Source organism: Mustela nivalis, assembly GCF_964662115.1.
Source record: "Mustela nivalis genome assembly, chromosome: 13".
NCBI classification, from domain to species: Eukaryota; Metazoa; Chordata; class Mammalia; order Carnivora; family Mustelidae; genus Mustela; species Mustela nivalis.
This window is the reverse complement of record NC_139032.1, coordinates 5,804,357-5,932,191: the sequence shown is the minus strand read 5'-3', so window position 1 is coordinate 5,932,191 and position 127,835 is coordinate 5,804,357. Positions and strand designations below refer to the sequence as shown.

Sequence of the window (127,835 nt, the reverse complement as noted above, 5' to 3'; positions counted from 1 at the left end):
GCGATCAAGACACTGAGCTCATAGTGGTACATGAGAAGCTGTAAGTCAAGAAGAGATTTAAGACGGGCTTGTATGCCGGGGCTTGCCCTCTGGGAGTCCTGTCGAAGTCAGGGTCTGAAGAAGTCCGAGGTAGCCCCGCATGGAAAGAGACCGGCTGTCCCAGTCATCCCAGCAGTCCAGCCGAGCTGTGGTCACAGGAGTGAACCCAGGAGTAGGTGGCTTCAAAAGAGTGGGCCAAAAGGTTTTCCCTCAGCGTCGAGAACAGAATTGTCACTAACTTGGGAAGACTATAAGGGAAACAGGTCTGGGGGGTGGAGGGGAATATCAGAGTTGTTTTGGGAAAAGTTAAATTGAAGACACATTGGAGACATCCAGTGGGGGTTGATAAGGAAGCGTTAGAGATGTGAATTTTGAGTACGTGGTGCAGGTCCAGGCTGGAGATGTAGAATTTGGGAGTCCTCATTTAAATTCTCAAGAGCATAAACTCACTCAGGGAGGGAGTTCAGATGAGAGGAGAGGCGGTCTGAAATCTGAGTTCTGGGGCGCTCCACCATCTGGAGGCCAAGGAGGAAATACTGAAGGAGTGTGAGGAGGGGAGGTGTCCGCCAAACGTGTTTCGTGGACGGGGTGCTTGCAGGAACCAGCTCTCTGGATACGTACAACTGGGAACGGACTGAAAATGATTTCTAATTGTGCAAAACAAAACCCCAATGAAATGGAACTTTTTTTTTTTACTTACAGTGTATAGCTGAAAAAAATCTGGAAATGGTTTTGTTCCAAATCCCATAGCTATTCAACATCAATTTTCGTAATTTCCAAAAGTGGTAGATGAAGTTTACAAAATGCTTTCTCTGTGAGGAAACGTCTGGGTGTAGAATTCGAATTATTCAGAGTAAGGATATCAGGGGGAAAAGAAAGAGAAGGTGTCCACCTAAGTGGGAGTACAGACCAGAGGAGCTCAAGTCAGAAGGCTGTATTTTTTATTTTTTAAAGATTTTATCTATTTATTTCACAGAGAGAGATTACAAGTAGGCAGAGAGGCAGGCAGAGAGAGAGGAGGAAGCAGGCTCCCTGCAGAGCAGACAGCCCGATGTGGGACTCGATCCCAGGACCCTGAGATCATGACCTGAGCCGAAGGCAGAGGCTTTAACCCACTGAGCCACCCAGGTGCCCAAGCCTGTATTTTTTTTAATACTTGGTAAAGCAACAGAAGAAGGAGTCTTGGAGTTAAGACAGTTTTATTTAGGAAGATTAAATAAACAAGACTATTTGGGAAAGCCCTGAGAGAAAAGGAAATGAAGAAAGCCTAGCCTTACCAGTTATTAAAACATCTTAAGGCTTGGATAGTAATATTAAGGTGTTGGCACATGAATACATAGATCAATAAAGTAGAAAAATCCAAAAATAATTGCATCAGGAAATTTAATATGTGATAAAGGTAGCATCTCAAATCACTGGTGGAAAAAGGTATATGGAGGTAAGTGGATAGTCAGACAATTGTATCTGTTTCTTAGACCAGGTGAATTCCAGATGGGCCAAAGATTTTTAAAAATTATTTTTATTAAATAAAGCTATGTAAGTACTAGAAGAAATAAGGGTGGATTCCTCTGTAATGGAGGAATTGGAGAAACTTTCTGAACTCAAAAGTTCAAAGTTCTGAACTCAAAACTCAAAAGGCAATTAAGGAAAAGGCTGAAATGTGCATTATCCAAATAACAGCAATAGTAATTTTTTTTTTCACAGCAAAACACATCAATCAGCCAAACAAAAAGACAAGTTAAAAACTGGGAAAACAAATTTCCAACTTTCAGAAGATTCCTGTCCTGTGGTTGTGTCCTGCAGAGCAAGGAGGGCTTCCTGTTTCATGGGATTTGCCGATCACCAGTACATATTCCCACCATGACAGATTTTAAATTCGCAAGATGCACTCAGCCGTACCAATGTGGCATCAGTTGGGTCACAGAATTCCTGACGATTTAACAATCAGCTACTAGCCACCTCTAGCCTCTCACTGTAAATATCCGTAATATATAAAGGGCTTAAAAAGATGGAGAGAAAAAGGAAAAACATCCCCTTGTGGGAAATAAGCAAGATATACAAACACACATTTACAACAAAAAAAGAAAGAAAGAAAATATAGGACCTTTAAATATATGAAAAGAAGTGTAATCATACTTGTAACCAAAGAAATGCAAATTAAAAGTACAGTGAGATACTACTTTTCAACAAGTTTGGCAACAAAATGTGTTGATAAAGTAGTCAGGAAACAAGCACTTTTATTTTTTGCTGGTGGAAATATAAGAAGAAATATCTAAATACTAAGACATGATCTCCAGTGAAAAGAAGGGAGGTGGTAAAACTAAAGGTTTTTTTTTTTTTTTTTTTTAACTAGAGGGGGAAGAGAGATGAATATACATTGTATTTTTTAAAAAAATAGTTAAGGGGTTCCTGGCTGGCTCAGTCAGTACAGAATGTGACTCTTGGTCTCAGGGTCATGAGTTCAAGTTCCACCTTGGTCACTGAGATTACTTTTTAAAAAAGGAAATAAAAAGACAAAAAGAAAGTTACAAGGACAAATGAAGGGACAACTAGGGGGCTCAGTCATTTAAGCATCTGCCTTCAGTTCAGGACATGATCCCAGGGTCCCAGGTTCAAATCCTGCATTGGGCTCCTTGCTCAGCTTCTAAGCCTGTCCTCCCTCTGCCTGTCACTCCCCCTGCTTCTGCTCACTCTTGCTCGTGCTCTCTCTCTCTCTCTCTCTGACAAATAAGTTAAAAAACAAAAACCATGACCCTCAGATCACCACCTGTCAGCTCAAGGTCCTGATTTCAGGGTTGTGAGTTCAAGTCCATACCTAGCATGGAGATTACTTAAAACAAAACAAAACAAAAACCCATTACCTCTAGGGGGAGGTGGGAATGTGACAGAGAGACAGAGAAAGAGATAAGACTTCTCTTTCTCTTTCTCTCTCTCTCTCTTTTTTTTAAGATTTTATTTATCTGTGAGAAAGAGAGAACATGAGCGGGGGAGGGGTAGCAGGAGAAGCAGACTCCCAGCCGAGTCCCTCCCCGATGCAGGGCTCCATCCTGGGACTCTGGGATCATGACGTGATGGACGGCGGAGGCTTCACCGACTGAGCCACCCAGGTGCTTGAGATCAGACTTCTCTGATTATGGTTTATAGAGTTCACTTTGTTAATTATGCAACAAGACAAAATTTTTTTTTTTTAAGATTTATTTATTTGAAACAGAGAGAGCTAGAGAGAGCAGGGGGGCGGATCAAGAGAGAAGCAGACTCTGTGCTGAGCTGGCAACCCATCATAGGGCTCCATCTTACAACCCCAAGATCACCCCCTTGAGCCAAAACAAACAGATGCGTAACCGACTGAGCCACCAGGCGCCCCCAGACATAATTTTTAAAAATGTTTCAGAAGCCAGCCCTAGAAGTCAAAGGCAAAAGGAAACAAATGAACTTGGCTGTGTAATGACCTTGTTCTGTCTATTTTTATAAATTGCTACTGCTCTTTGAATAGCTTGCAGAAACATGAGTGGCCTCCTTCGGTACTGAGATAACCCACGTTCTGAAGATTTCTCTCAGAATTTTCCATACTATCTCCTATATCTAACTCTGGCATTCCTTCCAGATGACAGATACCAAAACCTTGGCCACTTTCCTAGCCTGTGTTCTCCTCACCTGAGGCATCACCTGTCTTTTGAGATAAAACTTCTCCCATCATACCCTGACTCCTTTCAGAAATGTTATTCTCCTAATAATATTCCTTCATTTCCAAAACTGTGGTCCATCCAGGGCATGTGTGTCCCAGGACCAAGGGAGAAGGTCATCATATACCCTGGAGGGCAATCCTCTTCCTCGAAATTCAGGAGTTTCTTGGTAGAAACTTTAATTAGCAAATTTAGCAGGTAGCTAAATGTGACTCTCACAAGCTGAGGGACCTTGAACAAAATAATTAACTTTTTTTAACTTCGGGAGCCTCATTTATGAAATGGGGGGGAAGATAACACCCGTCTTACGGGGTCATTGTGAGATTTAAGTAAGATGTTGTATGTGAAATGTCAGGCAGGTACTTGGTGGTCCTTCTCTTCCCCTCTCTCTGCTTCCCGCCTCTTTATTTTTTTTTAAAGATTTTATTTATTTATTTGACAGACAGAGATCACAAGTAGGCAGAGAGAGAGGAAGGGAAGCAGGCTCCCGGGGGGCTCCATCCCAGGACCCTGAGACCATGACCTGAGCCGAAGGCAGAGGCTTAACCCACTGAGCCCCCCAGGCGCCCCCCTCCTGTTTTCTTATTTCCCACTCTTTCCATCCAATCTTCTTCCCACCTCCGTCCTTCATTAAACGAAATGAATTAGGTTAGGAAAATTTTAAGGTTCTTTACAAACCCCAGGACCCTTAGAAACCTTGATGGAGCACAACACATTTAGATGGGGCCTTGGCTGACAAGGATTAGAAATTCAAAGATGATAGAAATGTGGGTTTAGAGACCAATAGCAATTTCAATGGAAGAGGAGTTTAGGATCAAAGAAAACACAGGGGAAAGGGCTCCTTGGTGGAGCTATTTTAGGTTCTCAATAATATTAGAAATTCTGATGATTTATGTAAGGGAGGGGGAAATAGGGAGTGAGTGAAGGAGGTGGGAAAACCTAGAAAAGTAAGGAGAAGGTTGAAATAAAGTCAGATTACAACAGGTGTTGGTGAAGATGTAGAGAAATCGGAATTCTCATGTACTGCTGGTGGGAGTATAAAATGGTGCAGTCATTTCAGAAAGTAATATGGCAATTTCTCAATTAGACATCGAGGTGTACCATATAACCCAATTCCACTCCTGGGTATATACCAAGAACCGGAAGCTTATGTCTATATAAAAACGTGTGCAGGAGTGTGTATAGCAGCATTGTTCGTAATAGCCAGAAGGTGGAAACAATCAGACTCCTTCAACAGATGAACGGGTAAATAAAATGCCCTATATTCATACAACAGAATTTCACCTTCCAAAGACCTGCAGATGGCCAACAGGTTAAGTACACGAAAAGAGGCTCAGCAGCATTAATCATTGGGGGAATGCACATCCAAACCACAACGAGATATCATCTCACACCTGTCAGATGGCTCTAAGAGGATGGCCAAAGACCAGAAATAACAAACATTGGCGAGGAGGTGAAGCGAGAACCCTTGTGCCCCATCGGTGGGAATGTCATTGTAGCCACTATGAACAACGCTACGCCCTACGGAGGTTTCTCAAAATATTGGACCTAGAACTGCCATATGATCTATCAACTCTACATTTGGGGTTTTGTCAGAAGAAAACAAAAACACTTATTTGAAAAGTTATACACACCCTCATAGTCCTTGCAGTATTAGTTATGTAGCCAAAATGTGGAAACAACCTAAGCGTCCCCTGGTGGAAGAATGGATAAAGAAATTGTGGTATATGCAGTGGAATGTTATTCAGCCCTAAAACAAGAATGAATTCTTGCCATTTGCTACAGCACGGATGGACCTTGAGGGCATTGTGCTAAGTGAAACCAAATACCAGATGCTCTCTCTCCTATGGGAATCTCAAAACAACAAGAGCAGCGGCACAAAGTCAGGCTCATAGATACAGAAACCGGGTGGTGGTTGGCTGAGGTGGGGATGGAGAGTGAGAGAAGAGAGAAAGGCGGTCTCAAGATTAAAAGAAGAAGAAGAGGAAGGAAAAGAGAAGAGAAGGGAGAGAAAGTTGCCTTCCTGGTTCAAAAACACCCTCCCCAAAACTAACATAGAAACCTTTGAAGTGGGACGCACTGGTCAGCTCCGGTGTGGTCCAGCCATGTCATGAAATGCTATGTAATGGCATTCAGGAGGGAGGCCGAACACAGAAAGAGGAAGGCTTTCTCTTTTTTTAGATTTTATTTATTTGTTGGAGAGAGAGAGCGAGCTTGGGGGTGGGTAGGGCAGAGGGAAAGGGAGACGTGGACTCCCTGCCCAGTGGATGGCAGGGACCCTGACATCATGACCTGAGCCGCCCAGGTGCTCACGTGGCCGCTTCCTTACTCTGTCCTCACTTGGTCCCTTTTCTTTGTGTGTGTGCTGTCCTAATGGGTGTCATGTGTTAATTTTTTTTTCACTTTTCTGTTTCATTTGAAAAAAAAAAGTAATGAACCTATATAATTTTTATCCCCCCCCCCAATCTCATATTAAAAATAAAACAAATCCAGGGGTGCCTGGGTGGCTCAGTGGGTGAAGGATCTGCCATCGGCTCAGGTCATGGTCTCAGGGTCCTGGGATCAAGCCCGGCATTGGGCTCTCTGCTCAGCAGGGAGCCTGCTTCTCCCTCTGCCACGCCCTCTGCTTGTGCTCGCTCTCTGACAAAAAAGAGGGGCGCCTGAGTGGCTCAGTTGGTTAAGCAGCTGCCTTCAGCTCAGGTCATGATCCCAGTGTCCTGGGATCCCAGAGTCCCAGAGTCCCACATCAGGATCCTTGCTTGGCAGGGAGCCTGCTTCTCCCTCTGCCTCTGCCTGCCTCTCTGTCTGCCTGAGCTCACTCTCGCTCCTCTCTCTATGACAAATAAATAAAATCTTAAAAAAAAAAAACTTAAAAAAAAAAAGAATGAAACAAATCCAATTTTTTTTTTAAAGATTTTATTTATTTATCAGAGAGAGAGGGGGGCAGAGAGAGCGAGCCCAGGCAGAGGCAGAGGGAGAAGCAGGCTCCCCGCTGAGCAAGGAGCCCGATGCGGGACTCGATCCCAGGACGCTGGGATCATGACCTGAGCCGAAGGCAGCTGCTTGACCAACTGAGCCACCCAGGCATCCCGAAACAAATCCAATTTAACATAATATCACTTTAAAAAATGACAATGGTTTTTTCTCAGCTTTTTTCCGATTTATTGAGGTATAATTGATAGCATCACCTTTTTACTCTTCATATTAATAGATTCTTTTGTTTGTTTGTTTGTTTCCATCAGTGTTTACAGAAGGCAAGGCCTGGTTTTAGCAGTATAGCAGTAAACACATCAAAGCTCTTCCGCTCAGGGAGTCTTCCTTCTAGTGGGCGGGAGATAGGGATCTTAAAGATTGCTACAAAGCAAAGCAAGAAAATAATATTAATCTAATCATAAAGCAAAGGAAAATTAAAATCTGTGAACAATTCTTTCAAATATCAACCTCTCTTTTCAGTCAGTATTTGCAGCCTCTGCCTCGTGGGATATTCCCTGCCGCAAAACGAGGTGCAAAGGCCAAGGGCTGAGTCCTAGGCCTGGTTCTGCAGACCTGGTGGAACCTTCCTGGCCTCCGCAGTAAACCGGGATGGATGGCAAGTCTCAGAGTGGCCGGTGCGGCTCTTGCCCATTGGGCGCCTCCGTCGTGTTGTAAATGTACATCCACCAACAACGTCTCTGGGCAACTCTTCTTCTTCTTCTTTTTTTTTTTTTAAGATTATTTATTTATTTTTAACACAGAGAAAGAGACAGTGATAGAGGGAACCGAAGCAGGGGGAGCAGGAGAGGGAGAAGCAGGCTTCTGGCCAAGCAGGGAGCCCTACATGGGGGCTCCATCCCAGGGCCCTGGGATCATGACCTGAGCCGAACTAAAGCAGATGCTCAAGGCCTGAGCCGCCCAGGCACCCCGGGGCAAATTCTCTTTTTTGATCGCCCCCCCACCTTTGCCTTGAGATTCCACAGACTGCCTTGAAAAGACGAACATGTTAACACGTTCAGATACTATCATGTAGCAAATAACTTTTTAGAAAGTTTATTACTCAAATTAGTCCTAGTAGATAAAACTGGGATGCATTGCTGATATTTTAGCAATGATAATATATCATTTATATATTATATATTATATATAATACATATAGTATAAATATATGTATCTATACATATATGTAAATATATGCAAATACATGTATATATTTATAAATATATTATATAATATATGTATTTTATATATTATGTAATATATTGATTTTATATAATACATTGAACATTTAAATATATTATATATAAGTACGTTTGTATATAATATATAAGATATAAAAATAATATATATTTATATATATATTTATGTAAATAATAGAAAACGGAAAAAGATGAACTCTGCTGAAATAGCCTGTGTCCTACAGCTCTCACGAGTTCCCTCCGGGAAAGGCGCCCCGTGCGGAATGGAGCCCTGCAGCAGGAGAAGTCACCGCTGCTCAGGGGGGAGGTTTGGCTGTGCGGGTTCCGAGCCCAGACTGAGCGAAGGGACAGGGAGCGGTGCAAGTTGCACCGGGAGGAAAGTCATGCAACCAGGGACAGAGGGAACGTCAAGTAGGAGGAAAACCAGGCCGGGGGCTCAGACTCTGGGTCTGAGGCTGCTCCTCGGGGCGCTGCAGTTCCGGAGACGCCCAGAAGGAGGTGCTGTTCCTGCATTCTTCCTGCTCCTGCCCAGCTCTCCAGGAAGCTACAGGTGATAGGATTTATCATTTAGATTTCAGTGTACAGATTTTTTTAAATGTACATTTTACTTTACTTTTTAAAATATTTTTAAAATTTATTTGAGACAGATCGAGTGAGCACGAGCAGGGGGAGGGGCAGAGGGAGAGAGAGAAGCAGACTCCCCGGTGAGTGGGGAGCCCAATCTGGGGCTCCATCCCAGGACCCGGAGATCATGACCTGAGCTGAAAGCAGCTGCTCAACAGAATGAGCCACCCAGACACGCCTGTTTTATTTGATTTTTAAAGTAATCTGCGCCCTCTGCATGGGGCTGGAATTCCCAACCGCCAGCCCAAGAGTCTCACACTCTGCCTCCTGAACCAGCCAGGCACCCCTCTTGTGACAGTTTTGTGATCGCTTCCCCATTTTATCCTTACAGCAACCAGGGAATGTTGGGGGGCAAGTCTTATCATCCCCGTTTTACAGAAAGAAAATTGAGAGGCAGCCAGTTTAAGTGACTTACTCCACATCTGCAGTTTTTTTTTGACTGCCTATCCAGTGCTCTCTGCGCTCTGCTGCCTAGAGTAAAGCAGGCTTATCAGGTACAACTGAGGAATGGACAAAGACCCAAGAACTCCCTGATCATTCCTGTGGGTCCCTTCCATATAGCAAATGGCCTTGGGAATGCTGCTGTTCTTAGGATGTTTGGAGGTCAAGTTGGGTCCACTTGTGCTTCAAACATATAATTAAATTTAGCTTTGTTGGGTCACTCTGTGGTCAGGCCATGAGTTGAGCTTGGCCAAGGGGAAGGAAGGGTATAAGCAGAAGTGGGTTGGGCACCTGCCACTTGGCCAGCTCAGTACCTCCCTTCTCACGGACATGAAGACACCAAAGTCGCCCCTCAGTGGCTGTAGGTTGTGAAACCTCTCTAATGATTGCTCTTAACAAAGGCTAAGGAGTGCCTGAGTGGCTCAGTCAGTTAAGCAGAGGACTTTGGCTCGGGTCATGATCTCAGGGTCCTGGGATCGAGTCCCACATCAGGGTCACTGCTCAGCACACACTGCTTGTCCTTCTCCCTCTGCCTCTCTCCCCGACTCATGCACTCTCTCTCAAGTAAATAAATAAAATCTTAAACAAAACAAAAACAAAAAGGCTGAGAAGGCCTGGTATACTGTTAGAGATCTAGGGCCCTCGGGCAGCTGATGCTGCCTAGTTCAAGGACCTTAGTGGAGAGACATCAGAGTCTTTGAATAAATGTAAAAAAAAAAAAATGGCCAGAAAATGTTTTCCTCTATCAGTGTATTTGCAGTTGTTGCAATAATGCTCTATAACGACAGCACTCTATAAATTCGCATCTCAGTGCCGCAGAGCAAACATTGATTTTCTTGCTCAGAAGCCTCTGAATGGACCACTCCTCCCACCCCAACTGAGCTTGCAGGGCTAGCCCAGGTCTGTTCTGTGGTCTTCATCATTCCAGGCCCAGTGGCCCACGAGGTCATGCCTGGTGAATTGCATAAGCACAAAACAGCAAGCTAGATCTCAGGAGCACATTTAAAGCCTCTGCTTGGACCCCAGTGTCACTCCTACGGCATCGACCAGAGCAAGGCGTGGACGCCGAACAGGGGAACGCATTTTGGGCTAGAAGGAAGTTGGGCTGCGAAGCATTTTGGGCTGCGAAGTTACTTAGCAAAGGACATGGGTGTACAATTCTAAACTTTTGTTATTATTATTTTGGGGGGGGGGTTCTGGGGATGAGGGGCAGAGGAAGAGGGAGAGAACCTTAACCAGGCTCCACACTCAAAGAGGAGCCCTCCGCGGGACTCAGTCTCACGACTCCAAGATCATGACCTGAGCCAAGATCAAGAGTCAGAGGTTTTTGTTTTTTTTTTTTTTTTTAAAGATTTTATTTATTTATTTGACAGACAGAGATCACAAGTAGGCAGAGAGGCAGGCAGAGAGAGGAGGAAGCAGGCTCCCTGCAGAGCAGAAAGCCCGATGCGGGGCTCGATCCCAGGACCCTGGGATCATGACCTGAGCTGAAGGCAGAGGCTTAACCCACTGAGCCACCCAGGCGCCCCAAGAGTCAGAGGTTTAATCAACTGAGCCACCCAGGCGCCCCGGATGTACAATCCTAAAACAGAAAGCATAGCATTGGGAGCAATGGGAAGCACTGGAACCCCAGTCAGTAATCTGGTAATAGATCACTAACATCGGTTGAGTCTTACTATGTGCTAGGCACATCACAACAACTCTATGAGGTAGATACTAATGGTCCTTATCTTACAGGTGAAACACAGCCGAGGCACAGTGGGATTAGGGAAGAATGAAGATCACAGTAAGTGGCAGGGGAGGGCAAGGATAATCGCACTAGTAAGGAGCACTGCTTGTGTGCTCTCTCCCTTTTTTGTCCCTCCTATTCTTCCCTGACCCTCCCCAACACTGTCCCTCGCTCTGTGTGCTTTGTATTTGGAAATGATGCCGTCTGGTCTTCCAGTCCAAACCCTTAGCATCACCTTTAGGTCCTCTCACTTGCCCTCCCGCCCCCGCCCAGGGTTTGGGTCCTTAGGTTCTACTGTTTGGACACCCTTACCTCTTCCTGTGTCTGCCCCCTCCTCTTCGCCCAGTGCCAGTCCCTCCACACAGAGACCCCAGTGTGTCCCCTCCTTTCGTCCTGCACCCATTGGCATTGCTGCTAGAAGGGTTTTCCTATAATGCACTTCTGGCCTCGTCCTTCTCCTGCTTACACAGTTTCCGCATTCCCCAGAGCTTTCAGGATAAAGTTAGATTTCAGTACTGCAGGTCTTTCCTTTCTCTTAACCACATTTGGCTCCAGCTTCCCGCACAACCTGCGGGTGATCTCATGCCCTCTTGCCTCTGGGGGTGCCACACCCTCCGTCTAGATCCTCTGCTCCCCTCTTCAGCTTGTCAACTTCTGTTTGTCTAGAGTCTTACCTTCTGGGAAGCTTTTCCCAGTCTCTGCCCGAGTCTGATTAGTGTCCCTTCTCTGAGTCCCCAGCAGACTTGGTCTGTGCTTTGTGGCATTTACGGATTACAGATTACATTGTAAGAGTGGATTGCGCTATCACTTCTCTATCATTAGTTTTTCTCAAAACACCATTCATGGAATCCCTGCTTCAGAATCACCTGGGAGCCTAAAATCTAGGCTCCTGGGACCTTAGACCCACAAACTCAGAATTGTTGCAAGCCAAAGGCTAGGAGTCTCCATTTGAAAAATCCCCTAAGGAGGGGCACCTGAGTGGCTCAGTGGGTTAAGCCTCTGCCTTTGGCTCAGGTCATGATCTCAGGGTCCTGGGATTGAGCCCCACGTTGGGCTCTCTGCTCCTCAAGGATCCTGCTTCCTCCTCTCTCTCTCTGCCTACTTGTGATCTCTGTCAAGTAAATAAATAAAATCTTAAAAAAAAGAAAAGAAAAGAAAAGAAAAATCCCCCAAGGAGTGACTGGGTGGCTCCGTTGGTTACGTGTCTGACTTTGGCTCAGGATCATGTTCTCGGGGTCCTGGAATTGAGCCCCAAGTAGGGCTCTTGGCTCCGTGGGGAGTCTGTTTGTCCCTCTTCCTCTCCCTGTGCCCCAGCCCCCCGCTTGTTCTCTCTCTCTCTGTCTCTCAAATAAAGAAACAATAAACAAACAAACCAAGATGATTCTGACTTGTACCAAGTTTAACCACCACCCTGGGCAGGAGGGTGGCTGTGCTTGCGTGGACATCCACCAGGGTTCTGGAGTGAAATGAGCTGCGCCGGTCCTGGATGCCAGCAGATGGCGCTGTGTCAACGCAAATGCTTTCGCGTGAGCGGGGTGGGGGGAGGAGGAAGACGGGAAGTTCTGTTTTGCTGGAATTCAAGCCTCAAAGGCTGCGTAATTGAATTTATCATTATTACTTTCCTGTTCAACTTGCCTAGCACTGTCCCACTTGCACGAATAAGTTGATTTCCGATGGGATGAGAAGTTGGACAAGCAAAGCTGAGAGAGCCTGGTCACGGAGATCTGAGCTGGCAGGGTAGACGGGAGGGATATTCCTTAATCCCCTTATTTCCATCCTCAGCGATGGAAAGCGGCTCCGAGTGAGCTCTGCAGGTTGTGAGATCACCCAAAGCAATCAAAAGAATATACCATTTCAGCAAGAGGGTGGAGCCATCCTGTAAATTCTGGTAGTCCTCCCTGTTTCATTATGGACTGTCGCAGACCTGTGTGGTTAACCTTTTATCCCAAGTAGGTTCCACACCCAGCACAGAGCCCGATGGGGCCTTGAACTCAGACCCTGATATCAAGATCTGAGCCGAGATCAAAAGTCAGATGCTTAACCAGCTAAGCCACGCAGACGCCCCCATGGTTAACCTTTTTAAAAATTGCTTCCTCCCTATCAAAAGTCTGAAAGCCTGAGTCTTCCTCCTGGGCTGAGTACTTGATTCTCCAAAGGGACGGGGGCCCCACAGACAGCCCTTCCCCCCTCCTCCAGCCTCCGTCTTGCCCCCCAGTAGCATCCATGTGCAAAGAACTGATAGGGCTGGCTTGGGGCCAGGGAAGACTATCAGGCAAGACCAGAGCTAGGGGCTGAGCTGTTTTCTTTGCAGGGAACCAGGGGTGGGGTTTGCTACATTTTCAGCTCCAGGCACAAGGGAGGAGAGAGTGGTGAATGCAAAGGAACATAGTCTTAATCTTATTGGGGAGGCACAATTAATTTATTTTTAATATGAATTTTATTTTAAGTAGTCTCCACACCCAATGTGGGGCTTGAACTCATGATCCCAAGATGAAGAGTCGCATGCTATACCAGTCAGGCGCCCAGGGAAGGCATAATTTAAAGGTATCACACCAATTAAGGACAATAGCTACCAAGTAGGAATAACTACTGAATTACAAGCTCTGAATGACCCAATATAAACTAGACAGCAGTGCTTCAAAAGAATGTGGGGAAATACAACTCTCCTTTTCCTTTCTTTTCATTCTTTGAACCTCAAGTTCAAAAGTCATTAAGAGGGAGGCCAAGCAAGGCTAGGACTTCATGGCCTGCTCCTGGTCATAGCTGCAGACAAGGGCATTCCTCCCAGGCCCCCAGCATGGGTTTGATGGCCCTCATGATGAGAGGTTGGCCCACAGCTACCTCTAGATGGAGTCAGACGCCTGGAGCCTGGGGATCCCCAAGCAGGCGTGTGTCAGGTGACCCGTGTGAACGTTCCTGTCTTTGTCTGATGTCTCCTCCTCCAGCCTGGGGAGAAGGGCTGTTCTGGGCATGAAGGAGCTGTCCTCTGGACAGGGAACCGAGCCTGCCCCACCTATAGGCAGCACCCATGATCTCTGAACAGACTGAACACTGGGCAGAGAACAGTCTGTACATTCTGAGCAGCCTAAATGCTAAGGCCAGCAGCCCTAGCAGGAACGTCACCCTCCAGGAAGTTAAGGGAGAGAGCAGCCAGCCAGGAGCAGGTTCTACAGGCCATACCACACGTGTTCCTGCTAGGGAGGCCAGTCTGGTTCAGCCTGTCCAAGGAGGACTGCCCGGCCTGGAAGCTCTGCACCCTGGGGACAGGCTCTGGCCCCCAAGGCTGGGCTGGACAGGATGCCAGGCTCAGGCCCAGGATGGCAGTGACCAGCCTTCTTTGCCTCTGTCTGCTGGTGGCAGGTACAGCACCCCCTACAGATCAGAGAGAGGCAGATCTATGTTCTCCTGAATGACAGGATATGGTGAGGGGCAATGCTTCCTCTCGGAAGGGGTCTCAGCCTTGGAAAGATGGGAGGGAGGAGTTCCCCTTCTTTCTATTCCACAGACAGTCTAAGGAAGGTGCCACTGCTGGCTGGGGGAGTCTTCAGACAAAATCCTCTTCTCTCTGTGTGTGGTGGGGGGGTTGGTTAGGAGCAGGTGCTGCTGGGGAAGAATTGTGGCTAGACTCTTCCTCCCCTAGAGGCTATAGAACTTGACTCAACAGACCAAGGTCAAAGCTATTCTGGGCTGGCTCCCCAGCTGGGATGACGGTTGTTTGACCACTGGCTGCCCAAACCGTGGTGTATCCCAGAGAGATCTAGGACAGCTGGGTTTAAGAGGAGGATCAGGCGAGCCTGTTCCCCGGTGGCTGTTACTATTGGTGATTCCAGGGCTGGTTCCTCTTCCTTCTTAGATGGTCAGTTAGGCCCACCATGGGACTCTAGCTTTCAAGTCCCAGATCTACTTCTGTGTCATATTCCTCATCCCAGGACTGACGCTTACTATCTACCCAATTGTTTGAACCAGAAAGCTGGACGTGATCTTTGCTTCAGCCCTTCCTCTTCCCCTTTGTGTCCCCGCTCTTCACTGCCACCACGATAATCCAAACCATCATCATTGGCTACCCAACAGCAGGAGACTCTTTACTGAGCTCTCCACTTCCTCTTTCACTGCCCCCAACCCCACCCATCTGCATATCTCCCAGCAGCCAGCACCCAACATCTTGGGCACGGCACCATGGTTATTTCCTTTAGCCATTTGGCACAAGTCATACCTTTATTTTGTTGTTCACGTTGTCCTGTGTCTCCCCCACTAGATTGTGCACCATGGGACGGGGGAGCTGGTCTGCTCAGTGTGTCATTGTATCCTTCCGGCCAGCACGGGGCCTGGCACAGAGTAGATAATAGTTTTTAGATGAATGGCATTAGGCCAGGGAGTTTAGATTTGCAAGGAGGAGTTTCACGCATTTTGGAAAAAGGACTGATAAAAAGCACAAAGGCGGCCGCCTGGGTGGCTCAGTGGATTAAGCCTCTGCCTTGGGCTCAGGTCATGACCTCAGGGTCCTGGGATCAAGTCCCACATCGGGCTCTCTGCTCGGCAGGGAGCCTGCTGCCTCCTCTCTCTCTCTGCCTGCGTCTGACTACTTGTGATCTCTCTGTCAAATAAATAAATAAAAATCTTTAAAAAAAAAAAAGCATAAAGGCATGTTGGAGCATTAGAGGGAATGATGGAGGGATGTTAGTGGCTCGTCCTTACTCCCAGGCGATGGGGCCTAAGATAATGGTATAAAATGCAAAAGGAAAGGATGGAATCCTAAAGAAAGTTTAAAGGGGGAATTCCTCTCTTCCCAAATATCTTGGGAAGGAGAGAGTCACTGACATTGTAAGCCTGGTGAGCCAGAAAAGTACTGTTACGTCATCTCTTTGGAAAAGCAATAGCCTGGCTAGGGAAAAACCTCAGTTTTTAGACACTTTGAGTTTGAAATGACTCTAAATATTTCCGGCGGGCCACGGAGAAGAGCCAAACTCCTTCGGCTTCTTTGGGAAACCTGTTTGACAATGTGGTCAGCCGTGAAACGGTCATCAGGTTTATGATTCTTGATTTCCTTACATGGGAAGTCAAGGAATTGAAACAAATTCTATAATTCTAGCAGAAAGGAGAGAGTTAAATCAAAATTCTCAACGCTCTTGCATTTTAAGACACAGCCAAATAATTTTGAGCCATAATTTTGTTATATCAGACAGGAGTACTAATGGCTTTGCCATTATCTATTGAATATGCAATGATTTTATTTATGCATATTTTCCATTACTAGCTAACTCCCACTTAGGTGTATTTTTCCGTGTTTTCCAAATATTCTATGACAAAATTTGTTACTTTTATAAATCAGGAGAAATAAGGGTACTTTTTTCAAACAAAAATATAAAGACTCACTGTGTCAACTTCTGAATGAATAGCTTTGGGGTAAGCACTTGCCTTTACACACCAAACATATGTAAGCACAGAAGTTACTAAATGTTCCCAGAAATCACTGGAAACTTCCCTCCAAGAAGTATCACACATGTTGATATTTCTTGGAATTCTCTGCAGCTGGTTTCTCTTCCCTAGTTTCGGACTGCTTGGTCCCAAAAATCATTGGGCTGGGAATTATACAGTAAGCCCATTGTTTCTCCCTGAAGGGATTTGTCCTTGTTTTGTTATTATAGTCCCAGACCTAACTATTAGCTATTCTTCGTGATGTGGTTTTGATCTCTTGGAGGATTTTCACATCAGAAGTGTCTTTTAGGGGTTTGTTTTACTGTGGTAGGACTTCCATTAGGGGAACAAATCAGCATGGGGTAGTAGCAGGGGTGGGTGGGAAGGGGAGTACAGAATATTATGTACAAAATCCATAGTCATCTTGGTTATTAGACTGAAGAATGGCCCAGAGGTAAGTGACTGGCAAAGAATCATCTGGAAATAATGACATTGAAGACTACTGCAAAGAAATGGTCATATTTCACCATGAGAAGAAGGTAGAACTTTGTAGCAAGAAGGATTAAGCTCTACTCACAGAAGCAGTAGATCACAATAATAAGAGGAAGAATGAAATCAATCTCATCTATGAGGAACAATGAAAGTTGTCAGGAAATGGAGCACACTGCTTCATGGGACCTAAGCTGTCTACCTATGGAAGTTTTCAAGAAGGTTCTAGAAGACTGTTCTTTAGGAATGGTCCCAGGAAGGCTGTGTGTTGACCAGAGCCCTGGACTTCATGTCTCACTTAGGCATCATGTCCATGGTGGACTGACTCCTGCATCCTGTTTGTCCTCACTCCAGGACCCAGGCTAATGGAGCATCTAGTAACTGGAAAAATGCCAGTCGCCATGGAAAAGGGGAAGAGGAGCTTTGGTGTGAAAGCAACACGGGTCATTCCTGCTCCCATTTCAGGGGCCAAAGAAAAATGCATGGTCACTCCTAAAATCAGGTGGGCAACTCAAGATGCATATGCCTTATTTTGGTGGGCAAGTAGAAATGGTTTATAATTTGAGTGGCATAGAGCTTATAATTTTTTGTTGTTGTTGCTTTAAAATATTTTATTTCTTTATTTGACAGAGATCACAGTAGGCAGAGAGGCAGGCAGAGAGAGAGGAGGGGAAGCAGGCTCCCTGCTGATGGGGGGCTCGATCCCAGAACGCTGGGATCGAGACCAGAGCCCAAGGCAGAGGCTTTAACCCACTGAGCCACCCAAGTGCCCCGAGCTTATAATTTTTTGAAACTCATATGTGAATAGAACTTTTGAAATGCTTCATGGGGCTTGGGAACAGTTTGTTCTTTGTGCTCTTAAGTAGTTCCAGCATTACTCCAGCCAGGGGACAAGTTCCAGGGCCCAGAGGATGGTGTGGTCCTGGTGGGGTTTTGGAATATAGGTGAGGTTTGGTGGGGTGAGGCCCAGAGCTGATGACCAAGAAAGATTTCTTTTTTTTTTTTTTAAAGATTTTATTTATTTATTTGTCAGAGAGAGAGAGAGAGCAGACTCCCTGCTGAGCAAGGAGCCCGATGTGGGACTCAATCCCAGGATGCTGGGATCATGACCCAAGCCGAAGGCAGCAGCTTAAACCACTGAGCCACCACGGCGTCCCCCAAGAAAGAATTCTTGAGCTGTCTTTGGTGCAAAATGGTGGTTTCGTCAAAGCTCAGGGACGGGGACAGGACCTGTAAGAGCTGCTGCTCCTGGGTTGTGAGGGGTGGCTGATCCCATACTGGGGAGGTGGGGGAGGTGAGGGAAAGGGAGGTTTCAAAAAGGATTTTCATGTTAAAGAAGACCCACAGGATCCCGGAGGCCTGGCCGTTGCCAAGGTCAGGTTGTTTTCCCTCTAGGAAGGCATTAATGTTAAGACTGTTGGGGACTTCCTGGAGGAATATTCCATCCAGGAGTGTAGAGGATGGGGGAGGTTGCAGGGTATCAGCTCATGCTCTGTGCTTAGATAAACCCTCCGCTCCCTCATCGGGCCTAACTCCGTGGTTATGTCTAGAAGAGGCAGACTTCTGCAGAGGAAACTAACAGGAATCCATGAGTCAGGGATGGGTAAGTGTTCTGACGCAGAGCTTTGCAATGGTAGTGTCAGCATTGTTCTGAGATGATTTTTTTATGTCTTGTGGGAGAAAACAATGGAGTAATTATGTTGGAGGTGCTATGGAATCAAAGAGGTCTAGATGTAGGAACAACAAGGTGAATTTCATTTCGCTCAAATCCTGATTTTGAATTGCAGGTACTGCTATGAACTCAGTATATTTTCTCTCAAAAAGGAAAAGAAGTATTTTCCAGCTCTGTCTCCTTAGAAAGCCTAGAAATAAAAACAAAGTTGCTAAGGAGTGCCCAGGTTATAGCCTCTAATTACCACTACCACTTCCCACTAAAAGAAATCAAGCTTCTTAGAAAAATGGCTGATTCCAGATTAGGCACAGGAAACGTACAGGTTGAGCCTGGAACATCATGTGACCCAAGACCGCAAGAGCTTTATCAGGGAATCCTTGAGTCATGCAAAAAGACTCAGCAGCCAGGCTGAACGGTCTCTTCCTGGACAGAGGGAATGCACTGAACATTTTTAAGACTACAAACGGCCATGGATTGAAACACATCAAATGTGCTTGAATTCACCTGCTCATATACCTGCAAATCCCCAACGGAGACGGTTACAGAACTTGTTATTTTGGAAAACTGGGAGATAAAAGAAGAGATCTTACCTTTCCTCTATAAACTGCACCTTGTAGTTGATGAGAGGGAGTTTCTCTTTTTGGAAGTATTCCAGTTAAGAAATAAGAAATCTTCGGATTAGAATATGACTGTTTTGCATCCCCTAATGAATTAGCGGAGGTAGGCAATAATCGTCAGCAGCAGTCAGCACACAAAAAGAACAGACCTCTAGACATGTATGCCTAGTGACAGAAGTGCATAGCCTACCATAAAATAGACTTCTGGGGGCTCCTGGGTGGCTCAGTGGGTTAAAGCCTCTGCCTTTGGCTCAGGTCGTCATCCCAGGGTCCTGGGATCGAGCCCTGCATTGGGCTCTCTGCTCAGAACGGAGCCTGCTTCCCCTTCTCTCTCTCTCTGCCTACTTGTGATCTCTGTCTATCAAATAAATAAATAAAATCTTTTAAAAAAATACAATTAAAAAAATAAATAAATAAAATAGACCTTCTGCAAAGCCAGCGCGTGACTTTCGGCACTTCTGCCTCGCAAGCAGTATTTGGCATTGTCTGGAGATATTTTTGATTGTCCCAAGGGGGAGAGAGAATGCTACTAGCATCTAATGGTTAGAGGCTAGGGTCACTGCTCAACTTCCAACACGGCATAGGACAGTTCCCCACCATGAAGATTTGCCCCCAAATGTCAATAGTGCTGGACTTGAGAAATATCACTTTAGATCAAATAATCAAATCACATATAGTTATGTATATAGTGACAGGGGAACAGATCAAGTGACATTGCAGGGATGCAGTTAACAAAATCAGATCGTGGGAACCTCTGTAAGATGATTGAAGTCATTTCTTTAGCAAATAAAAGGGTACTTATCTTTTACGGATAGATACCGAAATATTTACAGATGAAATGTTTTTAATGTCTGGGTTTCCTTCAAAATAATTTACAATGAATATAGGTCGATGGATGGGGGTCTGCATAAAATAAGATTGGGGGCGCCTGGGTGGCTCAGTGGGTTAAGCCTCTGCCTTCAGCTTGGGTCGTGATCTCAGGGTCCTGGGATCGAGCCCCACATTGGGCTCTCCACTCAGCAGAAAGTCTGCTTCTCCCCCTCTCTCTGCCTGCCTCTCTGCCTGCTTGTGATCTCTTTCTCTGTCAAATAAATAAAATAAAATAAAACCTTAAAAAATAAAATAAAATAAGATTGGCCATGAGTTAATAGTTGTTGAACTGGGTAGATAAGTACATGAAGTTTTACTCTCTGATATGTTAAAGTTGTGTGTGATAACAAGTTAAAGGATTTTAATCGTTTATTATATAAAATGATGGGGAAGGGTGCCTGGGTAGCTCAGCTGGTTAAGCATCTGCCTTCAGCTCAGGTCATGATCCCAGGGTCCTGGGATCGAGCCCCCAGTCACCTCCCTACTCAGTGGGGAGTCTGCTTCTCTCTCTCCCTCTAATCTCTCTCTCTTCCCCCTGCTCATGCCCTCCCTCTTTCTCCCTCAAATGAATACATAAAATCTTTTTAAAGAAGATTTTATGTATTTATTTCACACAGAGAGAGATCACAAGCAGGCAGAGAGGTAGGTGGGGGGGGGCAGGGAAGCAGGCTCCCCACTGAGCAGAGAGCCTGATGCAGGGCTCGATCCCAGGACCCTGAGATCATAACCTGAGCCAAAGGCAGAGGCTTTAACCCACTGAGCCACCCAGGTGCCCTGAACAAATAAAATCTTAAAAGTAAAACGATGATAACAAATGATAGTTTAGAGAAGTGTCCTTTACTTTAAAATAAAAGGGTATCGGTGTATTAGTCATCAACTGCCGAATAACAAATTGTTCCCAAACTGTGCAGGTTCAGCTGGTATTCTCTCATACAGTTTCTGAGTATCAGGAATCCGAGGGTTCCGGCTCAGCCTCGTCCACAAGATTGCCGCGAAGATAGTGGCTGGAGCGGCGGTCACCTGGGGGCTTGACTAAGCCTGGACGCTCCTCTTGTGAGATGGCCTGCTCACGCGGCTGTTCCCCGGGCCCTCCACCCCTTGTTACGTGGCCTCTCTGTAATGCTGCTGAGTGTCTTCACGGCGTGGCAGCCAGTGCCTCTCACAGCAGGCGATCCGAGAGGAAGACCAGGCTGGGGCCTGCAGTGCCTCTTGTGACCAAGTCTTAGAAGTCTTACTGTCACTTCTGCCATATTTTATTCATTAGAGGTGAGTCACTAAGCCCAGCCCACACTCAACGGAAGGAAAATTAGGATGCACCCATTGAAGGGAGTTACGAAGAACGGGTGGACACATTCTAAACCATCACAACTGGCCGCTTTAAATTTTTTTTTTTTAATTTTATTGGCCTGTGACATCCTAAAGTGATAGAAACTCTAGTCTCAGTAAACCTATGCTGGTATAAAGAAGACTACAGGTACACTGAGAGATTGTACCCACACCTAACCGGGCTAAGGTATCTCCTTACTTACTACTAAAAGAGTGAATCTAAATGGAACCCTGATAGTATTTAACAGTAAATTGTTTTTAAAGGTGAAGGGATACATTGAAACAATTTGAAAGAAACAAAGATGAAGATTTTCGGTTAAGGAAGTACTAAAAGGTAAGGTGAGCTTTTTTTTTTTTTTTTAAGGTTTATTTATTTATTTATTTGAGATCAAGAAGGGGAGGCTGCGTGTGCATGTGTGCGCACGCCGACAGGGGGGAGGGCAGAGAGAGTCCCAAGCACAGGGCCCACCACGGGGCTCGATCTCACAACCCTGAGATACTGACCTGAGCCAAAACCAAGAACCAGTCTCTCAACTGAGTGAGCCGTCCAGATGCCTGGGGTAGGGTAGATTCTGAAGGGGAAATTCGTTTGCACTAGCCCTGAGAATTCTCACTGGAATTGAAAGAGAGCAAAGATACAGGGTTGTTACAAGCCAGTGAACAAAAGCCAACTCTTAGCTTCTCATCTTCCAAATATCCACAGGCTCATCATAATCAGAAACATTCACAGTAGGCTGGATGCAATCCCGTAGTTTCCTTTATAGGAAACCCTACCTTGTGCAAAATGCATGGTATGAGCTAAACAAGGACACTGCTTCCTCCATCTTTCAGGCACTCACCCTAGTCCTGAGGCAACTCTCGGATGTGCTGTCCCTTCCTTTTTGCATGTCTTTCTTCTCCCTCGTATCAGAGAATCTCATGAAGAGTAGCTCCTAGACCCCGTGCAGCATAATCACCTGAGGCGTGTATTTAAAGACATTTCCAGAGCCAACCCCACTCTTACTAAACCAGAAAATCTCAGACTGTGGCCCAGAAATATGCATCTTTAATAAGATCCCCAAGGTGAAATTGTTTTGTACAATAAAGCTGAAGGACCCCTGTATCAGGCTGTGAGCGTGAGAAGAGGGTCTGTGTCTCACCCGTCTCCGCATGCTTAGTCTCTCGCCTGTATCTCGTACCTTTCCCGGCATAGGCACCCCAGCATGCTGGTTGGTGTTAGGAAAGTGGTCAGGGACTCCTGGGTGGCTCAGTCAGTTGGGCATTCGCCTTCATCTCGGGTCATGATCCCAAGGTCCTCAGATGGAGTCCCACGTCGGGCTCCTTGCTCAGTGATGTCCCTGCTTCTCGCTCTGCCTGTGGCTACCCCTGCTAGTACACACTCTCTCTCTAATAAATAAATAAAACTCTTAAAAAATACTTAAAAAAAAAGAAAAATGTTCATGGAATTGAACTGACTTGGAAAGATTTCCACATCTTAACGAAGTTTTAACTCCACTAATTCATGAAGAGATTTCAGGTTGAGACTCTGGTAGGTGCGGTGAGGTGATCGCACACAGTTTTTGCCCGTGTAGCATCTGTTATCTCCTGGGGTCACCGTGCCACTCCTCTCTTGAGCTCCGTTCCTGTAGTCTGAGAGGCACTGGCAAGACGTTCGCTACAAAGGGAGTGAGCCTGTGTTCTGGGTTTGGCCAATCAGAGCGTATATTCCCCCAGACTCCTGTGACTAGTTCAGAGACGGGTTCATGATGTAGCGAGAGCCCCACTCCAGATCTGCTGGTGTGGAAAGAGGTGGCTTCTTTGCGCCCGGTTCGCTAAGCTGGTGGAACGTGAGTCTGGACTTTCCAGTGACTATCTTTTTTTTCTTTTTTTATTCAATGAATTAACATAGAGTGTATTATTGGTGTCAGAGGTAGAGTTCAGGGATTCATCAGCTGCAGGTAACACCCAGTGTTCATTACGTCAAGTGACCTTGGTAGTGCGCATCGTCCTGTTATCCCCTTCCTCCACGCACCTGCAGTGACCATCCTTGTCTCTACCCAATCTACGTGGTCTCTACAGATGTGCCTGTTTGAGACGCTCCATATGTATGGAACCATATAATAGGTAGGTTTTTTTTTCTTGTTTTTTGTTTTGTTTTGTTTTGTTTTTGGCTAGATGGCTTCCTCCACGTAGCATAATGTTTTCAAGCCTCATCCATGTTATACCATGTAAAGAGCGTCATTCCTTTTTGTTGCCAACGAATACTCCACTGTACGGATATAGTCTATTTTGTAGATTATCCATTCAGCCATCATCAGTGGACACTTGGGTACCCTTTGACTTCTCATGGATCAAATAAATTCCTTTTTGTGGTTAAGTATTCTTCTAACAGTGAAAAAGTTGTAGTGCTGGTGGTTCTGAATCAAATATTGGGACATGTGATTTGATGATGAGTGATGAGTGTGATTTGCAGAGAGGGTGAATAAAATATGATAGTGAATGAAATATGAGAACTTTCAACAATCCTAGAAAATCAGGGCTGTATTGTTTATGCAACAGTGTTACTTTATGTATTGGGCTTCAATTCTCATCTGAAGCTTCATAATTATAAATCATAACGTTTCATAATTATGATATGGCTTCAAGATTGGCAACTGGTGCCTTGAAAGTTCTGCTCCAAGCGTTTATCACCTGCCGATCACCCGCTTCTCTGTCACTTTCACACTCAGTGAACATGGTTTCAGGTTGTCTGGAAGCCAAAACTCAAGTTCCTCACCCCGCCCCCTCCCAGAGCCTCTGAAACAAGCACACAGATGTTTTCAAATTTTATCAGTGTTTTTCCTGCTAACAATTATAGGAAAACAGAGATTAAATATCACAGTGAATGGGTCTCCAAGAATGATAAAAAATCTTTAAAAGTACTACTTGGCAGTTATCCCTGGTCATCATCTCAGTGTTAGTGGGACTTAGGCCATTGTCCTCTAGCTCAGTATCCCAACCTTCTTAGATGTTCCCTCGACAGAGCAGGGATCTGCTTGTCGTAGGGGGGCTAGACTAATGACCTGTGAGCTTCCTGGAGCTCCGTTAGTCTGTAATCTCTCCCGACTCCCCAGTTAGCATCTTTCACAGTATGTTTAATCAAGAAAGGGATAAGAAGCACAGACTGCGGGAGCCAGACTGACTTGGGTTTGAAACCCAGAGTATTAATTTTCTGTAGCTGGGTAACAAGTAACCACACACACAGTGCCTTGAACACATAGCTATTATCTCACTGTTTCTGTGGGGCGGGAGTCCAGGCACGGCTTAGCTGGGTTCTATGTTTCAGGGTCACACCAGCTTGTCATCAAGGTATCAGCCAGGATGGGTTCTTATCCATAGACTCAACTTCTGTGTACTGACTTTAACAACTTGGAAATTTATGTATTTTATTAAATTTGGAAAGATTTGGGGCACCTGGGTGGCTCAGTGGGTTAAAGCCTCTGCCTTCGGCTCAGATTCATGATCCCAGGATTCTGGGATCGAGCCCCGCATCGGGCTCTCTGCTCAGCAGGGAACCTGCTTCTCCATCTCTCTCTGCCTGCCTCTCTGCCTGCTTATATCTCTGCCAGGTAGATAAGTGAAATCTTTAAAAAAAAATTTGAGGGGGAAAGATTTGCTCACTCTTTTTTTCAAATATTCTTTCTGCCCCTTTCCATTTCTTCTCTTCTTTTGCAGCTCCCATTATGTGTATGTTGGTACACTGGAAGACATCCCAAAAATCTTCTGTTTGTTTTTCAAGCTTCTCAAAGTGTGAGTCTTAAGGCAGAAGCATAAACACGACCTCAGGAGTTGGCAGAAATGTCGATTCTTAGGTCTTACTCCAAACGTATTGAAGAAACTCTAGGGTGAGACCCAACAATGTGTGTGTGTGTGTGTGTATGTGTGTGTGTGTGTGTTTTAATTGAAGTTGACACACAATATTACAGTAGTTTAGGTGTGCCACAGTGATTTGACAAGTCTACACATTAAGCTATACTTACTAGACGTGGAGTTGCTGTCTGTCACTAGACAACCCGATTATAATATCATTGATTATATTCCCTACATTGTACCTTCCATACCTGTGACTTATTCATTCTGTACCTCTTACTCTCTTTCATCCATTTCCCCCACCCCCTCCAAACTCCCTCCCCTCTGGCAACCACCAATTTGTTTTCTGTATCCGTGAGTCTATTTCTGTTTTTCCTTTGTTTTGCTTTTTAGATTCCCCATGTAAGTGAAATCATGCAGCATTTGTCTTTCTCTGTCTGACTTGTTTCATTCAGCATAATATCCTCTAGGTCCATCCACGGTATTGTTAAATGGCAAGATCTCATTCTCTTTTATGGGTAAGAGTCCATTGTGTGTATATACCATATCTTCTTTATCTGTTCATCTACCCCAATGGACGTTTATGTTGCTTCCATATCTTGGCTATTATATAGCTGCAACAATAATAAATAATGCTGCAATAAACATAGGGGTGCATGTATCTTTTTGAATTAGTGCTTTTTGGGGGGAGGTTGACTATCTAGCAGTGGCATTACTGGATCATATGGCATTTCTGTTTTACGGTTTTTGAGGAACTTCCGTACTATTTTCCGAAGTGTTTACACCCATTTACATTCCCACCACCAGTGTTCGAGGATTCCTTTTTCTCCACATCCTCACCCACACTTCTTATTTCTCGTCTTTGTGAGTTTAGCTATTCCGACAGGTGTAAGGTGGTATTTCTTTGTGGTTTTGATTTGCATTTCCTTGGTGATTAGTAATTTTGAGCATCTTTTCTTGTATCTGTTGGCCATCTGTATGTCTTCTTTGGAAAATGTCTATTTAGATCTCTTGGCCATTTTTTAATTGGATTGTTTGCTTTTTTTGGTATTGAGTTGTGTACATTCTCTCTATATTTTAAATATTAACCCCTTATTGGATTTTTTTTTGCAAATTTTTTTTATTTGCAAATATCTTCTCCCATTCAATAGACTTTTTGTTTTATTGATAGTTTCCTTTGCTGTGCAAAATCCTTTTATTTTGTCATACTCCTAATAGTTTATTTTTGCTTTTGTTTCCCTTGCTTAAGGAGACATAACAAAAAAAAAATGTTGTAAGGCCAAATGTCTGAGAAGTTACAACCTATGTTTTTCTCTAGGAGTTTTATGGTTTCAGGTTTCACATTTAGGTCTTGAATTTTTTTTTCCAGTTTATTTTTGTATTGTAAGAAAGTGGTCCAGTTTCATTCTTTTTCATGTAGCTGTCCAGTTTTCCTAACACCATTTGTTGAAGGGACTGTCTTGTCTTTTGTGTATTTTTGTATTTCTGCTTCCTTTGTTGTAGATTAATTGACAACGTAAGAATAAGTTTACTTTGGAGCTCTCTCTTCTGTTCCATTGATCTATATGTCTCTTTTTGTGTCAGTACCATGCTATTTTGATTATTTTAGCTTTGTAGTGTATCTTGAAATCTGGGATTGTGATTCCTCCATCTTTGTTCTTTCTCAAGGTTGTTGACTGTGAGGTCTTTTGTGGTTCCATATAAATTTTAGGATTCTTTGTTCTAGTGCTGTGAAAAATGCTGTTGGTATTTTGATAGAGATTGCATTGAATCTGTAGATTGCTTTGGGTATATGGACATTTAACAACATTAATTCTTCTAAACCACAAGCAGGGTATATCTTTCCATTGCTTATGCTGTCTTTAATTTCTTTTATCAATGTCTTATAGTTTTCAGAGTACAGGTCTTTCACTTCCTCGGTAAATTTTATTCCTAGGTTTTTTGGGGGGAGGGTGTAATTGTACATGGGACTATTTTAAGATTTCTTTTTCTACAGCTTTGTTATTAGTGTACTTAGAGAGAGACCCTTGAGAATTAATTTAATATTTCTAAGAGTTTTTTGGTGGAGTCTTTAGGATTTTCTATATATAGTGTCATGTCATCCATAAATAGTAACAGTTTCATTTCTTCCTTACCAATTCAATTGCCTTTTATTTCTCTTTCTTGTCTGATTGTTGTGGCTAGCAGTTCTAGTACACTGTCTTGAATAAAAGTTTTGAGAGTGACATCCTTGTTTTGTTCTTAAGCCTAGAGAAAAAGCTCTCCATTTTTCACCTTAGCAATCTATGTTTTAACAAGCCCTCCAGGGAGTTCTGCTGCATGCTAAGGTTTGAGAACCACTGGTTTAGACAGTTTTGAATTTATTGATTTAGGCTATCCATGTATCTTTCAATTAATTAAGTAATTTATTCTAGTCACATTATTGCACTCCTGAGTGGAGGGAGAGGGAGAGATTCTCTAACAGACTCCCCGCTCAGTGTGGAGCTGGATGTAGGACCTGATCTCACTACCCTGACGTCATCACTGGAGCCAAAATCAAGAGTTGGACTCCCAAGTGACTGAGCCATCCAGATGCTGCATTTATAGCTCTATCATTTATAGCTCTAAATGATAGAATGTGGTTTCTGCACTCTCTGGGCCACTAAGTGCTTTTAGAGAGATTACACATAAACAGGTTATGAAAGGATATATATGCAAAAATGTAGTTGTGAATGGTTATTGTGGGGGCCCAGAGGCAGGGCACTGAACACAGAAATTAATCCTAAAACTGAAGTAGTGTAAACATTCGTTCCAGGCTGAGGTGAGAAAAAGCCTGTAGGTCTATTATGGTTTGAATAAAGAAGATGATGAGATAGCAGAGTGGGTGAAATGTGGTGTTGAGCAACTTTATGGATTGGGAAGAATCCATTTCGATTCCAGTTTCTAAATCCAATGTCCCATTGCTGAGCCAAGCACACTTTTATCTTTATGTTATTTTATTCTTATCTTTATTTGCGGAAGCAGTTACAAGGCAAGATATATGTCATTTACAGTTTAGTGTGAGAGAAAAATCTATGAACAAATTAAAACATTTGTAATGGACAATTTCAAATATAAATGTAGGTAGAGAGAATTGTATCATAAACTCCTATATACGTATAATCCAACTTTCGAGTGAGTTAGTGTGAGGCTCAAATAAGGTTATGTATGTAAAGCCTTTAGCAGAGAACCTTCCTCTCAGTAGGCTTTCAATAATGGCTTGTTGTACTAGTCAGGGTTCAACCAGAAAAGCAGAACCACTCACCAGAGATTTACTATAGAGATTTGATCTTCTACAGTTGTGGGGGCTGGTTTCACAGTCTGTGAGGCTGTTGTCTTTGTGTCTGTTGATAAAACCCAAAGTCAGTAAGATGTGCTGGAACTCGCCTCAGCTCTCACTGCTTGCGAGTCTCCAACCTCAAAGATGTGAGCGACCAGCAGAAGATGGTGTCCTTCATCATGGAGGTAAATGTACTTTGGCTCAGTGGTTGGGAGTTGCTAAAGCAGGATCAGGTGAGAGCTGGAAGAGCTATGGGCCCAGCTGTTGCTCCCACCCACTAGGCAAGATCAGCATCAAATAAGTATTCCCACTGCAAGAAAACCTGGAACCTTTCAAACACAAACAATGTGGCTTTGACTTTACATCTTTCAAATCTCATGTAAGATGTTTCTTCTCCTGGTTTGCTAACCTAGAGTTATGCAAGGAAGGGAATTCAGGGATACGTAGTTTCAGTTATTTGTTAGTGTGTAACAAACTACCCCCAAACCCATAGCTTAAAACAGTAACAAACATTTATTTAGCTCAGGAACATGCAGTCTGGGGGGCTCTGAGGACCATTTATCTGTGCTCTAAATGGTGTTAACCAGAGTGGCTTCAGAGGCTGGCTGGGGACTGCAATCACCTGAAGGCTCCATCACCCCCATGTCTATGATTGATGCTAGCTGTCAGCTAGAATAATCCACTCTCTCTGTGGGTCTCTCTGGCCTGGCAGCTTCAAAACAGCCAGGCTTTTAATTGGAGATTCAGGGTTCCAAAGATATAGGACTTAAGAGAGAGGGAGAGGGAGACAAGTGGGAGAGTGAGAGAGACAGACAGGCAGATGGAATTTCTATTTTGGTTGTCATTTATTAGCTATGCCACTTTAAGTGGGTCATTTATTTTCTCTGAACCTCAGTTCTCAATTTTTTTAAAAAGGATTTTATTTATTTATTTGATAGAGATCACAAGTAGGCACAAAGGCAGGCGGTGGGGGGAGAAGCAGACTCTCTGCCAAGCAGAGAGCCCATGTGGGGCTTGATCCCAGGACCCCAAGATCATGACCTGAGCTGAAGGCAGAGGCGTAACCCGCTGAGCCACCCAGGCACCCCTCAAATTTTTAAAATCAGGACTTATTTGGGGGTTTCCCAGAAAAAGACTCTGAGGCAATAATTTGAGTGAAAGTAGTTAATTTGGGAGTTAATCGGAGGAAATATCAGAAGGGAGCTGAGATGTGTACAGGGAAGGAAGGAAGCTGGTAAAAGTTAATCAAGCATGTTACCACTGTGGGCAGCTGGAGCTAAAAACCTCTAGGGAAACCTGGGGAAGTACTGTGGATTCCATGTCCCAGAGCTGTCTCATCCAAGGGTTGAGTCAGTGTTTCCCTATAACTGAGTCATCAGTCATTGGCTGAAGACTCTGGGGAACATTAATTCCTCAGCACCTCTAATCTGCTGAGATCTCTGCAAGAGGGAAAAACCCTCAGACAAAGAGATACAGGTGCTACTGGAGGAAAATCAACAGGTTTGCATTGAAAATGATAAGAGCTTAAGGGATATGAACAGGGCACCCACGAGGTTTGCTACAGAGTATAGGTTGCTGAGTAATTAAAATGAGATGATACACAAAGAAGTCCACTCCTGGCATGATGGTTCCCATTTTTTTTTTAAAGATTTTATTTATTTGCCAGAGAGAAAGAGTACACACAAGCAGGCAGAGAGGCAGGCAGAGGCTTTGAGAGAAGCAGGCTCCCCGCCGAGCAAGGAGCCAGATTGGACACTCTATCCTAGGACCCTGGGATCATGACCTGAGCCAAAGGCTTAACCAACTGAGTCACCCAGGCGTCCCGATGGTTCCCATTCTTGCTTTGGAACATGCTACTGCAGGATTGCATGGAGGCACCGAGGTCCAGGAGCTTTCAATACTCACATCAGGAGACACTGCCAATTTCCTGAAAGGCAGCCTTAAGAAATGGAAAAGGCAATAATATCAGTGGATTACCCACCACTCTCAATAGACTTCAGGGCTGGGGCGCCTGGGTGGCTCAGTGGGTTAAGCCGCTGCCTTCGGCTCAGGTCATGATCTCAGGATCCTGGGATCGAGTCCCACATCGGGCTCTCTGCTCCGCGGGGAGCCTGTTTCCTCCTCTCTCTCTCTGCCAGCCTCTCTACCTACCTGTGATCTCTCTCTGTCAAATAAATAAATAAAATCTTTAAAAAAAAAAAAAAAAAGACTTCAGGGCTAATAACATGTCACTCTATGGGAATGCAGACCTCCCCAGTGTTTCCCTATAACTGAGTCATCTACACAAGGCTTGCTACCTTGGCTAGTCTTTTTTTTTTTTTAAAGATTTTTATTTGCTTATTTGTCAGGGAGAAAGAGAGCGAGAGAGCACAAGCAGCGGGAGCTGCAGGTAGAGGGAGAAGCAGGCTCCCTGCACAGCAAGGAGCACCATGTGGGACTGGATCCCCGTTCCCTGGGATCATGACCTGAGCTGAAGGCAGACACTCAACCAGTTGAGCCACCCAGGTGCCCCACACACCTTGGCTTATCTTACTCAATCTCCAACCCTTGCAGATCACCACTGCCCCTTACCCTGCAAATGTTCTGGAACTCACGATCTGGTGACATTATCCAAGAACCGTTGCAAACCCAGGTTGTAACGGTATTGAATTCATAAGTTTGCAGTCATTTGATACATGTCAGTGCATCTCTGAAGCTTTTTTTTTTTTTTAAAGATTTTATTATTTATTTGACACACAGGGAAAGACAGGGAGAAGGAACACAAGCAGGGGAAGTGGGAGAGGGAGAAGCAGGCTTCCCGCTGAGCAGGAAGCCTGATGTGGGTCTCGATCCCAGGACTCTGGGATCATGACCTGAGAAGAAGGCAGATGCTTATGGCTTGAGCCACCCAGATGCCCCTCTCTGAAGGTTTTGAGCAGAGGAGTGATATAATCCAATCTTTGGTAAGATTCTGCTATGCAGGATTAAAAGACAGCAAAGAGGCAAATGCAGAATCTGTGTGTGTGTGTGTGTGTGTTGTTATTACAACCATCCGTTTTGAGGCCTGCGGGATGGGAGAAACCGATTTGGCGGAAAAGCTGTGCACGTAAAGGGACGGCTGTGAAAGGGGCACATCTTGGTATCTCCTAATAAAGTAAGCAATGGCCTGGTATCGCAAGACTCCGGTCCCCATGCATAGGGCCACGCCACCTGTGCAATATTCCTCCCGTCTTTCCTCCCGTGTAAGGCGGGAATGGGTGCACCTCGCGGGTTGCAGCTGGGAGCGAGGGGACCGCGCCGGCTGCGCGCTCCGCACAGAGACCGCAGCAGGGTAACGCGCTAATCCCAGCTCCTCCAGCAGGAAAAAGGCGGGGAGATAATACTAGGTACATCCAGGGTTTGCCGTAAGTACTGAGGCTAAGTACCGCGCCTGTAGTGAGCACCAACCCCAGCCCGTCGCCCCCCCGGACCCCACGCGTGGAGAGAACGCACCCAGACTACCCGGGAAGCGGAGCTCCCGCGCTGGGCTAACGAGCGGCCCCCCGCACGCGCTCCCTCCCGCCGCGCGCTGTTGCCGGGGCCCAAGCACCGCCCCACTCCAGCGCGGGCCAATGGTAGCGCGGCCCGGGCACCGCCCAGCTCCAGCGCGAGCCAATGACGACGTCTCACGGGCACCGCCCTGATCCTGCGCGGACCAATAGCGGCGAGACCCGGCGCGGGAGCCGTCCCCGGTCGGGTGGGGAGGCGGGGAGACGGCTACCGACTCCGCCCCTCTCCCCTCTGACCCGGTGTCTCGTCTCTCCGTCTTCCTGTTCCAAACCACGTGGACGCGCCGGGGGCTGCTGGCTACGGTGAGGAGCCCGGGTCACCCCCGCCGCTGTCGCCGCCGCCGCCGCCGCCGGGGTCGCGACCCCCGCGCCCGTCCGAAGTCGCCACGCCCCGGCCGCCCGCGCTTTTGCGGAGGGCGCGCACATGGCGACTCCGGCGCACTGCCTCAGCTACGCGGGCTGCAACTTCTTGCGCCAGCGCCTGGTCCTGTCCACCCTGAGCGGGCGCCCCGTCAAAATCCGGAAGATTCGGGCCAGAGACGACAACCCAGGCCTCCGAGGTAACGCGGGGCGGGCGGTGCGCGGGGCGGGCGCGGGGGCCGCGGGAGCGCGGCGCCGAAGCCCTGGGGGCGGTGCGCGGGGAGCCTGCGCGTCCCGCGGGCGCGTCCCGGAGGCCGAGCGCCGCGCCGCCCCCACGCCCGAGCGCGCCCGGGACGGAGGGGGGAGGCGGGGTCGGCCCGAGGGGCGTGCGGCTCGGCCGCGTCGCGGGGGCCCCGCTAGTAAACAGCTGCACGCTTTCCGGCGCTACGGGTCGCGGCACACCCGGGGCATCGCCCCCTCGCCTGCCCGCAGCGCCCCTCGCTCGCGCCGCGAGCCTCGCAGAGGGTCAAGGCACTTGGCTGGCCCCGAATGTGGCGATTGGGCAGATAGAAGATGGAGAGAGAATTGGAGAGAAAAGTGCCGCCGGGTGGTTCCGTGCCCTGCCCCGAAACACGTCTCGGAAGCCGTTGCCCCCTCGGACGTCGGCGGTCTCTGTCGCCGTGATTTCTCAGCCGCCTGCACACCTCTGCTTGGGTGTGGAGTAAAGAAGAAGAAGAAAAAAAAAGAATCAAAATTCTGTGTTTTTAGCCGTAATTGGGATGTGCTCAGGACAGAAGCTTCGTGATGATTTTTTTTTTTTTTTCTTTAAATCATAGGTCTGATTGCCTTGACGTTAGTCACCTTTGGGGACAAGCGTTAAACCACAGCTGTCCAAGCTTTGCCCGGCAAAGGCGGATCGATGGAAAAACCGGCCCTGTTTAAACTCACATGGAGTTCAGTGGTGCGGGTTTAAACTGGCCCCTGAAATAAGACGCACGCATTCGAAAGCTTCTGTCTGGTTATCCCAGATTGGGAGATTTCACTCGAAGCAAATAAGGAAAGACCTGCCTGCAAATGGAAGGAGAGGGTCTGTGCTTGGTCTTGGAAGCTTTGTCGGTCCTGTTGAAGTGTTTACTTTGGCCCCGAGTTCTGTGCCCGGTGGCCGGCCCATTTCGTCCTCGGTCTGAATGCGTGTTCCGGAGGGTCGCAGCTCAGCCTCCCTGGAATGGTGATTGCTGGCCCACGAAGGGAAAGTGCTATGTCATTGATGGAGATAGCCCGTTAGGAAAGAAAGACCCTCCATACCGGGTGACCGTGGGGAGGGCTTGTGCAGGTGCACGGTTCTTCTCCCCACCTCTCAGAAGCACCGAGGAAGGGAAGCAGGGACGCCTAGCACGGCCTGCCGGGTGCTCTCCACATTGTCCTTATTCCGAACTGGCCCGGGCAAAGCAGTTGCTTGGTCGCTCTGCTCTGTGGCATTCTCCTCCAGCTCTCCCCTTCACCTCCAGTTTACTGTAGAGAATTTGCCATTCGCCAGATACGGTTAAGACAGGCTTCTGCCTCTGCGAACGGTGGGCATAGGTTTTTGGTTTTTGGTTTTGTTTTTTTTTAAAGATTGACTGATTGATTGATTGATTGATGTGACAGAACGAGATCACAAGCAGGCAGAGAGGCAGAGAGAGAGGTGGGGGTGGGAAGCAGGCTCCCAGGGCTCGATCCCAGGATCCTGGGATCATGACCTGAGCAGAAGGTGGAGGCTTTAACCCACTGAGCCACCCAGGTGCCCCTGGGCATAGGTTTTTTTGGTTGTTTGTTTGTTTTTTTAAAGCAATATAAGTACATTGGCCTGGAAACCTGGGATTTCTGTGGGAAATCTAGTGCTTGTAAGATACAATTTAGTGGTTGTCTTTTGAAGGTGGTCTCCAGACTAATATTTAGTGTTCTGAAGGATGCTTCACCACCACCCCTCCCCCGCCCCCACCATCCACTGTGTGTGGACATCTCTTCACTGCCACACACGCAAACTCTCATTTCTTCCAAGAGGGCTTGGCCGCTTGGAACTTCCCTGAAAGGATGCCAGGCTCCACTGCTTGGGGGAAGTTGTGCTCGTTGGCAGATTGTGTTGGTATGTTATGGGGAACACTACATGAAGCATTACATCAAGGGGAAAAAAATTAATACTTCAAGGGGAAAAAAAAGAGGTTCCTGATTTAGATCTTCTTGTGCTGGTTTTAAGTCCTTAGAAATCTTGTAGGTGTTCACTTAATTTCTTCAAGAGGGCTAGCCTGGATGGCTCAGATGGTTAAGTGTCTCCGTTTGGCTTGGGTCATCATCCCAGGGTCCTGGGATCGAGTCCTGCAGTAGGCTCCCTGCTCAGCAGGGAACCTGCTTCTCCCTCTGCCTGCCACTCCTAACCCCTGCTTGTGTGCTCTCTCCCTCTCTGACAAATAAAATCTTAAAAAAAAATTTCTTCAAGAGCAAACAGATATTTGTATGCATATATATGCATTCATAGTTATACATACATGTATGTATGTGTATGTACACATATACATAAACACACATACATGTTTATGTGTATAAATCCATGTGGCCCCTGCTACATGGTATGTGGTCATAGTCAAGTGAGTCCTCGGTAGTTTGTTTGAAGATGTAGCCAGGGCGGTGTGCTGCCAGGCATCTCTCCCTTTCTGACTCAGATTCTGAGAATTGGAAAAAACTTGGAGCATATCCAATAAAATCTTCAGTTTGAGTATAAAAATTGCATCTCTCCAAGGTGCTTGCTTAATCATTCCTCCTGGTGTGGGATCTGGAGAGTGGGGGATGTGGAGGCCTTTTGGCTCAGGGGCAGTTGTTCAGAAAAGGTTACTGAGCCCCAGTTTGTGCAAGCCTTTGTGGGACTGTAAACATGAGAAGCGGGTTGCCCCACTTCTGGAGGAGCTTTCTGAGTAGGAAGTGCTTGAGAGAGTAGCTTGAGTAACGTCAGGTAGGAAGAGCTGAATGTTGCAGAGGGACTCCAGGGACTTGGGGCAGAGGCTTCCCCGGAGGTTAGGAAGGAAGACTTTCTGGGTCTGCTTGTGGTCTGGACAGATATCATGGTGGACTGTTGCTGAAAGGAACAGCTTGTGAGTCAAAGAGTTCTTTATTTATTATGTTGAGGTAAAATCCTTAATTTGTTGTGGTTGTAGTAGCTTGGTGGTTCCAAGCTTCGTCTCAGAGTTAGACCTCGGTTTGAGTCTTGATTCTGCTTTTGCTATTAGCTCTTGGACCTTGGGCAAATTCTTTAACATTTCTGAGCTTCAGTTTTTTGTGTTTTGGGTTTTTTTTTTTTTTTGGTCTATAAAGTGAGGACAACATTACCAACTTCACTAGGTTATTGTAAAGATTAAATGAAGTAGTACTTAAAGCACGCAGAACAGTGGCGGGCTTGCGGGAAATACAAATGTTAGCTGATTTTGGAGTGCCTGGGTGAACTATTTGGTTAACTGTTTCGCTCTTGCTTTCGGCTCAGGTCATGATCTCAGGGTTCTGAGATTGAGTCCTCGGCAGGCTCTGCGCTCAGCAGGGGTTTTCTTCCTCCCCTCCCCTCCTTGTGCACTGTCTCTCTCATATAAAAAACAAATAAATCTTTTAAAAATAATGTTATTAACTGGTTTTATTATTATTTTAACTTTTTTTTTAAGGTTTTATTTATTTCTCAGAGAGAGCGAGCACAAGCAGGGGAAGCAGCAGGCAGAGCAGGCAGAGGGAGAAGCAGGCTCCCCGCTGAACGAGGAGCCTGATGCAGGACTCAATCCCAGGACTCTGGGATCATGACCTGAGCTGAAAGCAGATGCTTAACTGACTGAGCCACACAGGCACCCAAGTTCCTGCTTTTATATGGAAACCTCACATATTTAAAGAAAATTATGCCTTCTTTCTGTCCTCTCTTTTCAGTCTAAAGTTTTCCTTTTGAGTGATGTCTTCCAAATATTTGTGTGTATTATGTATAATGTAGTGGTTTTCAAACGGGGCAGTTCTGCTCCCCACAGGGACATTTGGCAGTTGTGGGAGATATTTTTGGTTGTTACAACTGGAAGGCTGCTCCTGGCATCTTGTGGGTAGAGCCCAGGGTTACCATTAAACATCCTGTAGTGCACCAGACCACTCCCTCGCACAGACACTACTGCCCGGAACGTCAACAGCATGGATGTTGAAACCCCCGGCGTATGAGACTTAATTATTATGCGTTTTCTTTTCTTTCCCCATATCTCTAGTGATTGGGAATAGTGTGTGGACCAAGAAAGTTGCACAGTGTTTCAGAAGGGGATGAGACACAAGGCACACTCTGTGACTTCAGGCAGACACGCTGGTCTCTTAAGTAAAACTGCTTCCTTCCAGTGCAGAGCAATTGTATGCAATGAGAAGATTTTGAACCTGTAAGAAAGATGATCCTAGAATGGTTTTTACTAATTACACAACTACATGTGTAGTTTCTGCTCCATTCTGAGAAACACAAACAATTATGTTTCATTCTACTCTTGCTGTTCGTGAGGAGGAAGTAAATATTTTGTTTTGCTTCTGTGTTCCTGCAGGTAGAAAGCCAAGGCATAGTTGAGGTAGCTGGGGGAGTTGAAGTCCGTGGAGTGGCGGAGCTGGGAGGAGGCTGCAGCCCGCTCCCGCCCGGAGGGCTGCTTCTCCCATTTAACTGAGCAATGGACTTGGCTGTTCCTCGTCATACGGGAAAGCAGCTGTCTGCAGAGCCCCGTCTCTGGATTTCCTGCGGACTGTGTATTGCAGGGTTAGTTTGAGTTCACAGTTTATGGGTAAGGTGAGGTCCACATGGGAAGAATTCCATGAGGGTAATTGTTTAAAGTGGGACTAGGGAAAGATGGACTTGGGCAGGAGCATTGGTTCAGTGGTTGGAACGCTCTTGCCCGTCCCTGAGCCAGTCTGGTGACCAAGCCTCACTGTCTTCCCCTGTGAAATTGGAGAGAGGGGTTATGTGGGCCCACGGGAGTGCCGCACGTGGCTTCAGCAGATGAGATTCTGAAAAGGGTGGGGTAAGTGGAGTTTTAATCGAAAGAATTCCTTAAAATGTGTGGTGGAAATGCTAGGTAGAGGTCCTTTGAAAGGAAAACATCTTTTGGTGAACTGATGTGCTGTTTTGGGGCTAAATCTAGCTGTTCATAAATTGCATCTTCTAGAGCGAGAATTGTAAGGGAAAACTTTCTCCTCTACTCTCAATACCTCTGACCCCAGATGTGTGGGATTTTTCCCCCTACAGAGCAGTTCTTCATTTCTCAGCGAGATCCGGCTGGGTGTACTACAGACTGAACTCCATTCTGACGCTGTCTACATGGAGAGGCTGCAGATCCCACTGGGTAAGGGCTCAGTCCCACAAGACTGCTGCCCGCTTCGGACAAGTCCCAGTTGCAAGTTCAGGCCTCTTGTACTTCTGACCTGCTGGTTATATAAATCGGGGGTTCCCACCATCTCCTCCTCGAGTCTGATAATTTGCTAGAATGATTCACGAAGCTCAGGGAAACACCTGTATCTCCCAGTTTATTGTAAAGGATATTACAGAGGGTACAGTTGAACATACTCAGAGGTATATAGAGCCAGGTCCTGCAGGGTCCTGAAGCAGAAGCTTCTGTCCTCTGGAACCAGGGTGGGCACCACCCTTCCCGCACATGTGTTCATTCACCGGCCTGGAAGTTCTCTCCTTGTGCGAGAGTTTTAATAGGGTTTAATCTCCAGGCAGCCTCCTTCCCTTAAGGTCAGCAGGTAGGGCTTCAAGTTCCAGCCCGCTAATGACTCGGTGTTTCTTGTGACCAGCCCCATCCTGACGTTGTGAAGGGACCCCATCCGACGTCACCTCATCAGCATAAATTCCAGTGTAATTGAAAGGGGCTTCTTAGGAATAAATTTTAGGAGACCCTCCTATTATTTTAGAACTTCCAAGGATTTTAGGAGCTCTGTGCCAGAAGTCGGGGACAAGGGCCAAATACATTTCTTACTATGCTGCATGGATGCGCCTGTAATCTGGCCTGAGACTCAGACTTACTGATCAGTACTAGAGTTGGGGAAGCCTGATGACTCTATCAAGGATAGTTGATTGAATATTGTCTCGTGGATTGGGAACCTGCCCTCTTGTGCCTCTGTTGACTGTTAGTTTGCTATCATATGTTGATTATTGGGTACCCAAAATGAGATACTCCTCTAAAAGACAGTTGCCAGGAATCCTAATTGTCTGCTTTCAGATCTGCTGTTGCTTGGAAGCTATAAAATACTATCCCAGATGGAACCGTGCACCGTCCTTTTTTTTTTTTTTTTAAAGTAAGCTTTTAAGCTTTTTTTTTTTTTTTTTGAGATAGTTGTGGATTCACATGAAGTTGTAATAAATAATACTGAGAAAGCCTATCTACACACTTCACACGATCCCCTTCTCCCCATGGAACATCTGGAAAAACTGTAGTAGAATGTCACAGCCAGGAAATGGACAGGGATGAGAGTGAAGGTATGAGCCTCCGTTACCACGAGTCTTCCTCAGTTTGCCTTCTCAGCCACACCATCGTCTTCCTCACACCACCAGCTCCTTAACCCTTGGCAGTCACTAATCTGTCTTCCATTCCTTTAATATTGTCACTCGAAGAATGTAAATGGAATCATATAATAAGTAATTTTTTGCAGTGGACGTTTTTCATTCAGCACGATCTTCTGAAGATCTCAGTTTTTCTCAGGTTTTTCCTTTTTATTGCTGAACAGTATCCTATGGTATGAAAGTATTACAGTTTTTTTTTTAAACCATTCACCTGTTGAAAGACATCTGGATTGTTTCTTTTTTTATCTTTTTTTGCCATTATGAATAAAGCTGCTGTAAACATCTGTGTACAGGTTTTTATGTGAACATAAGTCTTTCCTTGGGATAAATGCCCAGGAGTATAGGCGCTGGACTGTATGGAGTTCGAATACTTAGGAAACTGCCAAAGCGTTCTCCAGTGTGGCCTTACCATTTTATATTCCCACCAGCAATGTGTAAGTGATTAAGGTTCTCTACACCCTTGCCAACATTTGGTGGTGTCACTTCTTTTTCCCTACGGGCTTAAATGTGTTACTTTTTCTAAAATCAACATTTTAATAACTTGGCTAAGTCTGTGCAGCTGGTGGCACTGAGGCACCCTCCTGGCCTCTGGCCCTGCGGACCAGCTACAGCGTCTGCTGGGCTGTTTCTGGATGAGTCCCAAGGTTATTGGCTAACAGGCAGCAGCTCAAGGTTACTGTCCCATCCCTGTCCCCCCCAGATGTCACATTTTGGAAAAGCCCCATCTTGATAACACTTTCTTGTAGAACGTGATGTTCTCTGATTTGGGGGGACGGGCTAAAATCTCCTTGGTTGTTGCCAGGGGTGAGTGATGCTAACAACGTGAAGGAACAGGAAACTCAGGAGTGCCCTCCTGTCCCCCCAGGAGAGGACGGAGCCCACGGCCCACTGTGCTCTGAGTGCCATTTCTCACACACCTGACATGACGCAAGGAGCTGCAGGCCAGACAAGGCAGCTGCCGCATGGCACCGGCACTGCTGGGGGCGGGGACCATGCCGGGACGGTGCCCACGGCAGCCTGGGCCTGACCCAGGCCTCCCTGCAGGGTGGCGGGGGGCGCAGGAAGCATAGACAAGCCACAGGTGGGGGATGCAGGCCTCAGGCTGCAGCAGGTGGCTGTCACCGGAGGAGTCACTGCAGGAGCCTGAGGAGTTTGAGTAGGATGTTCACGTTGAGAGGCAGGAGGAAGAACTCCATGGAGGACCGGTCCCAGGCTGGGGGGGTGCTTCCTCGCGGCTTGCAGTCTCTGTGCTTTGTGCTATGCCCGGGCTGTTCCTCGTGCCCTCCGACCGCCGTGTTCAGGGTTTCTAGTTTTAGCTGTCCTGATTGTACTGTCTTGTTTAATTTGCATATTCCTAATGGTTGATGAAGGCCAACATCCTTCCCTCTCCGTTTGCCATCAGCACCACCTCCTCTGACATCTTTTGATCATTGCCTACTAGCATTGTTTTTAAGCTTAAGTTTTGAGAGTTCTTTATGTGTTCCGGTCCTTACGTGTCAGATGTGTGGGTGGCTGATACTGTATTCCACACTAAAGCTTGTCCTTTCGTGTTCTCTCTCTCTTTTTTAAGTAAGCTCCATGCCCAATGGGGCTTGAACTAATGACTCTGAAATCAAGAGTCACCTGCTCTACCAGCTGAGCCAGCCAGGCGCAGTCTTGTCGTTCCCTTAACATGGTCTTTTGCAGAGTAAAAGATTGTACTTTTAATGAAATATAATTTATCAAATTTGTCTTTTATGGCTTGTGCTTTTGGTGTTGAGTCTAAGATCTCTTTGCCTAGTTTTCGATTTTGAAGATTTTCGGTGTTGTTTCCTGAAGGTGTTAGAGTTTCACATTTGACTTCGTATGACTGCTCCAGCATCATTTCTTGAAAGGCCTTTTCTTCCATCAAATTGCTTTTGTACCTTTGTAAAAAGTCAGCTGGACACATTTGTGTGTGGGTCTTTTTCTGGGACCTTTCTTTGTTTCCCCTGATCCATATGTTTGTCCCCTTGCCGGTACCACAGACTTGATTATTGTACCTATAATTGTGCAGACTGATACCTTCAGCTTTATTCTTACTTTTCGTGATTGTTTTAGCTGTCCTGATTACTTTGCCTTCCTGTATAAATTTTAGAATATCTTGTCTTTATTGACACAAAAATTCCCAAGATTTTGACAGGAACTGTGTTAAACCTATATGTCAATTTGGGGAGAATTGTCATCTGTACTGAGCCCTCTAAGCCATAAAGATAGTACGTAACTCCATTTATTTGGATCGTCTTTACTTTCTTTCACCAGCTTTGTGTAGTTTCCAGCACACAAGTCCTGTAAACACTGTTAGATTTACACGCAAATATTTTACTTTTTCTAGCAATTGTCAGTGGTATAGTATTTTTAATGTCAGTCTCCAATGCTAGTATATAGAAGTACGGTTCATTTTTGGGAACATGTTTATCCTCTACCTATGCTGAATATACTCTACCTATGCTGAATCCTTTATAGCTCTAGGTGTCTTTTTGTACATTCTTTGGGATTCTCTATGTAGATAATAACATCATCTGTAAAAAGGAATAGTATTATTTAGTATTATTATTATCCAAACTTTATATCTTGTATTCCCTTCTCCTTGACACATTGGCTAGAACTTCTAGTACCATGCTAAGTATGAGACGAAAGCAAACTGCCTTGCCTTGTTCCTTCTTTTAGGGAGAAGGTGTCCAGTGTTTTGGTGCTAAGTGTAATGTTAGCTGTATGTTGTTTTTGTTTTTGTTTTTTTCCAGATGCTTTCATCAATGAGAAAATTTCCTTCTATTCCTCTTTGTCCTATTTCTTAGGTACTTCTCTAAAGAAATTAAAATCACATTGTGTATATTTTAAATTTTTTCCTTAATATGAGCATTTCCTTATTAAATTAAATAATTATTTAAATTTTTTTAAAAAAGTTTTTTTTATTTGACAGAGACACAGCGAGAGAGGGAACACAAGCAGTGGGAGAGGGAGAGGGATGAGCAGGGAGCCCGATGCAGGGCTCCATCCCAGGACCTTGGGATCATGACCTGAGCGGAAGGCAGACACTTAACACCCAGGTGCCCCTATTTTAAAATATTTTTAATATCTTTATAGTATCATAAGGATCTTTCACAGGCTCTTTAATGAGAGCAATTTTCTTTGCTGTTTAAATTTGTTACAGTGCCTTTATTTGTATTTTTTCTAATATAAATTTCGTGTATTTTAAAAAAACACCCATGGTGTGCAAATCAGAGGGAACAAAAAGGGTTTACGAATTGCATCTCTTTCTCTTTCCCATCCTCCCTTTCCCATGAAGCAGTCAGTGTTACTAGTTGGTTGAGTTTCTTCTCAGGACTCTTTTTTCCACAAACAAGCAAATACAGGGCGCCTGGGCGGCTAAGTTGGTTAGCTGGTTAAGCGTCTGCCTTTGGCTCAGGTCATGATCCCGGAGTTCCGGGATCAAGCCCCACATCGTGCACCCCACTCAGCAGGGTATCTGCTTCTCCCTCTGCCCCTCCTGCTGCTTTTGCTTGCTCTCTTACTCTCAAATAAATAAAATCCTTTAAAAAAAATACATGTGCATTTTTCTTTTTAATTTCACTCAACATATCATGGAGGTGACTTATGTCAGTACATAAGAATTCTCCTCATTAATTTTAAGGCTGTATGTATGTTGTTATATGTATGTATGTTCTGATGTATATCCAATATCTGTACATCTAACCTTTATATGTGACATGTTTGTAATATTAGAAATTTATTTGAGCACACTTATTGTTTCTAGATACGGAAATTGTTATGATACTTTGAAGCTAAAAATGTATTGATTGAGATTTGCTCCTTGATTAAAAGTGTAGCTCTTGGGGCACCTGGGTGGCTAATTCATTAAGTGTCTGCCTTCTGCTCAGGTCATGATCCCAGGGTCCTGAGATGGAGCCCCACATCAGGCTCCCTGCCCAGTGGGAAGTCTGCTTCTCCCTCTCCCACTCCCCCTCCTCCCACTCCTTCTCCTGCTGTGTCTCTGTCAAATAAATAAATAAATAAAATCTTTAAAAAAAAAGTGTAGGTCTTTAGCTTGTATTCTTTCCTTCACTGCCCTTGTGTGAGACATAGTTTGCCTTTCTTAGTGAGGAGTGGGTCAGGTGTTGTGTTACAGAGTTACAGAAGGGATGAGCTCACTTCTTGGGGGGCTGTGGAGGAAAGTGCATTAGACATTTAAGGAGGCAGTCTTTAAGGAATTCTCAGATTGAAGGGGCTAATAGTATAAACTGCTAAAACATGATAAATACAGTGACATAAAAAATGCATGAAACATAAAAGTAGTGCTTAAAAGATTATAAAATGAACACCTGTGTGACCCCATCCGAGTTGGGAAGTAGAATACTCTTGTACCTACGAGGCCTCCTCTGGCTCTGACTCCCTCCTCTGCCCCTGCTGGTAGCCACTTTCCTGACCGGTACAGTATTTGTGTTGATTGTATTAATAGCTTTATGACCCAATTATGTGTTCCTCAGCAGTGCAGTAAAATTGTGCCTGGTTTTGGGTGTTTTCCCCTGGTGGTTTTAGATAATCTGACCTTCTGTATCCCCAAGAGTGGTCTTGAGGAGGAAGAGTCCAAGAGGATGTGTAGGAAGTGAAGGGGCAAGGAATCCACACCTCTTGTCTTAATGAACTTTGGGGACATCAGTCTTACTATTGTATTAGGTGAATTTGAAATCTTTTTCATACCACGTGATGGAGCTGTGTCTTCACTGTTGCCAGGATTCTGGAACTAGCTCCGGTTGGTTCTTTGAAGTACTGCTTCTGAATCAGCATTTGCTGTGACCAGGAGATGGTCCAGCCTGGAGTTCTCTTTATGTGTCCGTTCCGTTCCTGCCGTGTTCCTCTGCTAGGCATTTTTAACTAACTGTGTTCATGCTGCAGTGCCCCTGTGGATTGCAGAAGAAAAAAAATTCCAAGATTCTTTCTTTTTGTTTTGTTTCGTTTCTTTCCTAAAATGTAAAAGTTATGGAGTTTAATCATGGACTTTAGTCATAAATGTCTGTTCCTCTCTCCCTTTAGCCACTTCAAAAGCTTGAGCAAATCGAGAGTTTTCCTTTTTTTGTGCAGAGCCCATTACATTTGCTAGAAAGATAGGTGGAGAGTGGCACTGTGGTCTGGATCATGCCTGATTTTTAAAAAAATTTTTATTTTTTAATTAACATATAATGTATTATAAGCCCCAGGGATACAGGTCTGTGAATCGCCAGGTTTACACACTTCACAGCACTCACCATAGCACATACCCTCCCCAGTGTCTGTAACCCCACCACCCTTTCCTTAGCCCCCTTCCCCCAGCAACCTTCAGTTTGTATCCTGAGATTAAGAGTCTCTTATAGTTTGACTCCCTCCGGATCGCATCTTGTTTCATTTCTTCCTTCCCTACCACCCAAACCCCCCATGTTGCCTCTCAAATTCCTCATATCAGGAAGATAATATGATAATTATCTCTCTGATGGACTTATTTTGCTCAGCATAGTACCTTCTAGTTCTATCCATGTCACTGCAAATGGCAAAATTTCATTTCTTTTGATGGCTGCATAGTATTCCACTGTATATACACACAACACGTATTCTTTATCCATTCATCTGTTGATGGACATCTAGGTTCTTTCCATAGTTTGGCTATTGTGGACATTGCTGCTATAAACATTCGGGTGCATGTGCCCCTTCGGATCACTCACTACATTTATATCTTTAGGGTAAATAACCCAGTGGTGTGATTGCTGGGTTGTCCATAGGGTAGCTCTATTTTCAACTTTTTGAGGAACCTCCCTACTGTTTTCCAGAGTGGCTGCACCAGCTTGCATTCCCACCAACAGTGTAGGGGGATTCCCCTTTCTCCACATCCTCGCCAGCATCTGTCGTTTCCTGACTTGTTAATTTTAGCCATTCTGACTGGTGTGAGGTGGTATCTCACTGTGGTTTTGATTTGTTATTTCCCTGATGCTGAGTGATGTGGAGCATTTTTTCATTTGTCCGTAGCCATCTGGATGTCTTCTTTGCAGAAATGTCTGTTCATGTCTTCTGCCCATTTCTTGATTGTATTGTTTGTTCTTTGGTTGTTGAGTATGATAAGTTTGTTATAGATTTTGGACACTAGCCCTTTATCTGATACCTCATTTGCCTTTATCTGTTATCTCGTTTGCAAATATCTTCTCCCATTCTGTCAGTTGTCTTTTGGTTTTGTTGACTGTTTCCTTTGCTGTGCAAAAGCTTTTGATTTTGATGAATCCCAGTAGTTCATTTTTGCCCTTGCTTCCCTTGCCTTTGGCGATGTTTCTAGGAAGAAGTTGCTGTGGCTGAAATTGAAGAGATTGCTGCCTGTGTTTTTCTCAAGGATTTTGATGGATTCCTTTCTCACGTTGAGGTCTTTCATCCATTTTGAGTCCATTTTTGTGTGTGGTGTAGGGAAATGGTCCAGTTTCATTTTTCTGCATGTGGTTGTCCAATTTTCCCAACACCATTTGTTGAAGAGACTTTTTTTCCATTGGACATTCTTTCCTGCTTTGTGAAAGATTAGTTGACCATAGTGTTGAGGGTCCATTTCTGGGCTCTGATCTATGTGTTCCATTGATCTATACGTCTGTTTTTGTGCCAGTACCATACTGTCTTAATGATGACACAGCTTTGAAATAGAGCTTGAAGTCTGGAATTGTGATGCCACCAACTTTGGCTTTCTTTTTCAACATTCCTTTGGCTATTCGAGGTCTTTTCTGGTTCCATATAAATTTTAGGATTATTTGTTCCATTTCTTTGAAAAAAAAATGATGGTATTTTGGTAGGGATTGCATTACATGTGTAGATTGCTTTAGGTAGTGTAAACATTTTCACAATATTTGTTCCTCCAATCCATGAGCACAGAACATTTTTCCATTTCTTTGTGTCTTCCTCAATTTCTTTCACGAGTACTTTATAGTTTCCTGAGTACAGATTCTTTCCCTCTTTGGCTAGGTTTATTTCTAGGTATCTTATGATTTTGAGTGCAATTGTAAATGGGATCGACTCCTTAATTTCTCTTTCTTCTGTCTTGTTGTTGGTGTATAGAAATGCAACTGATTTCTGTGCATCGATTTTATATCCTGACACTTTATTGAATTCCTGCATGAGTTCTAGCAGATTTGGAGTGGAGTCTTTGGGGTCTTCCACATAAGGTATCATATCATCTGCAAAGAGTGAGAGTTTGACTTCTTCTCTACTGATTCGGATGCCTTTTATTTCGTTTTGTTATCCTGATTGCTGAGGTTAGGACTTTTAGTACTGTGTTGAATAGCAGTGATGATAGTGGACATCCATTCTGTATTCCTGACCTTGGGGGAAAAGCTCTCAGTTTTTCCCTGTTGAGATTGATATTCGCTGTGGGTTTTTCATAGATGGCTTTGATGATACTGAGGTAGGTGCCCTCTATCCCTACACTTTCAAGAGTTTTGATCAGGAAAGGATGGGGTACTTTGTCAAATGCTTTCTCAGCATCTGTTGACAGTATCATATGGTTCTTGTTCTTTCTTTTTATTAATGTATTGTATCACATTGATTTTTTTTTTTTTTTTTTGCAGATGTTGAACTAGCCTTGCAGCTCTGGAATAAATCCCACTTGGTTGTGGTGAATAATCCTTTTAATGTACTGTTGGATCCTGTTGGCTAGTATTTTGGTGACAATTTTTGTATCTGTGTTCATCAAGGATATTGATCTGTAATTCTCGCTTTTGATGGGGTCGTTGTCTGGTTTTGGGATCAAGTAATACTGGCCTCATAAAATGAATTTGGAAGTTTTCCTTCCATTTCTTTTTTTTGGGGGGTGGGGCTGTTTCAGGAGAATAGGAATTAATTCTTCTTTAAATGCTTGGTAGAGGGCGCCTGGGTGGCTAAGTTGGTTAAGCCTCTGCTTTCGGCTCAGGTCATGATCTCAAGAGTCCTGGGATGGAGGCCTACATCAGGCTCTCTGCTCGGCAGGGAGCTGCTTCCCCCCCTTCTCTCTCTGCCTGCCTCTCTGCTACTTGTGACCTCTCTCTCTCTCTCTCTCTGTCAAATACATAAATAAATATAAATTTTAAAAATCTTAAAAAAAAAAAAAAAGTAAATGCTTACTAGAATTCCCCTGGGAAGCCATCTTGCCCTGGGCTCTTGTTTGTTGGGAGGTTTTTGATGACTGCTTTAATCTCCTTACTGGTTATTGGTCTGTTTAGGTTTTCTGTTTCTTCCTGGTTCAGTTTTGGTAGTTTATATGTCTCTAGGAATGCATCCATTTCTTCCAAATTGTCAAATTTGCTGGCATATAGTTGCTCATAATATATTCTTATAATTGTATTTCTTTGGTGTTGGTTGTGATCTCTCCTCTTTCATTCATGATTTTATTTATTGGGGTCCTTTCTTTTTTCTTTTTGATAAGTCTGGCCAGGGGTTTATCAATCTTATTAATTCTTCCAAAGAACCAGCTCCTAGTTTTGTTGATTTGTTCTGTTGCTTTTTTGTTTTGTTTTGTTTTTTGTTTCTATTTCATTGAGTTCTGCTCTGATCTTTATTATAATTTCTCTTCTCCTGCTGGGTTTAGGCTTTCTTTGTTCTTTCTCCAGCTCCTTTAGATATAAGGTTAGACTGTATACTTGAGACCTTTCTTGTTTCTTGAGAGAGGCTTGTATTACTATATACTTTCCTCTCAGGACCGCCTTTGCGGTGTCCCATAGATTTTGAACAGTTTGTGTTTTCATTATCATTTGTTTCCATGAATTTTTTCAATTCTTCTTTAATTTCCTGGTTGACCCATTCATTTTTTAGAAACATGCTGTTTAGTCTCCATGTATTTGGGTTCTTTCCAAATTTCCTCCTGTGATTGAGTTCTAGCTTCAGAGCATTGTGGTCTGAAAATATGCAGGGAATGATCCCAATCTTTTGATACCGGTTGAGACCTGATTTGTGACCCAGGATATGATCTATTCTGGAGAATGTTCCATGTTCACTAGAGAAGAATGTGTATTCTGTTGCTTTGGGATGGAATGTTCTGAATATATCTATGATGTTTATCTGGTCCAGTGTGTCATTTAAAGCCTTTATTTCCTTGTTGATCTTTTGCTTGGATGATCTGTCATTTCAGTGAGGTGGGTGTTAAATTATTATTACACAATATAATATATAATAAAAATTATTGTATTATTGTCTATGTGTTTCTTTGATTTTGTTATTAATTGGTTTATATAGTTGGCTGTGCCCATGTTAGGGGCATAGATATTTAAAAGTGTTAGATCTTCTTGTTGGACAGACCCTCTGAGTGGGATATAGTGTCCTTCCTCATCTCTTATTATAGTCTTTGGCTTAAAGTCTAATTGATCCGATATAAGGATTGCCACCCCAGCTTTCTTCTGATGTCCATTAGTATGGTACATTGTTTTCCACCCCCTCACTTTAAATCTTGAGGGGTCTTTGGGTCTGAAATAAGTTTCTTGTAGATAGCATATTGATGGGTTTTGTTTTTTTTATCCATTCTGATACCCCACGTCTTTTGATTGGGGCATTTAGCCTATTTACATTCAATTTACATACTATTGAGAGATATGAATTTAGTGCCATTGTATTGCCTCTAAGGTGGCTGTTACTGTATATTGTCTCTGTTCCTTTCTGGTGTACTACTTTTAGGCTCTCTCTTTGCCTAGAGGACCCCTTTCAATATTTTTTGTAGAGCTGGTTTGTCCTGGAAGCTTTTTATCTCTCCTTCTATTTTCAATGATAGCCTAGCTGGATATAGTATTCTTGGCTGCATGTTTTTTCATTTAGTGCTCTGAATATATCATGCAAGTTCTTTCTGGCCTGCCAGGTCTCTGTGGATGTCTGCTGCCAATTTAATATTTTTACCATTGTGTGTTACAGACTTCTTGTCCTAGGCTGCTTGCAGGATTTTCTCTTTGTCATGAACACTTGTAAGTTTTACTATTAGATGACAGGATGCGGACCTATTTTTATTGATTTTGAGGGGGATTCTCTGTGCCTCCTGGATTTTGATGCTCATTCCCTTTACCATATTGGGATAATTCTCTACAATAATTCACTCCAATATACCTTCTTCCTCCTCCTCTTCTAATTCTAATATTGTTTCATTTTATGGTATCACTTATCTCTCGAGTTCTCCCCTTGTGGTCCAGTAGTTGTTTGTCTCTCTTTTGCTCAGCTTCTTTATTCTCTGTCATTTGGTCTTCTATATCACTAATTCTCTCTTCTGCCTTATTTATCCTAGCAGTAAGAGCCTCCATTTTTTATTATACCTCATTAATAATTTTGATTTCAGCTTTGTTAGATTTTAGTTCTTTTATTCTCCAGAAAGGGCTTTTATTTCTCCAGACAGAGTTTCTCTAATATCTTCCATGCCTTTTTTGAGCCCAGCTAGCACCTTGAGAATCGTCATTCTGAACTCTAGATCTGACATATTACCAATGTCTGTATTGATTAGGTCCCTAGCCTTTGGTACTGCCTCTTGTTCTTTCTTTTGTGTTGAGTTTTTCTGCCTTGTCATTTTATCCAGGTAAGAATATATGAACAAGAGAATAAAATACTAAAAGGATGTCAAGGACCCCAGAAAAATTTGTGTTAACCAAATCAGAAGAAACCCCAGATTGTTGGGAGAAAATAGGGGTAAAAAGAAGTTCCAAAAAAAAAAAAAATTTAAAACAAAACTATATTTAAATTTATATTTTAAGAAAAATATAAATTAGACTGGTGAATAGAACAGAACCACCCCCTTGATTTTGGGTGTATTTTGGTCTCTTAGAAGAAACTACCTCCCAAAATTTTAAGGAAAGAAAAAGTTACATATATATATACAAAAATAAGGGTAAACACAATGAAGGGATGGAATAGGACTATAAAGATGAAAATTTTAAAAAATTCTAAAAAAGGAGTTAATAAGTTGGTTGGGAAAAGAATTAAAAAGATAGTGGAGAGAATTTGCTCAGGCTGGAGACTAGAACAAAGCTCTGTGCTAGATTTAGGGTATATTTTGATCTATTAGAGGAAGTTGTATCCCAAAAGTTTAAAAAAAAATTTTTTTCCTAGATTTTATTTATTTATTTGAGAGAGAGAAAGAGCATGAGAGCGTAGAAGGTCAGAGGGAGAAGCAGACTCCCGTTGGACCTGGGAGCCTGGACTTGATCCTGGGACTCACGGATCATGACCTGAGCTGAAGGCAGTTGCTCAACCAGCTGAGCCACCCAGGTGCCCTCCCAAAAGTTTTTAGAAGAAAAAACCTTATATGTATATAAAAAATTAAGTTAGATACAATGAAGGATAAAATATGACTATAATAATAAAGTTTCAAAAAAATTTTTTAAGAAAGGTATTGTTAAGAGAAACTAGTTAAAAATCGTTAAAAGAGGAAAGAGTAAAAGTTAAAAAAAATTAGTATAAGAGAAAAATAAAATTAAAAAGATTTACTTAACTTTGCAAGACTAAAGAATCATGGAGAGAAAGCCATGAATTCGATGCTTTGCTTTCTCTTCCTCTGAATTGCGATGTTCTCCTTGATCAGTGAGCTTGGTCTTGGCTGGATGTTTTTGCTGATCTTCTGGGGAAAGGGCTGGTTGTAGTGATTCTCCAGTGTCTTTGCCCAAGACAGAATTGTACCCCCCTGCCAGGGGCCAGGCTAAGTAATCTGCTGGGTTCTCAGGAGCTTTTGTCACTTTCTGTCCAGCTCTGGAGGACGGGAGTGAAAATGGTGGCCTCCCACCATCTGTAGGAGCCGAGAGCTCGGGGCCCCGCTGCTCAGTGGACCCTCGGTGAAAAGCTGTCAGTCCCTGTCTCCCTGGTCTCCGGCAGCACTCCGACTCACCCCGCCTGTGACCAAGCGTTTCTGTCTCTGGTATACAGCCCTGTTTGGAGTCTCTGAACCCAGCAGATTCCTGCTGCTCTGCACTTCCGGGGGGGAGGATGTCTCCCCAGATCTCCCACTTGTGGGGTCCCTGCTCAAAGAGTAGTGGCCAGACTGTGCCGGGGATCACAGTTTAGGGTAACCCTGAGCTGGGAGCTCTGTCTCTGTATCCGGCTTCCCCGCTCTAATACCTGCGAGCTCTGTGACGCTCAGACACCCCGATCCTTCTGTGACCCCACGGGACCTGAGGCCATGCTGTCCCCGTAAGGGCTCCACCCCTGCTTAGCTCCTGGAGTGATGTCCCTCAGTGGAGCAGACTTTTAAATGTTTGAATTTTGTGCTCCGTTGCTCTGCGCTTGCTGGGAGCCGGCCCCTCCACCCTGCGGTCTGTCTTCCCGACACTTCAGATTCACTTCTCCACCGGTCCTTCCTTTCAGAAAGTGGTCGATATTTCTGTTTCTAGAATTGCTGCTCCTCTTCTCTTTGATCTCCTGTTGGATTTGTTGGTGTTCAGAATGGTTTGCGACCTGATATCATCTCAGCCTGCTACGCCTCTGCTATCTTGACTCCTCCCCCTGCCCGATTTTTTTTTTTTTTAACATAATATTCTTTATCAAGAGGCCATGGAAACAGTTTTGTAGTTGAGTTATTTTCAAAGTTTTGTGATGCTTAACACCACAACCAAGTTTACATGCAGGGAATTAAAAAACCCAGTGAGGTTTCAGGAACAGTGCGCTATGTACGGTTAACTCTGACATGGTTTATTCTGTTCTAATTTCATTAAAAATAATATACTTTTAATGGTCTGCAGGATCCTGCAGTAGATCACTGCCTGCAGTTAAAAGGTTCCGTGATCTTCTAGAGGAGGTGGTTGAGGCTGGAAGATTAAATGGAGTTCGGCAAACTGGTGTCGGGGTTTGCAGAAGCACGGGCTTGGCCTCAGCCCTCAGCTCTGTCGAGGTGCCAGTGTCATGCTTGGGCCTCAACTTTCTATAAAATGGGAACGGCACTCCCTACCCTGGGGCTTTGAGGATTAGGTGAGAGAATGCCTGTATGGGAAACTTGACAGCACCCCTGGTGAAAGCAGCCGCTCTTCCTTGTTTCAGAACTTACTGGATTTTCTCTGACTGCTAGCCCAGTGCTGTCTGTACAGAGGGCACCATCTACCGTGACAGTTGGTGGCAGCGTTCAGTAAGGGAACGGGGGGGGGGGGGGGGAAGGGGGTGAACGGGGCGGGGGAGCATTGCTCAGTCAGTGTGCTCACCCTGTGGGATCAGTTCAGGTGACTGCTGTGGTCTGCGCGGGAAACACTCTGCTGGTTTGTTACAGGCGTGGAAACTGCCTACACTGCCAGGTGGTCACACTGCCTTCGGCGCAGAAGAGCTGGTCTTCCTCCCCTTGTTCCCCGGGCAAGAAAGAGGTTGATGCTGTGGGGGGAGGGAGTGAGCGTGAGTGTGTGTGTGAGTGTGTGTGTGAGATCCGCTCAGGGGAAGGCCACAGGGCACATTCTCCTGCCTGAGTCTTCTCTCTTCCTCCTCTCATAGTTCACATTTAAAATCGTTTTCCTCCCTTTCTACCCACCCCCTTCTAAATAGTGACCAGCTTTTATGTTTGGGAGAACAATCTGTCTATAAAAGGTATTGAATTTCTTTTATACATGAGAATTTAAGCAAGAAAATTAAATTCACATAAAGTGCCATGAAGAGAAATCTGTTCATTAACACACAGTGTTTTTTCTTCCAGTCTGTTTTCATGCATTTAAAAAAAAGGTAGTAATAATACTGTACATTCAAGGACCTTTGTAACGAAATTAAAAGCTGAACTGGTCAGATAGCTCGAGATGAGTAAGGTGGCAGGAGGGAGAAGGGACCGAGTTGTGGGGGAGACAGTGACCTCTTGCTGCTTCTGAGACTGAGGAGTGACCTCCAATTTCATCTGCCCTCTCAGGTTTTCTGGAACAAATAAGAAATTGACTTTAAAATGCTGCTATTTCTCCCTTGTTTGGCACGCACCCCTGAGGTCAGAAGAGCTGGTCTTTATGGGTGTCAGACTGCTGAAATTAATACCCCATCAGATTGGTGGTAGAGTTGTTGTTTGTTGTGGAATATGACAGCTGACTTGTTCCTAATGGTTCTGCCAGCCATATGTGTGCCAGCCAGTGCTTTCCAGCTGCTTTGGTTACCTCGACCAGTGGTCCCACCACGGTCCTGACAAGAACCTGGGCGTGAGGCAGGGAGTCACGTACCTTCCGCCGCAGCTCCTGGATCACACGTGTGCTCTGGAAATGGTGACCTGACCTGAAGCCGGTCCATTTTCTCTTTTCCCTACAGACTTTGAAGCCAGCTTCATAAGGCTGTTGGACAAAATAACTAATGGTTCTCGGATTGAAATAAACCAAACAGGTAAGCTCTCTTTTTTCCAGTTTCTGAAAGGACCCACATGTACTACTTAAATATTCCTCTACTTCTCATGCTTTTTGACTGTATAAATACTCAGGTGCGAAGAGCCAGTTTTCTGTCTGTGATACAGTTGTCCGGAGATGTATGTGAAATTTCCAGATGTAAGGGGTATGCACTTGAAGTCAGGAGAATGGAAATTCAGATCAACAAATAAGCACCTCCCCTTTTCAGCAACAAAAATACTTTACACCTAAAAATTATGCACAGCTTTTCAGAGTCCGTTTATTTATTTTGTTCCGATAAAATTTTATAGCATACTCTGGGAGGTAGTCGTATGTGCTGAATTATTATTATTATTTTTTAATTTATCTTTTAAAATAAATATGCACAGGGCGCCTGGGTGGCTCAGTCAGTTGAGCATCTGGCTTTTGGTTTCTGCTCAGGTCATGATCTCGAGGCTGTGAGACCGAGCCCTGCGGTCGCGCTCCGCGCTCAGCACACGGTCTGCTTGGCCTTCTTGCCCTCTACGTCTCCTTCCCCTGCCCAGCGCCCACATGCACATTGTCTCTCTCTCCAATGGAAAAAAAAAAATCTTAATAAAAAGCACAATTATATGTAAAAAATGTGCAAATCCCTTCCCCTGTTCCTCTTCTCGTTCTTCTTCGTTCCCTCTGAGGGACAGCCGCGGTCCTAGCCTGGGATGTGTGCTCTGGTCTCCGTCACAGGCCTTTGCTTGCATGCGCGCTTCCGGAGCTCAAGCTCTTCCCGGTGCGCCGCAGCCAGCTTCTTCACTGCCGTGCATGTCACAGAACGTCCCCTGCCAGGCAGACGCAGGCCCATCTCATATTCCAGTGGGCCTGCTAGACTATTCTGTTGTATGGAGGCGTGATAATTTATTTGACTGCTCCCTACTGGTAAATGTTTAGTTGTTTGTAGCTGTTTGTTAGCGCTTAGAAACTCATTTCTCAACCTTGTGTGGGAAACCGTGCAAACACTGTTGGGCTGGTCCATGAACTCTTGCGCTTCGCACGGGTAGTCCACAAAGGAAACTGTGCACTTTCTCATCCATTGGCTCTCTACGGTGTCCCTCCATCACGTGAGATTTACGGATCCATAGCTGCGTACGGCCCTACCCTACGGAGAGCAAGTTTCAGGCCCGAGACTTCAGGTGCCCTCTGTGACCTCTCATTCCTTGAGTGTTCCTTGATTGACTGACTTTGAAATTGCTGGAGATTTTTAAAAAATTTTAAATCAAAAAATTTTTTTTCAGCAATTTTTATCAGTGATTCAGAAGGTTCATAATTTTCTTTTAACATTTTATTTATTTGTTTGACAGAAAGACAACGAGAGAGGGAACATAAGTAGGGGGAGTGGGAGAGGGAGAAGCAGGCTTCCGCTGAGGAGGGAGCCTGGCTCGGGGGTCCATCCTAGGATCCTGGGATCATGACCTGAGCCAAAGGCAGATGGTTAACGACTGAGCCACCCAGGCACCTCCTCTGGTTTTTGTTTTTTTTTTTATTTTAATTTTTAATTTTTTTTTATTTTTAAAGATTTTGTATTTTTTAAGATTTAATTTATTTATTTGACAGAGACAGTGAGAGAGGAAACATAAGAAGAGGGAACCTGGAGAGGGAAAAGCAGGCTCTCTGCTGAGCAGGGACCTCCCCCCTCCCAATACCCCACCTCCATGTGAGGCTAGATCCCAGGACCCTGGGACTGTGACCTGAGCCAAAGGCAGATGCTTAACGACTGAGCCACCCAGGTGCCCTGTTCAGAGGGTTCATAATTTTTTTCTGGTCATATCTTCAGTTTAAATTGGGAAGTAAGACATTTTACATGATCCTGCTTCTGCCTCATTACCCCCTGTCCCACCAGAGCAGGAGCCTAAATTCTGATGATCTGACCAGTTTCTCACTTGGTTAATTTGTAGGCATAGATTTGCAGACTTTTATGATAATACAGTCCTCTTTTTTTTAATGAAACTCCAAATTTTAAAATTTTATGTAACTCCAAAGAACTGCTTTCCTTTTGAGTGACCAAACCCAGGTCTCTTTTCTCTAATGTTAAATTTATTGGTAAATTATGTTAATAGACAGTGGCAAAAGGTTTTGAGCAGCAACAATCCCTTGTCTACCTGTTTATGAACCCCCCAGTAATCGAGAATATTTTATTTTGCTTTTCCCCCTAATACGTATACCCAGTAAGAAACTTTGTGGATGTTACAAGTATGAGAAAGAGTGAATAAGAATAACAGGATTCCCACTAAAGCTATTCAGCAATTTTAAGATCTTTCCATTTGTTGCTATTAACTTAAAATAGCTACTTTTTTCTTTTCTTTTTTTTAAAAATAGCTCCTATTAACAGAGTTTAAGTGCCATCAAGTACTTGCCTTCTCTAGGAATCCTGCTGGTGGAGTATGCTTTATGGAAAATCTCATTTCAAGGGTCCGGAAGAAGCTGGTTGCTGGTGTGATGGTTTCAGCGTGTCATTCGTAAAGCCCCCACCTGCAGGCAGGGTGTGCTGTTGGAAGACCAGGGCGCCTGTTAGGATCTGTCCTCTGCTATGACTTTGGCAACTCGGATGCTTAGGGAGGGGTTTAATTTATTACCGTTTATTAAATTACACTCACAGTTTATTATTGTTACAGGGGCTTGACAGTAATGAGTCAGCTTTTGGAGTGAGGTGTGGGCTCTTAGGAATGGCATTTTGAACTTCTTGGATGCCCTTCTCAGACTTTCCCCTTGGGATTTACTGCCTTTGTTGCCTTTGTGACACCTAAGTGGTTTTTTTGTTTTTCTGTTTTTTTCTGTTGAATGTGGCTCTTCTTCCGGTGCAAGGAACGACCTTGTATTACCAGCCTGGCCTCCTGTATGGTGGGTCTGTGGAACATGACTGTAATGTCCTTCGTAGCATCGGCTACTACCTGGAGAGTCTTCTTTGCCTGGCTCCGTTTATGAAGCACCCGTTAAGAATCGTTCTGCGAGGAGTAACCAATGACCAGGTTGACCCTTCGGTGAGTAGTGAGTAGTTTTGTCTCTCGCAGCAACCCAGCGTTAGAGAAACAAGTTCCCAGTAAAGCACAGGTTTATTGCTGAGTGTCTTTGTTTTGTTCTTTACCTGGAGATTTAAACACTAATGACTCTAGGAAGCAGATGAGCCAAGACTTGAAATGACCAGATTCAGTGACGACTGCTTGCATTCATCAAGGTGCCTTTTGTTGTCACGTCTAAGAGCCGTTAGAGCAGAAGTGCAGTCTCGTCATAGTTGACATGAAATAGGCTCTATTGGCGCAAGTGCTCGAGAGTGGAATCTTCTTAAGGTCATGTGTTGGCTGCGGCTGGAAGGCAGCAGACCAGAATTTTGGACAGAAAATAATATCTCCTTGGCATTGCTGTAGCATAATCTTGACTTAACTTGGGTTTTAATCATAAATTTTAGGGCTTCTTCCAAGAAGAGTTTGCAGATTTAGAAAATGGGCAAGGGCAGGGAAGGTGTATGTGAACTTGGATAGTTTGTGGGCAAGCAGCTGCTGCTTCTTTTTTTTTTTTTTTTTTTTTTTTTTATTTGATAGAGATCACAAGTAGGCAGAGAGTCAGGCAGAGAGAGGAAGGGAAGCAGGCTCCCCGCCAAGCAGAGAGCCTGACGCGGGGCTCGATCCCAGGCCCCCGGGATCATGACCTGAGCTGAAGGCAGAGGCTTTAACCCGCTGAGCCACCCAGGCGCCCCTGCTTCTTTTTTAAAAGATTTTATTTACTTATCTGAGAGAGAGTGAGAGTAAGAGAGCATAAGCAGTGGGGAGAAACAGATGACGAGGGAGAAGCCTGAGCTGAAGGCAGACGCTTAACTGACTGAGCCACCCAGGCGCCCCAGCAAGCTTCTTATTCAGCATCCTAACTTTCCTGCATGTGTGGGGAGGATAGTTTGTTATACACATGGGATCCGTAGCTGTCTTAGTGCCCTTCTAGGGTGGATTTTGTCGTATGTGCATGTGTGTGTTCGTCTGTGTGTGAGAGAGAGAGAGGGACAGATGAGAGCAGTTTTGGCCAGTCCTGCCTTGTACTTCTCTTGTGTGGGAGGAAGGATCCCCACCTTTCAGTTCTTTGCTGGCCACAGAAGATATCGTAAAGCTGAGGGACACGAGGTGAAATCCTGACCAAGGACACTTGCCTTCATCTATACTGATACTGGACTGGGACCACTGAGGGCATGGCTCTGAGGCAGAGTGTGAAGTGTGCAGCTTTCCTAACCAGAAAAGGCCAGTTAGGTGATGCAGTGGGGCCACTGGTATTCACTAAGACATCTGCTAAGGTACAGACCTAGTTAATGTGTTGCTAGGCACTGAAAGACTCAATTCTCAGTTCTTGGGAATTCAGACACATAAACCCTTTTCTTAGGATCCTGAAGATCTGAAATTCTCAGTTGTAAAGGAATATTGCATTAAGTGTTTAGATTTTTTTTTTTTTTTAAGATTATTTATTTATTTATTTATTTGACAGAGAGCGAGATCACAAGTAGGCAGAGAGGCTGGCAGAGAGAGGAGAGGAAGAAGCAGCTCCTTGCGGGGACTCGATCCCAGGACCCTGAGATCGTGACCTGAGCCAAAGGCAGTGGCTTAACCCACTGAACCACCCAGGCGCCCAAGTGTTTAGAATTTAAAGATTGATTTATTTACTTTAGAAAAGGAATGGTGGGGGAGCAGAGGGAGAGGGAGAGATAGAATCCCAAGCAGACTCCTTGCTCAGTGCAGAGCCTGACATGGGGGCCCCATCTTACTCCCCTGCGATCATGACCTAAGCTAACACCAAGAGTTCGGATGCTCAACCGACTGTTTCACCCAGGTGCCTCCCCCGCCCCCCTTTTTTTTTTTTAATTTTTATTTATTTATTTGACAGAGATCACAAGTAGGCAGAGAGGCAGGCAGAAAGAGAGAGGAAAGCAGGTTCCCTGCTGAGCAGAGAGTCCGATATGGGGCTCCATCACAGGACCCTGAGATCATGATCTGAGCTGAGCCACCCAGGCGCCCCTCTCTCCCCCCCTTTTTAAAAGGATTTATTTACTTAAACTGGTTAGAATTTTAAGCTAATTTCAGATGATTGGTTTTTTCCCTGCATTTTCTGAAGATTCTAGGAAACTACCTTTCAGTTAAAACTGTGAGAGGAGGCCTCTGGACTTATAGAATGGAGTGGCGGCGGCAGAGCCTTGCATGTGGGGAAAAGCTCTGAAGCCTACAGTAAACTTGGACAGTATATGTCTTAGTTTTCTACTTTTTTTTTTCTTTTTGCTATAATTGCTAATAATTTTAAAAGCTGTTTTTACTGGCATTATTAAAAAAGTTTTTGGGTTTTGTTTTTTTTTTTAAGATTTTATTTATTTATTTGACACAGAGAGAAAGATCACAAGTAGGCAGAGAGGCAGGCAGAGAGAGGGGGGGGAAGCAGGTTCCCTGCTGAGCAGAAGAGCCCAATGTGGGGCTTGATCTAGGACCCTGACCATGACCTAGGCCAAAGGCAGAGGCTTAAACCACTGAGCCACCCAGGCGCCCCCAGTATTTTTTTTTTAAGATTTTATTTATTGGACAGAGAGAGCGCACGCACAAGCAGCGGAAGGGGCAGAGGGAGAGGAAGAAGCAGATTTCCCGCTGAGCATGAGCCCAACACAAGGCTTGATCTCAGGATCCCGGGATCATGACCCGAGACAAAGGTAGACACCTAACCGAATGAGCCCCCAGGCGCCCCTTGCATGCAGAGTATTTAGAAGAAAATCTATTTTTGAATGTTGCAGAGCTCTCTGCTTTCGCTAGCTGCTTTGCTGAAATGACCTTGGTTAGTTCCTGGCTCCAGACCAGGATAAAATAGATACACCTAATCCTGGATGAGAGTAACTTCTAAAGCACATGGCTTCGTCATTTCAAGCTTTCTCTTGAATATATGGCTCCCCTGATTCATGTCCATTCTGCACACGCAAGGACAAATTCGAAGAGTTCCCTTCTGGAACTCAATCTCGTGAGGTGGACAGTTAGGGAGATGACAGGGTCACTCCTGTCAGGTACAAGCGAAGTGCTGAGGGCTAGGGAGGGTTTTCTAGGGAAGGCAAGCCAGAGTCAGTCTCAGATTTTAGGAAGATAAGGATGAATTGAGAGGCTTCAACTAGATTGAGCATTATGGGCATGGACGTGAAAAGGAGGGGACAGATCTGATGGACATTGTGGAGTGAGACACTTCTTGATTGACAGCCGATCGGAGGTGGGATAGAAGGAAGTTGTTATAAATTACACCAGGATGTCTGTTCTTCACTGAAAGGGTAGTGTGGAAGGATAGAGATCAGATAGCTTTTGACACAGGGAAGAGGAAAATTGTGGTAGGATGATGGATGATGTGTTTAATTTTGATCCTCTTCCTGGGATATTGGCAGGAAGTTGACATGGACATGTTCAGTTGGCAGTTAGAAATTACTGTCTTACGCCTCAGAGGTAGGTCATAGGATCTTACCCATTGATAGTTAAGTCCCCTGGAGAATGACATTGACCGGTGCTAACGTTGAACAGTGGTAGCTGTTTGAATTAATCCTACAGGTGTTCTCCCTCCGACTTGGACAGTGTGGTGGTGGTGTGTGTATTTGAATCAGTGGTTCATGTTTGAGACCCCAGATTTTATGTTATAATAAGTTGATGTGGCTGCTCTGAGTGGCCATCAGTGGGACCTGCCTGGTGCTGCCCTCTTCGGATAAATCGTGAGCTCTCTGGATGGATACAGATCTTAGTGGGCCTCATGATTCATTACAATTCCCTTTTTGGCCTCTGGGGGCCACATGGTTCCTGAGACTGAGAACAAAGGAAGAAGAGGAAATGAATGTTTAAAGTGTGAGTCGGAGAAGAAGGCCTGAGACCGTGACCATGGAGATCGGGGTTGAGTTCTGAGAAGTGGGCGATGACTCACAGACTCAGACTTGACTGGAGCTCCCTTCGAGCTGGGCAAGGAGAGTCACTGGGCAGCGAGTTGTGCTGACCTTTGAGAGAATGGTGTCATTGGACTATAATGACAAGCATGGTTGAGGAATGAGTAGCAAATAGAACTGTGGAAACCTGGGAGATTCTTCTAGAAGGTTAGATAGGATGATTCTTTTTTTTTTTTTAATTTTATTTATTTATCTGACAGAGATCACAAGTAGGCAGAGAGGCAGGCAGAGAGAGAGGGAAGCAGGCTCCCCGCCGAGCAGAGAGCCCAATGCAGGACTCGATCCCAGGACCCTGAGATCATGACCTGAGCCGAAGGCAGCGGCTTAACCCACTGAGCCACCCAGGTGCCCCTAGATAGGATGATTCTTTAAGAACTGAGTTTTTGTTTGGAGTTTGTTTGGTTTGGTGTGGTTTTTGTTTTCTGAACGAGGGGAAGTTTGATTGTGTTTGTGGGCAGAGGTGATGCTGTAGTGGAGAAGGGAACAATTAAAATGAAAGGAGTGGGGGTGTTTGTAAGGCTGACTTCAACAGTTGGAGGGCGAGGGTCAACAGTGGAAGTGATGGGGTGAGCCTTGTGCGAGAAGAGGGACATTTTCCCCTCGGGACAAAAGGAAGGGAAGTGGGGACAAATTTTGAGGAGGAGCAAAGTTCAGGAGGTCTCCTCTGATTCTCAGTAATTCTGCATCAGAGCCGCGGGTCAATAGGCAAGTGAAGATTCCAGTCTTTCCCCTCCTGGGAGGGAAAACAAAGTTCAGGTCCATGTGCTGTGTGCTGGGCACTCTTCTGGGTGAACCTGTGTTCGTGTGTGTGCATCCCTACTTATTTAATTCTTACACCAGCCCTGTGAGGTGAATGTTCTTACCATCATTTCAGACAAGGTAGCTGGGAGCAAGTTTCTGCCCTTATTCTTTTTGGCTTAGATCTGGTCACATTTCTGTCTGTTGACTGATTGATTGGACCGAGGGATAATTAAGGCCTTTGCTCTCAGGAGCCACCTGGGTTGGACTTTTGCCTGTCATCACAGAGTTACAGCTCCGTTTTTCTTAAGCAGAACTTGCAGACTGTCCTCTCTGCTAACGTTAGTGTGGAACCAGGGGAGTGTGTCCCATCTAGCCCTTCACTACGCAGAAAGCACCCAAGGCCCTGGGGATGTGGGGGAGTGTCCAGGTGTCACTTAAACAGCGGGTTTAAGAGGCAGAGGGGGACTGCTTTTCCTAGTCCCACAACCACGTTGCCGGTCCTTTGTGTCAAACAGAGAGTGAGTCAGGAGACCAGACCACACCTCGGGTTCTGCTTCTCGCTGACCTTCAGAGTCCATTTGACCTTGTCCTTTTGACTCCAAGCACAAGTAGGCTGAGCCTGGCAGTGATGCACCATTTTCCTCGCCTGTCTTTCCCTGAGGAGGGCTGGTGGGCGCCTGGTTCCTGGGAGTCGTGCCATCAGAGCAGCCTATATCCGTGCGTCCCCCACTTTTCCCAGAGTCTGATTTGGCCTTCTCCCCAGTTCCCTTCATTCTGGTCTACACCGACTTCTCTGTTCTGGCAACCCCAAATGCGTATTTTAAGTTTTTAATGTGTGTTTAGCTGCAATATTTAATGAAATTAGCTAATCTTTAGTGAGTTTTCCTCGTAGCTGCTTCTGCCCCACCTGAGCCGTTGTGAACATGTTCTAGGCTTCATAGTCATTTCTGCCTCTGGTTCGTTTTGTGGTATCAGAATACGTAGTCGGGGCCTGTTCTGTGCTAAGGAGCCTTCCTGGAATATCATTCTGCTAAATCTTACCTTGTTAGAGTCGGTAGCAGCTTGTAGACAGGCTGAGCCTCTTACCTCAGAGACAAGGAAGTTCAGATGTTTGGGATTTTCTGACCCGAGGCCACACCGCTAACTGGAGGCAGAGCCTGGACCACGACTGGACTGTTCCTTCCGTGCCATGCTCACGCTGCCTGTCCTCGCTGCCAGCGGATGGGGTCAGCCCCTGCAGACCGAGGAGCAGCTCTGTTGCGTCGGGAGCAAATAAGGGAGTAATTTTCCTTTCCAAGTTGCTGTTGAGTCAACGTTCACTGATTGGTTAGCTGGCCTGATTTGAATGTCATCCTACTCCCTCTGCAGATAAGTAAGCAGAGGACCTGAGGCTTCTCAGTAGCCCCAAAGGAAGAGACATAACAGAAACATTTGGCATAGCCTTGCCGTTAACTGTGGGTATTGTCATCAGAGTCTGGGTCTGTGCTGCTCCTGGAGTTTGTGGCAGCCCGTCCCTGTCTGCGCCCTCCACACCCCCCCACCGTGGGCTCACCACCTCCTCTTCACCTGCCTGCGTGGTGGGCATCAGCGGGGTCCCAGGTAGCCCCAGCTCAGGTTCATTTGGTTTGCTTTGGCTTGGCGTGCCAACAGCTTTAAATGTTAAACAACCATGTCTGAAGAAGAAAAGGCTGATATTTTCTTCTATAACATTTATACCTACAAGAATGAGCAGAAGTTGGGGCCCCTGGGTGGTTTAGTCATTAAGTGTCTGACTCTTGCTTTTGGCTCAGGTCATGATCTTAGGGTCCTGGGATCGAGCTACACGTTGGGCCATGAGCTTAGCAGGGAGTCTTGTTTGAGGGTTCTCCTTCTTGCCTTGCAGCCCCCCGCAACGAATAAATAAGTTAAAAAGAAAAAAAAAAGAACAGAATGAGCAGAAGTCCCAGTTTGTTTTCTAGATGAACTCAGCAGTTTCTTGATGCTTTTTGCATGATGCATGTGAGCCTCAAGATGACACATAGGGTAGGTGTATAAGGTATAAAGTGAGGGAAGAGGAGCTCACAGAAGCCCACGGCTTGTAGGATTGCAGTCTTAACTTGGGAGCAGGGCTGGCCCCTGCTGTTGTAAGCCGGCGTGCTTTCTGGTCTCAGGACTGCATCATCTCCCTAGTCGCTAAAGCTCATCCTGCTTCGTGGGTTCTTTATTCTTTCCACCTCTTACGGTCTATTTTTATTTTTATTTTTTTTTAAGATTTTATTTATTTATTTGAGAGAGAGGAAGAGCACAAGCAGGGGGAGCAACAGAGGGAGAGAAAGAAGCAGATTTCTTGCTGAGCAGGGAGCCTGATGTGGGGCGATCCCAGGACCCTGGGATCATGATCTGAGCCGGAGGCAGGTGCTTAACAACTGAGCCACCCAGGTGCCCCTGAAAGTTTCATTAAACTTTTTTTTTTTCTTTCTAAAATAATTCTACAGGTTGATGTTCTTAAGGCAACAGCCCTTCCTCTGTTGAAGCAGTTTGGAATTGATGGTGAATCGTTTGAGCTAAAGGTAAGAATATGTACGTAATTGGCTGTGCATGCATGTAAAATATTCTCTGACGAGCTCATCAGAAGATGCAGTGTGTCCGTGTGTGTCACATTGAAGTCACCACTGAGGAGATCCCAAGGAGCCATGAACAGACATTGCAGACTGTGCTGAGAGGGGACTCGAGCTGTGACCACGGTTATGCCAGTTCCCTTGCGCATACTTTGTGGTGGGCGAAGTCATGCTTGCTCCCCCCCCCCCCCCCCGGCCTTCCTTGTTCCTCACAGCAGCTCCACAGGGAAGCAGCCAAGCTGGGCTTCTGGCCACACACCCTTTCTGATCGAGATCATCCAGATGTCATTCGGGTCTCAGGCCTCCCAACCTGGATGCCCTAGAGAATTTTCAGTGTTTTCAAAACCTAGAAGTAATTTAAGCAACTGTTTGTTTGCTGTTGAATTATTACATCAGTAAGTTAACTGGCTATCTTAAGCTATTTAGCATCGCTACTTTTTTTTTTTTTTTAAGATTTTATTTATTTATTTCACAGAAATCACAAGTAGGCAGAGATAGAGAGGCGGGAGGGGGGGGGGCGGGGGAAGCAGGCTCCCTGCTGAGCAGGGAGCCCGACGTGGGGCTCCATCCCAGGACCCTGGGATCACGACCTGAGCCAAAGGCAGAGGCTTAACCCACTGAGCCACCCAGGTGCCCTGCATCTCTACTTCTTAAGCTAATGTTTTAAACAAGGGAAATGACTGCATTTTTATTTAATAAAATGAGTTTTGGTAGATTAGTTAATTGCATAGGGAGGAGAAGTGGTTCCTAATGGGTAAGAAAGGGGCCAAGCCGCTCACTGTAAGCGTGAGGGAGCAGGCGCTGGTGGTGAAGCGACATGCTGGCCTGGGCCTGGGCCGGGCTGGCCCCGTGTCTGCTGCTCTTCCGGTCACGTCGTTTGGGTCCCTGCTCCCCACGCACCCTCTCGGTGCTAACGTGAGGTGCTGATGATCTCGAGGGAGTTGATGTGTTGACTATAGAGAGCTCATTGTTCTAAGGAAGAGCTCCTTGGCCTGAACCAGCCGCACTGGGTGTCAGTGTCCCCAACTCTGCCGCACGCTCACCTCTGCTTTCTCGCTGCCTGCGCAGGTGGTGCGACGGGGAATGCCTCCTGGAGGAGGAGGGGAAGTGCTCTTCTCGTGTCCTGTCAGGAAGGTCCTGAGACCCATCCAGCTCACAGACCCGGGGAAGATCAGGCGGATCCGAGGGATTGCGTATCCTTTGCATTTGATTTAGATTTCTTAGCTTTTACGTGCCTCATGAAGATAAGAATGACTCATAACAGTTTACTTCTTTCCAGTCATTTACTTTGTAGACAACAGTCTTGGAGAAATCTTCACAGTGAAATTGTAATTGTTGGCTGAGATACGATGTTTTATTTTTTGTCTCACCATGACTAGACTAACCCATTCCTTGTTTTTGTTTTGTTTTGTTTTGTTTTTGTTTTTTTGGTAAATGCTGAAGCAGATAGCTCCCGGGTGTGGGCTGCTCTCCTGAGGGCTTTGGTTTAGGGACCACCAATGCACCGCAGTCCCTCCCTGAGAAGAGCTCACTGTCTGATGAGGGAAGCATGGGCAAACGTGTAAGATGGTGTAGATGGACGTGTAGGAGGCTGGGGGAGTTGAGATGGAGCTGGAAGTTGTAGGAGAGCAGGGATGGTATCTACTCATTACGTGGTAACTCTGCATGCACTGGGATAGAAAAACTGTATACTTCTTTCCTTTCCAAAAAACTACTTTACTGATAAACGATTTAAGCTATACATATTCAGTGTATACAGCTTGATGAGTTTGCAGATGAGTGTCTACCTGTGAAACCAGCAGCATAGTAGTACCATAAACCTACCTCTTACACACACAAGTTTCTTCCTGCCCTCTATGTTTTATCTTTACACTTTTAATTTTTTGTGATAATAATACTTGACCTAGATCTACTCTATTAGCAAATTTCAAAAGAATTTATTGAGATGCCTCGGTGGCTCAGTCAGTTGAGCATCTGGCTTTTTTTTTTTTTTTTCAAGTTTACTGATTTGAGAGAGAGAGAGCGCGCACAAGCGGAGAGGCAGAGGGAGAAGAAGACTGCCCACTGATGTGGGAGCCCGATGCGGGGTTCGACCTCAGGACCCGGAGATCATGCCCCAAGCTGAAGGCAGGCACTTAGCCATCTGAATCACCCAGGAGCCCCAAGCATCTGACTCTTGATTTTGGCTCAGGTCCTGATCTCAGGGTTGCGCGTTTGAGCCCTGCATGGGGCTCAGTACTTCATGCTTGGCGTGGAGTCTGCCTGGGATATCTTCTCTCTTGACCCTCTCCCTGCTCTCTCACGTGCTCGCGCTCTCTCTCTCTCTCTCTCTCTCTCAATAAATAAATATGATCATGGGGCACCTGAGTGGCGCTGTGGGTTAAGCGTCTGCCTTCGGCTCAGGTCATGATCTCAGGGTCCTGGGATCGAGCCCCGCATCTCTCTGCTCAGCAAGGACCCTGCTTCCCTCCTCCACCCCGCCGCATCCCCCTCCTGCTTCTCTGCCTACCTGTGATCTGTCTGTCAAATAGATAAATAAATAAATAAAATCTTTTAAAAAAAAAATCTTTAAACCCCAGCATCATTATCTTAGTGAATTTTTAAGTATATAATACAGGCATTGTGGTACACAGTAGATCTGTGGGACTTAGTCATCTTGTATAAGTGAAACTTTGTACCCTTTGATTGATGTCTCCCGTTTCCCCCTCCTTCTCTCCAGCCCCTCGCCACCACCATGCTACTCTCTGCTTCTGTGAGTGTGACTATTTTAGATTGCTTATATAGATGGAATTATGTGTATTTGTTCTTCTGTGTCTGGCTTATTTCACTTAGCACATTATTTTCCTTGTTCACCCATGTCATAGATGACAGCATTTACTTTTTTTCTTAAGGGTGAATGATATTCCATTGTATGTAAATATTACATTTTATTTATTCATCTTTCATTGGACATTTAGCTAGCTGTCATGTCTTGGCTCAGGTGAATAAAGCTGCGATGAATGTAGGAGTGTGTCAGTTTCTGTGACTATGTACCCAGAAGCGGGACCGTGGGATCAAATGGTAGCTCTCCTTTTAATTTCTTGAGGAACCTCCCTTCTGTTTTCTGTAGTGGCTGTTCCAGTTTGCATTCCCATCATCAGTGTATAAGGTTTCCCTTTTCTTCACAGTGTCAGCAATACTTACCTTTTTTGTTTGTTTGTTTTGATTGCCACTACTCTAACAGGCACGAGGTGATAGCTCATTATGGTTTTGATTTGTATTTCTCTGATGATGAGTGATGTTGAGTACTTTTCCATGTAAATGTTTGAACATCTCTGGGTCTTCTGTGGAGGAATAATCTATCCAGGTCTTTGCCCATTTTTAAATTGGGTGGTTTTATTTTATTTATTTTTTAAAAGATTTTATTTGTTCATTTGACAGAGAGAGAGGGATCACAAGTAGGCACAGAGGCAGGCAGAGAGAGAGGGAGAAGTAGGCTTCCTGCTGAGCAGAGAGCCCAACTCAGGGCTCCATCCCAGGCACCTGATATCATGACCCACGCTGAAAGTAAAGGCTTAACCCTCTGAGCCACCCAGGTGCCCCAATTTTATTTTATTTTATTTTTTAAGATTTTATTTATTTATTTGAGAGAGAGAGAGAGAGCATGAGAGCATGAGAGTGGAGAGGGTCAGAGGGAGAAGCAGACTCTCTGCTGAGCAGGGAGCCTGACGTGGGACTCGATCCCCAGGACTCCAGGAATATGACCTGAGCCGAAAGCAGTCCCCCAACCAACTGAGCCACCCAGGCACCCTCCAATTTTATTTTTAAGATTTAATTTTTAAGTAATCACTACACCCAGTGTGGGGCTTGAACTCCCAACCTTGAGATCAAGAGTCGCACACTCCACCAGCTGAGCCAGCCAGGTGCCCCTGGGTTGTTCTGTTTTTATTTTCTTTTTGCTTTTGAGTTGTATGAGTTTCTTTTTTTTTTTTTAAAGATTTTTTATTTATTTATTTGACAGAGAGAGATCACAAGTAGGCAGAGAGGCAGGCAGAGAGAGGAGAGGAGGAAGCAGGCTCCCTGCTGAGCAAAGAGCCCGATGCAGGACTCGATCCCAGGACCCTGAGATCATGACCTGAGCCAAAGGCAGTGGCTTAACCCACTGAGCCACCCAGGTGCCCCAAGTTGTACGAGTTTCTTATGTATTTTTTTCTTATATATTTTTTATATTAATCAGAGGTATAAATTTCAGACATTTTCTCTCATTCTGTGGGTTGTCTTTTCACTTTGTTGTTTCTTTTGCCCTTGTTTTGGTATTCCGTCCAAGAAAGCATTGCCAGTGCTAAAAACCTTTTCCTGTGTTTTCTTCTTGGAGTTTTACAGGTTTAGGTCTTAAGTTTATCTTTAATCCATTTTGAGTTGATTTTTCTTTGTGTTGTTTGTCTGTTGAGCACATATGTGCAAATATATTTCTAGGCTCTCTGTTCCATTGCTTTTTATGTTGGTACCGTGGTACTTTTTGATTATTATAGCTTAATAATATATTTTGAAATCCGGAACTCTGATGCTTCCAGCTTTATTCTTTTTGCTCATAATTACTTTAGCTATCTGGAGTCTTTTGTAGTTCCGTATAAGTTTTAGGATTGTTTTTTCTGTATGTTATTTTCTCTATCTATTATTCTATTAAAAAATTAGAATTTTGATAAGAATTGCATTGAATCTGTAGATCACCTGGGATAGTATGGACATTTCAAGAATATTAATTCTCTCAGTTCATGAATATGGGCTGTCTTTCCATTTATGTGTGATTTTAAAAATGTCTTTTATAAGTGTTTTATACTTTTTTTTAAGACCTTACCTATTCATTTGACAGAGAGAGATCACAAGTAGGCAGAGAAGCAGGCAGAGAGAGGGGGGGAAGCAGGCTCCCCACCGAGCAGAGAGGCTGACGCGGGGCTCGATCCCAGGACCCCGGGACCACGACCCAAGCCGAAGGCAGAGGCCCCAACCCACTGAGCCACTCAGTTGCCCCAAGTGTTTTATACTTTTTAGTATATAAGTCTTTCACCTTCTTGGTTAAGTTTATTCCGAAATATTTAAATTTTGGGGGATACTCTTGTAAATAGGATTATTTCCTTGATTCTTATTCACATAGTTTATTGTTAGTGTACAGAAGCACAAGTTGATTTTGTAGTCTGTAACTTTTAAAAATTCATTATTCCAATAGGTTTTTTTTGGGGGGGGGTCTATCTTTGGGGTTTCTACATATAAGATCATGTCATCTGCAGATAGATGATTTTACTTCTTCCTTTCCAGTTTGGATTCCTTTCATTTCTTTTTCTTGGTTCATTGATCTGGCTAGGATTTATGGTACCAGGTAATAGTACTGTACATGTATATACAGTACCATGACTAGCAGTGGCAAGAGTGGTCATCCATGCTTTGTTCCAGATTGTAGAGGAAAAGCTTTGAGTTTTCCACCATTGAAGATGTTAGCTGTGGGCTTTTCATGTATGGTCCTTATTGTGTTGAGGTGAGTTTCTTCTATAATTAATTTGTTGAGAATCTTTAATTATGAAAGTGTTGAATTTTGTCAGATGCTCTTTCTGCATCTTTTGAGACAATCATGTGATTTATGGCCTTCATTAATATGTTAATATAGTCCATCACATTAATTGATTTGCATATAACCATTCTTGCATCCCAGGGATAAATGCTACTTGGTTATGTCATATGATCCTTTTAATGTATCATTGAATTTAGTTTGCTAAAATTTATTGATAATTTTTGCATCTGTGTTCATCAGGGATATTGGCCTATAGTTTTCTTTTCTTGTAGTGTCTTTCAGGTCTTTTCTTTTCTTGTAGTATCTTTCAGGTCTTTCTTTTCTTGTTGTGTCTTGTAGTGTCTATCAGGGTGATGTTGGCTTCATAAAATGAATTTGGAAGAGTTCCCTCTTCATTGTTTTTGGAAGTTTGAGGATTGGTAGTAATCATTCTTGACATGTTTGGTAGAATTCATCAGTGAATTGATTAATCTGGTGAAGTCATCTGGTCTTGGGCTTTTTTTGTGTGTGTGTGTGAGGTTTTTTGATTACTGATTCAGTTTCCTTACTTGTTACTGTTCTGTTCAAGCTCTAGTCCTGATGCAGACTTGGTAGAATTCATCCATTTCTTCTAGGTTGTCCACTTTGTTGGCATGTAATTATTCATAATTTTTAAAAAAAATTTCTGTGACTTTAGTTGTAACGTCTCGTCTTTCATTTCTGATTTTATTTGAGTCTTTTCTCTTTTTTCTTTGTCTAGGTAAGGGTTTGTAAATTTTTTTTATCTTTTCAAAAAACTGACTCAGTTTTGTTGATTTTTTATTTCCTCTTGGTTTTCACTTTGCCGTTTCATTTAAATTTTCTTTGTTATTTCTTTCCTTCTGCTAACTTTGAATTTTAGTTTATTCTTTTTCTGGTTCCTTGAAGTGTAAAGTTAGGCTGTTTATTTGAGATCTTTTCTTCTTCCGTAGAAAGAATGTAGGTTCTTTTCACTATAAAATTCCTTCTTAGTACTTCTTTTCTTTGTCCCATAAGTTTTGGTTTATTGTGTTTTCATTTTTGTTGTCTCTAGGTATTTTCCATTTCGCCTTTGATTTCTTCTTTGGCCCCATTTTTTTTTTAAGAATACATTCATTTTCATCTGATTGTGAATTTTCCCATTTTCTTGCTGTTATTGATACTTAGTTTCATTCCATTGTGGTTGGAAAGGGTACCTGAGGTGATTTCAGCCTTCTTAAACTTGTTACAACTTGTTTTGTGACCTACTGTGTGATCCCAAAGAATGTTCTTGTGCACATGAGAAGAATGTATACCCTACTTCTGTTAGGTGGAGTCCTGTGGAAGTCTGTTAGTTCCTCCAGGTTTATGATGTTGTTCAAGTCACCTGTTGCCTTACTTATTTTCTTTCTGGGTGTTCTATCCATTATTGAAAGTGGGGCAAGGGGGTCCTGGGTGGCTCGGTTGGTTGAGTGACTGCCTTTGGCTCAGGTCATGATCCTGGAGTCCCAGGATTGAGTCCTACTTGGGGGCCTCTACTCAGCAGGGACTCTGCTTCTCCCTCTGACCCTCCCCCCGTCATGCCCTCTCCCTCTCATTCTCTCTCTCTCAAATAAATAAATAAAATCTTAAAAAAGAAAGAAAGAAAGAAAGAAAGAAAGAAAGAAAGAAAGAAAGAAAGAAAGAAAGGCGCTTGGATGGCTCAGTGGGTTAAGCCTCTGCCTTCAGCTCAGGTCATGATCTCAGGGTCCTGGGATGGAGCCCCGCATCAGGCTCTTGGCTCTGCGGAGAGCCTGCTTCCCCCTCCACCTCTGCCTGCCTCTCTGCCTGCTTGTGATCTCTCTTTCTGTGTCAAATTAAAACAAAAAACAAAAAAAAGTGGGGCAGGAATTCTCCTGTTATTGTTGTATTGCTGTCTCTCTATTCAGATCTGCTGTTGTTTGCTTTATATATTGAGGTGATCTATTGTTGAGTGCATATATGTTTATAGTTGTATCTTTCTGTTGAATTGACCCTCTTATCATTGTAATTAACTTCTTTATCTCCCGTGACTCTAAAGACCTTTTGGACTTTGTCCGTTTTGTGTGATGGAATTATAGACAGTCCTACTCTCTTTTAGTTCTCATTTGCATGGAACATACTCACTTTCAGCTTATATATGTCCTTATATCTAAAGTGAGTCTTTTATAGACAGCATATAGTCGGATCTTGTTTTACCCATTTAGCCACTTTAGTTTCTTTTGATTGTGGAGTTTTAATCCATTTACATTTTGTATACTTTATTTTTAAGCCTCCAGATGACTCTGAGTTTACCTGCATTCCGTTTTGCAGTTGGGAAAAACCGAGGCTTCACAGGCTGAAGGAATTTGCATCCACATCACAGTGTTCATAATGGCAGGACTGGGATTTGAGTTTTTGATCCCAGTTTTTGAACCTCTGCTTTTTCTCAGAGGAGGGGAGGGCGTTTGGATTGAGCCTAGAGGAGTAGAGAGGCCTGTGAAGTGGAGCATGGAAGGGTGCTTCAGGTAGGAGTGTCGGCCTGTGCAGACGCAGGGGTGCACACTGGTGCTGGGAGGGGCAGGCCGTGGGTGTGGCTTGAGTGCAGGTCTGTCCGTGTATTCGGCAGTGGAAGACGGGATGTGACAGATACGGCTGGAGCCAGTGACGACTGAAGGCCATGCTGACCAGTTGGCTTTCATACCGAAGTCTTTAATTACTAGAGAGAGAATTTCCATGTTAAGAGGATAACTTCAGTGGGGCTGAAAGAACTTTTGGCTCCTTTTGACTCATTGTAGAAACTCTGGAAGGCACAAATTAAAAAAAAAAAAAAAATTACCACCTAAGGGTGATCACTTAGAGTCAAAGACATCAGGGGGTCGTTGTGCCTTGAGGAGGACGGTGAGGGTCGTGGCTGGAGCACAGGTGAGGGCCGCTGGTTTACAGAGGTCCTAGGGGCAGCGTGCGTGGAAAGCCGTCCCCACCTGGCTCTGTGACATAGGGAGAGGGAGTCCCCGAGGATGAGGTGTCCCCTGGCACCTGGATAGAGATGTAGGTTCTGATAGTAGCTGCATGTTTGGGGCAGTGTAAGGCGGGGTGGGGACACTGGTGATAAGTTCCGTTTTATTCCTGCTGGGTTTGAGGGCCCTTCACAATGGCTGTAGGGAAGTGGGTCTAGGAAGGTTATTAGAAATGCACATCTGTAATTTGGGGGCGAGGTGAGAGCCAGAAGTGGGTGATTTCAAGTTGGCGACTGAACAGAATGTGGAGAGAGGCAGATGGATCCCTCGACACCGCTAAGACTTGAAAGCAAAAGCAAAGTGCTCCCAGGAAGTGGGACCAGGGAGAGTCAGGTCGCTGAGAAGAGAGTAAAGAAAATTTGGCTACTGAGAAGCCCTGGCTGCCCCGGTCAGTAGCCGGAGGGGCCCGAGGAGTCAGTCAGGACGGAGGACGCTCTGGACAGCACGCGGCTGGGAGGAGCTCCTTTCAGAGAGGAGGAATCAGCCCCGACATCCATTTCCAGGGAAATGGTGCACCGTGGGGGCTGCTCTGTCAAGAATCTTTTTTTTTTTTTTTTTTTAATTTATTTGACAGAGATCACAAGTAGGCAGAGAGGCAGGCAGAGAGAGAGGAAGGAAAGCAGGCTCCCCGCTGAGCAGCGAGCCTGATGTGGGGCTCGATCCCAGAACCCTGGGATCATGACCTGAGCCAAAAGCAGAGGCTTTAACCCACTGAGCCACCCAGGTGCCCCCTGTCAAGAATCTTGACAGGAAAGAGAAGCAGGAGGAAGGATGAGGTGGGAACTTGCCACAGGGAGAGAGTTGAGAAGATTCTCTCCCTTCTTTTTTATTTTATAGGTTTTTTTCTTTTTAAAATATCTTTATTTATTTATTTTTGAGAGAGAGAGAGAGACTGAGAGAGAGAACATGAGAAGGGAGGTCAGAGGGAGAAGCAGACTTCCCAATGGAGCTGGGAGCCTGATGTGGGACTCGATCCCAGGACTCTGGGGCCGTGACCTGGCTGTCCAGGGGCATATCTTAGGGCCATGCCCAGTAAAAATGAGGAGAGAGTGGGCAGCTGGGAGCCCCGAGATTGATGTATGTTGTTAAACTGACTTTCTCAAGTGATGTTCTCCACGGGGCGCCTGGGTGGCTCAGTGGGTTCAAGTGATGTTCTCCATAAGAAATGCAAGTAGGTAGGTTTTTTTTTTTTTTTTTTTAACCAAATATGCCTTTTCTGCTTGACTCCCCGCACTTGCTGACTCAGCCTCCTTCCGGCTAACAGGTGCACTGTATTTTATCATACCAAGAGGCCAGAATGAAACCTGCTGGGTGGCCGTTGAGTTGCTTTCCGTTTTCCTCCGTTGCTGAGAATGCTGTAGTCGACGGCTTTGCACATGAAATCCTACGCACGCTCTGGACAGTTCTAGTTTGTTTTTACTCATTTGAGATTTGTTTCCTTAAGTGCTCTATCGTGATGGTGAACTCTGCTTGGATTCCATTCTCTGTAGTCTGGAAATGTGATTTCCAGAGTGTGCTTTTGTTTTGACACAGTCTTGTGGTAACTACGTGGGTTCCACAGAGATTGCCCCACTGGGGTCCCACGGTACACGTAGTATTGGGTGTGCAAACAGCTCATGGGTCAGCCTTTGATGAGGACTCTGAGAAACGGGGAAGCCTTGGGGGTAGTGCGGGGGAGAACATGAAAACTGGAAGAGCCCTGAGCCCTGGAGTGTAACTTTCTTCCTCCCTGGCTTCTCCCTCTGGTGTTCTTCCAGCCTTCCCTGTAGAGACTAGGTGCCAGGAAGACACTGGAGAGCCCCTTGCTTGGGGCTGGGGCTCGGACACCTGAATCTTCCCAACACATCAGACCTGTGGAGTCTTCCTCCCAGCTCCCCAGGAGTAGACGCAAGTAGTCATGCTCAGATTCTTGTCTGCAAACGAGACATTCCAGCCACTGGTCTCCAGAGCTGCCCCTTCACAAACACCTCAGTGGAATGCTGGTTTGGAATTGAGATCACCTTCTTGGCCACTTTTGGAGCCTGGGAAAAAAAAGAGCCACCTTTGGGGAAAAAAAGCTTTTGTTGGTTTTTTGGGTTTTTTTTTTTTTTTTTTTTTTTTACTTGCAAGTCTGGTTGACTATTGGTCTGAGCTTGGAGGTTGCATCCCCCACAGGAGGGCTTGGGTGGGGAGAACTGGCCCTGTTCTTGTGGATGGTTGTGGCATTAACTGAGTTACCCCCCAGAGCGCATCCTTTTTCTCTTGGACCGGCTCTCCAGGGCCTGGGAGGGAGCCAGTGTTGGCTCCTGCCAGCGGCAGTGACTGGACACTGTGGTTATGTTTTATTTAATGCCACCCACTCTCATTCTCCCCTGCCTGAGGAGGGGTGGTGGGGAGAAGGGAGCATGCGCTTTTCACTTTGTGGCACTATCCCCGAAGCTCATGATCTAGGACACAAGTGTCAATTGAAGAAGCTGGGGTAGAGGCAGAAGATAGGAGTGAGTTGGAATTTGTAGGACATACTGGTTTCCTTTCTGACTGTAGGGAAGGTACTTAGACAATCAGCCTCTTTGTCTCTTTACATACACACACACACACACACACACACACACACACTCTTGCTCACTTGCGTGTGCTTTCTCTGACCTGGATCACCTGGATCACCAGGGAGGGATAAGAGTAGGAGTTCTGTATGGTCTATAACTGTGACATTGTCTCTCTTGGATATGAGTTCTCAGTATGGTATTCATAGAAGGGCTTCGGGAGATTCACAGTCCCCTGAAATGGTCTGCAAAATGACGTGTGTGTGTTTCTTGAGGGAGTATCCATAGCTTTCATCAGATTGCCAGAGGGATCTCTGATTTCTGAAAGAATAGGGACCTCTGCTTTGGAACTTGAATCTTGGACTAACCCGCAAGAAAAGCAGTAGGGGGTGTTCATTGGGCTCTTACCCCACAGCAGGCACCACCAAGCCCTTTACATGCATTATTTCATTTGAGCCTCCAAACCTCGGGAGGAGAATGACAGTCCTTCTCTTCCTGATGAGGAGGTGGGCACACACCAGACCCAGAATGATGCAGTTTGTTGGAGCTGGCCCTTGAGCACAGATGGTCTGATTGTAGAAGTTTTAGCCCTTCCTCAGGAGGGCCTCCACACCGAGCCAGGCGGTACCACAGTGACTCTGGCTGTCTCCACTGCCAGCATGCTGGTGTAGGGCTCCACTGGCCCTGAGTTGGTACAGTTACCTACCGGTTTCCACATGCCTGTGGGCGTTGGAGGGAGGAGGTTGTCTTTGTGAAGTCAAATCTGTTTAATTTTGTATCTCACTTCTGTGACCTGGTTGTCCTCAGTGTAAGCCCTGGAAGTAGGAATCCATGGCCCTGGCCCACAGGGTCACTCTGAGTGTAAAATCAGTTGCTAATGTACCTGAAGGAATTTTGGGAGCTGTGGTTGCTGTGGGATTATATGTCGGATTAGTGACCTCTGTGCTCTCCTCAGGACAGTCGGCAGCATCAGGCTCAGAAGGACAGCACCCACCCGGTCCAAAGGGTACGAGACCCAGGACTATTTGTCTAAGCTGTGTGGTCAGAAGTACATTCTGGACAGAGAGGCGGTGATGTAACAGGGCCTTGTGTGTGTGTTGAAAAATTCCTCTTTGCTCTTTCCTCATTTTAGGTTTGTCCTTTGAGTCAAGTCAAATATTTATTGAGTATTGCTGAGAATAAAGATAGGGTATGAGAGTCATCAGAGAGTTTTGCTCCATGTGGAAGCAGAGCCCCTCTTCTTACGGAATGCGTGGTCTTGTTGGGGGGCAAGGACAACGTGTGTACGTGAAGAGAGACGTACGGTAAGGTCGGGTGGAGACCACGGTCTGGTGCGGGCTGGAGGGTGTCGGGGAGAAGGAAGGCAGGTCAGGTTGAAGAATTTGGACAGTCTGGGTGAGTGGAGGGGGTGACGGTGCCCGGGCGGGGGTGAACGCTGACCAGACTGACCATGGGGGCCTGGGGGGTTCTGGACTAATGGAACTGCAGATTCTCATATGAGTTGTTTCTATCATCCTCCTTTTCTTTCTGGGAGTGCCTCCCTGGTGTAAAAGTGCTAATTATCAATATTTTGATTATAAGGGAGCAGTTGTCAGGAGCCTGTACTATCCACAGATGCAGTAATTGACACTTAAATAATTGAAGATAAGCTCTGTGAGTTTGCAGCAAACCTACTTAGAACTTTATAAATCAGCTACTGTACTCTCTTCCACTAATCTTTCTGCTTTTCCCTTCAACAGACTAGGGGTGGATTGGGATTGGCCCCGGTGCGCCCCAGTGTGATGTCTGTTCTAGCCTTAGGTCCGCAAGGGAAAGACCCATTGAATCCAGCCGTGAGGAGGGTCGGAGAAATTCAAAGGGAGCCTGGCTCATGCCAGACAGGCAGGCCCATGTCTCCTCTTGTTCTGAAATTGAGTGGAAGCATTCCTAGGAGAGGGGAGGAGCCTTGATTGGGTAGGAACTCTAGAGCAGGGTTTGGAACTCTTATTTCATACTTTACGACTCTCTGCATCTGTGTGTTTTTTGTTGTGATTGTTTATAACAATAATATTAAAAAACTGTATCGTAATACGATAATAAAAATAATGACCTGAAAATCGAGTTAAGGTATTACAAAGTTAAACAATTAAACACAGTTGGAAAATAGAATGGCATTAGAATGGCATTTTATTTCAGTTCCACGAATAGCCACTAGCACCAGAATGGACCTTTCTCTCGCATCTGCGCAGAACAGCCCCCTTAACTGCGGACTACAGGTACTCTGTGCGCGTGTCACCGCAGATGGCCAACCGGGTCGTGGATTCCGCGAGGAGCATCCTCAACAAGTTTATCCCCGATATCTATATTTACACAGACCACATGAAAGGAGTCAACTCTGGGAAGTAAGTGTGTGTGCGTTTCTAGAGCTTATTTCTGCAGCTGACCAAGCCTTTTCACACTTCTGTCCTGACTGCCATGTAAGCTGCCAGCTCTGTGTCGGCAGCCGGAAGAAGAGTGATTTCAGAGTTCATTTCCTCCCGACTTACTACCGTAGTCACCAGTGGGCGTCTCTTGAGCACCTCTCCCATGGAAAGCACCCCAGTGCCCCGTGCTGGAGATACGGCATCCAGACCCTGGCCTGGGGGCATTCAAACCCAGCTAATAATAAATGGTGCTTCCAGCTTTAAATTCCATCTGTTTCCACAAAAAATTAAAGCAAACAAGTTCTTCCACCCTGAGTAAATAACAGTTTAGGGGAAAATATCCTTTGTTGGTCTGTGCCAGCTGGCTTCTCTCTCCATCATGGGAACAACACCCCTAGAGCCAAAGAAAGTTGTTATTGCACATTTGACTTGGGATTAGTTAAAGCCTTTGTGGAAAACCTCACTTTAGAAAATAAAAAGTTAATGATGATCTGTGTAATGAAAATACTTGCTTTAGGCTTCGTTTATATATTTAGCAACCAGTAAGTTGGGGAAGCAATTAAAAACTAATTTTTTTATTATGAAGATGTTAAATATATAGAAAGTTGAAAGGCTAGCACAGAGAACACCTGTGTGTTCCTACTACTTGTAGTCAACAGTGACTATTTTGCCAGATTTACTTGTGTGTGGATTTTCTGTGTTTGTTTTTGTTTTTGCTGAATCATTTCGGTGCGAATGACAGAATCATTGCACTTACAGTCTGAAGCTTGCAGGTCATGTCTTCTAAAAATGAGAACATCAGATTGACTGGTGTGGGCTCAGAAATCAGTTTTTTGCTAGGTAGTAGCACAGCCCATCCTTTCTCACAGTCCTTCTGTCTCTGCTTTCCTTCGACTTCAGCCAAAGTAGGAGAGAGGCACAGGAGGGCTGAGCGTGTTAAAGCATTTCTGACCTTGACGTGGTCCATGGGGACACATGAAGGTGATTTCAGCAGTGTGGTGGTGGCTCATAGTTCAGAGCACTAGGGGTGTCAGAGGGCACAGTTGGGAAAGGACGTGTGTGCTGAGCTGGCCCTCCCTCGGGTTTAGAAAGGTCGGTGATGGTCCCAAACCTTTGGTGCACTGCTCAGATCTCGCCAGCATTTTCCTTGCTCATGTGGTGAGAGGCGTAATGCTGGCGTTGTTAGGTGACCGCTCTCACGCAGCGGCTGGCACACAGTAGGTACCGCCGAGATGCTAATGCTGCTCCTCACACTTCCCCTTCTCTCCCGTCTCCTCTGGGGACAGGTGATTACAGAGCCATGGTGGGTGTAGGCAGTCGCAGCGGCAACTGAGTGGCCTGGTCTCCATCAGGCCTTCTCTGTCTCGCCTCTGGCTCTGTGGGGGTGTCCAGGCATGAAGCAGAGCTGGCCTGAAGGCCATGCTGCTCCCTCTGTGGTGCAGCTTTTCACAAGGCCATCGAGTCCGGTGACCCCAGTGTCTAGTCCGCCCCCGTCCTTGCTGGGGTGAGTAGCAAACTCATACGTGGATCAGGACATGGGCGTGATGGAGAGTTGTGGGTCATCAGCTCCAAGCCCCACTTAGAAAAAATGGCACGTGAAGGCAATGTGTGATCATAGGCTTGTGTTTTCTAAACTGCAAGTTACAAGGACAACTGGTGCTCGCTCTTCTCTGTTCGGAAATGATGAAGTCACGTGGGCATTTTCCTCTTCTCACTCAGTGGGGGATCCATGTCATGAGGTGTCGTGAACTCTTAGACTGAGAGTGTGTGTTGTGGCCACAGCCTAGAACGTCTGGGAGCAGCAGACGTTGTCCACTCTGTGTCCACTCTGACCCATACGCACAGCTGCCTGGTGTCCCACTTTGATTCTCACAGTTAAGACTTCCAAAAAAATTTAGTCCTTTATCAATTGGGAAGTTTTTGTTTTTGTTTTTAAAGATTTAAGTAAAATCTTTATATATTTGACAAAGATAGTGAGAGAGGGAACATAAGCAGGGGGAGGGACAGAGGGAGAGGAAGAAGCAGGCTCCCTGCTGAACAGGGAGCCCGACGAGGGGCTCGATCCCAGGACCCTGGGATCATGACCTGAGCCGAAGGCAGATGCTTAATGACTAAGCAACCCAGGTGTCCACCAATTGGGAAGTTTTAGCGGCTGTCACTTGCAGACTGCTAAGGCAGATCTTCCAGTGAGGTCACCTGGTGACCAGCTGCTTTGTCATCATAACTTGAAACAGGCCGGGTAACACATACCCCAGGCTGGAGGGAGAAAATTGGCGTAACGCACATAGGGCTTCGTGTGTTCTTGCACTGTGTGTTCTCGTATTCTTTGTTTTTTTCCTAAAACAAATGCAATGTTAAATGGAAGAGTCTTGATTAAATACAAATTTATTGTAAGAACTACACACACCTCAAAAATTTCACATGGATGGAAAAATTCAGAAGTTCTTGGGAGCTGTAAGTGAGCGGGTGAAAGCAGTGATGGCAGCCTGGCTCCTGGTCCGGCCTCCCTTTGCTTTCCATTCTCCGTGTTTGCGTGGCCCCACCTGGACCGCGGAGCCGGAGGCCCTCCTTCCCCCTGGTCAGCTGACTCGAAGGCAACTGGAGATTGTCCCCTGGTGTGGTGGCCGGGCGGCAGGGCGTTAGGTGGGAAAGCACAACTCGGAGCCCCCAGAACCTTTGTTCTCACTCACCCCCTTCTCTTGGCGGTGTCTGTAACCCTCGGTTGCATAAACAACTTTTTTTTTTTTTTTTTTTAAGAAATTAAGGACTGACAGATGTAGCTCATACAGTTCATTTTGAAACATTATGGATTTTGTACATAGTTTTTCTGAAACTAGTGTTTTGGCTAGTTTTGTCCTGGACACGGAGTGCTTTAGGAACATGGGTGTTGAATTGTGTTAAAGGGGGCACGTGTGTATAATGATCGCTTATGGAGTTTACTGCTGGGAAGTACATATTTTTTTAAAAGGCACTGGGCAAAGTGGATGTCTGAGATGTCAAACTTGGAAATGTTACGAAGAGGAGATTTTTATTGTCGTGAACTGATTTTGTTTTGTGCCAGTCAGCTCTGTGAGAGCAGGAACTCCCATGTTAACCGTGGTGGTCCTGGTCCTGGCCATGGAAACTTTTTCCCCCAAATGTTTGTTGGATGCATGAGTGAATGAGTCGGCTGTGATCGTGGACAAGAAGGTGTTAGCTTCTGGCTGGTTGGTGGTAGGAACCCGGCGGGAGAGAATGTGGTGCCAGCTCACTGGTTAGAGGAATGAATTCTGAATGGAAGACATTCTTCAGACAAAAGTCTTTAGGCCTTTTCTGGCTTGTGTGGTATCTTTTATGCCGGGGGAACAGCCCAGTATTTGCGAAGAAGAGCTGTCATTGGTGGCCTCCAGCCGCTCATGCCTTCTGGACTGGTTGATGGCTGGGTACTGTGGTGGAGTACTGGAAACTCTGGAAGACCTGTGTTTGAAATGCATCCCAGTCACTTTCTAGCTGTGTGGGCTTTGTGCTGGCTGCTTAATTTCTCATTTGTAAAATGAGGGTGGGAATATTTACTCTGCAGAGTTGTGGTGTCAAAGCCCCTAGCTCAGAAACTGGCGATAAGTAGGTGCTCAGTATCTGGTAACCCTTGTTAATGTTACTTTATATGTTGATCATTCCAAACTCACACAGTAGGACCTTTCCAGGAATTGGGGGAAGGAAGGCAGGGCTGAGGGGAAGAGCCGTGCAGACTTGCTCAGTCTTTGGTTCAGTCTTTGGTTCTCTCACTCAGTCATTTCTGTTTTCTAGTAGAAGCTAGTAGGAACTCTAAGAAGGCTTGGTGTGGCCAAACAGAATGCCATCAAAAAGATACTTGTCTTCTCTTCCTTTTGCTGGTGAATGTGAACACCCCCTACCCCCCGACCCCGCTTTATGAACCCTGCTCATGTGTGTGCCTTTGAATCCCCAGGTCTCCAGGCTTTGGGTTGTCACTGGTTGCCGAGACCACCAATGGCACCTTCCTCAGTGCTGAACTGGCCTCCAATCCCCAGGGCCAGGGCGCGGCAGTGCTTCCAGAGGACCTCGGCAGGAACTGTGCCAAGCTGCTGCTCGAGGAGATCTATAGGGTATGTACTCAGCCTCTGCAGCTTTGGGAGCGAAGCCATCAGGAAGTAGTCACTGTCTCTCACTTTTATCCCTTAGCAACTTTCTTCCCTTCCAAGGGCTTAAGCCAAGTAGTTAATTTGTTCCTTCCCATTTGGCGGTTTAGCGTTAACTGCTTGAGTGGATTAGGTAAGCTAGTCCGAGAGCAGAGAGATACAGACAACGGGCAGGTAAGTCATACAAGAGAGAGAGGGTAAAAAAATGAAGCCGGTTTGGTGGTGATTGGCCTGTTAAAGATCACACACTGCCCTGACCAGCAGAGGCACCATCTCTCAGCTCCCCAAGATCCTGCAGTGGGGGAGTGGAGTCTCACTGTTTCCAAATTTTTCCAAGAGAAGCCAGAAATCTGGATTTGTATGTGACAGTTCAAGTAGAAAAGCTTATCGCTAGGCTAGGTTTTGCAATGTGCTCTGGAGCAGTGAACAACATCTGGGGAAGGCAGTCCTGCATTGGCACACGGTAGAGTCTTGGGAAGATCTGAAAGCAGTAAGAGACAGGACTTCACCACTTGCCATTTTGCTTCTGCAGCTCTGCTGTGGGAAATGGCTCAGACCTGCCTAGACCAGCCTGATCTTCCAGTTGCCAGGGTCTTTTCTCTGTTGGTCCGTGCAAGCAGCATGTGTGTGCGCACACATATGCTTACTGTGTCCTAAAGGCAGTTGAGCTGGCCTAAAAGAAGCAAGGAAGAAATTGGAAGGGAAGTAAAATGATGGCTGGGGAAAAGAAGAGGAAGCTTCCTGAAAATACTCTTTAAGGTCCATAAGCTTGGGGAGATGAGCGTCACGGATGCGGCTCCAAGGTTTCTGTTATTCTGCACTGTCTTTTGCTTTGGCTCCACATCTGGAAGCTGAAACTTTGCCCTTGGCATGCAGAATCCAGTTTAGGCTTTGTGGGATGTTCACTTCTCTGCCGTGTAGATGCAGCCCCATGTTCTCGAACTGAGTACCGGTGAGAGCTGTCCTCTGGGTGGTTTGCTACTGGATGGTGTACGGTATTTGTTTTCTGTCTAGCTCAAGAGCCTTTCATCTCCACGTTTGTCTCTGTGTGTATTTTGGGTTAATAGACCATTCTGTGGGTCCTTCTTGGAGTCCCCCAGGGAAGTTTTGCCCTGGTGAAGGCAACAAAAATCACATGGGAGCCCAGTGAAATAAACCAGTAAGGTGGGTACAGTGGTGATTTTTTTTTTTTTCATTCACTTTCTTTTGCCACTGTCATTGATCACTGTGGTAGGATGATGGCTGGGTCATGGGATCCCTGGACGGGCCGTACTGGGGAAGACAGCTTGTAAACAGTCTACTCGCCTGGTCCAAGTCAGCATTCTTGAAAACCTGTGATTGGTCTCAAGGTGGAACAACTACGAATGAACTGTTTTCAAGTTACTTGGGATTTGCAGGTCCTAAGTGGCTTTATTTCACGTCCCTCTCATTAAGATGAAGACAGAGAATAAAAATATATGTTTATAAAAAATAAAAAATTAAAAAAAAAAAGATGAAGACAGAGAACCTGTAGGTGTGTCTTCCTCGGAGTGCCTCAGCCGCTGTACTCCCCGTTCAACTGGGAACTAGCGAGGAAGAATCCACCGTGTCAGAGGCGTGCACTCCTGTCTGGCCTCAGCTCTTTGGGTGCTCAGTCAGCCTGATGGTACTAAACTCGGTGATTTTTGAAAGACGGGCAGTAACCGGAAGCTGGGAGTAAATGATCAAGAGCTCGTGCTGCCCGTTGCTCAGTTCAGGAAGTTAGTCATCTAGGTTTGTATGAGGAAAGATTGCGTGTTTTACGCGCACCCCTCAGTCCCTGTTGACGTGTGCAGGTGTCCCTTCCTAGGTCCTGTGGTGGCTGGCAGGCCCTCTCCCTGACTGGGGGGTGCTTCTATCTCTTTCCAGCGGACCTGGGGGCATTGGGAGCATTGCGTCACAGAACAGCCCCGTGGGAGTCCACGGGCACAGCTGGAGTGTGCAAGTTTGGTCTCCCTGTAAAGAGGGGATGAAAAGCCTCCGGGTGAAAGTGCAGCCACGGCCCATCAATCCCCAAGAGAGAAAACATGCAGTCTGGATTAGGTTGTTTTATTTTTGTTTACACTCCAGTTAAGTTCTGTTTTATACCATTTTCTTGTGCCTGGACCAGCTTTTCTGCCTTTGTTTTTAATCACTAAGAAAACATCCTTTGTATGTCTATGATCTTTAAGTTGTAAAAGGATGAAAATGCTTTATGCTTTTATGAGTAATTATTTTTAAGCTTTTGTTTATTAGAGAGCGAGTGCGTGTGCAAGCAGGGCTGGGAGAGGGAGGGAGGGACAAGCAGACCCCTGCTGGGCACGGAGCCCGCATGTGGGGCTGGATCTCACGACCCTGAGCTCACGACCTGAGCTGAAATAGAGTCAGATGCGCAACCGACTGAGCCCCCCAGGCGGCCCTGTGAATCGTTTTTCCTAGGTGTGCGATGTGACACGGTTTAAATGAGTAATAAAGATCCGTCCCTCTGAGGGTAGGGCTTATTTTTTATCAAAGTGTTCGTCGTCTTCTCTGACCCCTCGTTCCATCGGCGTCTCCCCGGTTACCGAGCCCCCTGGATTCTGCGGCAGCTTCTCTCCAGCTGCCTTTCTCAGCCGTCTGCTGCTGCCCCGTCTGCTGCTGCCCCGTCTGCTGCTGCCCCGTCTGCTGCTGCCCCGTCTGCTGCTGCCCCGTCTGCTGCTGCCCCGTCTGCTGCTGCCCCGTCTGCTGCTGCCCCGTCTGCTGCTGCCCCGTCTGCTGCTGCCCCATCTGCTGCTCCTCCCTCCCCCCCTCCTCTCGGACATCTCTTCCGTTCTGATCTCCCCGAGACACTGATCTCTGCTCAGAGACCTCCTGCTTCTCACTTCCCCAAGACAAAGGCAAACCCCGTGGCCCGGTTAGAAGACGCCTGCCTCAGTCTGTCATGCCTCTCCCGACAGTTTCTCATCCGTCTCCTCCACACACAGCATGCGGCCAGTTTTCGACGAGCCCTGGCTGCTCCTTGCTGGCCCTGGGCCCTGTGTCCCCCGTCCTCCTGCCCTTCCCTCTGGGGACCCCTCAGGCCACCATCCCCAGAGTCTCCCTCTGGTGCCAGCTGAATGACCGGCTGCTCCTGCCGCCTTGGCAGCCCCAGGGCCCATGTCCCCCAACGACCGTGTCGTGCTGGTTCTTCCCGAATTGTCTCTGTGCCTGCTCCTGTCTCATCTTCGCAGTAAGAGCCAAGCCACTTAGAACAGAGACTGCACCCAGTGCCTTGGCGGTGCCTCCGCTGCTCCCTCTGTGGAGCCTGTACACGGACCCCAACAGATCGATGGCACTGACGTACTGGCCCAGCACAAACGAGAAAGCAGCGAGGATGCTAGAAAAGCCCCCAGTGATAAGAAGGAGAGACGGAGGCGAGCGGTTTGATTTTAGGCGGTTAGGAGAGGAAGGAAGCACGTTGTGTAAGGCAGGCTTAGTGTTGTGGAGCCTCCTCTTCTCCGTGGGTCAGGGTGGAGATATATAAGCTGTAACTCTTCTTAAGATTTGCTAAATGAGATAAATATTGTCCTGCAGTATCTCCGGGAGTTTGGGAGGAGCAGTGGGTTTTCATAAAGGCTGGCAGTAGCGTAAACCCCCTCATTTTCTGACTCCATTGTCACAAATGAAGTCCCAACAGCAGAGAAGGGGTGTCTGCACCTGAGCACTGACTTATTCTCTACCTCGCACGCACCCCAAAGGACCGAGGCATGGCCACAGAAGCAGCAATGGGGGGCTACCTGTTCGCTCACAGTCCGGAAACAGGGTGTCTCACCGTGATGCTTCCAAAATACATGAAGACCCGGGGTCATCCTGCTTTCGCTGTGCACGATGTTTGAATTGTTTTCCATCAAGTTCTCCCTGGAAGGGTGATGAGAAATAAAGACACTTTGAAGGGCACAAATGCCAACAGCCATAACGCATGCATCGGTGGAAGCAAAATGGCAGAAGCGGTGGAGAAATTCAGGAACGAAAGAAGAAAGGCAATCAAAGCAGTCGTGTTCTGATATGAAGGAAAAGGAAGGGGAGGTGGGGGCAGTAATGCATAGCCAAACAGTACGCACAGAGGGGCTGAGCGTGGCAGTTCTCCAGCGTTAAAGCGCACGGGGAGAGAGATGAGAAGCTCCTGGAACAGGCCAGCAGTTTCTGAGTGTAACAGAATGTGTGCGTTGGTGAGACCCCTGGAAGGTGATGGTCCGTTCATGCCAAATCAGCTCCAGGACTGGTCATATAAAGAGAGGCAGCATTCACGTAGCCCTGGGTAGTGAACTGTACATTGCCTAGGGCCGATTACATGGTTCTGCTTGTATGTCCTGCCACTGCTTTCCTTACAAAGACAACGTCTCATTTTTCACTGGATACAGCTCAGTAAACGCATGGGCTCCGTGATTACCGGTGTTTTTATTAAGCGGTTCCTTTCATGCCCTAACGCTAGTTGGTATAAGGGTTACTGCTAAAGGACCGGCCCTGTTTTATTTCCGCTTGAACTTTGTAGTCTGCGTTTCTGTGGTCCTGATGCTCTGGGCCCTGCAGTTAGTTCCTTCCCTCTGTTTTGTTGGCTTTTCCATTTTCTGGTTGGTACAACAATTAATCTTTCAAGTGTTTGTGTTTACAGGGTGGATGTGTGGACTCGACCAATCAGAGCCTCGCTCTGCTGCTTATGACCCTTGGACAGCAGGATGTCTCCAAAGTCCTCCTCGGACCGCTCTCTCCCTACACGTGAGTGGTTCCCCCAGCCTCACCGCGCTGTCCGCTTTAAACTTCAGGTGCTCAGAACGACCCAGGTGTTGGGCCTCACACAGCTAGTCTCTGTGAACACCTGCTTGTCCTGATAGTTAGAGAGTCGGAGGCTGTCACCCTAAACCTGGTGTTCAGCAAGGATTTTGCTTCCGTTCTTTCTTGTAGCTTCACCATTCCCGTCTGTCATTGTCATTCTCATGTCATCTGTTACGTGACAAATTCTGGGCAGTTCTCCTGTGTATGCTTTAGATTTTGTTTCCATTTTGGAGGTAAACTCCTGGTTCTGTTCTAGGTTGGATTTTGTTGTTAGTTTTTTAAATCCCCCTTTTCCTTCACTGTGACAAAGAGGACTGTCTTTTTGTCCGACATGAGAGGGTGTGAGCTGGCTGGAAAGATGAAAGAGGAGGCAAAGTTCATGGTCCTGCTGCTGGACCAGCGGGGAAATTAGAGAGGTGAGTTTGAGGTCAAGGTGTTGTCCGAAGTTGACCGCTGAGGCATGGGAGCAAGCATTCTGTGAAAAGAGCAGCTCCGACCTAGTGATAAACTAGACTTAAATGATACACAGCCGAGTAGAAGCAGCATTTCCCATTGATAGCAACAGCCTCTGAGCACTGACCTCTGCGTGTATGTGCGTGCGTGCGTATCTACCTAACACCCTTACGTGGTCATCTGTGGGTGGGAGTTTGCTGGGTGGACCTTGTGTAGGCGGAGAGCGTCAGGTAGATCTGAGACTGAACTGTCCTTTTTCGGTTATCATGGTACCGATGCTGTCTATCTGAAAGGTACAGTACTGTGATAACTGAAGAATGGTGGTGCCATCACCTTGGGAGAGGGGCGCGCCCCGCCACGGCTGGGAGACCAGGGGACTGGGGGACAGTCTAATGGAGGCGTTTTTTTTTTTTTTTTTGGATTGGTGGTGGGATATTGTTTTGGAACAAGGAACTGGAAGAGAGTACAGTCTGTTAACAGAGGGGGAAGGCTGATAAGCAGGAGAGTGGTGAGGACCACACTGTCTCCTGATAGCTCGTGTAAAGTATTTCACAGCACGGGAGACGGGAAATTGAGTAAATGGCACCAGGAGTCAACTCTGCTAAGATAGACTTTGTAACTTGGGCAGTTAGAGAGGGAGGCCAAGGCTGGGAGCACAGCACCCTGAGTGCAGAGACTGGCTTCCTGTGGAGAGTTTGCGGGCTGTGGCCGATAGTCTGGGCCCGCCGCGGCCTCTTTAGCTGGTTAGTGGCTCTCGTGGCGGTGGCTTCCCAGCCTCTGCTCTGGGGCCTCCGAGGGCCTGACTGCTCGACAGCGTGAGGCTGTGTCTAGAAACCTGTGTGGTCGTGGGGCATGGGGTTTGGCAGAACATTATGTGAAAAATGGAATGTGTATTTTTATTTTTCCTTGACTTTTTTTTTTTTTTCATTTTTGCTTTAGGAGATAATTTTTTTTTCCCCAGTTTGGCTCCAAGGCCTTGTAACCTTTTCAAGTCAGCCGCCCCTGTGGAGATGGTCAAGATGTAACTGAACATTTTTAAAAGTTTCTGGGTCCTTGACTGCCTCCACACCAAGCATTCATCACAGTGTCCTGCCTCCAGAGACCTGGCCTAAATTATAATATGTCTTGGGAAAACAAAGTGGTCTGCTCTGACTGGAGCTTTAGAAGAGTAGGACACATTGCAAAATTATGTGTTTTGAGGCTTGGGGCTGGGCTTTACAGGACATTGATCCTCTGGATCACCGGCCTCCCAGGCTTCGTGTGAGGGAGGGGACAGCCTACCTTCTTTTTGGTAAACTAGCACAAGGGTGGGGGCCAGGGAGTTTATTTTTGAAGCTGGATCTCATTGGGACCCTCTTTCCTTTGTCGTCGTGGAAGGCTCCAGTGGCCCCAAGTGATGAAGAGGCAAAGGCAGGAGGAAGTATATGTCATTGAGGGACCTGGGAAGCGAAGTTGACGTAGGATTTGTGAACAGTTAAGGGTGAAAAGGGACAGAATCCATAATCAGGACAGTCATACTTGGGGGGAGCAGTTGATTGCAATCAGATTCAGGAGCTTTGGAGTTCAAACTGTCACGCTTACTTTAATGAGCCGTTAAAGTCATAAAAATTTATTTTCTGAAACCTGATTTCCGACAAAAACCAGAACCTTGGTTTAAAGAAGTGTATTCTGGCACTTGGCACATTTTGAGTGTTATAAATAGCTTTTCCAATATCTGTTTACAGAGTACTGGGATTAAAGATTTTTTTTTTCCCCATGCAGTGTTGCTTTCAGATCCTTCCGGAAAATAAGGGTCTCTATGTTCTTCCCTTCTTTCCTCCTCTCTCTGTTTAATTTCAGGAGATTGCTGTTGGTGGTTTTCTGTGTTCCTTGAGAAAGTAAGTCTATCTCTGTGAAGTTCTTCAGGAAGGTCAGAGAATTTTTTTTTTTTCAGTAGAATAAAATAATATTAAATGGCATGCTAGTATGTGTATACTCTCTTTTTGTTGAATTTATTGAGTTTTAGATTGTTATAGTTGGTGAAAGTGGTTCTGCCTTCCCTTCAAAAAGCTTAACTTCAGAGTTCAGGGAAGGATTTACACTTTATTTAAAGGCAGGGTGAACAAGAAGAATAAATACTAATGAGCATCTTAATTAGCTCTTGGGGAAATTGCTCACAGCTAGAGGCTGCGGTCCCAGAGCGTGCTGCATTCTGCTTGTGTGTACGCATCCAGTCCTCTGGGTTTCAGGGGCGGCTCTGCCCCAGAGCTCGGGACACAGTGTGGACCAGGCCCTGCGCACCCTGAGCTTCTGTCTCTTCAGTAGAGACGGTGATGGTCCTGAAGTCATGGGTTGGTGGAGGAGATACAGGGAGGCTCGAAAGAGGTCGAGCACAAAGCACTCCCAGCCGTGCAGTGGACCTCACGGAGCTCAGTTGATGCCAGGAGCCGAGGTCTGTGCCTGGGCGTCCCCTCAGCCTGGGAAGTCCAGCCTCCTGGTAAGGTCACTGTGGACACCAGGAGGCCTAGCAAACTTGTTTCGGGTGTTCTCGGACCTGAAGTCACTGTAAATTGCTCAGCTCCCTCTAAATCTGTATTCATTGTGACAAGCCTCCTGCAGTTATGTTACTAAACACACTGCACATTTTGTGTGTGTGTGTATGTGATTCCCAAGAATTCTGCAGGCTCGGTTTATTTAATGAACACTTACAGTGTGTACTGTTGTCCAGATGTTTAGGTGCTTTAAAAATACGAACTCGTGCAGTTTTCATGACCCATATCGACCCTGTGAGGGCTATAAAGGCAGGAAGGAACTCGCGCTCCCGTTTTCCAGGTGAGGGGGTTGAGGCTGGAGAGGTCAAGTCCTGTGCCCTGGGACGCACGGATCAGTGGGGTTCTGACCCAGACAGCCTCGTCCAGAGTCCCTGCTTCCCTGACGCACTGTGCTCTTGTGTAAGAGTGGGATTCCGTCCACATCGCTGGGCCCCAGGCACCTCCCTGCTGCATCTTGTCAGAGACCTCGCTTCAAATTCTGCTGTAAAACGATCTCCTTCTATCTTTAGTTAGAAGTCTAAAATAAACCAGGCCACTTTGTTTTCCCCCCCCTCGCTTTAATAAATGACCTCTTTCCTCTGCTTGTGAAGTGCTGGGGAGAGAGAGCCCAGTGTCCTTGTTCACACCGGCTGACTGGGGCCGTCGGCTCCCCCAGTCTGCCCCGCGGCTGCGGGAGACCAAATGAGGGAGCCCCCGGCGGTCTGGGCTCATTTGCTTAGCTGCTCTCTGCAGGCTGTGCGGCCTGCTGGACCTTACCTCTGGGGAGTGCAGGAAGTCCTGCAAAGCCCCGTCCCTTCTCTTATGCTCTTTGTACCCCAGAATGTATTTGGCAAGGGGGAAAACCAGGGATATCCTTACTTTTCAGATGAAAAGAGTGAAGTAGTTAAATTCAGTTGTAAAGGTGGCAGGAAGCAGAGAGTTGGGCTGGGGGAGATGTGAGGTCGCCGTGTTTGGCGGAGAACTCGCTCTGAACATTTGTTCTTGGAATAGAGGTCAACAGGTTTCGGGAAAGCCACGGTTGGGCAGAAAAAGCACCACCTGTGTATATTTTTAAAAGCTGGTCTGTCATGACTGTGGGGTCCCATTGAACAGATCCTCTTCCTACCCCTGAAATTTTCCCCTCAACTTCCAGAGCAACACCTTAGGCCTGAGAAGCAGGTAACCCTAATATCTAAGTGACTTGGTGATGCAGGAGGCAGGACTCTGTCAGGTTTTGTGTCTGTGGAGCTGCCACAGAGAGGCCTCTCTCAGGATCCTGGCACCCCCGCCGTGTCAGTCTTCAGAAGGGTGACCTGGGGAGGGGGGTTGGTGTTTAAGGGGTGGGGTGGGCCGCGTGGCAAGTCGCAGGCACTTGGGGTTCAACGGGCAGGTGCCCGTGAGCCCAGTGGACTTTACCTGTTGACCAACAGAGGTGGTGGGAAACCACCCTTTGAAAATACACAGGAAAAATGATCTCTGTGCACCAGTAGTCTCTGAAACGTATTTGTCAGATGGACTAAAGGCTTTCATAGGAAAGCATTTTTCTACAAAAGTATTATTGTTTTTGGTTTTGTTTTTTCCTGAAAATAAATCTTCACTTTTTCCTGAGCAACAACCAAAAAGCCCGCTGTACAGTTGTCTAAGTCAGGAGTTCAAAACCTTCACACAAGGAGTCGTGTAGAGAGAATTCCAGTTGTCTAAAACGGTGGGTCTGCAGAGCCGCCCGGTACACACTGCAGGTGGTCCCAGTGCCTCACTGAGCGGCCGAGCTGCTGTCAGCGGGCCACAGCCCCTCTTGTGTGTGGCCCAAGAGGTGTCCAAGGGTGTGAGTCTGCTTGTGTCCAAGAGGTGTGAGTCTGCCGGGTGTTGCTGGGGAGAGAGGGGAGGGGGGGTGTCCTGCCCCGGGAGGCACAGCCATACCGCATAGAGCTACGGACGTGACTTGCTAAATTCCCGCAGGAGATGGTTAGGATTTAACACCATCTGGTTATTTCTCGGCTTCTGGGGAAGCCATTCTGAAGCCTCCCCGCGGCCCCTTCCTGCAGGCCTCCTCAGACAGGCAGAGGGGCTGGCGGAACATCTTGTAGGACGTGGACCCGACTTTGCTTTTGCTACAAACACCTGAGGCTGCAAATATGTTGGCCTGTGTTTCCCCGGCCTGTACCAGCAGCTCAGGGGCACGCAGAGGCCCCTCGGGGGTCCTGCCCGCTGCCGAGGGTGTCTGGGTTTTCCAGCACCGTGCAGCGATTCACCGCACCGCAGGCTGGGGAGGCGGTGGGAGCCGAGGGCGCACTGGGCCGGTGCAGGGGCTCAGGCTGCAACCGAACAGGCCGTGCGCTCCTCGGAACACAGACAAGTGGTGAGTTGGCTGCCGCTGTTTGCCTTCTGCCTGCAGATGTCGAGTGTTTATCTGTGGGTTCGATGTGTTTGTTTTCTCTCCTGGGACAGGGTGGGGGGCGTGGTGGGGCCGGGACAGAGAGCAAGAAACTGGCCATTTCAGTTGGTGAGGAGGACGGGGACACCCGCAGGGGAGAACCGGGCTTCCCTTCAAGCTGAGCGCGAGGACGCCGCCTGGCAAAGGCAGCCGTGGCACTCGAGCCCCCTTCCGGGCCTCACGCAGCCGGTAGGGTGCCACAGACGCGGGCTGTGCCCTGGGGCCGCTTTACCAGAGGCTCAGCGGGCACTGGCGACACAGCTCTGCAGAAGCATTAATTAGACACCACGAGTGGAGCCAGGCATACCATGGAAACCAGAGAGCCTGCTGGAGGAGGCTTTCGTAGGAGAGTTGCCAAACGGGAGGTTACTTTAAAGATGGGGGTGAAGAGAGAGCAGAGAAGCAAGGGACTTGCCGCACGCGCGGGAACTGCTTCCCAGCGCACTTAACTGTTTCTTCTCTTAGTCCCTGAGGTGCCGGTCGTTGTCCCACCCCCTTTCCCTCGTTTGTAGACTGAAGGACAGACAGACAGGAGGAGTGCGAAATTCACCACAGTAGGGTTTGTGCTCACTTGGATATATACTGTGTGAGGCTGTTAGCCGGGCCTAGTACTGGGCTAATACTTCTGAATTTCATGAATATTGTTTTTTTTTTTTTTTGAACAGCTGTATTTTTTTTGAGCTGCCTTTTTTTTTTTTTTTTAAGGTTTTATTTATTTGAGATAGAGAATGAGTGAGAGAGAGAGAGAGAGCATGGGGGTGAGGGTCAGAGGGAGAAGCAGACTCCCCTGCTGAGCAGGGAGCCCGATACAGGACTTGATCCTGGGATTCCAGGATCGTGACCTGAGCCAAAAGCAGTCGCTTAACCAACTGAGCCACCCAGGTGCTCCTTGAACAGCTATACTGAGATATAATTCACCTACCACACAGTTTACCCATTTAAAGTGTACAGTTCAGGGGTGCCTAGATGGCTCAGTGAGTTAAGTGTCTGACTCATGGTTTTAGCTCAGGTCGTGATCTCAGGGTCATGAGATTGAGCACCACATTGGGCTCCCCGCTTAGCGGGGAGTCTGCTCAAGATTGTCTTCCTCTGCCCCTCCCCCACAGGTGCGTGCACGTGTCCGTGTGTGCTCTCTCTCTAAAACAAATCAGTAAATCCTAAAAAAAATTAAAGTGTACAATTCAGTGGCTTTCTATATACTCCCAAAGTTGTGTAACCATAACCACAGTTTCAGAACAGCCCTAATTTTAGAACGTGTTTACCACCGCAGAAAGAAACTCTTCGCCCATTCACGGTTGTTCCCCATCCTTCCTGCTCCCCCCAAGCCCTGGGCAACCACTAATCTGCTTTTTGCCTCTGTTGTTTGCCTGCTCTGGCCATTTCATACAATATGTGGTCTTTCGTGACTGGCTTCTTTGAGCACGATGTTTTCAGAGTTCATCCATGCTGGGACATGTGTCCGGACTGTGCTCCTTTTCAAGGCCAAATAATACTCCCTTGTAGAGACACCCCACCTCTTGTTCATCCATTCATCAGTTGACGGGCATTTGGGTTGTTCCTTCTGTTTTGGCTGTTACGAATAATGCTATCGCCAGCATTCGTGTCAAGCTCTTGTGTGGGTGTGTTCCACTTCTCTGTGGTTGTATCTGCAAGGGGGGTCACTGGATCATGTGGGAAGTCCTTACTGAAGACTTGATGGCCGGACGGTTGTCCACAGGGCCACGCCGGATTAATATTCCAGCCAGCAGTGCCGAGGCGACTGACTGCTTCACATCCTCACCCAGACACGGGAGGGCTCTCTGTTTGATTGTGGCCATCCTGTGGGGTGTGAAATAGGATCTTCTGGTCGTTTTGGTTTTCATTTCCCTAAAACGACTAACAATGTTGAGCATCTTTTCACGTGCTTATTAGCTATTTGTATGTCTTTGGAGAAATGTCTCTTCAGATCCTTTGCCCATCTTGGATTATTTGGGTTGTAAGATTTCTTTATATTCTCAATACCAGACCCTTATCAGATTTGATTTGCAAATACTATTTTTTTCCATCCTGGAAATAGTATTTGATTTGCAAATACTATTTTTTTCCATCCTGGGAATTGTCTTTTTACTTTCTTGATAATGTCCTTGGATGCACAAAAGATTTTAATTTTGAAAGGGATGCCTGGGTGGCTCAGTCATTAAGTGTTTACCTTCAGCTCAGGTCATGGTCCCAGGGTGCTGGGATGGAGCCCAGCATCAGGCTCCCTGCTCTGCTGGAAGCCTGCTTCTCCCTCTCCCACTCCCCTAGCTTGCATTCCCTCTCTCACTGTGTCTCTCTCTGTCAAATAAATAAATAAAATCTTAAAAAAAAATAAGATTTTAATTTTGATCAAGTGCAATTTATGTTTTTACTTTTATCACTCTGCTTTTGGTGTTGTATGTAAGAAACCAGTGTCTGGGGCGCCTGGGTGGCTCAGTGGGTTAAAGCCTCTGCCTTCGGCTCAGGTCATGATACCAGGGTCCTGGGATCGAGCCCCACATTGGGCTCTCTGCTTAGCAGGGAGCCTGCTTTCTTCTCTCTCTGCCTGCCTCTCTGCCTACCTGTGATCTCTGTGTGTCAAATAAATAAATAAAATCTTAAAAAAAAAAAGAAAGAAAGAAACCAGTGCCCAGCTCAAGATCATGAGGATTTTCTCCTGTGTTCTCTTCTGTGAGTTTGATGTGTTAGCTGTTAAATTGAGGCCCTAAATCCATCTTGAGTTAATTTTTGTGTATGATGTGAGGAAGGGGCCCACCTTCATCTTTCTGCATGCGGGGCTGTCCCAGCAGCATTTGTTGAAAACACTATTATTTCACCTTTGAATTATCTTCGTATCCCTTTTGAAAATCAGTTCACCATAAATGTGTGGGTTTATTTCTTGACTCTCAACTCTTTCCCGTTGGTCTTTATGTCTAGAGTCAGTACTTTGGAAGCTTCTCAGGTAATTCCATGTGCAGGCAGGGTTAGAGCCACCTGGCTCGGCTCAGGAGTTTGGATGGTTCCGTCAGGAGGCCATAGGACACATGGTTGCTGGATACTTCATCACTGAGATGCAGACCATATCTTCTTAACTAAACCGGTGTCCCCAAACCTGCCTGATTAAGAATCACCAGGGAGGGGCACCTGGTTGGCTCCGTCAGTGAAGCATCTGCCTTCAGCTCAGGTCATGATCCTGGGATCCTGGGAAGGAGCCCCGCATTAGGCTACCTGCCTACTTCTCCCTCTGTCACTCTACCTGCTTTTGTTCACTTTCTCTTTTTCTGTCAAATAAATAAATAAAATCTTTAAAAAAAAAAAAAATCACCAGGGTCCTTGTTAAGCAGAGATTTCTGGCCCTTGTGCATTAGGGAGACAAGGCTTGTAAGGGGTGGGGAAGGGCCGACTTCGTGTTGGCGAAGGGCTGACGTCGTTGTAGAGCTTCCAGGCTCTACTACGTGGGCCCTTGCTCCCTACCAGTTGTTAGTTGAGTAGAACCTTCGGGAACTTGTGTGTTTAATGAACCCTCCAGGTGAGTCTTATGGTCAGGCCAGCTGGGAGGATGCTGCATCTGCTAGGGCAGACCGGTAGAAGCCTGCTTCCCTGTTCCATGGCCTTTCCATGGAATTGCTGTTCCCAAGGTACTGTTGAGATGAGGCCATCATTCTGTCTTTTTTCTTTTCTTTTTTTAAGATTTTTATTTATTTGACAGACAGATCACAAGTAGGCAGAGAGGCAGGCAGAGAGAGAGAGGAGGAGGAGGAGGCAGGCTCCCTGCTGAGCAGAGAGCCCGATGTGAGGCTCGATCCCAGGACCCTGGGATCATGACCCGAGCCGAAGGTAGAGGCTTAACGCACTGAGCCCGGCTCCCCGGCCATCATTCTGTCTTAAAGGAGATGACAAGAAACAGCCCTATGAAACTCCGCGTTACATTTACTGTGAGCTCCTCCCTGGCCACCTAGTTTAATATGGCCGGCCGTATACACGCAAACATGTTGTACCCACATTTCTTCCCACCCGCTTGCCTTGTTTCCTTTCTTTAAGTTTCCACAGTTAGAGAGTATTTAACTTGTCTACCCCACTACATTGACAGCTCCCTGAGAGAAGGGACTTTTTTGTTGACTGCAACATCCCTAGCACCAAGGACTGTTCTTGGTACAACGTACACACTCAGTAAATGTGTGTGGAGTGAATGGAAGGGTTATATTGAAGTTGAGGAGTGAAGAGAGACACTGTCAGTTTTGGCCTCTGTGTGGTTGTCCGGCGTGATGCTGTGAGTCACGGGAGTGCATGTGTATCTCTCTGGATGTTAGTCTCAAAGACTAACGCTGTATTTATGTCCGCTCGAACGGCATGGGGCCGGATGACTCACGTGTCGTGTACTAACCTCAGACCTTTAAAAATCTAATTTATCTTGTATTGTTTGCATCTCCATAGGCTGTCCAAATCTACTCTGGAAAATGGCGGGCTGTGAATAAATACTATTTAATGAGCTTTGATTGAGACATTCTTAATTTTAGATATTCTTGATCTGTGAAAAGTAAAAGCTTGGGTTCTAGATGGGGGAAGGAGAACTTTTTTTTGAAAATGGAATTCCTTTTTCACCCCTCCCTCGTTTTTTGTTTTTGTATTTTGTTTGTTTGTTTTTTCCTTTTTAGGATAGAATTTTTGCGGCATTTGAAGAGCTTTTTCCAGATTATGTTTAAAATTGAAACCAAGCCATGTGGTGAAGAACTCAAGGGTGGGGATAAAGTGCTGATGACCTGTGTTGGCATCGGTTTCTCCAACCTTAGCAAGACCCTCAAGTGATACTCTCACCAGACAAGGCCCCAACGCCTACAAGCAAAGCAGAAACTGCCACGGACACCCATCAGGACCAAGTCCAAATTCATCCAGGACAGGTTATGCTCTTACATTAAGGATTTCTTAACTTCCATTAAAAAAAAAAAAAAAATCAGTATATTCGAAGAAAAGACATCTCTGTATCATGTGGCTTCTTGCTGTTTTTGCGGTGGTGCTGACATTCCTCAGGAGGCCCAGTCACAGCAAGTGCACCCTTGGCTCACCTGATGACAAGTATGCCTTCAGGGCACTGTTGTGCCACTAGAACAGCCTTCCAGCTGCATTCCTGGGCTTCCGGCCCGTGGAGCCTGTCACCGTTCTTCCTGCAAGGGCTGATGTGCTGAGCCTTGGTTTCCAGGTAGGGGTTACTGAGATAACAGGGCGACGTGCACTGCTCGCGCGTGTCAGGATCGGTCTGTGAAGCTCATTGGTGCCTCGTCTTCTGAATGGACTGACATCTTGGAGGCAGGTGTCGCCCCCCACCCCCGTCTGGCTCATCGTATGTGTGTGTGGGGCGAGGGGTGCCTGGGGAGGGCAGGGGTCCATTAAAGTTATTGGATATTTTCTCTATCTAAGGTGTGCGGTATATTTTCTTATTTTATCCTTAGGGTAGCTCTGCAATATGGATTTTATTAAATTCTTAAGAAAACCCACGGAGGGAGGGTATTTTATCCCTTTGAAGTTTACAGTGTAAAGACAGTAGATGTACTGATTTTAAAGTGCTCCATGTAATAGTGTCAGAGTCTGGAATTGGGCCCGACTTGCAAGCTCCCACGTCCGATGGTTACTGCCCCATGGATGCCAGCGGAAGATCTGCGGATCATAGGTCCAAGATAGAGAACTTTGTAACTGGAGCACAGCAAGCAGCATGAACCTCATGTTTGGATCGGATTCCCCTGTCCCCCAAGTCCCACAGTGACGACGTGAGGCAGGGGTGGGGAGCAGGGCGATGCCCAGCCTGCAGTGGGCTTGCCTTGCAGCCGAGGAGTCTGCACGCTCGGGGACTCCTCCTCTTCCAGCAGCCTGCTCTTTCTTCCAGGTGGGGACATTACTGCATCCCTCAGGACTGCTTGCAGGGAGCACCATTAGGACAAAGGGCCCAGGGAAAGGCCTCCCGAGCAAGGACATGCAGGAACGCTCGGACAACTAACAGAGTCTACATTTGGTAGGTGTATGGGGCTACAGTTAGTAGGAAAGAAAAGATCTAATTCTTTCTACGAGGATTCCCAGTGGTGTTCTCCACCTGGGGGCTGCAGGTGGTTCGAAGGAAGGAAAGATCTTTCTCTCCCCAATCTTTGTACCCTTTCTTTTTCGGGGGAAAGGGACTAGAGAAAGTCTGCGCTGTCATGACTGGGGGTGTGGGAACATGGGGAGATGTAAGCCTCACATGGGAGAAAGCCAGGCCGTTTGCAACGATGGCATTCCACTTACTGAGAACTTTACATAGCTCTTAGGTTTTGTTATGCAGAAGGAATGAACACAAACTGGGGGACCTGGGTGGCTCAGTGGGTTAAGCTTTTGCCTTTGGCTCAGGTCATGATCTCAGGGTCCCGGGATCAAGCCCGACATTGAGCTCTCTACTCAGTGGGGAGCCTGCTTCCCCCTCTCTGTCTTTGCCTACCTCTCTGCCTACTTGTGATCTCTCTGTCAAATAAATAAATAAAATCTTAAAAAAAAAAAAGAGAGAGAGAGAGAACACAAACTTAGCAGTTGAGAACAATACCCATGTATCCTCTCCATTCTCTAGGTTGGAGGTGCTGATAGGCTTGGCTGGATTCTCTGCTTAGAGTCTCACAAGGCCGATGCCCGCTGGGCTCTGGCAAAGAATGAGCCAGCTCATTCAGATTGTTGGCAGAATTCAGGTTCCAGGACTAGAATTCCTATTTCTGGCTGGCTGTCAGCTGGGGACATCTTTCAGCTTCGAGAGGTGGCCTGGATTCCTTGTACCTTGCTTCCCTCTGTCTTCAAGCCGGCGATGGTACATTGAATCCTGTCGCATCCAGCCTTTCTCGTGCTTTGTCTCTGACTTTTTCTTCTGGCACCAGCGGAAGAAGACTCATTACTGTAGTTGCTTTTAAATGCCTCCTGTCTTACCTGGATAATCTCTCTATTTTAAGGTCCCCTGATCACAACAATACCTACGTTTGTGTTTGAATAGCTAGGGGCTTGAATCAGGGTCAGTTGTCTGAGAATTCTGCCTACCACACCTGCTGCCCTCTGTTTACTGCTGCTGCTATTTGAATCCAGAACGGCCCATGAGTAAATTTAGAACTAAGGGGCCATGTTGCTTTGGACACAACAGATATTATCCCCAGGGGCTTTCTGTCTGTTGTAGCAAGCTCCGGAAATGGTACTGTTGGCCAGTAAACGGGTGGCGTGTGGACTGCAGGCAGATCATTGCAAGCAGTAGAAGGGTGTGTGCTCCTCTCTGCTGTGAACATGGGAGCGTCCAGTGTTTTCAGCCCTCCTCCTGGAGTAGCTCCCTCTGCAGTGGGAATATCTGGTAGTGGTGTAGATACAGCCAAAGGAGGGGAAATGTAGTATTTATGCATACTGCGCGCTCCCAGCCCCTTCTCAAATGCCCAAGAGAAGCAGTACCGTTCACTGAGCAGGAGCCATTCTGTGCAGTAGCTGGTCCATCCATCTTTGACACTGGGCCCCTCCAGTGTCTTCCTTGTTCTTAGATTTGCTCCTGGTTGGTCCAGCTGCCCCTGGGGTAGTTTGAAGAGAAATTCTAGCATTTTTAGCCTTGGTTTTCTTAGTTTTTCTGTTTCCTGTCAGACAGAAACAGAGCATCCTGAATTCATTGAGGGTGGTGATTTTTATTTTAAGGACCTATACACCTGTGACCTTCTTGGGGGGTCTTGGCGGAGCTTTCAGCACCATTCAGACTACATTCTGTGTAAACACCAGCCCGCCTCCTTGGTCATAATTGTTTTACCATGTTCGTCAAGGCAGTTGGCAGGAGGTGGGAGGAAGCCAGGATATTGCAGCAGAGAGTGCTGATGGGGAAAGAGCAGCAGGAGGCTCCGCGGAGGTCCAAACTGCCCTCAGAGGCCGGCTAAACCTCGTGGTTTATTTATTTTTAATCTTTTCTGGTAAGAACTGGTGAAGGACATCACTGATTGCATACCCAATAAGAAAACCCAAAAGCTTATGTTGCGTTATGGTGCCTGTCTTCTCACTGTTACGGGAACACAAAACCCCGTGAGGTGGCCATTTCCTGCTAGGTCTTTTGTTTTGGGAGCCTCCTCAGCGGGGCCTCTGCTGGCTGAGTGAAACCTTCGGAAGTAGGCTGGCTGGAGTAGAGGAGCCTGGAAGAAGTGGGTAGGATCAAAGGTAGATGGAGAGAAGGAAACACCAGGGAAGTAAGGAATTTCCACAGGGTTGGCCATGCCTACGGTGGGGGGGGGACTCCCCCGGGTGAGGTCGGGGACTAAGCCTGGCTGATGAAATGGGTTTACTGGGGGCTTTGGTCACGGCGTGAGGAGGAGGATGTGGGGTCCCATTGGCTCTGCCGGTTGCATTGGAGAGCTGTGTCTGGACCAGTGTGGGCAATGTGAGCCCGTCCGTGATGAACAGGGGGGCATCCCCACCGGCTGGTGCCCCACCCACGTCTCCGTTGTTCTTCACGGACTCTGGGGGGGACAAGAAGCAGCTTCCGCTCAGTCAGAGCATCCACGGTCAGACCACACTAGCGTGTTCTTCAGAAGGACTGATGGCTAATGGGAATGTCAGCGCACAAGCGGGGTCTTTTGGGACTCGAGTTGACTAGATCTAAAAGGCCATTGGAGTGGAATAATTTATCAGTGTTCGGCCTCTTACAGAAGCCAAGCCACATCGCTCATTTTCTCAAACAAATAAAAGCCTTCATTTTGTCTGGGGCTGCTCCGATTCCTTGTCATATTTGGCCCACACCTGTGAGACAGTCTGACCCCAAGCCTGAGAGCAGGCTTTGGGTCAGCCCTGTTGACCAGCCCAGGTCAGAATTTGGGCTGAGGGGCTGCTCCCTCTCTTCCTGGTCCTTTTGATGCTGGTGGTAGCCGATGTGGATCCCACTCTGCTGAGACCCTTCCATTGGGTCCGCAGGGAAGCGACGGTCGTCTCGGGAGGTAAGTGTGGTGCAGCTTGCTTTCTGGGTCGTCTTGGCTGCTGACCAGCTGTTAGGACATGAACTAATTTACCTCCCCACACTTGGATTTCCTCTGTGGAACCGAAGTCGATGTGTGAGATGGTGCAAGAAAATAAAATCAGAAAGATGCCCACCATTACGAACTTGTCCCACCAGCCCTCCCCCATTCTCATATATGTTTATTTGGGTGAGTTGGCATGAGTTTTTGTTTTTGTTTTATAAATAGCAAGATATTTTCCCCGAGGTCTCAGGACACTCTGTTTCCTTCCTATTCCCAATCTTCTAAAGAGTCTTGTACCCCCAAATATTCAGATTGATTCATTTGTTAATAATTTCTGCTACCATTTGGGCAATATTATATTCAAGCCAATGAATTTCTGGAAATCAGAGGCCAGCCTAAAGACTGGCTTAAGGATAAGGAACCAGCCCAGCAAGGAGACACAGGACAGCTCTGTATGTCTACTCCTTGAATACCCTATCACCAGGGCCATGAGAATCATTGGCCTTGCTGCTGGACTCGCTGGTGTTGTCCCCTTGGGCAATTGGTCTTGGGAGCAGATGATGCCCTAAAAGAAGAGGGATCTTCATAGGTCATTTAGGAAAGACACTGGTGGGGACTATATATTTTCAGATGGTGCCTGGCGTACTGTGGGGACAGATCCAACTTCAGGCTGTGACAGCTTACCTCAGGCTGTTTTAAATGCTGAAGTCACTTGGTTTCAGACCTTCTGGTTTGGACCTCTCTTGTTCTCGCGCTTTGATTTGACCTTCCTGCTATTTCTACCTGCTGGCAGCTAAAGTCCTCTTGCCTAAGATCCGTAAGCTTTGAAGAACCAATGGAAATGTTTGCAAAATGCCAGGAAAAAGAAAATCCTCGCTCCAAATTATGCAAGGAAAAGAGCAAAAATTATTAAATATCCACAAAATGAAACGTTTCCTTCCTTAATTGTTAAAATATTGAGATGTATGTTGTATAGACAAGAGTTTCTTTCTTCACAGGCATTTCTAAGCACTCAAGACTGCCAAGGAACCATAGCTAATCATCTAGTAAGTGAGTTGCTGGGCTCCGAAGCAACTTAAAAGACAAAATTATAAAAAGCTTCAGAAATTTAGGATGCGGCTACATTTTAATATGTGTGGTTTGATAATGCTGTCCTAAGAGGCCGAGAAAGTAAAAAGTTAAGGGAGCCCTCCCCTGTCCTGAGCCGCTGCCTCAGACCGAAAGCCTCAGCAGTTGCCGAGAGGGTCCCCATCCCATGATGCACCCCGAGCTGCACGTTCTCACAGATCCCAGGGAACCTCCCCTGTCTTGGCACTTACCGCACTCAACCGGTCATTCCTAAATTGTCCCCTGCCAACATGTGATGGGATGGAGTGCGTTCATCTTTTAAGGTTTGATATGGCTATGATTTTACAGTTATTTTTGAAAGGCTTTATTTTTAAAAAATATTTTATTTATTAGAAAGAGAGGGAGATCACAAGCTGGGGGAGCAGCAGAGGGAGAGGGAGAAGCAGACTCCCCGCTGAGCAGGGAGCCCAGTGCAGGGCTTGGTCCCTGGGCCCCTGGGATCATGATGTGACCTGAAGGCAGACACGAAACTTACTGAGCCACCCAGGCGCCCCCCAAACCTTATTTCTAAAAAAGATTAATTCAGTAATTTCTGAGCAAAGTTTTCGGTTTCTCAATTTCAGGAGAGTGTTGGGCAGCTAACACAGAAGGAGGAATGAGTCCTGTGTGAGCCCTGGCTGTGCCCGCGGATGTGTGGCTGGGGGCATGGAGGCTCATTTCCTCGCCTACAGTATGTGAATTGTCTACCATCTACCCTAGTACAGAGACGATTTCTTGAACATAATGGTTATGTAAGAAATGCTAGCCGTTTGGTCCCAGGTGTAGGTTGAAAGGCGGCTTCAGCCTAACAGGTTAGCATCAGCGTGAGTCACAGGGTTTATCTTTAACATCTAGTACGTGGATGTGCTCAGCTAGAAAGCCAGAGATGAGATGACGGCCCCTGCAGGGCTTGGGGTCAAACTGCCCCGTGACAAACGTTGGCGTTTAAAACGGGGCCTGCAGGGGCGCCTGGGTGGCTCAGTGGGTTAAGCCGCTGCCTTTGGCTCAGGTCATGATCCCAGGATCCTGGGATCGAGCCCCACATCGGGCTCTCTGCTCAGCCGGGAGCCTGCTTCCTTCTCTCTCTCTCTGCCTGCCTCTCTGCCTGCTTGTCATCTCTCTCTGTCAAATAAATACATAAATCTTTAAAAAAAAAACAACAACAACAGGGCCTGCAGGCGTCTCCGCGGAGTTCACCTTGTTCCAGGTGGTGAGTTAGGATCTGTCCAGTCAGGGTGAACTGAAAAGATGGACTCTGCCTCAGGGCTGTTGGATCCTAGAGCCACTGCGTACGCCAGACGCACCCGAGGAACTACGATGTCATTAGAATTCAGCTCTCTCCCAGCTCCGCCTCCTTTCTTCAGTTGTTCTCCTCCTGTTCTCCTCCAGGCAGTCTCTTGAATATTCTCTTCTCTCAGCAACCGTGGTGGACAGAGAGACTGTCCCTGCCCAATATTTAAAAAAAAAAAAAATCCCTCAGAGTTGTCTCCCTCTGCTGACTAAAGAATGCTTTGACCACTAGTCCGCTGTGGCACACTGGCATCCTGACATGCTTCCCCCGGGAAGGGTTATTAGAGGTGTAGACATTGCTATAATCTCCATTCTGGGTTTGAAGCATTACAATGTCATTAATTTAGCAAAGGCTCTGTGAAGTCCTGCAGTTGAAACTCTTTGTTCATGCTACCACTCTTCAAGCGGACTTGACCACAGGACTCCATACCTGCCAAAAAGAAAAAAAAAAAAAGAGAGCATTACATACAGTGCTTTTATTCTGCAGATCATACTTTGGCTGTTCCTGGTCTTCTGGTATTCTTGTAGAAAGTTTTTAGGGATATTTTTTAGGAAAAAATCAACTCTTCCATTTTTTTTTAAGATTTTTATTTATTTATTTGATAGAGACCACAAGTAGGCAGAGAGAGAGGGGGTGGGGGAAGCAGGGTCCCCGCTGAGCAGAGAGCCCGACATGGGGCTCGATCCCAGGACCCTGAGATCATGACCGAAGCCGAAGGCAGAGGCTTTAACCCACTGAGCCACCCAGGCGCCCCAACTCTTCCATTCTTGATTGGCGTATTTGTGAGAAGCTGAGCAGTTTGGGGTCCCTGGTGGGAAATAGAGTCACGTGTAGCCCTTGCCCCAGCCTCACTGTGTCAGTCACCCACACACGTGAGCTTCGAAGCAGTGGCCACCAGCCCCACGCATCCTTGTACCAGCTTCTCTTCCTGTCTGGGGTCGAAGAATTAGAAGAGTCGGGTATGGGGAGAGGAGGAGATTCTTTTCCTATCATGGCATAATTATGGTGCCCCTGGTTTCTTGAGCTTTGCATTGACGGTTCCTTACTTCTTGGCTCAGAACCTTGGCATATAACATGGCAGTAGAGCTCGTGAGCTCTCGGGAAGAAGAGGTCAGAAGATGTGCGTAGAAGTTCTGACTGGGGGTCCAGGAAGAGTGCCAGAGGCTTGTGGCTGATTAGCTCAAGTCTTGGTCATCGGTGAGGGAGCGGAGATGGTAGAGAAGAGGTTGAGTATACTCTTAGGCCAGCCTGAGCCCCCAAACATCTGGATATTCAAAGAACTCTGATGGTGGCATCACCTACCAGATGTGAAGATCGTGTTTTTGAGGCGGGGCCCTAGGAAGTGGAAGAAGTCTTGGGCTTTTTAAGTGGGTTTGTAAAAGGAGACTCTTAAAAAAAAAAAAAAAAAAAAAAGAAAGAAAATTAAAAGGAGACTCTCGCACTTAAAACAAGCCCCACCAGCCCTGCTCCTCTGCTAGTGGGCTCTCCAGGAAAGAGCCTGCACAGGTATTCCCTGAGGGTCTTCTCTAAATTGAGGAACTTAGGCGGGTGCCTGCTGAAGCTGCTGGTCCTATATGTCAGCAATAAACTTTTGCAGCTCCTGACAGCCCGAGTGGGTGCTGTTCGCAGCCCCGAGTTCTGTCTTTTGGGAGTTCACTGAAGGAGAAAGAGCAGCGAAGTTTCAATCAGAGCCCTGAATTTGACAGAGTAGGAGGTAGCGAAGAGCACTTGAACTTCCCGTCCACCTCCCTGAAGAAGCGAGTGCCAGGGGAAGTGGCAGACAGCCTAACCTCAGCCTGAAGGAGCATGAGGCCAGCGCCTCTTAACAATACCAAGAAAACAGCTTTGGCAAAACCAGGGGGGCTACCAGGAGGACAGCAGTGGGCGGGCGGCCCCGTGCCTCAGGGGGTGTCCTACTTGTCGTATTCGTTTCCCAGGAATCCTTGGCCCCAAGAGGAGCCTGAACACTGAACATAATAGGACTGGCGCAGGCTTGTCTGACTCTCTTTCCACATGTTAAGCGCTACTGTTGTTACAGGTAATATACAGATTCATTGTGTAAAGGATTACTGAATTCATTTTTTTTTTTTTTAAGATTTAAAAAATTTATTTGACACAGAGACAGCGAGGGGGGGAACACAAGCAGGGGGAGTGGGAGAAGGAGAAGCAGGCTTCCCGTGGAGCAGGGAGCCGGTTGTGGGGTTCCATCCCAGGACCCCAGGATCATGGCTTGAGTGGAAGGCAGATAGATGCCTAATGACTGAGCCACCCAGGTGCCCCTGAATTCACTCTTTTTTTTTTTTTTTTTAAAGATTTTATTTATTTATTTTGAGAGAGCGCCAGCGCATGGGGGAGAAGCGGGGACTCGAGCTCACCTGGGTGCACATGCGCACGAGTTGGGGATGGGGGACAGGGAGGTGCTGAGGGAGATCGAAAGGGAGAGAGAGTGACTCCCCAGCAGATTTGTCAGGGAGCGCAAATGTGACTTGGGGCCAGATCCCAGGACCCGGACTGACCCGGGCTAAAACCAAGAGTCAAGACGCTCAACCCACTGAACCCCCCAGGTGTCCCTACTGAAGTCATTCTTGTTCCATTGAATACCTTCTCAACCAACAGATTATATTGTGGAGAAACAGGTATGTGAAAATTTTAGATGTTTAAAAGAACTGAGGTTCCCATATTTTCTTGAGAAGTCCGGAAAGACTGTTACATTGTATAATTATCTTCAGTAGTGGTCTCTTATTGGTTATCTACTTTGATCATGTGATTATTCTGGAATGTTCCAGAATGTTTGCTTGTGTTGGGGTAGGTGAGGAGAGAGAGAAGTGGGGGAGACTGGAGGTCAGTTCAGTTATTGGGTCATTCTCAGTTGTCATTCAAACAGGTGAAGTTCCATTCGGCATCACTGATCTGCTGAAATGTTATCCAAGCTGAGCCTCCTCACTCTGAGATCAGGTGCTACTTTCTTCCCTCAGGATGTCTTCCTCTGCAAAGCCTCAGCCTTCCAAGGTGGCAAGTTTTCAGATTTGCCCTGACTTGCAGTTGTCACTGCCATACGGATTTCTAAACACTTCCTCAAACTTATGTCAGCCTCTCAGGACTTACATTCAGACTTATGGAAGCTGTGAGATGGCCTCAGGGCCACGCAATGAGTAGAGAGATGGAATGTGTACACACAACTTGCGGTTCCTAGCTCTGAACCATGATTATGTGAAGGTAGCTAGCAGGTCGTACTTTGGTGCTCTTTCCAATGAGTATTATTTAAGTATTTGTTTAGTATTTATTTAGACATGAGCAGATGAACCTTCTGTGAGGGGAGGGTAGAAAAGGAGCACCCCAGATTTCCACATCTCAATGGAACTAGAGCCCAAGTTTATTATCTTTGTCGACTTCGGTAGTCATACTAGCTAGGGTGTTTTGTGTTTCCTGAGTATAATTGACTGGAAACAATCAGACTTAAGCAAAAATGAGGATGTATTGACTGTCTTAAAGGAAAAGGCGAGGGCTACTACATCTCTCTTTGGGCTTCTCTGGGTCCTGAGGCTTAACTGATGTCATCCAGACTCGTCACTTTTGTCCTGCATCTCTGGTCCTTCTGCCCTGTTCCTTACCAAGATTTCCTCACTGTTGGTGGCGAGAGGCTGTTAGGAGTTCTTGGCTGCCCTGGTGGAAAGTTCTCAATTGTCGCCCCAAAGAGTTGAGTATCATAGAATTGACTTTGGTCATTTGCCCAAACAGTAATCAATTACTATAACCAGAGAGATTGATTGCTGTGATTGGCCATGCTTTGGTCACATCCCAACACCTAGAGCCTGGAAGAGTCCCACTCCCAAACCACATGCACTGAACATGGGGAGGTGGTTCCCCAAGGAAACTGATTTCATGTGCCAAAAGATAAGGAAATGGATGCTGGGCAGACCAAGCCAACAGAGACATACTGTAGAAATGTCCTTATGTCCCCCTGGTACCTTGCAGTTAATCAAAATATTGCTTTAAACAACATTCAGGCCACTCCCTGAGCAGAGTGCTGATCCATACAGTTTTCCCCATTTCATTACATTATGCACTGGTTCCCTGGGCACCTTCCCAACTGGCTCCCTCTTACTCCAACTCTGTCTTCACCAGGTGAGTAGGTAGGAGAGCAGAGGGACTCAGCCCAGGACAGAGTTCAGAACAGAACGTGGCTCTGCACTCCTGGCTGATAGCCAGCAACCTCTGCTGACTCTGTCACTTGGCTCTTGGGCAAGCCCAGCAGCACAGCTTTGCTTGTCCCACAGCCCACCCCGGTCCCACCAGAACTGAGATTGGTTTGGGTTAGAGCTGGACTGAGAGATCTCCAGATGTTGGATTGAAGGCAGTTTGGCCCGAGGCATTCCCAGCCTGCTTCTGTCTCTGCAGAGGTGTGCCAGGGGAGCTACTGCAAGGGACTCCCTCGAGCATTCCAGATCTGTTACTGATTTAGGTAAAAGAGCATGCTCTAGAGTCCCCCAAGAGAAACCGTCTAGAAGGAACACTAAGCCATTAACAGGAGTAGCCTAGGCATGTGAGATTGGGGAGGGGATGTTCATTTTTTGCTTTATCTGTTTTCTGTTGTTGGGGTGGTTTAAGGTGGGGTGGGTTTCTGAGCTGCAGGGGGCACTAGGGGTATCTGGGGGGGATTACTCTTGTGGTTGATTGCAAGGTTTGAGGAGACTGGCAAAGTACCTCTGATGGGGAGGGAACTGGGTGGCAGATGGGCGTTGGAGGAAAAGACTCAGGACCCAAGCACAGGGCTGCCACACACCCAGAAAAGTCAAGGTCTTCAGAGGATAAGGACTTTTTCCTCCCAGTAGCACTGACTCTGCTAGTCAGTAGTACTTAGTACACCAGATTGAACACTGTCAGTGCCGCATTAGTGGTGGCCATGGTAATCGCTGACCTACCAGCTTGGCCTCCCTTCTGAACAGTTTTGCAGGGCACAGGAGAAAAATAATGACGAAACCAGCCACACCTAGATGTTGACCTAAAATGTCATTGCCCAGCTTATTAGTTAGGCTTTGCTCCAAATGACTTGAGACGTGTTCCTGTCATCAAATATGACCTGAAAGTATTTGCAACAGTTGCTGAGAATGTCTAAAATAACGATGTGTAAATTCTAAAGGCAACAGAGAGCTTCCTAATATTTATGACAAAGAGTTTCTCTATTGAAATAAGGTTATTGCCCTCCCAGGTGATTACTTGGAAGACAATGCTGTTCATTTGCATAAGCAGGGATGACCTTCACCGCACTTACCTGAGAATGTCCTGTGGCCCCAGTTCTTGCAATTCCCATTCTCTCTGCTGATGCTTCCCAGAAGGGGCCTGGTTCTAGTCCTGCGGTTCCTTTCCTTTTTCTCTTTCTCTTGTGCTGAGTGAGATGTACAGTGAGCAGACTGACTGTGGCCGTGGATGTGTACTTCGGAATCGTTCATACCTGGCCACTATAGTCCTGGGCCACTAAAGACACTGAAGGTTCTGGGCCACTGAGCTTTTTCTTACAGAGTCTGCAAGAAAAAAAGAGATAGTGAGAGGGATGAAATGGAGTCCTTTTTTTCTTGCCTATTTCTTATTTCCTTTAGAAAAGTGCAAAAGAGATGTATTGGGAATAAGACGAGACTCTAAACCATTAAAAGATGGACTCTAGGAGGAGAAGCCCAGAGGGTCAGGGAGTGGGGACAGGAGTGTGGAAGAAAGCTGGGGACAGGGCATCTGGCAAAAACCGTGGTATGTTCCCCTGGGGTTTTTTGACTGAATTTCCACTGGGCCTACAGCAATGTTGGCATGTGCATGGTATGGGAGTGGGTTGTCCTTAAGGATAATTCCAGTCTCAAGGCTTGACACATTTTTAAGCGCCATGTCCAAAGCTGAAAGCAATGCAAAAACAAAACGAAATAAAACAAAACAGCCCAACAAACCCAACAGCTCCAAACCCAGGATTTCATTTCTCTCCTCCATGATGGTCTCCCCTGAAGAACCATCTTTGATGGCCTTGCATATACTAACCTTTCTTAAGCTGGGGAGGAATTTGATGTGGTTTGATCCTACTCCACAGCTTCCCTAGATCCAGATACCCAGAGATAGCCAGAAGTTGAGAGCTCAGGTTGGGCTTGAGGTGAGTGAAGGGAAGAGTCGGGGCTAGACAGGACACTGAGGCAGGGGCAGGGCAAGGGGCGTGCTTAGGGGAGGAGGGATGAAGCTACTGGTTGGGCGAGGCTTGCATCATACCGAGCCTGACTTCGATTCACTTGCTGGTGGATTTTCGGTAACTAAAACCCGTGTGGACTAAAGGTTAAGAACAGTTTGCTCTACTCCTTGGCACGGACTTCACTTGCACATTAAATCAATAAATGCCAATTTAATGGAGCCATTGCTGGGAATCAGGTATCTAACATCTCCTGGGAGGAGGTTTTTTTTTTCCCCCCTAAAACTCTTTAGGTTATCCTTTGTCTGTAGGAAAACGGCTCCCCAACCCCTCCCCTCCCCCACCGTTTGACAGAGCCTGAAGATGCACTGGGCAGCCCTTCCCACGGTTAGCTGGAGGGCGGGAGTGTCCAGGGCGGAAGGGTCTCCCAGCCGGCAGAGTGAGGAGCTGGCTGAAGGGGGATTATGGTCTTTGCAGAAGAAACTCTCTAGAGGAGAGAATAATTGGGTAACAGTTACCAGCTCATCCTCTGAATCTCATAGCTCGTTGAGACTCCATTGTCAGCAGGACTGTGTAGTCTTGGCCTGGTTACGTCTGTGCTAGTTCTGAGCGGAGTCGCCCCCATCGTCTGGGAGTTCGCTGCAGAGAACACGTAGCCCACCTGGGGTCTTCTGTGTGTCTGTCCTTGCGACGGAGATACCAGGCTCTGTGCTCCGTGCGTGCTTCACTTCTCGTCCAGCCCACCGTGTCCCTCCCTTTCCTGTGCAGAGGTAGTGTTGGGTTTGTGGAGCTGGCTGTTGGGACGAGAGAAGGAGGGCCCCACGTTCTCCAGGGTGGTTTGCATACACACTGCCTGGACACAGGTGCGGAATAAGGCCTCGGCACCAGGCCAGGCTTGGGGCTCCTTGTGCTTCTCGTGAATGGCTCTTCCTCAGATGTTTAAGTCCTTTGGAAACTGGCCTCTGAGCTCAATTCCATTGTGGTTGACTATGGGCACCCTATCAGAGTTTCCGTCTAGGTCTCCAGTTACCCTAGAGCAGGAAAAAAGCAAACTGAAAGGGAAGTAGTGGAGTAGGAAGGTGGTCTAACGAGAGTTTTTCTGACCTAAAGAGAACTACAACCCTCTTCTCAGGCAGCGAAGGCAGCACCTTCTATACCAGCAGCCTTCACCCGGACAGGACTTCCCCGTTTGGGGACTGTATTAGTGGCCTCGGGCTGCCGTAACAAAATATTACACTCCGGGTGGCTTCAGATAACAGGAAATTCTTTACTCACAGTTCTGGAGGCTGAAGTCCAAAATCAAGGTTTTGGCAGATTTGGTCCCTTCTGAGGAAGAATCGCTTCCAGATGCCTCTCTCCTTTGCAAGATAAAGCTCTCTCTTTGGTGGTCCTTGGTTTTCCCCACTTGGAGGTGCTTCCTCCATCTTCACATGCTATTGTGCCTGGGTCTCTTTCTTCCTGTGGCTGTCTTTGTGGAGGGACATGACTCATATTGGATGAGGGACCCACCCTCATCTTAACTGATCACATCTTTAGTAATCGTATTTCCAAATAAGCTTACTTTCTGAGGTTCTAGAGGAGGACTTTAATCTCTCTCTTTTGGGGGGTGGAGGAGACATAGTTCAACCCATAAGAGAGACCAAAGACTGAAGGACCTTCAGCCAGGTGGACCCGGAGGGGTTATGAGGGCTACTTGGAAGGACCTGCCAGAACAGTGGGCTTGTTAATTCTACAGGGACAGTTGTCCAAACTCTGAGACTTTGTAAGATCCCATATGTGTATACATTGTTCCATCATGGGGATTTTGGTGTGGACTAGTAATACAAATGAACTTATTTAAGCCAGGGCCATTTTGGTTGCAGGGAATGGAAACCCAGTTCCAGCTGAGTTAAACAAAGACATAAGAGAAATCTATTGGCTGACATAACAGGATACTCTGGGAATGGATGGATCTGCCTTTAGGCAAGATGGAATCTAAGTCTTCATGTCTTCAGAGGTGTCTCTGTCTCGGTCTCTCTCTAACTCTCTTCCTCTTCCTCCTGGCAAGCTCTCCTCACAAGGGGGTAAAATGGTGGTTCAGCGTCCCAAGCTCACATTGTCTCAGTTTAGCCACGTTAGCAGAAAAAACTTCTTTCCATGGGGCGCCTGGGTGGCTCAGTGGGTTAAAGCCTCTGCCTTCAGCTCAGGTCATGATCCCAGGGTCCTGGGATCGAGCCCCGTATCGGGCTCTCTGCTCAGCGGGGAGCCTGCTTCCTCCTCTCTCTCTCTGCCTGCCTCTCTGCCTGCTTGTAATCTCTGCCTGTCAAATAAATAAATAAATAAACCTTAAAACAAAACAAAACTTCTTTCCAGCTCCTATCATTTTTGGGGAAGACACTGATTGGCCTTGCTTTGGTCTTGTGCCCATACACAAGCCAGTCATTGCGGCCAGCGAATTAGGGTGCCCCGCTCGGCCAGCCTGGATTGTGTGTTCACCCTTGGGAGGAGTGTCCATGGTGGGTTGTCCTACTGGAACCTCATGAAAGTTGGAGCAGGGATTTCTCAGGGAAATCTGCAGAAGGGAGTGGAGAAGCACTGTGTTAGACACGATAACGCTACACTCCCCTATATAAGTCAAGTCAGTTTAAAGAAGAAAGGGGAATTTGTTAGAAGGATTCAGGGGTGTCTCACAGAATGCAAGGCAGGCTTATAGCTGGGCCTCTGGAGGGAACCTGAAGCAATCAAAGCCCAGGCAGCTTCTTTCTGCTGAGATGCTATGTTCTCCTCTCTCTGAAAGCCCCCTTTCTTTGCTTCTTAGTCTACCCCGTGGGAAGAAAGTGGTTTCCCTACACCCTCCCAGTTTTTAATCTTCGTCATTCAAGGAACTAGCCCAGTTTAAAATTCGTAAGCAATTAATTAACCATGCTCAGTATATCATAGTGGGTTTTTTTTTTAAAGGTTTTTATTTATTTATTTTACAGACAGAGATCACAAGTAGGCAGAGAGGCAGACAGAGAGAGAGGAGGAAGCAGGCTCCCTGCCGAGCAGAGAGCCGGATTCGGGGCTTGATCCCAGGACCCTGGGATCATGATCCAAGCTGAAGGCAGAGGCCCAACCCACTGAGCCACCCAGGCACCCCTCATAGTGGGTTTTTTAATCGCTGGGAAGTATTTCACTGTATGAATATATATATCCTTTCACCTGTTGATGGATGTTGACATTATTTCCAGATCGGGGCTTTTATAAGAATAGCTGCTTAACCGACTGTTTAACAAAACCCCAGGTAATTGTGATGCAAGCAGACCCCAACTTGAGAAACTGCTCTAAGGCTGAAAACTGATGCCCGAAAAGGTCAAGTAAATTTCCAAAGCTACATAGTCCAGAAGGCTCTGGTTGCAGAAGGTGGATTCAAGAGCTGGTGCTCTTCCTTCTCGCGTGGTAGCATGGCAGTGTGAAGAGTTGGCTCAAGACCTTCAGGACTAGAATAGAGTTCTTCTAGGACATTCAGAGGAGGGCCTTGAAAACAAGTCATACCTTTCAGTTACCAGTTGCTGCATAACAAAACATGCCCAGCTTCGGCTTACGCAACAGTTATTCCTTATGATCCTGTGGCAGGTCTGGGTGGTTCTTCTGTTGGTCTTGCCTGGGCTCTTTCATAAGGCTGCGCTCAGCCGGCAGGTCTCCTGCATGCTGGCCTCAGCTGGGATGACCGGGACAGCTAGCTGGGCTGCTCTCTCCATGATCTCTCATCCTTGAGGAGTTTGGACCAGGCTTCCCCACATGACCGTGGCAGTTTTCCAAGAGAGAAAGCTGCCGTGCTCAAGCCCTTACCAGGTCTCCACTTGCATCATGTTTGCTAATGTCCATTGGCCGAAACCAAGTCCTTTGATGAAGAGGAGAGAAAATTAAGAACCGAAACAAAGACTGACATGATGGAGAATATGAGCATATGCTGTTCCACAAATGAACTCTACATCTGTTCTTTCAGCCGGTTTTTACTTTCCCTAGGTGCTATGCAAAGGACTGGAGCTCTGTTTCTCAAAATGTGGGTCACCAGAGCATGTGGAATACCTGTGTAGGTGGTGAGAAATGGCGGAGAAAGGTGTCTAAGTAGATGGGCCCAAGACACTGTCCCTGGTTTTGTGGTCTTCCTGTAACCTATGGAGGGATCTAGAAGTCACTGCCCACCCCTACTGGGGGAGCGTAGCAGATACCTATGCCCTAACCATACTGTCCTGCCCTTGCCACTGCAGTTACAGGGCAGGGCCTCCAACGGCTAGCACCTGGACGTTCTGCCTGAAGGCTAGAGACAGAACAGCCCTCAACCAAAGACTGACAGGTGTTGGTGCAGAATAGTAAAACCAATTATTCATTGTAATCCTAGAGGCACAGAGTCCCCATTATTCCACTAATCAAAGTGTAAATTCCACTAAAAAATATATAAGACTACTGTCTGGCTGATGCCTTCCACCCCGATGAAGGTTGAGGATCAAGTCCTTCCTTGCATTTCTGAAGGGGCCTCCTAACTAATCTTCTGGCTCCAGTCTTGTTTCCCGCCAGCCTACTCACTGCACCTCAGAGGAACCTTTGAAATATGAATAGGATGATTGACTTTGTGAGAATTGGGATGGTGTCTTTTACTGTCTATTGTACCTTCAGCACTTAGCAAGGCCTGCATATCGTAGGCACCTCATCAGTATTTACTGACAGGCTGTCACTGGAGATTCCCAGCGCATGGACGGATTATATTCCAGAAGGTTTCTCTTATGAAGAGGCCTTTAGGAATTTGGAGTGTGCTTAGCCATCATAACATAGGTGCTTCTTGGCTTGTCAGACTAGCTTATAAAAGCTAAATTCGTGGATCTAGCCTAACCATGGTCCCAGGTTGCCTGGTTCCCTTGAGCAGGACAGCATAAGAGGAAGGAGAGAGGAAGAAGAAATGGGAGAAGGATAGGCCTTAGGAGGCATTTGGAATTGGATAATTTGTCTTTAACATCTTCCTTTTTCACACTTCCATTTTGGTACGTCTCTGTCCCTGTGTGTCTCTTCCATACCTGGTCTTCACCGCGCCGTCCTCCAGCGACATGCAGGGTCTTACCCTCTCGATACTGCCATTCACGGCCCTAGTCCCAGTGCACGCGATTTCAAGTGTGAAGAGGAAAGTGCCCCGGTTGAGTGAATTCACACTTCAGATAGATGTTTAATAGCTGTTTAGCCTTACTAGAGATATTTCCTATTTTCTAAAACGAATGTACATTAAATGAGTCTTTAATTAGTGGGGGTCACGGTAACAAGATAAAATGAAAAAAATGGTGAAAGATTTTGAAAGAGATTTTGGAACGTGTACTCTCACCAACTCTTCAGCCTTCCTTCAAATTCTCCCTCTAATCATCTAGTTTATTTGTGGCTTTATAACTGTAGGTGCTTAAAAGATCCTTCCCTGCTTCTTTTTCCACACAGCTTTTCCTGTAGGCCTGGTTGAGGAGGGGACGTGTGAGGGAGTGCATCTGGGGGTGGGAAGCCCGCAAAGCGGACCCTTCTTTGGCTTTGCTGGTTTGCCCCATCCCTGGTGGCTTTGCCCAGCAACATGCACTTTTGAGCTTGTTCTGCCTGAGCGGATGCTGGAACCAGACCCAAGGTCATACTGTGGTTAGTACTCAAAGAGCAGGAACCAGGACAGTTGCAGGGAATTTCTAACCAGACAGTCTGGGGATTTCCATCCTAACATTTGTATTCTCTTTAATTCTGTGTTATTCAACTGTCGTCTGTTTGGCCACCACAAAGAACTCTGTGCCTAGGGGAATTCTGCTTTTACGACATTAGGAAACAAATTGGATTATAGAAGGGATTAAAGCAATACTGGCTCAACTTCACACAGATATTTAGAAGAAAGCACGTCTCCTTGCTGCTCAGTCTATAGATTTTTATTGTTGTTGTTAAAAAGTAGATGCTTCATATCACCTAAAATATAAGGCTTGCTTTAATAAGCTTGAGGATTAGCTCTTCCTTTTCGAGGCAGAAAATAAATAATAAATTTATATTTGCAGCATTTTCTCATTGACCTGAGATAGCATTTTTCAAAGTATGTTGTTCCACTGAACACTAGTGAATTTTTAAAAGGGTTTCAAACACAAAAGTCTACTCACTCTCTGTCATCTTGGAGACTTACAGTTCACATTAGCATATTAAAGGTTCTGGGAAGTTTTGTGGCTATAAATCAAAATTTGTTGCACTCAGCACTCTCCAAATTCATCTGGTTAAGAATTCCCTTCTTGGGGCACGTGGGTGGCAGTCTGGTTAAGTGTCTGCCGGGCTCGGGTCCTGAGATGCAGCCCCCAAGTCAGAGTCCCTGCTCACTGGGCACTCTTCTCCCTCCGCCTCTCCCCTGCTCGTGCTTGCATTCGCTTTCTCTCTCAAATAAATAAATAAAATCTTAAAAAAGAAGAAGAAGAAGGAGGAGGAGGAGGAAGAGGAGGAGGAGGCGGAGGCGGAGGAGGTGGAGGAGGGTGAAGGGGAGGAGGAGGAGGAGGGTGAAGGGGAGGAGGAGGAGGAGGGGGAGGAGGAGGAGAAGGAGAAGGAGAAGAAGAAGAATTCCCTTCTTTATGGGGCGCCTGGGTGGTTCATTCCGTTAAGCATCTGCCTTTGGCTGAGGTCATGATCCCGGAGTCCTGGGATCAAGTCCCTAGTCAGGCTCCACGCTGAGTGGGGAGCCCGCTTCTCTTTCTTCCTCTGCCCCTCCCCCTCAACTGTGTGCTCTCTTTCTCTATCAAACAAATAAATTTTTAAAAAATCTTAAAAATTAAAAAAGAATTCCCCTTCTTTTCTTTTCCTTTTTTTTTTTTTTTTGATGAGACACCATTACCACGTAATAGGCTTTGAGAAATAATGGATTAAAGTAAACAGAATTGGAAACTCAATCTACAATAGGCCAGTTATTTTCTTCTGAGATCAAGAATTTTTTATTGCTTTGGCTGCTCTCTGCTATGGATGACAGAATAACATCACAACTTGCATTTCTGGGAAGGCTTTGATTTAAGTTGTTTCAGTGATGTTTGTTTTCTTCCTGCACGAAAGATGCCTTGGTTTGTGGGGAACTGATCGATATCAAGTCTCAGGTGCACATAAGGGAAATAGTTCTGTTTCTTTACAGCCAGTTTCAAAATGCAGTACTTGATGTCTTACAACTTTGTTTCGCTTTTTTCCCCCCCAAGATAATTTTGGCTATTCTACAACTTTTTCATTTGCATATAAACTTTAAAACCAGATTGTCAATTTCAACAAAAATTCTCCTGTTAAACGGATTTTTCTATTCTGATTACATTGAATCTGTTGGCTGAGGACCGATGCCTTAACAATGCTGAGTTTTCCAATCTATGAACATGGTTTTGCTATTATCATATAATGAATATTTATTTGGTCTTTGTCCATGCTGGTTCCTGCCATAAGAACTTATCCGAGTCCTAAGAGTATCTTTTTGTATGCCAGTGAGATGATTGATGGCAAGGGACCCTAGGAGAGCTTCAGAATGGGAATGTGTTGCCAGAAAGATCAAGGCATGATTAGAGGGTTGGAAATTTCAGCCTCCCACCGTCTACATCTGACATCCAGGGAGGCGAGAGGGAATAGAGATTGAGTTAATAAACAATGGATTATGATTTAATCAATCATGCCTATGTAATGAAGCCTCCATAAAACCCCCTACCTATGGTGTTTGGAGAACTTTCAGATTAGTGAACACATATATATTTCAGGAGTGTGCTCTATTTCCAACTCCCTGGGGACAGAGATTCCTCTTCTTATGATCCTTTTGGACCCTGCCCTGTGTACCTCTTCATCTGGCTGGCCATTTGTATCCCTTATAAGAAATTAGTGATAGTGAGAAAAGCGCTTTCTTGAGTTCTGTGAGCCATTCTAGCAAATTATCAAGGGAGGGGTTGTGGGAACTACCAATTTGTAGCAGGTAGCTCAGAGGTATGGGAGCTCTAGGACTTTGATTAGTGTCTGAAATGGTGGCAGACGGACCTAAGCTCTGGTGTCTGATGCTGACTCTGGAAATCTAGTGTCCTTATAAGAAGAGGAAATTTTGACACAGATGACTATCTACAAGACAGGGAGAAAGACTTCAGAAGAAACCAAAGCTATCAATACCTTGCTGTCAGACTGTTAGCCTCCAGAATTGTGAGAAAACAAATTTCTGTGGTTTAAGATATCCAGTCTGTGTTATGACAGCTCTTGACTTCACCTACCATCTATATGTTTATTCCTCTCAATATTTCATCTCTTGTCCAAATTTTGCTTCTGAGATCTAGATCCATGTATTTAACTAACCACATACTTGACATCTTCACTTGAGGTAGACTCCAAGAAGACTAGCTGAGTCTAGAAGTATTGAAGAGAGACTTTAGCTGTTGTCCTTGCAGAAAAGGCAGAGTTTAGACATGGAGCTCAGCTAAGTTAATTGCCTGATCAAACAAAAAAGATCAACACTCTCTAGAGGAATATAGCAAAATCAAGAGCTTCTACAAGGTTCATAGTGTCCACATAAAATAAAAAATTTCTAGACTTCCAAAGAAATAGGAAAATGTGATTCTGTACTATGAAAAAAAGAGAATCAATATACACCAACCTTAAAGTGACTCATGTTGGATTTAGCTGATAAATATTTAAAACACCTATTAGAACTATTGTAGTAACTCATGGAGATAAGGAAAGGTTCTCATCGCTTTAGAACAGTAGATGGAAAATCTCAGCAGAAATAAATTATGAAATAAAATAGAACTTCTTGAACTAAAAAATATGTTACTGTAAATTAAAATGTATTGGACAACTTGAATAGAATAGAAATGGCTGAAAAGTCGATTTGATGACACAGCAATCAAAACTATCTAATTTGAAGGAAAGAAAGGAAAAATATATTTTTAAAAAGATTTTATTTATTTATTTGACAGAGAGAGATCACAAGTAGGCAGAGAGGCAGAAGGAGAGAGAGGGGGAAGCAGGCTCCCTGCCAAGCAGAGAGCCTGATATGGGGCTTGATCCCAGGACCCTGAGATCATGACATGAGCTGAAGGCAGAGGCCTATCCCACTGAGCCACCCAAGCACTCCAGGAAAAATATTTTTAAAAGTATTTAGTCCACGGGTATCTGTGGAACAATATCCAAAGGTCTGACATAGGTGATTGGAGCCCCAGAAGGAGAATAAGGAGAAAACAGGACCTAACTTTTATTTAAAGAAATAAATAGCAAAAATGTCCCCAAATTTGCTAAAAGACTTTATTCAAGAAGAACTCCAATCAGGATAAACGAAGAAAATCATGTCTAGCTATATCATAGTCAGACTTGTGAAAACTAAAATTAAAAAGGAAATATTGAAAGCATTCAGTAGAATATGATACATCATATACAGAGAAACAAAGATTCCAGTGACTGTTTACACATCCTTAGAAATCATGGGGGCCAGTGTTCATAAAGTGCTGAAAGAAAAAGAGAAGTCGGGCGCCTGGGTGGCTCAGTGGGTTAAGCCGCTGCCTTCGGCTCAGGTCATGATCTCAGGGTCCTGGGATCGAGTCCCACATCGAGCTCTCTGCTCAGCAGGGAGCCTGCTTCCTTCTCTCTCTCTCTCTGCCTGCCTCTCAGTGTACTTGTAATTTCTCTCTGTCAAATAAATAAATAAAAAATCTTTAAAAAAAAAAAGAAGAAAGAAAAAGAGAAGTCAACATAGATGTATACAAATTAAAACTATAACATTAAGAACAAAGGAGGTAAGTGGAAATGTAGAGTTATAAGAATCACGCAGTCTCAGTAGAGTTCAGAGAAGTTTGAGAGTCTGATTTCTAGGGCAATCACTAGGAAGTGATGCAAGGAAGTATATGTAAGAAGCCAACAGATGAATCATAATGGAATTCTAGAAAGTATTCAATGAACATAAAAGAGGGCAAGAATAGAGGAAAAGAGGTACAACAGACAGGGTAAACAGAAAATAAATAGCAATATTCATACAACTGGAATAATAGTTAGTGATAAAAAGGAATGAGTTCCTGACCCATGTACCAACATGGATGAATGTCAAGAACTTTATACTAAGTGAAGGAAGCCAGACAAAGGAGATTAAATACTGTTTTGAATTTTTAAAATTTTTAAATTTTTTTATAAACATATAATGTATTATTAGCCCCAGGGGTACAGGTCTGTGAATCACCAGGTTTACACACTTCATAGCACTCACAATAGCACATACCGTCCACAGTGTCCATAACCCCATCCCCCTCTCCCTACCCCTTCCCCCCGGCCCCCCTCAGTTTGTTTTGTGACACTAAGAGTCTCTTACGGTTTGTCTCCCTCCTGATCCCATCTTATTTCATTTATTGTTTTCCTACCCCTAAAACCCCCACGTTGCATCTCCACTTCCTCATATCAGGGAGATCATATGATAGTTGTCTTTCTTCGATTGACTTATTTCGCTCAGCATAATACCCTCTAGTTCCATCCACTTTGTCAGTTCTTTAGATGGCTGCATAGTATTCCATTGTAGATGAATACCACATCATCTTTATCCATTCATCTGTTGATGGACATCTAGGTTCTTTCCATAGTTTGCCTATTATGGACATTGCTGCTATAAACATTCAGGTGCACATGCCCCTTTGGATCACTACATTTATAGCTTTAGGGTAAATACCCAGTAGCGAAATTGCTGGCTCGTAAGGTAGCTCTATTTTCAACTTTTTGAGGAACCTCCATACTGTTTTCCAGAGTGGTTGCACCAGCTTGCATTCCCACCAACACTGTAGGAGGGTTCCTCTTTCTCCTCATCCTCGCCAGCAACTGTCGTTTCCTGACTTGTTAATTTTAGCCATTCTGACTAGCGTGAGGTGGTGTCTCATTGTGGTTTTGATTTGTATTTCCCTGATGACGAGTGATGTGGAGCACTTTTCCATGTTTCTCTTAGCCATCTGGATGTCTTCTTTGCAGAAATGTCTGTTCATGTCTTCTGCCCATTTCTTGATTGTATTTATTCTTTGGGTGTTGAGTTTGATAAGTTCTTTCTAGATTTTGGATACTAGCTCTTTATCTGATATGTCGTTTGCGAATGTCTTCTCCCATTCTGTCAGTTGTCTTTTGGCTTTGTTGACTGTTTCCTTTGCTGCGCGAAAGGTTTTGATCATGATGAAGTCCCAATAGTTCATTTTTGCCCTTGCTTCCCTTGCCTTTGGTGATGTTCCTAGGAAGAAGTTGTGCAGCTGAGGTCGAAGAGGTTGCTGCCTGTGTTCTCCTCAAGGGTTTTGATGGATTCCTTTCTCACATTGAGGTCCTTCATCCATTTGAGTCTATTTTCATGTGTGATGTAAGGAAATGGTCCAATTTCATTTTTTGCATGTGGCTGTCCAGTTTTCCCAACACCATTTGTTGAAGAGGCTGTCTTTATCCATTGAACATTCTTTCCTGCCTTGTCAAAAATTAGTTGACCAAAGAGTTGAGGGTCTATTTCTGGGCTCTCTATTCTGTTCCATTGATCTATGTGTCTGTTTTTGTGCCAGTACCATACTGTCTTGATGATGATAGCGTTGCAATAGAGATTGAAGTCTGGAATTGTGATGCTACCAACTTTGGCTTTCTTTTTCAATATTCCTCTGGCTATTTGAGGTCTTTTCAAATATCCTAAAATCCTAAAATATCCTTATATCCTAAAATATAAATTTTAGGATTATTTGTTCCATTTCTTTGAAAAAAAAATGATGGTACTTTGATAGGGATTGCATTAAATGTGTAGATTGCTTTAGGTAGCATAGACATTTTCACAATATTTGTTCTTCCAATCCATGAGCATGGAATGTTTTTCCATTTCTTTTTGTCTTCCTTAATTTCTTTCATGAGTATAGTTTTCTGAGTACAGATTCTTTGCCTCTTCGGTTAGGTTTATTCCTAGGTATCTTATGGTTTTGGGTACAATTGTAAGTGGGATCAACTCCTTAATTTCTCTTTCTTCTGTCTTGTTGTTGGTGTATACAAATGCAACTGATTTCTGTGCATTGATTTTATATCCTGACACTTTACTGAATTCCTGTATAAGTTCTAGGAGATTTGGAGTGGAGTCCTTTGGGTTTTCCACATAAAGTATCATATCATCTGCAAAGAGTGATAGTTTGACTTTCTTACCAATTTGGATGCATTTAATTTCTTTTTGTTGTCTGATTGCTGAGGCTAGGACTTCCAGTACTATGTTGAATAGCAGTGGTGATAATGGACATCCCTAACGTGTTCCTGACCTTAGGGGAAAAGCTCTCTGTTTTTCTCCATTGAGAATGATATTTGCGGTGGGTTTTTCATAGATGGCTTTGATAATATTGAGGTATGTGCCCTCTATCCCTACACTCTGAAGAGTTTTGATCAAGAAGGGATGCTGTACTTTTTCAGCATTTATTGAGAGCATCATATGGTTCTTGTTCTTTCTTTTATTAATGTATTGTATCACATTGATTGATTTGCAGATGTTGAACCAACCTTGCAGCCCTGGAATAAATCACACTTAGTTCTGGTGAATAATCCTTTTAATGTACTGTTGGATCCTATTGGATAGTATTTTGGTGAGAATTTTTACATCCGTATTCATCAAGGATATTGACCTGTAATTCTCATTTTTGATGGGGTCTTTGTCTTGTTTTGGGATCAAGGTGATGCTGGCCTCATAAAAATGGAAGTTTTCCTTCCATTTCTATATTTTGGAACAGTTTCAGGAGAATAGGAATTAATTCTTCTTTAAATGTTTGGTAGAATTCACCTGGGAAACTCTCTGGCCCTGGGCTCTTGTTTGTTGGGAGATTTTTGATGACTGCTTTAATCTCCTTCCTGTTTATGGTTCTGTTCAGGTTTTCTGTGTCTTTGTGGTTCAGTTTTGGTAATGTATGTGTCTCTAGGAATGCATTCATTTCTTCCATATTGTCAAATTTGCTGGCGTATAGTTGCTCATTATATGTTCTTAAAATTGTTTGTATTTCTTTAGTGTTGGTTGTGATTGCTCTTCTTTCATTCATGATTTTATTAATGTAGGTCCTTTCTCAATTCTTTTTGATAAGTCTGGCCAGGGATTTATCAATTTTATTAATTTTTCCAAAGAGCCTATTCCTAGTTTTGTTGATTTGTTCTACTCTTCTTTTGGTTTGTATTTCATTGATTTCTGCTCTGGTCTTTATTATTTCTCTTCTACTACTGGATTTAGGCTTTCATTGCTTTTCTTTCTCCACCTCCTTTCAGTATAAGGTTAGGTTGTATATTTGAGACCTTTCTTGTTTCTTGAAAAATGCTTGTATCGCTATATACTTTCCTCTCAGGACCGCCTTTGTTGTGTTCCACAGAGTTTAAACCGTTGTGTTTTCATTATCATTTGTTTCCATGAATTTTTTCAATTCTTCTTTAATTTCCTGGTTGACTTGTTCATTCTTTAGTAAGATGCTCTTTAGCCTCCATGTATTTGAGTTCTTTACAACTTTCCTCTTGTGATTGAGTTCTATGTTCAGAGCATTGTGGTCTGGAAATATGCAGGGAATGATCCCAGTCTTTTGGTACCAGTTGAGACCTGATTTGTGACCCAGGATATGATCTATTCTGGAGAACGTTCCATGTTCACTAGAGAAGAATGTGTATTCAGGGGCACCTGCTTGCTTAGTGGGTTAAAGCCTCTGCCTTCGGCTTAGGTCATGATCCCAGGGTCCTGGGATCAAGCCCCATGTTAGACTCTCTGCTCAGCGGCGAGCCTGCTTCCTTCTCTCTCTCTGCATGCCTCTCAGCCTACTTGTGGTCTCTGTCTGTCAAGTAAAAAAATAAAAAAGAATTAAAAAATAAAAAAGAATGTGTATTCTGTTGCTTTGGGATAGAACATTCTGAATATATCTGGTCCAGTGTGTCATTTAAAGCCTTTATTTCCTTATTGATCTTTTGTTTGCATGATTTGTCCATTTCAGTGAAGGGGGTGTTAAAATCCTCTGCTATTATTGTATTATTATCGATGTGTTTCTTTGATTTTGTTATTAATTGGTTTATATAGTTGGCTGCTTCCATGTTAGGGGTATAGATATTTAAAATTGTTAGATCCCTTTGAGTAGAATGTAGTGTCCTTTTTCATTTCTTATTATAGTCTTTGGCTTAAAAATCTAATTGATCTGATAGAAGGATTGCCACACCAGCTTTTTTTTGATGTCCATTAGGATGGTAAGTTGTTTTCAGCCCCCTCTCTTTAAATCTGGAGGTGTTTGGGCTAAAATGAGTTTCTTATAGACAGTATATTGATGGTCTTGGTTTTTTTTTTTTTTTTTTTTTTTATCCATTCTTATACCCCATGTCTTTTGATTGGGGCATTTAGCCCATTTACATTCAGGGTAAGTATTGACAGATATGAATTTAGTTCCGTTTATTGCCTGTAAGGTGACTTTTACTGTATATTGTCTCTGTTGCTTTCTGGTCTATTACTTTTAGGCTCTCTCTTTACTTGGAAGACCCCTTTCAATACCTTTCAGTATTTCCTGTACGGCTATTTTGGTGTTTGCAAATTCTTTTAGTTTTTGTTTATCTTGGAAGCTTTTTATCTTTCTTTCTGTTTTCAATGACAGCCTAGCTGAATATAGTATTCTTGGCTGCATATTTTTCTTGTTTAGTGCTCTGAATATATCATGCCAGTCCTTTCTGGCCTCCCAGGTCTCTGTGGATAGGCCTGCTGCCAATCTAATATTTCTACAATTGTATGTTATAGACCTCTTATTCCCAGCTGCTTTCAGGATTTTCCCTTTGTCACTAAGACTTGTAAGGTTTACTATTAGATAACGGGGTGTAGACCTAATTTTATTGATTTTGAGAGGGGTTCTCTGTGCCTCCTGGATTTTGATGCTTGCTTCCTTTGCCATATTAGGGAAATTCTCTATTATAATTTGCTCCAATATACCTTCTGCCCCCCTCTCTCTTCCTTCTTCTTCTCGGGTCTCAATTATTCTAATATTTTTTCATCTTATGGTATCACTTATCTCTCAGATTTCCCCCTTGTGGTCCAGTAGTTTGTCTCTTTTGCTCAGCTTCTTTATTCTCTGTCATTTAATCTTCTCTGTCAATAATTCTCTCTTCTGCCTCATTTATCCTAGCAGTAAGAACCTCAGTATTGTACTTCATTAATAACCTTTTTAAAATTTCAACTTGGTTAAATTTTAGTTCCTTTATTTCTTTGGGACAGGATTTTATTTCTCTGGAAGGGGATTCTCTGATATCTTCCATGCCTTTTTTTATGCCCAGCTAGCACCTTAATTGTCATTATGAGCTCTACTTATGACATATTACCAATGTCCATATTGATTAGGTCCCTAGCCATTGGTATTGCGTCTTGTCCTTTTTTTGTGGTGTGTTTTTCTGCCTTGTCATTTTATTCAGATAAGAACAAATGTGAGAGAACAAAATACTAAAAGTGTGGCAAAGACCCCAGAAAAATATACGCTAACAAATCAGAAGAGACCTGAAACCAGGATGAGAAGAAAGGGGGGAAAAAAACAAAAAAAAGAAAAAAGAAAAAAAATACATATATTAGACTGATGAGTAAAACAGAGCCACCCACTTGATTTTGGGTGTATTCTGGTCTCTTAGAGGAAACTACCTCCCAAAATTTTAAAGAAAGAAAAAATATATGTATACCAAAATAAAAGTAAACACGATGAAGGGATGGAATATGACTGTAAAGATGAAAATTTAAAAAGATTCTAAAAAATGAATCGATAAGTTGGTTGGGAAAATGAAAAAAAAAGATGAGAGAATGTGATCAGGCTGGAGTTAGACTTAGGGTATATATATATATATATTTTTTTTTTTTTAAAGATTTTTATTTATTTGTTAGAGATACAGAGCGCAAGCACAGGCAGACAGAGTGGTAGGCTAGAGGCAGAGGGAGAAGCAGGCTCCCTGCCGAGCAAGGAGCCCGATGTGGGACTCGATCCCAGGACGCTGGGATCATGACCTGAGCCGAAAGCAGCCGCTTAACCAACTGAGCCACCCGGGCGTCCCAGACTTAGGGTATATTTTGATCTATTAGCAGAAATTGTATCCCAAAATTTTAAAGAAGAAAAAAACTATATGTATACAAAAAATAAGGTTAAATACAATGAAGGGCTAAAATATATCTATAACTATGAAAACTTAAAATGATTTTTTAAAATGGTATTCATAATATAAAATAGTTTAAAAAGGTTAAAAGAGGAAAATTTTATAAAACTAGAATAAGAAAAAAATAAAATTCAAAAAATTTAACTTTGCAAGGCTAAAGGATCATGGGGAAAAAAGCCATGAATTCTATGTTTTGCTTTCCCCCAGCTCTAGAGTTCCACAGTTCTCAGTGACAGTAGAACTTGGTCCTGATGGATGTTCTTGCTGATCTTCTGGGGGAGGGGCCTGTTCCTGTGATTCTGAAATGTCTTTGCCCAAGGAGGAATTGCACTGATCTTGCCAGGGGCCAGGCTAAGAAATCTGCTTGGGTTCAATCTCTGGCGCTTTTGTTCCCTGAAGCTTTCTGTACCGCTTTGCAGGATGGGAGTGAATGTGGTGTCCTCCCAGTCCCTACCCAGAGGAGCCAAGAGCTTGGGGCCCCACTCCTCAGTGCGCCATCGGAGAAAAGTAGACAATCCCTCCCTCTCCCTGGTCTCCGGCCCAGCTCCGAGCTCACCCAGCCTGTGACCCAGCATTTCTATCTCTGGTGTACATCCCCGTTTGGAGTCTTCAAACCCAGCAGAATCCTGCCACACACTCCCGTGCCACTTCTCCCAGAGGAGGAAGGTGAGCCTTCCCGGGTCTGCAACTTGTGGGATCCCTGCTCGATGAGCAGTGTCTTGACTGTGCCTCAGATCACAGTTTAAGGTAACTCTGAGCTGAGAGCTCACTCCTCAGCTCTGTCTCTGCAGCTGGCTTTCTTGCCCTGACACCTGGGAGCTCTGCCACACTCAGACACCCCTGGTCTTTCTGTGACCCTGCACGTCCTGAGACCACAGTGTCCCTGCAAGGGCTTCACCTCCCCCCACCCCACCCCCGCTTACCCTCTGGAGTGATGTCCCTCAGGGGAGCACGCTTCTAAAAGTTCTGATTTTATGCTCTGCTTCTTTACCACTTGCTAGAAGCCAGCCCCTCCCCCACACAGCCTATCTTCCCATAGCTTTGCATTCACTTCTGCGCAAGTCCCACCTTCCAGAAAGTGATCGATTTTCTTTTCCTAGAATTGCTGCTCTTTTTCTCTTCTAGGTGTTCAGAATGGTTTGATAACTATCTAGCTGAACTCCTGGGACCCAATGATATTTCAGTCTCCTACTCCTCTGCCATCTTCAAAATGGGCTGTTATCTCATTTAATTCTCACCTCACCCTTTGAAGTAGGTATGATTGCTATCACCCTTTTATGAATGAGCAAAAACAGGCACAGGGAAGTTAATTACCTTCCTTAAGTTCACGTAGCCAGGGAGTGGCTGAGTTAAGATTTGAAGCCCAATAGTGGGGCTCCAAAGCCTAACAACCTAATAGGATAGTATACAAAATCGTATTGACTGTAATGGACTGGCCATCGCTTCAACACAGGGGTGTTGAGAAAATCAGATGAGTTCTTATATGTGCAAGTGCTTGGAAGACTGTAAAGAACTACTTAGTGTTGCTGAGCAGGGGCTCACCTCGTTGCTTGCCAACCTGGGACAAGGAAGAGCATCCAAGGTCTAGTCCACACCTGTTCAGCAGCCTCCTCTCTCCTTTCTCTCTCTTTGTCTTCTTTCATTTGAACTGTGGTGCACAGCTCCCCACATGGAACCTGCTCAGCTAATCCAGAAGCACAAGGTACCTTCCCAGTGTCAGAGAACTCAGCCAAGAAGCAAGAAGCCAAGAAGCAGAGTCTGCTTCTTATTCTCTAGGAACAAAGTGGCACAAGTTCTACACCTGAAAGATGAAAGAGAACAAACAAACAGTAGCTCTTAATCTCTTGGCTATCCGCCATTTTTCTCTCAGTCCCACTCTTTTTACCCAGCAGGTAGACAAACGTGGTTAATTTTCACAGCTTGCATAGAGTTGGGATAGGGTTGGAATAGGCTTTTAGGAGGTGGCTAATGTAAGCCAACTTTTTGGCTTCGTTTTACAGGAAGAAAGTATTTGTAAATATAATGTTGCTATTGCCAAAGAGTTTGTGGAACATCATAGTCACTGATGTAATCCTGGAAGCTATTCACTCCATCTTCCATCCACAGTAATTCTCCAAAATGTTTGTTTTGACTTTACCACTCCTGAAAATGTGAAGGGAAAGGAAACCCTGCCCATTTCCAAAAGCATGAGTAGCTGTGAACCACTGTGGCCGACAAGACCATATTGATCTTGAAAGGTTCCAGATTGATCCCGGACAACACTGGAGGGTGGGAATTTCCAAGTCTGCTCCATTCCAGTGGATGAATGAATAGTCGGGAATTCTGAGTGGTTCCCCAGTGGGAAAGAAATTGTTGGTATTACTGACCACAAAAAGAAAAATATCAAAATTTCCAGTTACTTGTTCCTTGACTTGCTTTCCACCTCTGGGAAATCCACTCTTACCAGGACTAGAGGTGGCTTCTAAGGAAAAAATGAGAAAAGAAAAAAGCAGACTCCACTTTGGAAGACATCATTGCTTCATCCTTCAGATAACCACACGGGACATGCAGCAATTTCCTTGTTAGGAAATTCTGTTCAAAGCCTCCTGTGCTTCTCTACCTGCAGACTGGAACTCCCTGAGAGCTGGACTGACAGATCCATCACCTGATGGTAGGTTGCTCCTGTAGGCCATGAGGAAAAGCAGCAGAACTCAGAAGGCCGCACATCCCACGGGTGTTTCTGATGGAGCTCGAAGCCCTTAGGCTAAGCGGCTAGTCCTGGAGTTACCAGCTCTGTATTCTTTTTTTTTTTTTTTTTTAAGATTTTATTTATTTGACAGAGAGAGATCACAAGTAGGCAGAGAGGCAGACAGAGAGAGAGGGGGGAGGAAGCAGGCTCCCTGCGGAGCAGAGAGCCCGATGCGGGGCTCGATCCCAGGACCCTGAGATCATGACCGGAGCGGAAGGCAGAGGCCCCAACCCACTGAGCTACCCAGGTGCCCCAGTTTTTTTCTTTTTTATTGTTTAAAAAATTACAACGAAATACGTGTTCACCATAAAACAAAAACAAAATCGGAGACAATATAGACAAAAATATCGACAATCTCCCTATTGTGGGCTGAATTTTGTCTCCCTCAGAATTCTTACGTTGAAGTTCTCACCCCCCAGTATCTCAGACTGGGACTCTTTGG

The 127,835-nt window shown here is 45.6% G+C and overlaps 1 protein-coding gene across 4 annotated transcripts; it reads left to right on the top strand.

Annotated features, from left to right (window-relative positions):
* The first annotated feature begins 31,906 nt into the window (after positions 1–31,906).
* Positions 31,907–96,434, top strand: RCL1 (RNA terminal phosphate cyclase like 1). Of its 4 annotated transcripts, none has more exons than XM_082694315.1 (9): positions 31,907–32,290; positions 52,885–52,956; positions 55,791–55,966; positions 63,123–63,197; positions 64,314–64,438; positions 76,561–76,686; positions 80,654–80,810; positions 85,471–85,574; positions 95,681–96,434. In XM_082694315.1, exons 1-9 carry the CDS (start codon positions 32,155–32,157, stop codon positions 95,829–95,831), a joined length of 1,122 nt encoding a protein of 373 aa, XP_082550441.1. In that variant the 5' UTR covers positions 31,907–32,154; the 3' UTR covers positions 95,832–96,434. The 4 variants fall into 4 exon arrangements, with proteins under 4 accessions (XP_082550441.1, XP_082550443.1, XP_082550442.1 ...); XM_082694316.1 differs by lacking the exon at positions 31,907–32,290 and adding an exon at positions 35,090–35,215; XM_082694317.1 differs by lacking the exon at positions 55,791–55,966 and having other exon boundaries at positions 31,964–32,290.
* Positions 96,435–127,835: the final 31,401 nt, after the last annotated feature.

Excerpts from the sequence above, each read along its gene's own strand:
- RCL1 (XM_082694315.1), top strand. The coding sequence starts at position 32,155 with ATGGCGACTCCGGCGCACTGCCTCAGCTACGCGGGCTGCAACTTCTTG. Across the intron at positions 55,967-63,122 it reads ATGACCAGGTTGACCCTTCG|GTTGATGTTCTTAAGGCAAC; the intron begins GTGAGTAGTGAG and ends ATAATTCTACAG. Across the intron at positions 64,439-76,560 it reads AGGCGGATCCGAGGGATTGC|GTACTCTGTGCGCGTGTCAC; the intron begins GTATCCTTTGCA and ends TGCGGACTACAG.